General features: G+C 46.8%; 2 protein-coding genes across 5 annotated transcripts; both read left to right on the top strand.

The window, feature by feature from the left end:
• The first annotated feature begins 56,950 nt into the window (after positions 1–56,950).
• Positions 56,951–67,777, top strand: CHN1 (chimerin 1). Of its 4 annotated transcripts, none has more exons than XM_068122673.2 (7): positions 56,951–57,255; positions 58,686–58,770; positions 59,911–60,084; positions 64,456–64,533; positions 64,617–64,754; positions 65,684–65,789; positions 66,059–67,777. In XM_068122673.2, exons 1-7 carry the CDS (start codon positions 57,046–57,048, stop codon positions 66,228–66,230), a joined length of 963 nt encoding a protein of 320 aa, XP_067978774.2. In that variant the 5' UTR covers positions 56,951–57,045; the 3' UTR covers positions 66,231–67,777. The 4 variants fall into 4 exon arrangements, with proteins under 4 accessions (XP_067978774.2, XP_067978775.2, XP_067978773.2 ...); XM_068122672.2 differs by having other exon boundaries at positions 56,952–57,255; positions 58,701–58,770; positions 59,911–60,108; XM_068122671.2 differs by having other exon boundaries at positions 56,952–57,255; positions 59,911–60,108.
• A 6,952-nt stretch (positions 67,778–74,729) lies between these two features.
• Positions 74,730–128,528, top strand: LOC137431391 (outer dynein arm-docking complex subunit 4-like). The gene is made up of 12 exons (XM_078781199.1): positions 74,730–74,896; positions 86,169–86,300; positions 108,913–109,066; positions 112,296–112,357; positions 112,544–112,649; positions 113,061–113,319; positions 113,602–113,844; positions 115,958–116,044; positions 120,921–121,117; positions 121,385–121,485; positions 126,352–126,457; positions 127,927–128,528. The coding sequence occupies exons 1-12, from the start codon at positions 74,780–74,782 to the stop codon at positions 128,043–128,045; spliced, it is 1,683 nt and encodes a 560-aa protein (XP_078637325.1). The 5' UTR covers positions 74,730–74,779; the 3' UTR covers positions 128,046–128,528.
• Positions 128,529–144,179: the final 15,651 nt, after the last annotated feature.

The following is a 144,179-nucleotide window of genomic DNA, read 5'->3' as shown; positions in this document are numbered from 1 at the left end:
ACAGGCCTATACGCCATTTTGTCCTCAAAGAGGCCATCCACCTAGTGCATCTTGTTTTGTCATTGGGATTCCCATATCGACATCATCGTGTTTATCGCCGTTTGTTTACATATCGGCTCAATTCACATATCAAACTCTCACCTCGTAACTCCTCATCTACAGTCGCGCCAATACCTGCCTATTTATTTGCCGTTCTGCATGACCTCGATCTTCAACCAGCGTGGAGATCCGTGCATGGACTTTGGGGAATGTTACATCCCACTCACGTTTGGCGTATCGTGAGTTCATTGCTTTGATTGTATTGGGGAATGATGGTGCCATCATATGTATTGTTCATTTGATGCAAGGGACATTTTCATTATACTCTCTTTCATAATGTTATTATTGTGTATGTGAAAGTTCTTAATACAATTACTTGTTTTGTTCTACAATTGCATTGGTGTGGTTTTACCATGGTTTATTAGAACACTCAAAATAACAAATCTTTCTGCCGCATTCCCTCTCGAGACTCTGAGGTGCACCGTAACCGGGGTTCGGGGAGGGAACACGTAACTATATGTACATATATATCGATATCCAGCAAACCTCAATCGAAGCTTTACATTTGAAAATGGTAACTGTGAAATATAAACCTAAATAGATATCCAGCAGGAGGTTGGTGATGCTTGCCTGTAATCATAAAGGTTCTATTTATTATGTACCTACTTACAGACATGGTTCATTATTGCTTACGATGTCTAAGCATACTCCACTAGTATGTATGTACATGCAGACTTGGCATTTAATATGGCATTTTTTTTTTTTCTTCACTTGGGTTTACTTTCTTAACTCAGTATATCAATCTGGTGAGTTTCTTTTACACTTTGGTGATTTATTTGTTAAAAGAACCATGTCACTGATTGTCTGTCGCAGCAAGAGGTCAACAACAGGATTATATCACAGGTGGCATGGCAAAACGTACGGACAGGTGCATTTGATGATTCGCTTCACAGTCGGGTATACAAGGGTTGTTACGTTCTGTATTAGTGGAAAACAACTGCTGCACGTCTCCAAAAGTTATTGCCGCTTCCTCTGAAGATGGTCCTTCAACTCGACAATGCTGTTTGTCATGGAGTGGTGGCTTTACGAAATTACGGCATGAAACAGCGTGCTATTGCTCGGCAGTATGGCATCACTCAAGGTCAGGTGTCAAAGATCCTGAAACGAAATGCTCAGAGGGGTGTCCCTACTCCAATACCGAGGCCAGGACGTCCCCGCAGAACCACAAGGAGGGATGATCGCCAGCTGCACCGGTTAGTCCGCAATGGCCATACCAAGTCAGCTAATCGGCTTAGGGCTGAGGGGCAGCAACTGACAAATGTGCCTGTATCCAGAAGGCTAGTCAACCAACGATTGGTTCAAGCAGGCAATCGTGCCAGGCGTCCCCTGAGAAAGCCACGCCTGACCAGACAACACCGCCAGCACTGATTGCAGTGGGCCAGAGAGCACCGACAATGGCAGCCAGGACACTGGAATCATGTGATCTTCAGTGACGAGTCTAGATTTCTGGTCTATCGTCAAGATGGCCACGTCCGAGTGCGCAAACAAGTGCATGAAGCCTACAACAAAGATTGTATAGCACTATAGTTCCAAGAGTCCAAGCTGGAGGTGGTGGGGTGACCGTTTGGGCTGCTTTTCATGCAGGGGGCAAAACTGACCTGGTTGTTCTGAATGGAAACCTGAACCAGTTCAAGTACAGGGCCATTCTGGAAGAAACATTGCTTCCATTTGCTCGTGCAGCCTTTTGAGGAAACTTTGTCTTCCAAGATGACAATGCATGGCCTCATCGTGCTCGCATGATCCAACACTTTCTTGCTGACCATGGTGTAGAGCATATGGAGTGGCCTGCCATGTCCCCGGATATGAATCCGATAGAGAACTTGTGGGCAGAATTAACGCGTCAAATCGACCACTTGGACCAGCAGCCGACATCTGTGCATGAATTGCAGCAGGCTATTGTCACTGCATGGCAATCGATTCCTGTCCAAACCTTGGCAAATCTCATGAACAGCATGCCTCAACATGTACGTGCTTCCTGAATGCTCGTAGGGGTTACACGAAGTACTGAACTGTAATTTTACTGTCCGTAATCCCAGTCGTAATTTAACTTTTGTTTTTGTTAAAAAAATTTTTTGCTAATGTGCAAAATAAAGAGATACTTCTGGAAAACGTACAGAAGTTTAACACAGTACTGTCCATGAATTGAGTTCGATATCAGTTTATATCACTTTCAAGGATCAATTTATTTGTTTCAAAATGTCAAATGTGGTTTTTGTTTCTTTTAAAGGTCACATTAACAAAATCTAGAATAATTTCAACATAATTCCAATGAACTTTTGGTTCTAAGACATCTTGAAAAGTAAGTTCACCCCCACAAAAAAAATAATTCCATATTAAATGCCAAGTCTGTATATATATATATATATATATATATATATATATATATATATATATATATATATATATATATATATATGTATATATATATATATATATATATATATATATATATATATATATATAGATAGATATATATATATATATATAGATATATATATATATATATATATATATAGATATATATATATATATATATATATATATATATATATATATATATGTATATATATATATATATATGTATATATCCCGTGTCCAGGGATATATATATATATATATATATATATATTGTTGCGGTTTTGAGAACCCACACAGGTAACATCATTAAAGGTTGAAGGTTGCACCCCATAGTTAGGCCACATGCAACACGTAGGTCACCTTAGAACGTGAGTTATTTCATAGAATGTGTTTAGGATAAGGCCATTTCCAATAGTTGCATCTGCGTTGTGTAAAACAAACAAGAGTAGGTCCCGTTCCATTGTGCCTCCACCCTCCAAATTCCACCTCGTTGGGCAGAATCCATCCCGCGCCCCATTTGACAACACAGTTTGTTACGCTTGGGATGCTCACAGATTGGGATGCTCGCAGTTTGTTACGCTTTGGCTGCCAGCAACGTTTGCTGCTCTTGCTCGCTCAAACCAGCCCAAAGGCCACGAGGTAAGGCCCGAAAAGGGGGCGGAGCGCAAGGGTGGGGGTGTGGCCACATCAAGCAGCCATCAAGGGTGGGGCCGGTAAGACCCCATCAACCAACCAGGGCTCGCGTGAGCTCGCCTGACAGGGTGTGGCTAGAGATTCGAGAGGGGCGTGGCAATAAAACCCTCTCGCGCGAGGGCCCCCACCTCAGTTATGAGCCGGGGTCCTCTGCTGAATGAGTTTCAGGAGAGATGCGCTGTGGCAAGCATTTGGAAAGGACTGACTGAGCGAGCTCGCATGAGAGGACTGACTGAGCTCGCTCGCATGAGAAGGACTGGCGAAAGACTGACGCCGCGGCACGCATTGCAGAGGACTGCAGCGTTGAGAGGGGCTTGTGCAGAAGGACGTTGGTGGAGGGCGCTTTGGTAACATCATTGGGGGAGCGGCGCATTGTACATAGCGATACCGGAGCACGTATAAAGGCGCCGGTACAAACTATAACGTACGCAATATAATCGCCACTTACCAATCCCCCGATATATAATTGTCTGTCTCGCGTTTACGCCACACGGAGAGCTGCCTGCCGTCTTCCATCGCCTGCACGGTACGAGTCGGGGACCGGACGAGCTGTGGACGCTATCTTTGGACCCTCAACCCGACCATCTACAAACCCCGTGTGAGTCTGAGTCTGAGCCTGAGTCTGAGTGCGAACGGGCCTGTGTCCATGGATAAGTAAGACTGTATAAGGCTGCCCTGTGTATCTGCTTCTTCCTCTTCCCTGTGCATTCCTTTTTTCTTCCTCTTCTTTGTACAAAGTGTGTACTTCTCTTCCTTCCTGTATAATTGTAAATAAATTACCTGTTCTTCCTGTTTTTCCTCTCAATTCGACCGTCTTATTGATTTCTCAATTGAGTAAGCATGGCACGATTAAGAACCGCTTCAATCGGGTTTAGTTCCCGTTAACGGCCCGAATCGCGGCTCGCTTCGCTCGGCGTGTCCACTAATGCCGTGGTTCGGGTGGGGTTATTTCCTTGCTTCACGGCCGGTGTTAGTACTTAGGTAATAGGACTGATTCGACCAACAACCCTATTTAACACCGACCGGAAGGAATGTGATAGCCCCGGGATCACGTCGGCCAGTAAAAGGACAAGGGGATTAATCCCCCCTTGATAAGGGGAAGGCCGACGTTGGAGATCCGCAACAATTGGTAGTCAGGAGTGGGGATTTGGAACCTGGGACTAAATTTTTTAGACAAAATTTTGGACACCAATTTTGCATATTGGCCACAACAATTGGTGTCGGGGAGCGGGATTGGACCCGAAGTGCGCTTACAGCACTCCAAATTACGAGTGGCCGAAATTTATTTAATTAACATCTAAATTAAATCGTGCCATCGATAGCCAAGGCGGTCGGATGCTGGTGGGGGTCGATGAGGAGGAATTAGAATCGACCCAGGACCCCCGGGAAGAATTGGGACCATTGGGAGAAATGGAAGAGGAAATTGGAGAGGGTGCGGCAGGAGGGGTGGCAGGCGAACAAAATGGCGGCGCCTCGCACATGGCGATGAGGGCCGCGCCCGCTGCGCAAATGGAGGTGGTCGACATGCAAGCCTTCATGGCGCAATTCATGGCAGAAATAAGAAAAAAGAATGACAGTATGGACAAGATGGGGGAGTGGATGGCTAATCAAATGGAAGAAATGAAGGCTCAGGGTGAGCGAGTGGAAAACCAAATTAGGGGATTGAAAAATGATATGGGAAACCAAATTTGGGGATTGAGTAAGGAGATGGGAGAAATGAGGGCCGATAGTGAGGGAATGGAATGCAAATTGGGGGGATTAGAAAGCAAATTGGGGGGCCAATTGAAGGACGTGGGTGGCCACATGGGAGAAATGAACTAGGGTGTTAACGGGGTTGGAAAACAGGATGGCCACCCGAGAGAATCAAATGAAAGGAAGGAATGAAGGACGGGTTAACGGGGACGGGGTTTGGAACCAGAATAGGTGGCCAAATAAAAACAATGGGGAAGGACAAAGACCGCAGGTCGAGCGGGAAAGGCACACTGGTATGCGACGGGGTAACGTGATGTGAGAAGCACGGGTTAAGCGAGGGGGAGCAAAGCACAGCCGGGTGGACCGGGGTAGAAATCGCGACACGGGTTGTATAAAAGCCGACGGCCGCTGAATTGGAAAATCTTATTTTATGTGCACCAGTGGTTGTCGAGCTTAATGAAGAAAAGGACATAATTATAATGGAAATCGGGGTTAAGGAGACGGCAGACTTAGAAAAGCAATCGCGGGAGGAAAAGATGGAATGTACCCAAAGTCTGCATTCGCATCATGATGCCGTACTTGCTAACCAAAATGAAAGTTTGCAGCTGCGTGAGGAGAGGAGGATCCCGAAGGTAAGCAGGGCTGTATATGGCGCGAAAAGATTTGGCGCGAAAGTGTTTGGCGCGAAAAGATTTTTCGCGCGTTTGGGATCCCGACGTCACCCGGGCGCTTGTGGAAGGTCCGTGGTGAGGTGTATGAAGGTGAATGGCGCGCGTGTGAGAAAAAAGTGTGCACCGGAGCACGAGTGTGAAACGGAGTGTGGAACAGAGTGCACTACAGAGAGTGAGATGGATGAAGAGAGTGTGCGAGGATGCACACCAGAGCATGTTGGAGCGAGTGTGTGGGGTTGCACACCAGAGCGCGTGATTAGGTGTGCAGCGGGAGATTGTACACCAATGGGAGTTACAGAGGATGTAACAGAGTGTGCGAGTAGAATGAGTGTGCCACGATGTGCACGAGAGAAGTGTGTAATGGAGTGTGCAAGCAGCTAGTGGTGTGCACCTGAGTGTGGAACGGAAGAGAGTGCACGAGAGGAGTGCATGGAATAGAAGTGTGTAACAGAGTGTGCGAGAGAAGAGTGTGCATGAGAGCGTGCGGTGATAGGATGCATGGAATGTATGAGAGGTGCTGGAGCGCCGCGTTGTGTGCGTGTAGAACGGGTCGCGGGGTGTGAGAATGCGATTCGAGCATCGACGCAGACCGGGGCAGCGTTTAGGGCGACGGATAGCCGACGCGAGTCCTCGGTGCGCGGCGTGCTTTGTGTGCTGCGGGAGCTGGCGGGGATCGTTGCCGCGGCGCTCTTGCAAGGAGCACTGTGCACGATTCGGGCTGGGCCCCGCCCTGTATGGTCAGTGCCGCGTCGTAAAGGCGAACGGACGGTTTGAGGGGAGAAAGGCCGGCTCGGACCTTCGTCCCCTGGCGGGCGCGGTGCTCCGGCCAGGGGAGGTTGGGTCATCGGGCCAGAGACCGGAAGGCTCCGCGCCGAGATGGTGTCTGGAACCTCGGTCCGAGTATGCCTCCTCCCCAGAATCGAAAATGCCGGACGGACCCAACCTACAGTAGACCAACCAACCGCATGCATTGCTCGGCTTTTCGAAGCCAAGCTGTAAAAATGTATTTGCGCACCGAGAGGCTCGAGATTAGTGGACTGGAATAGCGATAGTGTTGGCGATGGTAGCCGGTGTAGAGGGATGGTAGCTCTACCATCCCTCATTGGGGCACATGAGCTTTAGGTTATGGGGTTTGGCAGTGTAAACTAGCCAGGGCGGGCTAGGATAATTGTTAGGGACTTAGAGATGACCATAGGAGACCAAGATTTAAGTAGAGACATTGTACAAGTAGAGGGGACATAGTGAGGTTCGATGGATGATGATGACGAGGGATGTGCTTAGTATAAGGGATGACGGGGAGCACGAGTATTAGAGGGAAGCATATAGCTAGATGATGCTGTGTGTATGAGTTTGAGGATGCGCTTTAGGCGCAAATGAGGAATTGTGAATGAGAGTCTTTGTGGTGAGAGTGAGAAAATGAGGCATTGCTCGAGAATGGTGTGTGTGTGTGTGTGTGTGTGTGTGTGTGTGTGTGTGTGTGTGTGTGTGTGTGTGTGTGTGTGTGTGTGTGTGTGTGTGTGTGTGTGTGTAGAGTATTGTGGACAAGTGTAAGTGTATTGAGTGATTGGCTTGCATGGGGTGCAAGTGAGAATACTGAGTGGTGTGGAATAAATGGTGTGGAGTAAATGGTGTGTGGAGTGCATGGTGCGAAGGAGTGGATGGGGGAAGATGGACCCCTTCACGAGTACCCGGGGAGGGTAGTTTAAAGTTAAGTAGAGGGAGTAGGGTAAATTTGTTGGATATTGACATCTGTGGTGCGAGTAGTAGCAAGTTGTTGCTTAGAGGGGTGCATGAGTAAGTGGAATGACTGGGCGTGTGAGCCTGTTGGTAAGTATGGTTATTGGGGCACTCCGCCACTGGTCGTCTGTCGGCCAGGTGAGGCCGCAGGTAGGCTCTGGGAGCCAGGTAGAGTTCAGTGGGACCCGAGGATCCTAAGAGAGGACCCGGGTAGCCCAATGCCAGGGAGGGCATTAGTGGGGTGAGAGAGCCAGGAAGGCCTTCCCCAGGTTAGGGTAGTCGCAGGAGCTAGGCAAGCTCGGGTGGCGACTTCAGTGGCGGAGGTGCGCAGGTAGGTAGACCTGCTGGTAGAGCCACACGATCCAGCCCCTTAATTGCGCGAAGGCACAGTGTTGAAAAAATGGGGGAGTGAGACCCCAAATTGGGAGGCACCACAGTATGGTGAATGGGAATTGGTTTTTAGAACCGCGTAGTGTAAAGTGGCCAATTGGATTGGCAGGACAAGACCCCGGGTAGAGTAAAGAGTTAATGTCAATTAGAAGGATAGTTAGGATGAAATCTCTTCGCACCATCCACATCCACTCACCGAGGTGACAGGAATCCACACCAGGTTTTTGCAAATATTTGGAATGAAAGACGCATCATGACGTGGGTGAGACATTGTGTGTGATTCCATCCCTTCCTTCTTGGGAGGGATTGGGAAACGAATTTGGTTTAGGGGGAGATATGGGAGACGAGACGGTAGCGACGAAATTGTAAATTGTGTAAATACGGGGAAGGGCAAGGGTAGAGTAGGCGACATGGGGGGTTACGTACGAGTAGGGACGAGCTTTCTCCGCTCGCTCATCCACGCCCCTCATATCGCATTACCTTGCATTGTGTGTACCCTTGGGCCCTTGCCCCTGCTAACCTCTGCTTTGTCTTCCTCCCCACCCATGGACCCATGGTTTTTTGTTGAGGGGAGTGTGCAGGTGTCCTGAGCCATGCGCCCGCACTGTGCGCTGCACCCTGCTGCCTGCCGCCTGCACCAGTACACCATATGGACCACACCTTCTGTGGCCTGGCACCTTTGCTGGAGCAGACCATTGCTGCCAGCAGCATCTTACTTGCGGACCACTGTTCTTAAGTGGCGCACATGCCATGCAGTTGGACCACCTAAGCTGGCCCTGCTGGCCAAAATAAAAAGCGAACACGGTTTGTGCACTTTTTATTAATTAATCTTTGGTGTGCCTGGACAAAAAGACATCAAGTTTTACGATGGCACACCGAAGAACATGAAGCAAGAAGACGTCGCAGCCCAGCAGCCAGCCAAGCACAAGGCATCAATGGTTTATTTTGAAATGTTTTTGTGCATTTTGATGACTGTGCATTTTTGGTGATGGTGCTTTTTGTGCATTTTTTTTTTTTTGGTGCATATGGGTGTATGGTGTATTGGTGCAGTGCATTGCAATCGGTGTTTCCTCTTCTCAAAATTTCTTTTCTCTCTTCCCACAAAAGACAGGTCCTGGGTTGTAGTTTTGTAAATAGTAGTAGTCTTGTAAATAACATGCTCCCCACCGGCTTTATGTGTAGTTTGCGAATAATTCTGTAATTCGGGTAATTGTGGGCGTGAGTCACTTAGATATAGTACACAATGCAGCAGGTGGGACATATCTAGTGTTTAAAACTGTCGCACACAGGGTGTTAGAGTAAATGTAGAGGGAAAACTACACATAAGTGTCACACTAATTGTTAAAAAGTAGTCTTGACCCAGGTATCGAAGCCGGCCATCCTCACTGGTATGCGGTTCGGCTCGGGGATGAGCCTGGCGAAAGGAGGGGTGCAGTGTTGCGGTTTTGAGAACCCACACAGGTGACATCATTAAAGGTTAAAGGCTGCACCCCATAGTTAGGCCACATGCAACACGTAGGTCACCTTAGAACGTGAGTTATTTCATAGTATGTGTTTAGGATAAGGCCATTTCCAATAGTTGCATCTGCGTTGTGTAAAACAAATAAGAGTAGGTCCCGTTCCATTGTGGCTCCATCCTCCAAATTCCACCTCGTTGGGCAGAATCCATCCCGCGCCCCATTTGACAACTCAGTTTGTTACGCTTGGGATGCTCGCAGTTTGGGATGCTCGCAGTTTGTTACGCTTTGGCTGCCAGCAGCGTTTGCTGCTCTTGCTCGCTCAAACCAGCCCAAAGGCCACGAGGTAAGGCCCGAAAAGGGGGCGGTGCACAAGGGTGGGGGTGTGGCCATGTCAAGCAGCCATCAAGGGCGGAGCCGGTAAGACCCCATCAACCAACCAGGGCTCGTGTGAGATCGCCTGACAGGGTGTGGCTAGAGATTCGAGAGGGTTCGCTGGGCGTGGCAATAAAACCCTTCGCGCGAGGTCCCCACCTCAGTTATGAGCCGGGGTCCTCTGCTGAATGAGTTTGAGGAGAGATGCGCTGTGGCAAGCATTTGGAAAGGACTGAATGAGCGAGCTCGCATGAGAGGACTCACTGAGCGAACTCGCATGAGAAGGACTGACGCCGTGGCACGCATTGCAGAGGACTGCAGCGTTGAGATGGGCTTGTGCAGAAGGACGTTGGTGGAAGGTGCTTTGGTAACATCATTGGGGGAGCGGCGCATTGTACATAGCGATACCGGGAGCGCGTATAAAGGCGCCAGTACAACTATAACGTACGCAATATAATCGCCACTTACCGATCCCCCGATATATAATTGTCCGCCTCGCGCCTACGCCACGCGGAGAGCTGCCTGCCGTCTTCCATTGCCTGCACGGTACGAGTCGGGGACCGGACGAGCTGTGGACGCCATCTTTGGACCCTCAACCCGACCATCTACAAACCCCGTGTGAGTCTGAGCCTGAGTCTGAGTGCGAACGGTCCCCTATCCAGGGATAAGTAAGACTGTATAAGGCTGCCCTGTGTATCTGCTTCTTCCTCTTCCCTGTACACTCCTTTTCTCTTCCTCTTCTTTGTACAAAGTGTGTACTTCTCTTCCTTCCTGTACAATTGTAAATAAATTACCTGTTCTTCCTGTTTTTCCTCTCAATTCGACCGTCTTAGTGATTTCTCAATTGGGTAAGCATGGCACGATTAAGAACCGCTCCAATCGGGTTTAGTTCCCGTTAACGGCCTGAATCGCGGCTCGCTTCGCTCGGCGTGTCCACTAACGCCGTGGTTTGGGTGGGGTTATTTCCTTGCTTCATGGCCGGTGTTTGTACTTAGGTAATAGGAGTAATTCGACCAACAACCCTATTTGACACCGACCGGAAGGAACGTGATAGCCCCGGGATCGCGTCGGCCAGTAAAAGGACAAGGGGATTAATCCCCCCTTGATAAGGGGAAGGCCGACGTTGGAGATCCACAACAATATATATATATATATATATATATATATATATATATATATATATATATATATATATATATATATATATATATATATACATATACTTTAGGAAGACTGAGAACAAGGCCTATTTGGCTGAAAGCTTGTCGAAAATAAAAAGATCGATCGTCTTCAATCTACATCCGTAACGTATTTAATTTCTTCCGATATTATTTATTTAATCTGAAAGAGGCACCCTGCTCGTATTGTGCAGCCTCTGCTATTTCTCACAGATATATATATATATATATATATATATATATATATATATATATATATATATATATATATGTATACATACATACACACACACACACACACACACACACACACACACACACACACACACACACGGTGTCCCATAAGTCTGGAACATCATGAAATTAAAAAAGCATGAAAGATCAACGAAAAAATCATGAATCACTTATTTTGCTCTATGGTTCCAGAGGGGGAGTGATGGGGATCAGCAGGTGGGATCAGGTACAGAGTGGACACATTGAACACATTCTGTGAATACAAGGCGTCCAGATTTATGGGACACCCCCCCAACCCCCTGTATATATAAATATATATATATATATATATATATAATATATATATATATATATATATATTACATTAATACTGTAAAACTATAACTCAAATGCCATATACTACCTCACCATTATATCCTAATTTGTTTGCCACTTCTGTGGTTTCTTCAGGCCTTGTGATGGAAAATCCCAAACTTATCTTACTTTTTTGTCTTTTTTTTCTTTTTGTCATATAAAGTGAACCACAAAGGATTTCTTAGGTGTGGAGGTAATGAGAGGAAGGGGCTCAAGGTGAGGGTGGAATTTCTGTGCCAAAGGCACAGTCGTTCTGTTGGGGGTACTGACAACCTTTGTGGACAAGCCAGCACAGGCAGTCTCATCTCTTTAAAGTGGTCTGGGACTAGGTTTTGATCCCACAGTCATTGTTAGTTGATTTATAACTCACCAAAAACGAGCAAACATAACCTGCGATAGATAAAGTTCATGCACACCTGTTTGAAGGGGTCCATAGATTGATGTGATTCCAGAAAAGGTGAATTTCTTCACTTCAGAGGCAAGGTGCCATTCAGTTCATAGAACGGTTTCCCACTCCTGTAGCCCTCTGTAAACGACATATTTATACTTTCTTTATCTGTGACATCATCCTGTTGGTGATTTTTCTGAAATGACACGATGCGGGCCTTGTTCCTGAAGTCTGAGAATGACGAGATCTGGCTAAAGAGGGACGTGCCTCAGCATTCCCATCGATCATTTGCCAATCTGTACCCTGGAGCGCACACACAGAGAGTGGAAGAAACGCTCCCGCGTGCCATAAAACCAGTTCCATGGAGCTGCCATTAGCGAGACCTTGAGATAAAGTCACTCGGACCTTTACTCTTTCAATCAGCGCATTGGTGCCAAAGAGCGCATGGAGCTGCCGAGGCAAATGATGGATTCTGCTTTTCATGATCTTCGGGGCTTCATAGCGACTGCCCTGGACAATCGCCAGGCCTATCTGACATAATAGGTTCTTAGGTACACATCAGTTTTGGTAACTTCTGGTGTCTATGCCATTACATCCTTTTACACGAGCTGCTGGAGAAGTGTGGAATGGAAGATGGCTGTTTGACTGCACTTCCACCCAGATCGAATCCGTTTGGTGCAATCAGGTGGCCGCGTCCTGAGCTTCAATTTCCCTGAAATGACCCAGAGGTCCTGAAAGCTTCAATGAAAAAAGCAGTTGTTAAACTTGAGAAAGACTATGTACAATGGACAACTTGTTCTCTCTCCAGCGAATACAATCACAGGCAATGTTGACGTCGGTGCTGATGTTATTGTGTTCGAGCACAGGGTTTGTGCAATGGTGGAGAATTCAGAACTTACAATCCTAAACTTTGGCACATTTGCCCTCACATGTAACAGCACCAAGGTTTTGCACGAGAGGCAGGTGTTGCTGGCACTATTGCACAAGCAGAAGGAGCTTATGGGTGGGGTAAAATTACCGGGCCTGCCAAAGGAGACACTTACTGCTAAATTGGCCCCACACTGCTAATAATCCGACAGTTGATTTGGGGCTCAGCGTGTGCCGTGTCACTGCATAAACAGCACTACAGAAAGTCGATTCTCTGCTGGACTGAATACTATTTATGGTGATAAAAATGGATGGAAATTTCAAACCAGGTCCACCATGGTGAAACTCACTGAGTCATTGTAGGTTTGGACGTCCAAGTAACTATTGGCGCAGGTTTTCAGCACACAGCGGCCTGAGCTTTAGCATGTTTGGCCTCTTTATGCCTCTGAAATGATGGAGAAACTGGAATACCAGATCCAAAGCAATGAATCACTCACAAGCTCATCACTTGGATTTGAACCCAGAGTGAGATGGATATACTGAGCAAGCTGATTGAACACGAAATGGTCATGATTTCTGCATCGCGACACCTCGCCAAAACAACAATGGTTCCTGAAAAACTCCCTGTATTTGCAGACGTTTGTGTTTCATTAGAAACGTTTCTGCTTTCATAAATCCTGTCTTATATACCTTCGTGGTTCTCAAACTAGGTACACATAACCCCCTGTTTGGAGTGACCACTATGAGGGATTAAAGCTTTTGATTCACCTTGATGCCTTTGCCCAGTCTTCTTACATCTGTGAAAGCTCCTTCCTGAATCTGTCCTCTCATCCTCACCCCCCTGGTTTTATGAGTCGGTAGCCCATCGTCTCCTACTTTCCTCTCAAAATCCTACACCCATGACTGTGTGCGCCCTTCAGAAACTTGGGGCGGGGAGGTGCGACAAAGCACAGAAAGAGCAGACGGTGCAAGACTAGAAAGAGCAAAGAGACAACCGATCAGTCTGCAATGGAAAAGTGATATTCTCGTAGACTCGTCTTAATCGTGAGAGATTACAATAAACTTGAAAGCCTTGGTTTCCATGGCGTCATGCTGAGCAAGATGTGAGGCAGGAGCCCTAACCCAGAAGGGAGAGCAGTACTCCACCAATATGTGAGGCAGGAGCACTAGCCCAGAAGGGAGAGCAGGACTCCACCAAGATGTGAGGCAGGAGCACTAACCCAGAAGGGAGAGCAGTACTCCACCACGATGTGAGGCAGGAGCACTAGCCCAGAAGGGAGAGCAGTACTCCACCACGATGAAGGCCTTCTAGGTGGATAGGAGTTCACTTTACTTACTTACCTACATCTACGTATACACAGTACACTCCAGCAATTCTCTCACTGCCTTGTGACCTCTCTAATCTGTGACCTTTCTACTCTGTGACCTCTCTACTCCGGCTAAACAGTACGTCCTTTACCAATCTCCAAGATCTGCTCAACCTCACTCTTGCATAGTTTATTGGCCTTCCACCTTATGTTGTAACAGTCTTCGATATGAGCCTATAGTTCATAAACCTTAAAGCACCAAAATAAATTTTAGTGTTCACACTGAGAATGAACCAACAATGTATTTTCGATTTAATTAGAGTATAAACCACCTTTAGAGGCCATTTTTCCCCACAAGCAGGGGTTGGCCTTTTTCGGGAACTGTGGTTGTTGTTGTTTTTCGGTCCCCTTTTTGAAGCAATGTTTTACGGCCGGATGCCCTTCCTGACGCCAACCCTTTTTGCCGCCTTTAACGACAAGCAGGGAATTACCAGTGAACTGGTACTCAATTTGCCGACCTCGGAAGGATGAACAGGCTGAGTCAACCCCCCTGGCGTTAATTCAGCGATTGACCGGGATTCGAACCCAGGATTCATAGGATCCTAAGCCGGCACCCTAACCGCTAGCCCAACACCAGTATACAGTTCCTAAACCGAAACCACTCAAATCCAGCCTTTGTTCAGTCTTCCACAAGACTAGTTAATACCCGAGTTGAACATCTTCATGAGACGGGAATAACAAATACTAAAGTGCAAAAGTTATTTGCTTGCAGAAGAGACGACCACCGGTTTTGAGGGTCCGGTTGAGCAGACCATCGGTTTTGAGGATCCCCTCCAAGTTTATAATTTTTTTTTAACTTTCACCTGTCTAGGCATGATCCGTAAGCTGTACAGGTCACGGAGTGTACTCGGAGTACACCTGAATGCATGGCCTGAAGTTCTTTTTGAGGCTCGTTAATGCATCCAAGGTGTCCATGGATGCATTTGGAATCACACAGGACGTATTCTTTCTATCAACGTACTTCGATATAATTCCTACAGGCCGTGGTTGAGTTCCAAAACCCAACTCAGTTGAAAACAGTTGTTCCACCTTCTTAATTCATAATTATCCCCTTGGAGTCACGTGGCTGGAGAACCTCTCCGGCACTCACAGACGACGCCGCAGTGTATTTATAAGTGCTGGGTTTCTATAAGGCAGGTATTTAGTGTGTTTCCATCTGTTTACAGAAGATGTCACTATGAAAACACAAGACCAGTAAAACACCCTGCTGGCCGAAGTGGTTGAAGTAGGTAAGCATGCACAGGTGTACTGTATTCCATAAACCAATTATATGGTATACATCCATGTCTGGCATTTGCAGGATGCAGAGTCTGCTTAGAAATCTTAGATCATGCAAGAACGGATGCTCATGAAAATTAAGGTACAGTGTGGGTATGTAAGTCTCAGGAAGTGGGGCTCATGTACTGGGACAATGAGGAATAATCACTGCATTTTGAGATGGATCAGGCACATTATGCTTCGGCAGGTTGAGGTTTGTGGAACGAATCCTTGGAATTACTTCAGCAGTTCCTCAAATCAAAGGACTCCAGCACAGAAAGGAAATACAGTGGAACTGGCTCCTTACTTTTCCTCTTTACTTTTCAACGTTATTTTTCATCGTTACTTTTCCTTGTTACTTTTCCTCGTTACTTTTCCTCATTACCTTTCCTCGTTACTTTTCCTCATTACTTTTCCTATTTGCTTTTCCTATTTGCTTTTCCTCTTTGCTTTTCCTCGTTGCTTTTCCTTGTTGCTTTTCTTCATTACTTTTTCTCTTTATTTTTCCTCGTTGCTTTTCCTTGTTACTTTTCCTCGTTACTTTTCCTCGTTACTTTTCCTCGTTACTTTTCCTCATTTATTTTCCTCATTTCTTTTCCTCTTTACTTTTCCTAATTACTTTTCCTCTTTACTTTTACTAATTACTTTTCCTCTTTACTTTCCTAATTAATTTTCCTGGTTACTTTTCCTATTTACTTTTCCTCTTTGCTTTTCCACTTTGCTTTTCCTCATTACTTTTTCTCATTACTTTTTCTCATTACTTTTCCTCGTTACTTTTCCTCGTTACTTTTCCTCATTAGTTTTCCTCGTTACTTTTCCTCTTACTTTTCCTTTTGCTTTTCCTCATTGCTTTTCTTCGTTACTTTCCTCATTGCTTTTCCTCTTTGCTCCTCTTCTATTATTTTCCTCTTTGCTTTTCCTCGTTGCTTTTCCTTGTTGCTTTTCTTCATTACTTTTTCTCTTTATTTTTCCTCGTTACTTTTCCTTGTTACTTTTCCTCGTTACTTTTCCTCATTACCTTTCCTCGTTACTTTTCCTCGTTACTTTTCTTATTTGCTTTTCCTAGCTTTTCCTCTTTGCTTTTCCTCGTTGCTTTTCCTTGTTGCTTTTCTTCATTACTTTTTCTCTTTATTTTTCCTCGTTGCTTTTCCTTGTTACTTTTCCTCGTTACTTTTCCTCGTTACTTTTCCTCGTTACTTTTCCTCATTTATTTTCCTCATTTCTTTTCCTCTTTACTTTTCCTAATTACTTTTCCTTTTTACTTTTCCTAATTACTTTTCCTCTTTACTTTCCTAATTAATTTTCCTGGTTACTTTTCCTATTTACTTTTCCTCTTTGCTTTTCCACTTTGCTTTTCCTCATTACTTTTTCTCATTACTTTTTCTCATTACTTTTCCTCGTTACTTTTCCTCGTTACTTTTCCTCATTAGTTTTCCTCGTTACTTTTCCTCTTACTTTTCCTTTTGCTTTTCCTCATTGCTTTTCTTCGTTACTTTCCTCATTGCTTTTCCTCTTTGCTCCTCTTCTATTATTTTCCTCATTGCTTTTCATCTTTGCATTTCCTCTGTTGCTTTTCCTCATTGCTTTTCCTCATTGCTTTTCCTCGTTGTTTTTCCTCGTTACTTTTTCTCATTCGTTTTCCTCTTTGCTGTTCTCTTCATTGTACCTCCTCAGTGTATGATTCCTCCTTTCTAATTTCCCGTCTGACTACTCACTCTTTAACCGACTCTTTATTGCAGACCAAGACGTTTGCATCTCGTGCTGCACAATATATTGTCCTTCCATAAAATCTCTCACCCCTCACCTAGACAACTCACTTTTGAAACTCACTCAAATGGCACTGAGCAATTCTCACTCTTGATCTTAAATTCTCACTCTTAATCTTAAATTCTCACTCTTAATCTTGAATTCTCACTCTTAATCTTGAATTCTCACTCCTGATCTTAAATTCTCACACTTAATCTTGAATTCTCACTCTTGGTCTTGAATTCTCAGTTTCAAGAGGACTCCTTACAATCATCATCATTTTATTTCATACCTCATCCTGACTCCTCTCTTCTCAGCCCACAGCACAGGTCGAGCTGACTTATGTCCCATGTTTTATCCTGATTCACTCGCCGACATCTTGATCAGCACTCAGACTAACTCCACAACCCTCTGAGGTACCTCTTTTAGCAATCCCCTCTCTGCATGTGAAAAGTCCCAGATGGTGCTTATTGCCGTTCGTCCTGCGTTTGCAACTTTGACAGCGAAATTACCCGCTCTGACACCAATGGCTGAGGGAGGGAGAAAACCGTGCTCTTAAGCTGAAAATGATTCGTGCCTGTTTCAAAACCCTCTTTCCATCTCTATGTCTTTGTTGTTCAGGACAGCTTACTTATATTTTAGGATTTATTATTCCACGTGACCAAATGGTGTGATGTTGACTTTCCTCTTTCGCATATTTTCGTTGATGAAAACTTAAAATCGAAGTCGTCGCTCTAACTCGGTTGTAAGTTGATGGATTCGTTATACGTCGTATACTTATTTGATTGTAGAATAGGGATGCCATGACCGGAGCGGTCTCACTGTGACGCATGACTGGACCATAAGTGCGTATCCCATATAAAGTGGACCCAGAACACGACCTGCCTCGAGTCTTTGCAAAAAACTCCTTCGGCTGGAAGTTTGGAGTAAAAAACACCCGAACAAACAGACAATCGATGTTTAAGAAAAACATAATTAACATCAATAATTGGTAATATTGTTTTAAAAGTGTTCAATGAGCGCTTGGTCGGGTTAACAGCGCCCTCTGCTGCTCACTGTTACGTCACTGATATCGTGCGACACTGCAGTCCACAGGGTGTCTTTTCACGACAACATTGAGTATCCCAGAAGAGCGAGGACACAGAGTCAAAACGCAATGAAATGGAAATGAGGCAGTGGGGTGATCCTATTTAAATTTGTGTGTGTGTGTGTGTGTGTGTGTGTGTGTGTGTGATATATTTGGTATGAGCAAATACCACCCATCACTATTGGGAATACTATGAGAGGTGGCGACAAAGAGGGGAGAGAGAGAGTGGGGGGGGGGGGGGGAGGGGAGGAAGAGAGAGAGAGGAGGGGTGGTTGAGTTGAGTGAGGGGGTGAAGGGGGGGAGAGAGAGGTGACAGAGATAGGAGGGAGGGGCAGTGTGGAGGGGGGACGAGGAGGTGGAGAGAGCGAGGAAGGAGGTACTAGCGACATATAACCACACGTTGCTATACACTCTCGGAGGCACAGGGTGTAATGAGGAGGAGGGAGCAAGAGAAAGTGAGGAAGGAAAGAGAGGAGGAGGGGAGAGTGAGGAAGGGGGAAGAGCAAGGCCTCACCACACGTCACTATACACTCTGGGTGGGAGAGTGTGCAAGGAGGGAGGGAATTCAAGGATGGGGTGGGAGCGAGGGGTTGGAGGGGAGAGTAAGGAGAGTGAGATTGGGTGAAAGAGGGGGACAGAGTGAGTCGTGTTTTAGAGCAAGGAAGGGTGGATAGAGCGAGGAAGTGGGGGAGAGCAAGGAAGGAGGGTGGGGAGAGCGATATCTCTTTCAATTTTTATGTATTTTTTTTCAAATAGTAAATTAATTTAAATATGATGAAAATGTTTTACAATTTCCTCTTGAACTCGTAGTTCACTTGTTCCACTGTTACACTCAATTTAGTCCTCCCGTTATGTTAATCGTTCTTTTAATTCGATCATTAATTTAATTTATTTTGCCTTTCTAACTCCAGAGTTTTCCCCATGGAGAACCCAGGAGTGGCTGGGGGAGCCGTCGCGGTGATCCTGATGGTTAATTATTTTTGTTGTACTCAATAAAGTTATACTTTCAGCACATTCCTTAATCTTTTCCTTACTCAATATAATTTTCGAACAGTAGAAAAAGTTAAGTTTAAGGCTTTGGCAATTTCACATTTCTCATTAAATATGGAGAAGGAGAGAGCACAACCTTGTTTAAATTAATATGTTTAGTTATAACAATCGCTAATTTCGTTAAATTTTCAAATTTCACTCCAGATTTCGGCACTTATTTTATCCACGAGTTCCGATCCTCAATCCGAAGCCAGATTTTGATTAAATACTTGAATTACTCTGCGAAGTCATTGTGGTTCCCAGGCGAGGCATTTTTGAGCAGGCCAAAACAAAATGACGGCCTAACGTGAAAGCAGACTGTCCAAGGATAAGCCTTTTTTTGTTGTTTTGTTTTTTCATGACGAGCATCCCATAAATTAACTTCAATAGGGGTGTTTAAGTTTACCCAAATACCCATTTTTCATTCTTGCATTCCCTTGGAGTTCCTTTAATAGGCCTGGAGATTTTTGGCCTGCTGGGTTTTATGGTTTTGGAGTTATGGAGGAGACACACACACATACACGTTGCTCATTTATTATTACTAGTGGGCCCATTGATCCGTTGTACCAAATTTTCATTGGTCTTCACGGCCTTGTAGCATATCTGCCTCACGGACTCGGGAGTCTTTTGGGTCCTCGGAGACTCTTGGGTCATCTGGGTCTTTTTGGTCCTCAGGGACTTTTGGGTCATCTGGGTCTTTTGGATCTTTGGGGACTTTTGGGTCTTTGGGGACTTTTGGATGTCCAGGGACTTTTGGGTCATCAGGGTCATATGGGTATTTTTGGTCTTAGGGGACTTTTGGGTCATCTGGGTCTTTTTGGTCCTCGGGGACTTTTGGGTCATCAAGGACTTTTTGGGTCCTTGGGGACTTTTGAGTCCTCGGGGACTTTTAGGTGATTTGAGTCCTCGGGGACTTTTGGGTCATCTTGGTCTTTTGGGTCATCAAGGACTTTTGGATCATCTGGGTGTTTTGGGGGGGACTTTTGGGTCATCTGGGACTTTTGGGTCCTTGGGATCTTTTGGGTCATTGGGGTCTTTTCAGTCTCAAGTGTTAAAGGGTCTTCCGAGGTCTAAGGGGTCTCAGCAGTCGAAAGGGTTAAAAGGTACATTTGAATAGTACGTAATTAATTAATAGACGTCAAAAAGTATACCCCACACACACACACACACACACACACACACACACACACACACACACACACACACACACACACACACACCATATCCATATATAGTAGAAGATTATAAGATATTTAAATTATCTACATGAAATATACATGGATCGAGTCAATGATAGTTTGGATTTATAGTTATAATATGGTGAGCAAGTGCTTTCAGAGGAGATCGCAGAACTATGGATGGTTAACAATAATGAAAATATGGACTTCGTAATGCAAGGGGCAGTCTTTGGACCATGTGACACAAAATAAGGATCTGGGCGTGTTAATACATATTGGTAAGCAGACAACACAAAAGTACATGGACAGATGATTGGTCGGTCGGACGGACGGGGCTCATTTTAATCTCCCCATCTCCTACCTTGACGGAGGGCCGTGGTACAAAAAGAGAGATAGTGTCATAGCAAAGGGGTTTTTTTTTTGTTTTGTTTTGTTTTTTTAAATACTGAATCGAGGCTCTCGTGAAAGAGCTGACAACCGCGAGGGAAAGACAGTACAGGGGGACCGCGAGGGAAAGACAGCACAGGGGGACAGTGAGGGAAAGACAGCACAGGGGGACCACGAGGGAAAGACAGCACAGGGGGACCACGAGGGAAAGACAGTACAGGGGGACCGCGAGGGAAAGACAGCACAGGGGGACCGCGAGGGAAAGACAGCACAGGGGGACCACGAGGGAAAGACAGCACAGGGGGACCACGAGGGAAAGACAGCACAGGGGGACTGCGAGGGAAAGACAGCACAGAGGGACCACGAGGGAAAGACAGCACAGAGGGACCGCGAGGGAAAGACAGCACAGAGGGACCGCGAGGGAAAGACAGCACAGAGGGACCGCGAGGGAAAGACAGTACAGGGGGACCGTGAGGGAAAGACAGCACAGTGGGACCGCGAGGGAAAGACAGCACAGAGGGACCATGAGGGAAAGACAGCACAGAGGGACCACGAGGGAAAGACAGCACAGGGGGACAACAAGGGAAAGACAGCACAGGGGGACCGCGAGGGAAAGACAGCACAGAGGGACCACGAGGGAAAGACAGTACAGAGGGACCGCGAGGGAAAGACAGCACAGAGGGACCGCGAGGGAAAAACAGCACAGAGGGACCGCGAGGGAAAGACAGCACAGAGGGACCGTGAGGGAAAGACAGCACAGAGGGACCGCGAGGGAAAGACAGCACAGGGGGACCGCGAGGGAAAGACAGCATAGTGGGACCACGAGGGAAAGACAGCACAGAGGGACCGTGAGGGAAAGACAGCACAGGGGGACCGCGAGGGAGACAGCAGACAGGGGGACAGACAGGGGGACCGCGAGGGAAAGACAGCACAGAGGGACCGCGAGGGAAAGACAGCACAGAGGGACCGCGAGGGAAAGACAGCACAGGGGGACCACGAGGGAAAGACAGCACAGGGGGGCCACGAGGGAAAGACAGCACAGAGGGACCACGAGGGAAAGACAGCACAGAGGGACCACGAGGGAAAGACAGTACAGTGGGACCGCGAGGGAAAGACAGCACAGTGGGACCGTGAGGGAAAGACAGCACAGAGGGACCACGAGGGAAAGACAGCACAGAGGGACCGTGAGGGAAAGACAGCACAGGGGCACCACGAGGGAAAGACAGCACAGAGGGACCGCGAGGGAAAGACAGTACAGTGGGACCGTGAGGGAAAGACAGCACAGTGGGACCGCGAGGGAAAGACAGCACAGTGGGACCGCGAGGGAAAGACAGCACAGAGGGACCACGAGGAAAAGACAGTACAGTGGGACCGCGAGGGAAAGACAGCACAGTGGGACCGCGAGGGAAAGACAGCACAGAGGGACCGCGAGGAAAAGACAGTACAGTGGGACCGCGAGGGAAAGACAGCACAGGGGGACCACGAGGGAAAGACAGCACAGAGGGACCGCGAGGAAAAGACAGCACAGAGGGACCACGAGGGAAAGACAGCACAGAGGGACCGCGAGGGAAAGACAGCACAGAGGGACCGCGAGGGAAAGACAGTACAGTTGGGACCGCGAGGGAAAGACAGTACAGAGGGACCGCGAGGGAAAGACAGCACAGAGGGACCACGAGGGAAAGACAGCACAGAGGGACCGTGAGGGAAAGAGAGTACAGAGGGACCGCGAGGGAAAGAGAGTACAGTTGGGACCGCAAGGGAAAGACAGTACAGTTGAATACCTATTGACTCAAGACATTTCAGCTTTACATTTTTAATTCTTTTCTCAAGATTAAAAAAAAAAAGCATTCCACTTTGATATTATGAGGTATTTATTATGTGTAGATCAGTGAGAAAAAATCTCGATTGAATCAATTTTAAATTCAGGCTGTAACACAACAAAATGTGAAAAAGTCAAGGAGTGTGAATACTTTCTGAAGGTATTTAGTCCAGTCAATCTAAATAAAATTTGACAAAACCCACCACAAATTGCAACAGAAATGAAACCTCTTCTATTTGTCTAAGTAAGGTCTACTTGATAACGTATCAAAAGTATAATGACATATTTGCGGTGGAAAATGGTGAATTTTGATAATTAAAAAATTATCTGTTTTTAACCCATTTTCATTATAAAACGCCGAAATAGCAGAATTTTCAGATAGGCATAACTTTGTCAATTTTCAAGATAAAACAACAAGAACAACACCATAACGCATAATTTAATGGTCTATTAATAATATGGACGTGTTTAAAGTATTATATTGGGTAACTAGGGGAGTGGGGATAGTTGAGCCGGAGGTAAGTTGAGCCACCCCCTCTAATTCGCGCTGCAATATATTTTGGGCAAATTTGGCAGTCACGGTCACTTTCTTATCGATTCTGTGCTTCATACACTTTTGCTGTGTGATATTTTCCAAACAAAGCTGTCCATATCACCCCAAGACATCAATTCTGAGGAACTTGAAGCAATAGGAAACCTCTACGATGATCTCGTTTCTGGTAAAACCACAGTGGAGGAAGTGAAATCATCTTCAGAGCTGAATTCTCTGCAAAGGAAACTTGAAGCAAGCACAAAAAGTCTACTGGAGGCAAAATACATCACTGCCAAACTGTGGCTGCAGTATATGGAAATGGTTAATATCATGATGACATTTATCAGATCTGAACGAACAGGCGATTGGTCTCTCCACCTAGGGACATTGCAAGCCATGTTACCATACCTTGCAGCATCTGGTCATAACCTCTACACAAAGTCCTTACACTTGTACCTGCAGAAGATGACGCAGTTGGCAACCACACATCCCGATGTTCACAGGCAGTTCACCCAGGGACTACACGTTGTCAGGAGGAGTGATCGTTTTTGGGGAGGGTTGTCCCCGGACCTTGTTATTGAGCAGGTACTAATGAGAAGCCTTAAGACGTGTGGTGGTCTTACGAGAGGGAGGGGCATGACAGAAATCCAACGACTCGTTTGGTGTCTGTCAAGGCCTGCTTGCGCAGAAGTGAACATTGCCATGCAGCAGCTGACGTCAGTCACATATGAGACAAGTGAACAACACAAGGACCAATCAAGATCTAGGCAAACAAGGGACACTGCGGATTCAGAAAATCTCATGTCATTCATTGAATGGAGGTCCCCATTTGAGGCAAAGCTCTCACTTCGGAACGTAGTTAGTGGCATCACAGCTGGACCAAAGGTTAATGTTGATTGTGCAAAACAGATCGGAGAGGCCATTCTAAATGAAATGGATGGAAAAACTGTGCTTCAGTATTCTTTCAAGAGAAAGAACCAAGCTGTAACGTTTGATTCTAAGGCAGCAGTCAAGATAGGTAATGACATGGTCCAAATAGACCCTCTACTCCTATTCCAAAGGCTAATCATCACCGGATCTCAAGCTAATGATCTTGCGAATGCCCTGACCTATGAACTCTGTAACTACCCCCCTGCATTGTTTGAAGGGAAGGACAGACTCTTAGAAGCCGTGAAAGCGCAACTTGCTAAAGTCATCTGGACTGTTGTAGTGTTGTACCATCACAACCACCACCAAGTCAGAATTTCAAGTATTTTCTTGATGGAGGGGCTCTCCTGCATCGTATTGCTTGGCAAGTGGGTGACACATATGGCAAGATATTGGAGGATTATAGCAAATATGTGACAAAACACTATGGTCAGGCAGTGGTCATATTTGACGGGTATAAGGCAGGGCCTTCAAAAAAGGACAGCACACATCAGCGCCGAGGGGGGTTTGAAGGGCAGAAAGTGATGTTCAATCCATCCATGAAGTTGCAGTTAAAAAAGAATGAGTTCCTCTCAAATCAAGAAAACAAGGTACGGTTCCTTGACCTTTTGGGGGAAAGTCTAGTCAGGTGTGGCTGTGAAATAGCATTTGCTGCAGGGGACGCTGACTTACTTATTGTCCAAACAGCAGTGGACATCTCAGAAACATGCGAAGCAGTACTAGTGGGTGATGACACTGACCTGCTTGTTCTGCTAAATCATCTTGCTGGCAGAAACAAGCACAATATCTACTTTCGACCCGAACCAAAGAAAGGAGCAGGTGTCAAATGTATGGGGGTCAATGTCATCAGGGACACACTAGGGCAGAACACCTGTGAGAATATTCTTTTTGTGCATGCTTTCCTGGGGTGTGACACGACATCGAGGATATTCGGGGTTGGAAAAGCAGTTGCTTTGAAACTGGTCAGTGACAACACAGAATTCTGTGAACAGGCTGAACTATTCGGAAATAGACAGTCATCAAAGGATCAGGTCATCAAAGCTGGAGAGAAGGCCATGGTCACTTTATACAAAGGGAAGGAGAATGACCACCTTAATGCCATGAGATATCTACGGTTTCAGGAGCTGGTCACTACACGCAAAAAAGCCATCCACCCCAACATGTTGCCGCCAACAGCTGCGGCAACAAAGTATCACAGCCTCCGAGTGTTCCATCAGATCCAACAATGGAAGGGTAACACATTGGATGCTGAAGAGTGGGGATGGAAGGTTTTGGATGGGCGCTTGACACCCGTGACCTCAGACTTGGATCCTGCCCCTCAGTCATTGCTGAGATTGGTCAGTTGCACCTGCACGTCAGGCTGTGGTACACTACGCTGTGGGTGCTGCCGACAGGGACTGGAATGTTCATCGGCTTGTTCGGGATGCAGAGGCATTTGCCAAAACATGTCAAATGATAACGTAGATGATAATGAGGACAGTGACAGTTAAATGTAACTTGCCAAACATGTTGACCATACATGATGTTCCTCATATAATGTTCGACTATATGCTATGTTGACTCGGCGGTTGTTTGCATGTATTCCGTATATAAGAATGAAGCTTGAAACCATATATGGGTACTTAGGGCCACGTTACGGCCTAAATGGAGTTTTCATTTGAAAGATTGACCCTGAAAACATGGGTAAAGACACCAGATTTGTCCATTTCTGATGAATGGTTGAGGAGTTATGTAATTTTGTGAATTTTTTATATAGCGGTCAAGGCTACTGGATGGGTCATATGTTGAACCCTAAAAAAAAAAAAGTTCCACTCCAAATAGTTTCTTATACTTTTAGTATGTCATTAAGATACCTTCAAGCAACAAAATACACCAGGTTTCATTTCTGTTGCAATTTGTGGTGGGTGTTTCTGCAGTTTGACTGGACTAATTACCTTCTCAAGGTTTTTGGTTTGGGGTATATATGATAAGTATAAAATTGAGAACAGGAAGGGAAGGTGTGGGGATAGGAAAAAGGGGGATAATAGGTAGGATGAGGATGAGGGGAGAAAAAGGTGAAGGAGATTAGGGGTGGAGGAGGTGGAAAGGGGCTGCTTTTTTAATGGCAATTCTGGCATTTTGCATACCTAATATGTAAATCACCCCTTTGAGGCTTCATCGTTTAAGTATAGACCATGTGTTTTGTATTAACTATCCGCTGCTTAGTATGATAGCCTTAATTTGTTTAGGGTACATCTTTATAATTCAATAAGTGTTGATTGTATTGAGGTTAGATAGAGTTTCGATTCTAAGTATTTACTTCCCCTTTTGGTGTTTCCTGTTTCCAGTGCCCCTGTTACCAGTAAGTTGGTACTCATTTTGCCAACCTGGGAAGGATGACAGGCTGAGTCGACCCATCAGTGTTATGTCAACAGCACGACAGGAGCTCAAACTCAAGACCCTAAGATCTTAAGCCAGCCACCTTAACTGTTAAACCAACACCAAGCTTTTTACTTCCAGTAAGCAACTGCCAAAGTCATTCCGCTATTTGGTGAATAAGGACAAATATTTCTCTGCAACAAAGTAGGTGCAACTGAGCCACAGTCTTGGGCCATTGCTATTGATGTATGAAGTGGACCATTGCATGATATTATGTACAGCTTGGAGGGCAAACTTTGTGTTTGTATTTGTATGACATCTCGAAATGTTTCTTTAACATGAGCCAAGTTATCAGCAACTCCAAGAGCAATCCCCACGACAGGATTCCCGTGGGAAAATGTCACCGGGCAAGCACACAGAGGACCACAGATTCCAAAACCAGGACATTGTTTATCAAAGAGATCAGCGACAGGGTCTGTGACTGCTTTGTGAAATACCCACAAGTTTATTGGTCATTTCTGAACATAGTCTTCTCCTAAATTGGATCTCTGTGCACGGTGAACAGTGCAGCCATTCTCCCGACATCAATATAGACTCCCTTGCGGGTGGAAGATTGAGGGTCTAAGTCTCGAAGATAATCCTTTGTTGTGATCTTGGACATGGGTTGGGATAATGCTTGCCACTTGGTGTACGGAAGGTAATCCAAAGTAAAGGACTTGTTTAATCGGACAGCGTATTTATCTTATATAATTATAGTATTTGCTGCTACTTCCGACATCTGCACCTGTACCGTGGAACCGAGCACCCACTCATGGAATATTGCTTATGCCCTACCTACACTTTCGCATCATCAATTCCTGGATGCTTTGGATTGGCAGGTGAGTTTATATGCTCCTCTTATTGAATGTAAACTTTCATGCACAGAATATACGAAAGACAATAACTAGTTTTTATGTCTGGTGACTGGCATTCAGAGCTTGTCTTGCCTTGTCTGCCCTTTGACTACAGTCCGTCGAGGCATCACAATGATATTTAGCCATGAGTATATGTATGGAAGTGACGATGACGTGCATATTGTACACCGCTCCTTTTCCTATTCCATCCTCAATGGAATACTGTTCTCCCCTCTGGGCCGGTGCTCCTCCTCACACCTAGCTCGGATTCACGCTATTGAAACCAAAGCTTTCAGAATCATTGGAATCTCCCACGATGAAGCTAACTCCGAGGGCCTTTCACTCACTCACCGCAGGCAGGTAGGTGGTCTTTTTGTCTTCTACCGACTCCTATCTGGCCTAGCTCCCCTAGCTCTGTCTGTGCTCTGTCCCTCAAATATTCCTACAGGTCGCACAAGATCTGCCTGCAACCCTCTGATGGTTAAACTACCAAATTCAAGGCTCTCTGCTCACCTTCACTCCTTCATTCCTCTTTTCTCCCGCCTCTGGAACAAACTCCCTCACTCTCTTCAATCCCACTCCTCCCTCCAGGCCTTTAAAACAGCTGTTCACCACCATCTCTTATCTTCCCCCATCCAAAACCTTGATCTTTTCTACCCCCGGTAATTTCACCGCAAATCCACTTCTTTGAAATACCAACTTCTTTCCTGGAAGTCCTTGGTGTCCTTGTGTTTATACTTCTCCCACCCCCCCCCCCCCCCCCGTCCCATGCCTGCTCCCCCCAAGCCCTCTCCCTCCCACACATCTCCCGATGTCCCTGCTCTCAAATGTTTTGTTTGAGTGCTTCCCCTTCTCTCCCCATCTTGTCTACCGCTCCCTTTTTATATACTTTGTTTGTCTGTTTGATTTGTTTGTGTGATAAATGTTAGCTCTTTCACGAGCCTCGATTCTGTACACAAAAAATATATATATATATTAATTAATTAACTAATGATTAATCGATTAATTAAGTCCTTATTTATTTTCTTTCTCATCTGGCCAATATCTCAGGCACCTTTTTAGTTAGGAAGCTGATATTTGACATGACAATGACCAAGTGATTTGGCTGTAAGGGATATTTTTATTTATTGATTAATCAATTAATCGATTCACTATTTCATTATTCGATTAATGATTTGATGAATCAATTTTTTAAAGTTACAGATTCGGATGAAACGGTGGTGGTTTAGGTATTCTATTAGCTAGTTGATTATTAATTTAATTATTTTACCATTATTATTTATTTATTTTAATTACGCAATGAATCAATCAATTATTGTACACCTCTCCCTCCCAACCAACGTCCCTTTTCTCTGCTGTTGTTGTGCTTCTGTGCTTCCCTATCTCTCCTCCTCTTGTCTCCCACTCCCTTCATTGTATGTTTTATGTATCTGTGCATGTTTTCATGTTCAATGTGTTAGCTGTTACACGAGCCTCAATTCTGTATCCAAAAAAAAAAAAAAAAAATACCCGAGGCTTCCTGGTGATGTGACGAGCTGGAGGATATGCTATTTATTTATTTGGCATGGGGCCGGTGTACTTTGAATGTATCTGTACTTGTTCTCTCTTTGTTTGGACAAAGACAATAACTGCCCTTAAGTGCTGGGGGGAGAGGGTGGAAGGGAGGAAACTGAAACTAACAAGTAAAATGGTTGCCAGGAAAGTGTAATGGCTGATGGTGAGGCCTAGAAGTTCAAGAGACTGAACCTTTTCCAGTGAAGCACCAAGGACCCTTGCATCAACCCTTTCCAGTGGATCATCTACTCACGTTAACCACCAAACCCACTCAACCCCACTCCAATACCTCCTCCTTCCAAATGTCCAGTTTCCCCTCCTGAGAGTTTCTTTCCATATCCATCTTGTCGACTATGTATACAAAAAACAAGACCAAAAGTCTAACAGCGGCGGAGCCGGGCTTGTATAATATTGCTGCGGTTTTGAGATTGGCACATTGAAGTCATTAAAGGTTAAAGGTTTGCCCCCCCATAGTTAGTCACACGAGCAATATATAGGCCCATTTGTAGTATAGTTATGTCTTAGTATGTGTAAGAATATGCCATTTCCCCTCTTAGTACCTGCGTTGTGTAAAGACAGGAGAATTTTGCGTCCAACCTCCATTCTACCTCTATGGGCGCAATCCATCCCGCGCCCCATTTGGCTGTCCCCTAGTCGAGTTAACACGAGGCAGGGCCTCGAAAGGTGAAAGAGGGGAGCAGGGTCGGGGTGAGCGGCGTGGGGGGATGGTAAGAGCCACCAGCCAATCAGAGCTCGAGCGGAATGGCGTGAGAGGGCGTGGTGAAGTGCGTCTGGTGAGTTCCAGAAGGTTCGCGGGGCGGGTCTATATAAGCCCATACGAAAAGCCCTCGAAAGGACTTGCAGAGGATAAGCGCGTTGTAAAGGAGGACTTACAAGTAGGACTTACAAGCAGGACTTGGACTTGACTTGCACCAGTGGTGCGAGAGGACTGTGCCAGAGAATTTGCATCACTCGCCGTTGTTTAACTTTGACCCTCGCCATAGTACATGCGCGCCAGGGGATAGAGGAAGAGGCATTGGCCGTACATGTACGCGGGTGCAGCCAGATGCACCGGTAACGAATCTAGCGCATTTCGGCCACGCGAGTGAACGCGGCCATAACCGTGAGTGAATAACCGCCAGTCGCGCCAAAGTCCGCCCTCTACCGTGTGCCCCGAGATAACCCGATTGTTCAGGCGACACACTACAAGCTCCTGCTTTCACCTACCTCCATCTCCACGGGACGTGCCGGGGACCGGAGAGAGCTGCACGAGAGCCATTCCTGGACGCGCTGGAGAACATCATCCTGCCGATCAGCAATCCCCGTGTGAGTGTGTGTGTGAGACGGGCCCGTTTGTCCAGGGGTATTAAGTGTAAGACTGTATAAGGCTGCTCTGTGTCCCTTTCCTTCTACCAATCCTTGTATAGTGTAAATAAATTCTGTTCTTCCTTCTGATTCGATCGTTCCCGTGATTTCTCCATTGGCTAAGCGTGGTACGAATAGAACTGCTTGAATCGGGTTCCATCATCTATAACAGCGCGGATCACGTGTACGCAACCGCTTGGCGTATCACCAACACACGTGTTTCGTGCGAGGCTTATTTCCTTGCTTCAGGGCAGCGCTAGTACTTAGGTAACAGCGAATTTGGTCCTGAAACCCTATTTAGCGCTGTCCGGAAGGGACGTAATAGGTCTCGGGTTGCATCAGGTCAGTCAAGACAAGGGGACTAATCCCCCCTTGATAAGGGGAGAAGGCCGGCGGCAGATCTGCAACAATATTATAAACCACAAACACACATAATTACCTTTTTAAACAGTCGCTAAAGCTGTTTATGGCATTAAACAAAGAAATTTGGAGGAATCCCGACATCCGTGACGTAAGTTTTACTTACAGAACTGAGGGAAGATCTACTGTAATCTAGATTATACCCCACGAGGGTTGGGTGTGTTGAAAGAAACGTAAAGCCGATACTTTTGATATTTCATGGTCTTTTTAACAATCTGTTTGTTTGTGTTTCACACTGAATGAAAAACGTAAAGGTAGAGCATGGTGATTGTGATATATGACAGGTTCGTCGATATGTTCGGCATGAACGGCATATAAATCAAAATGGCGGAGTGTGGAGAGTCACCCGCCCGTCCTACCGCCGTAATGACGTCAGACGTAATCACATCACCCTGTCATGTGACCAGATCCTCAGCTCTGATTGGTATACGTTTGAGGGGACATACATACATACATACATACAGACGGACAAACACTGTTATAGACGGCTTTGCCCTATGGGCTATGCCGTAAAAAGAAAATCGACAGGTGGGTTCAATTGACGATACTTCCAGAGCAATAAAGTGAAACTTTTTTTCCCCCAAGATCCAGGATTGAAGGACATGTTCGATTTATCAGACCACAGTCTAATCATTTTCAGATCTGGAGAGAGAGAGAGACAGCTTCGGTCTGCCTAGCAGAGAGATGGGGGTGCTGTATGACAAAATGTGAAGTCCTCTTCAAAAAGAAAGCGAGGGTTTTCCAGAGCATCAGAGAGGCCATACAGATGAGAAACACTACAGCACAAATTACTACCTTGTGGCACTCCATCCTCCATTGTGAGAAGTATGAGAGGGTTACATTTATGGCAACACATTGATTGCGTGAGTGGTGGAAGTCAGAAATCCAGGAATGAAGGCGGCCACCAGTAGAGCTTGGCAAGCAAAGCAGGATACCAGACTGTATCGACGAGATATGTCCAGGGAGTTGGTCCTAACCCCTTGTTTGAGGTTAAGGGTCTCCGACCATTGCTGAGAGAGAAGCAGGTGCATGCCCATAGTTGAGTGACTAGGACGGTCAGAGATCAGACGCAATGATGGATTCCTAGACTTGCCTTGTAAGCTCACTGGCCTATAGTTGGTGAAGTCTGTTTTAGAACCCTTTTGTGGACGGGAGTGTTGGTTGCTGATGTCCATGAGTGAGTGTTGGTGGCTGATATGAACAGACTGAATAGGGCAGATAGAGGGGAGCAAGAATGGCAGAGCAGGATTTGAGAACATGGGTATTGATGCCACGTGGGTCTGTCACTGAAGTAGGATCAAGGCCGGACAGAACATAATCCGCCTTCTAGGGTGAGAAGGACACTGGGTCCAGTAGACAGTGGGTATGATGGAATAATATGGGGACAGAACAGGATGGGTTGGGTGTATGAGTTTAGACGTGCTGCCTTATCTCAGGCAGAGTCTTCAACGCTGCCTTTTGAGATGAGGGAGGGAATGGAGAGGAGCAGTGAGAATGGAGAGAGACCAGTGGTGAACTTGACAAGGCACCACCATTACTTGTAAAAAGGAGACTGGTTGGAGAGTTTGGCTTTGGGATATGCAAGATGTTTTCTGGCTTGCCTCAGTATGAACAGACACAACTTCAGAAAACTGGAAATTTTGAAGGAGAGCAGGCCATTGTGTGTTTCTAAAATAGAGAAGGTCTTCATAAAGAGTAGGCCATTGTGTGCTAGCTGAATTCTTAGCCTGCTTGAGGGCTTTCTCACCAATGGAATGGTTTATGCCACATGATAAGAGCGATATAACAGCAGTTCTAAATTGGCAAAAAATATCCACAACCAGCTGAGTGTCTCTTCAGAGCTCCTTAAACTGGTAGATTAATTAAACACACCACTTTCAGTCATACTGTCAGCGTTGCACTTGGAGTCTGTACATGTGGTATAGCTCAATTAATCCGACGGAAAACATGAACAATTTGTCCCTTCATTGTATGAAATGAATTTGTCATTGAAGTGGAAATTGTATGAAGTGGAAAGAACATGGAAACAGTTCAGGCAGCTGGTGGAAGGGTGTAACATTCAACTGCAGTACTTCAGAACACATATCATCTCCAGTTGGTGTCCCGAACAAACTTTGTGATAGTAAACAGTTACTCGCTTTCATGCAGATTTTTATCCTGGTAATCTGACGCAATGGGATTGAGAAACCTTGGGAGTTTTTAGCTTACCTGGAACGAAATTCAAGGGAGCTCGTGCGATGGCGCGTTGTCCGTCCGTCTGTCAGTCAGTCCGTAAACACTTGCAGCTTCTTCTCCAAAACCGCTGAAGCGATTGTGACCAAAGTTGGCACAAATTGTATTTGTTGTGTTGTGACAAAAGTTTGTTCACGGCATTAAAAAAAAACTCGGGGTCTAAGGGAGTTTACCAGGGGTCAAAGTGGATCCAGGTTAAACCCCCCAAAATAGGTATTTGATTTTTTTTCCTCTGAAACCACACACACTATATTGATGAAACTTGACCACAACCTTCATCACCCGTGATGTACCAAAGTTTGTTCAGGGCAATAAAAAAAATCTGCCCCTTTGGAGGTCTACGGGGGCGTTGCCCTCCAAAATAGGTATTTGCTTAAAATAGGTGCTGTACCAAAGTTTGGTCACAGCAATAAAAAAAAATCTGCCCCTTTCGCAGTCTACGGGGGGGGGGGGGGGGGGCTTGCCTCCAAACATAGGTATTTCCTTTCTTCTCAGAAACTACACACACAATTTCGATGAAACTTCACCACAACCTTCATCACCTGTGATGTACCAATGTCTGTTCAAGGCATTAAAAAAATTGGGCTCTGAGGAGGTATACGGGGTTGGGGGAGCGAGGGGTTGCCCCTTCTCCATTAGGTATTTTATTGTTTGTTTAAAGTCATATGAATCTGTCAGTGTGATTCTACATGCTGCTCTGTCTTCTAGCAACCATTGACATTGGTTTCAAATACCTTTAGTCAGTGCAGTATACTGTTTATTCTACCAGGTGAGCGCCAGGGCTATTGCCCCTATGTGTAAGTGTCAAATGTCTGTGTAACCGACTCTCAGTGTCTGTTGTCTTGTCCTTCCTTCCAGTTATTCAGGAATGCTGCCCGCATCACCTCTTGCTTTCTCCCATACCCATCCCTGCTCTCTTCGACTCGCGCTACCCACTCAACACTCACGGACGAATGACCCTAGCTATCAATATACGTAATTTGGTCATATGTTGCGTTGTCATTAACTGGTCGTGCTATCGTGTCATTCAGGTCAGAGAGGGTCCAACTCCAAATCCCTGCGACGGAAGATTTTGTAACTTTTTTTTGCCCGGTCACCTGTATCGGTTTTGCCCGGTCACCTGACGGAATATTTTGTAACTTTTGTTTGCCCAGTCCACCTGTATCGTATAGAATCTATAGATCTCATGTCATTTAACGCAATGCTTTGCCGACCGGTTTAACTCTCATTGAAAAATCGACTCAAATGGAAATATTTATCCCATATTACTGTTTCAGTGACACATGATTTCTTGCAATCATCAAATATTTAGGCACAAAAAGGCTGCGAGTGTCCCGTGCACATCGATCCTCATGTTTTATTTAGTGTAGATGTTTGAAAGTGCCCCCAGGACACAGAGAGCCAGTGCCATTAGCTAAATGGACCATTCCCATTGGCCGCAGCTGTACCCACTGATGGATTTTATAGAGAATTGATTTATCTCCACTCAATGGTAAATTATTTTATTCTGGCAATCCACGTCTGCCATGGATGTAACTGCTGATCTTCATTTGAAGCTTTAAAATTATTCCCTCCGCTGGGTACAGATAGATCTGTCATTCTTGACAAACAGGTTGAAATATGTCTGTTGTTTTTGTCATAAAATGTTTGTATGTTTTCATGTTGTTTTTGTCATAAAATGTTTGTATGTTTTCATACTGTTTTTGTCATAAAATGTTTATGTTTTCATGTTGTTTTTGTCATAAAATGTTTGTATGTTTTCATGTTGTTTTTGTCATAAAATGTTTGTATGTTTTCCTGTTGTTTTTGTCATTAAATGTTTGTATGTTTTCATGTTGTTTTTGTCATAAAATGTTTGTATGTTTTCATACTGTTTTTGTCATAAAATGTTTATGTTTTCATGTTGTTTTTGTCATAAAATGTTTGTATGTTTTCATGTTGTTTTTGTCATAAAATGTTTGTATGTTTTCCTGTTGTTTTTGTCATTAAATGTTTGTATGTTTTCATGTTGTTTTTGTCATAAAATGTTTGTATGTTTTCATGTTGTTTTTGTCATAAAATATTTGGATGTTTTCCTGTTGTCTTTGTCATTAAATGTTTGTATGTTTTCCTGTTGTTTTTGTCATAAAATGTTTGTATAACAGATTTGACATTGCTATTGATAATTTTGTTAATGTTCATCCAAGACCAAGACATCATCATCATACTAAAATACGCCATTTGTGGTCGATCTGATGATTTTTTGACCGCGATACATTCCATCGTTACTTATCCAATCTCAACCAAACTTGACAGGATGACAAAGAACACAATGAAGGTTGTAGCGCATTCAATTCCCCCCCCCCCCTCCCCAAGGTGGGTTTCTCCCCCGAGCGGGTTTTCCCAGCCATTTCCATCAATGGGGTTGCATGTTGAGGTGTATATCCACATTAAGTTAGCTTTATCGTGACGTTTTTCCAAGGCCGCTTCTCATAACAAAACGAATTATAATAGCATCTATCTATAATTCCAGTAATCTCTGTGTGCATGTGTGTGTGTATGTCTGTGTGTCTGTGTGTTTGTCTGTGACCGCTATTTCTCGACAACCACGGGTCCGATATACTTGAAACTTGCCAGGTATATTGCTGGGGACCCGAGGATGTGCCTTTTCAAGGTTTCATATTAATCGGAGAAGTAGTTACCGAGCTATGGCGATTTCTTTACCAAACTCCGCAAGCCGTTCGCTTTGGACCAAACCATTTCATGTAAATAGAGGGGGGGGATTGTCACCGTACTCGCAAGCCGTTCGCTTTGGACCAAACCATTTCATGTAAATAGAGGGGGGGGATTGTCACCGTACTCGCAAGCCGTTCGCTTTGGCTTTGCGAATGGACCAAACCATTTCATGTAAATAGAGGGGGGGGATATAATTTTAGATATATATATAGTACGGGCATGCCCTAGTAATATTAATGTTATTACAAAACAATATTAATACCAATAATATCCCACCTCCCCAAGGTATTTCTCCTTCTTGAACAAACAACGAGTTAACGTTTATAAATAGCTTATCAAGGCGTTTTCGTGGAAGCAACGGCCCAACGGCCTCGACCAGCTGTAAAAATATTATAAACCACAAACACATATGATTAGCGTTTTAAACAGTCGCTAATGCTGTTTATAACACTAAATGAAGAAATTTGGAGAAATCCCGACATTTGTGAGGTAAAATTTACTTACAGAACTGAGTGAAGATCTACTGTACCATACTCTATATACCCCCACAACACAACAACAACACAACATGCATTTTAAGGCCATTTTCCCTGCTAGAGCGGGGGTTAGCCTTGCGGTCCCCATGACAATCTTCTCCATTTTGCCCTATTTTCTGCATCTCTCCTTGTTAACCCCCTTGCCCGCATTTCTTCTTCCACCATCTTTAGCCAAGTCTTTCTCGGTCTTCCCCGTCCTCTACTTCCTTCTACATTAATTTCCATCACTCTTCTCAACCAGTCACTTTCATCCTTCCTCAACACATGACCAAACCATCTCAACCTGTTCCTCTTCACAGCATCAATCACAGGCAATATTCCCATCATCTTTCGCAATTCATCATTTGTCTTCCTCTCTCTCAACGATACTCCGCACATCCATCGAACCATTCGCATTTCCACCCTTTCCAGCCTTCGTTGCTGCTCTACGTTCATTACCCATGTCTCGCTCCCATAAATCATAACACTTCTCACACATGCAGCATACACCTTTCCCTTCAGCTTCAGCGACACTCCCCTCCTCATCAGCATGCCACTCAGTTCCCGAAACTTCTTCCATGCACATCTCACTCGAGCAACCATTACCGAGTCTGATCCACCTTCTCCATTCAGCATGTCTCCGAGGTAGCAAAATGTTTTCACACCTTCCAGTTTCATGCCGTCTCCAGATCCAACTCAACATTTCCGCCATCTGCAGCTCCCTCTGTGCACACCTTACATTTGAATGTAGCTGCCACACTGGTTAATGACCCTCTCAGACCACTACATTTTTGATGAACCCACTCAGCGCACATTGTACATTGAATGGAGTTCACTCCGACACCCTTCCTGCACACAGCACACGGCCACTTCCCAGTTCTTTCCACCTCACCACATGCTTTACCACTTGCCATCACCTTCGTCTTTCTGATATTCACCTTCAGACCTTTTGTCTCCATACATTCCTTCCACTTGTTCATCTTTTCCTTCAGTCCATCCATACTTTCTGCAATCAACAACAGATCATCTGCATACAACAACTCCCACGGTAAACCCTCCTTTACGTTCTGAGCCAGCACCTCCATCACAGCTACAAATAGTAGTGGACTTAGTACGGACCCCTGATGCACTCCCACCTTCACCTCAAACTCACCACTGTTCCCGTCCTTCGCCCTTACAGCTGTGCGCGCTCTTTTGTACATTGCCATCACTACTCTGATCAACCATTCCTCCACTCCTAACTTCCTCAATGCCCATGTCAATACTTTGCGTGGAACCCTATCGAATGCTTTCTCCAGATCAACAAACCCAAGAAACAACTTCTTCCTCTTCTCCATGTACTTCTCCTGCAACTGCCTCACAATGAAAAGCGCATCTGTCGTTCCTCTTCCTGGCATAAATCCAAACTGCATTTCGTCGATCTTCACTTTCTTCCTTATCCTTCTCTCCAACACCTTTTCCAATACCTTCATTCCATGCTCCAATAACTTTATCGCTCGTTACGAGCCACACTCCAGAGGGTCACCTTTCCCCTTGTATAGAGGGACGAGGGTACTCAGTTCCCAATCCACTGGAATGCGGCCTTCTTTCACCACCAGATTACAGATCTCTGTCATTCTCTTCACACCCCAACTTCCTGCTGCCTTCAACATATCTGCCACAACTCCCGTTGGCCCTCCGGCTTTTCCACTCTTCATTGCTTTTATCGCTTCCTCAACTTCCTTCTCAGTTATGTTCTCTGCCGGTCCTAAAACTGGGTTACTCTCTATGTTGCCATCCCATTCATTCTCTGTATTTAACAGCATTTCCATATGTCTTTTCCATCTTCCTTTAATTCCATCTGGGTCGACAACAATTTGTCCCACTTCATCCTTCAAGCAGCTCACCCCCATCACATCACACCTCTCTTTCGCTATCTGCTTTGCAATCCTGAATACTGCTTTCTGACCCTCTTCCGAATCCAAGCGTTCTCCGAACATTTTCCTACATGCCTCCTGCGCCTTTGCTACCTCTTTCTTTGCAGCCTTCCTGGCTGCCTTATAACTTTCATGCTCTGCTGTTTCTGCTCCCGTACCCTTTGCCTTCTGCCACTCCTTCAACTTCTTCCTCTTCTCATCAAGCCTCTTTCCAACTTCATCATCCCACCACCATGTTTCCGAGTGCCTCGGTGGTCCTTTTGTCCATCCACATACCTCACCAACGGCTCCCAACAGACTAGCTTTCATTGACATCCAACCACTTTCAAGCTCAACCACATCATCCTCTACCCTACTCAGCCTCTCTTTTAATGCCTCCCTTACTGTCACCTCTTTCAACCTCCACACCTTCATTCTCGGTTGGTACTTCACCCGCCGAGCTTTCCTCGCAGCTTTCACCCTTATGTCGCAGACAACCAAGTGGTGCTGTGAAACAGCCTCCTCCCCCGGGATCACCTTTGTGTCCCGGAGGTGCCCCCTATCTCGCCTACGCACCATCAGGTAGTCAATGGTTGTCGTCGACCCACCTGACGTGTATGTAACAAGCTTATTATCCTCTTTCTGGAACTGAGTATTACAAGAGTTGGGTTAATAACATGACACTTCCTGCCGCGACCGTGGTGTTTTTCGTAGCGAACTTTTGAAACTCTCTCCTGCTGTTTAACATGAAACTGAAAGGGAGGAAGCCCGGGTTGTGCTCATTTACCAAGCAGATAACTAGCGCTTGCCAAGCCAGCCGTTCCTTAATGGTTTTGAATGGAGTGCTTGCTCGAATGCTTAAACCACTTGGCGATCTCTCCACAAGAAACTTGGTAAATGAACACACACCAAATGTTATTGAGACCGGACCATAGATCGACTGTAATCTATATACCCCAAAGAGGAATAACCCTTCTTGCCACTCCCAGAGTGTGCGGGTGTACTCGTCATACAAAAATACGCAATTTGGGGTCTGTCTGTCTGTCTGACTATTTTTGACCACGATACATTCAGTTATTACTTGTCCAATCTCAAACAAACCACAGGAGGACTAAGTGTCATACAATGAAGGGTGTAGCACATTGATTTGCTCCCCTCCACAAAGGGGATTTTCCCCTCCAATGGGGTTGCATGTTAAGTTAGCTTTATCGTAGCGTTTTTCCAAGGCCGTTTCTAATGACAAAACGAATGATAATAGCATATTAATGTTATTACAAAACGATATTAATACTAATAATGGCTCACCTCCCCAAGGTGATTTTCCTCCTTGAACAAACGCAATATTAATGTTTTTAAATAGCTTATCGTGCCGTTTTCTTGGGAGAAACGGCCTCTACCAGAAGTAAAAATATTATAAACCACAAACATGTATGATTACCTTTTAAACAGTTGCTAATGCTGTTTAACACTAAACTGAAAGAAATTTGGAGGAATCATGACATCAGTCTATGCTTATTATGTTAATGAACATAACTGATCATACATCTACTGTACTCTATATACCCCACAAGGGTTAATAACACGACCCTTCCTGCCACTTCCGTGGAGTTCTTCCAATGCATTTTTTGTGGAATTTTTCCAAAGCCGCTTCTCATTACAAAAGTAACTCAATGGTATTCTTAGAATACTTACGCAGTCAACTTGGTGTGAACCAACTCTTTTGTTTTTGAACGGTTTATTTTCTTTGATCCAATATGGCTGCCAGACCACGTGAGCGATTACATCATAAATTTTATTCTCTAATTTAATTGTTGCATAGATCACACTCAATAAATTTCAAACTGATCAGACTAAGCATTGTCCCTGTCAAATGATGACATCATAATTACAACACTAATGACACCATCATTAACTACACCTACTCCCCATGTGGAGTTCTTTTAAATGAGCCACATTTCAATTTTTCCCATGGAGCAGTTTTGGAGATATACAGGTGTAACGTTTTTCAGTTTTTCCAAGATGGCGCCTGTGCCACGTGATTTATGATATAATAATTATCATTAAAATTTTCTACAGGAGGAGACGCTGCTATGGTGAAAATTTCGTGTTCATCAGACTAACAGTTGCAGAGAAAAATAATTCATACTGATCTGATGAAGTGTCATACTTGTCGAATTATGACATCATAATGAAGGCACCGATAACATCATCATTAACACATCTTATCCCCATGAGGAGTACTTGACAATGAGCCATGTTTCAATTTTTTTTTCCATTGAGTGGTTTCAGAGATATAGAGGTGCGAATTTTCTCCAAGATGGCGCCTGTACCATGTGACCTATGACGTCATAATTATCGTGAAACATTCTACAGGAGGAGGCAAAAAAAATTATACTATGGTGAAAATTTCATGTCAATCAGACCAAGAATTGCAGAGAAAAATAATTCATATTGATCGAATCAGGCGTTGTACTTGTCGAATTATGACGTCATAGATAAGGTACCGGTAGCATCATCATTAACATATGATATTCCGCAATGGGAGTACTTGATAATGAGCCATGTTTCAATTTTTTCCATCGTGCGGTTTCAGAGATAGAGATGCAACTTTTTTGGATTTTTCCAAGATGGTGCCTGTACCACGTGGCCTATGACGTCATAATTATTATTAAAATTTCTACAGTAGGAGCCGCTCACATTCTGAAAATTTCGTGTCCATCGGACTAACAGTTGCAGAGGAAATTTTTTTCATACTGATCAGATCGGCCAGATCGGTCAGAAAAAGCGTGGCCAGCGTGGAGGACTTGTTGATTTGCTCAAGCGCTGTCAAGTTGGATGGGGAATGTTGGTGAACAGCAATCTTCAAGTCTTTCCACAGATTCTGAGCTTTGGCTGGGCCACTAAAGGACTTTCACGTTTTTCTTCTGAAGCCATTCCAGTGTTGCTTTGGCTGTATGCTTGGGGTCATTGTCCTGTTGGAACGTAAATCTTCGCCACGATCTAAGGTCTTTTGCACTCCGAAGCAGATTCTCCTCAAGGATTCACCTGCATTTGGCTCCATTCATTGTTCCCTCTGTCCTCACAAGTCTCCTGGTCCCTCCCATTAAAAAGCATCCCCATAGAATGATGCTGCCACCACCATGCTTCACGGAAGGGATGGTGGTAGATGAGTGATGAGCTGTGCTCAGTGATGAGCTTTCTGCCATACACAGTACTTTACTTTGCATTCAGGCCAAAGAGTTCAATTTTCATCTTATCAGACCACAGAATATTTTGCTTCATGCTCTCATAATGAAAGCCGCATTCCAGTGGATTGGGAACTTCTCTGCTGTTGTACTTGTGTGCCTCCCTCTCTCTCCCCATCTTGTCTCCCGGTCCCTTTATAGTATGTGTTGTGTGTCCATTTGCTTTTTTGTGATTGATGTTAGCTCTTACACGAGCCTCGATCTTGTATACAAAAAAAAAAAGAAAAAGATCAAGCGTTGTACTTGTCGAATTATGACGTCATAATGACATCCTCATCAACATATCTTATTCCTCATGGGGAGTATTGACAATGAGGCATGTTTAAATTTTTTCCATTGAGTGGTTTGGGAGATATGGAGGTGTAACGTTTTTCCAAGATGGCGTCCTTACCATGTGACCTATGACGTCATAATTATGAATAAAAAAATTCTACAGGCGGAGGCACTCCTATGGTAAAATTTCGTGTCAATCGAACCAACGGTTGCCAAGAAAATGAATTTTTAAAATGCGGACACGTACGCCACACGTACGCACATACTCACCCGAATGCTTAACCCCGATTTTCGCTTCGCAAGCGCAGGGTAGTAACAACACTTATGATGATAGCATGATATTAATGATATTATGAAATAATATCCCCACTCCCCAAGGGGTCTTGTGACTTGGGATGTTGCCCTCCTCCCACCCTCCTGTTGCCCTCCTGTTGCTCTCCTCTCACCCTCCGGAATATCCTTACGGAAGTAAATGGTATTATCAGGAATTTATTATGGTGAGGCATGGTCTGATCTTTTCAATGATCTGATCTATTATAGGTAATTATAATAACAATTGGCAATAATAATAAGGATAATATTATGACCCCCTGCCACTACCGTAGTGAGTGGGTGTACCAGTGTCCATAAAGTTGAATTTATTCATCACTGCTCTTGAGCAAAATACTTTATATCATTCCCTTTTTATCAACTTCCTTCGTCTGTAGGACACTCAACCCACCTATGTTCTAGAGATTTCTATCTTTGGTCCAAACTTTTTTTAACAAAACCTTTAAAATCATTGGTTGATGCCAGAGGTGAACGATCCCTCATCATAACTTACCCATCCGTGTTTATTTTATGCCTGACTCACTGACTGTAATTATAAGCTTTCTTCTTTTTGAATATACTTGTGCAATTTTAACTTTTTAACCTTGTATCTAATGTGTAATTAGAACGGCACTCAGTAGAGAGCATATCTCCACCTGGTTGGCCATATCACTCAATGGTGACGATTCACTTAAAAAATTATACAAGCTGGATCCGGAACTTCACCAAAATCGAATCGAAACGTCCTTGTCACACACCCAACCTGTCCAACAAGTTTCGTTCAAATCCATGCACAACTCTTTGAGATATCCTGCTATGTATCGTTTTTGGCCCTATCTCCCAATGGTGAAGATTCACTTAAAAACTTCTATTAGCAGGATTCGGATCCGGATCTTCACCAAAATATAATCATTTCGTCCCTGTCACATACACTACATCTCTGCCAAATTTCGTCCAAATCCGTCCACAACTTTTCGAGATATTGTGTTTACAAACGGACAGACAAACAGACAGACAGGGGTAAAAACATAACCTCCATCCACCTTTGGTGGTGGAGGTAATTAGTGTAATTTTTTGTTGTTGTTGTTTGTTTCGCGCCAGGAGAGATACTGGACAGTGATTGGGTTCACTTTTTAGCAATCGTGCAAGGGCACGCTGTATGTTCTGATGCACTTGCAAAATAATAAATGAAGTGAGAAATGAAACAAAACTTGGTAAATGGAGCAGGCAAGTCTGCTGGATGTGCAGCATCTGACTACGAATTGTCTAATTATTGTGGGCGCAACTACTCTGTGCAATTCTAGCAACTATTCTGCTTTGGCAACCACCGATCGATCAGGGTCGGAACTAATAAATGGGCTTCTCTTTTCGAAAGGTGCTGGAGGATCGTTTGCGTCAAACTGCAGATGCTAACAGATGACACAGCCGACTTCATCAATGTCTAAAAAGTGGATCAACACATCATACATGAAGGCCGATTGGTAAACCTCACCAGATACAAAATTCAGGTTTTTCTACGTGCACGGAGTTTCAGAACGTGCACTTTGGTTGAGTGCAGATCTCTGCTCACTGTGAAAGGGTCGTCTTTGGTCGTTCAGTAGCCACCCAAGTATATATACTGACAACCTTATTCACTGCTGACTTATTCTACAGTTATTTCTCCTTATTGTTCTTGGCCCACTAGTCCACCAGCTGGTTATGACTCGGTCATTGTTACTAGTCGACCAGCTGGTTATGACTCGGTCATTGTTATTAATCAACCAGCTGGTTGTGGCTCGGTCATTGTTACCAGTCCACCAGCTGGTTATGGCTTTGTCATTGTTACAAGTCCACCAGCTGGTTGTGGCTCGGTCATTGTTACTAGTCCACCAGCTGCTTATGGCTTTGTCATTGTTACCAGTCCACCAGCTGGTTATGGCATTGTCATCTATATAATAATACCGTAAGGACTCGACTTTGTTATCCCTTTTACGCCGCACCCAGTGATCCGATGCCCATGGCACTAATGCATTTTCCATCTACGAACCGCGCTCTTTGTTTATCACGTACAGCCATACTCGAAAAATCTGAATTAGCCGACTTTGGGACCCAAAAGCATCCGATTATCGGCCGATACGACGCCATCTTACGACACCATCGTATTGGCGTCTGCTGGGCGAAGGCGATGCGAGCCGTCCGCTGATTGGACAGTCGAGTGGTGTGATGGGTGGTGTGAACCAAATGGTCTTTTTATTCCCTTGAACATTTGAAATTAGGATATATAAGGAAACGTCTTTATCGTCATTTTAATAAAGTTAAATGGAGTGACGTTGCGATACTCGGGGTGTGTTGCATAAATCCTCGTAACTCAGAGAGGTGTAGCAGGTGGCGAGACGTAAGGAAGCTTAAAGATAACGAGCTGAAAACAGACGAACGATATCCCTTCCGTGGATGTTCCACGGGTTTCACGTCTTTATCGTCATTTTAATAAAGTTAAATGGAGTGACGTTGCGATCAGTGAGTTGTACTTGTATACGAAGAGATAAAAGGATGGCATTGACTTCGAGACGGTACGTGATAGTTGGCTGCGGCTGGCTGATGCCACGTTTTTTTTTCTAAGTGCCATGGATGCTGATGGACATAATAAAGGTATCGGCTGATCTCTCATCGTAATATTACCCGATGGAAATGAACTGTTTCTTTGTTTGTCATTTCCTGTGCAATAATGTCAAATTGATAAGTCAGACATCCTTTTCTATTGACAGCTGCTCTCCTTTTCGATGGCATCGTCTATTGATATGCATGTTCTTCTTTCATATAATTTTACACATTCACAATCAGTATTTAAATTCTTGCAGACATTGGAAAGGAAGTTGACTCACAGGCCAACTCTCTGGCTCAATCACAGGCCGACGCACAGGCGATGTAATTGTGAGTAGCATTTTTGCACAAGTGAAAATTGATCTTTCTTCCTAACTCTTACTCGGAAAAGCAAATCCCCTATGCCATCCATAATGGTACACTCTATCCATACACCACATCCTCCCTTCCGTGGATCGTTGGATGTTCCACGGGTTTCGGCTAGAAACAAACAAAAGCGAGCCGTCCGCTCATTGGACAGTCAAGTGGTGTGAACCAAATGGTCTTTTTATTCCCTTGAAACATTTTAAATTAGGATATATAAGGAAACGTCTTTATCGTCATTTTAATAAAGTTAAATGGAGTGACGCTGCGATACTCGGGGTGCGTTGCATAAATCCTCGTAACTCAGAGAGGTGTAGCAGGTGGCGAGACGTAAGGAAGCTTATAGATAATGAGCTGAAACAGACGAACGATATGTCAATCCCTATTCCCTTTCGACACCGAACGGCAATAAAAGTATGAGAGCGGAAAGGCATGGCCTGAGCACGTCGAGCAGAGAGGACTGATTGGACTTAACTTAAAGAGAAAAAATTGGACTTAACGGAAGAAGAAGATCCCATGAGCGCTCCCCTATGCCATCCATGATGGTACACTCTATCCATACACCACATCCTCCCTTCCGTGGATGTTCCACGGGTTTCGGCTAGTTGTTACCAGTCCACCAGCTGGTTATGGCTTTGTCATTGTTACCAGTCCACCAGCTGGTTATGGCTTTGTCATTGTTACCAGTCCACCAGCTGGTTATGGCTTTGTCATTGTTACCAGTCCACCAGCTGGTTATGGCTTTGTCATTGTTACCAGTCCACCAGCTGGTTATGGCTTTGTCATTGTTACCAGTCCACCAGCTGGTTGTGGCTCGGTCATTGTTACCAGTCCACCAGCTGGTTATGGCTTTGTCATTGTTACCAGTCCACCAGCTGGTTGTGGCTCGGTCATTGTTACCAGTCCACCAGCTGGTTATGGCTTTGTCATTGTTACCAGTCCACCAGCTGGTTATGGCTTTGTCATTGTTACCAGTCCACCAGCTGGTTGTGGCTCGGTCATTGTTACTAGTCCACCAGCTGGTTGTGGCTCGGTCATTGTTACCAGTCCACCAGCTGGTTATGGCTTTGTCATTGTTACCAGTCCACCAGCTGGTTGTGGCTCGGTCATTGTGACTAGTCCACCAGCTGGTTGTGGCTCGGTCATTGTTACCAGTCCACCAGCTGGTTATGGCTTTGTCATTGTTACCAGTCCACCAGCTGGTTATGGCTTTGTCATTGTTACTAGTCCACCAGCTGGTTGTGGCTCAGTCATTGTTACTAGTCCACCAGCTGGTTATGGCTTTGTCATTTTTACCAGTCCACCAGCTGGTTATGGCTTTGTCATTGTTACTAGTCCACCAGCTGGTTATGGCTTTGTCATTGTTACCAGTCCACCAGCTGGTTATGGCTTTGTCATTGTTGCCAGTCCACCAGCTGGTTATGGCTTTGTCATTGTTACCAGTCCACCAGCTGGTTGTGGCTCGGTCATTGTTACTAGTCCACCAGCTGGTTGTGGCTCGGTCATTGTTACTAGTCCACCAGCTAGTTATGACTCGATCATTGTTATTATTCCACCAGCTGTTTGTGGCTCGGTCATTGTTATTAGTTCACCAGCTGGTTATGATTCGGTCATTGTTACTAGTCCACCAGCTGGTTATAACTCGGTCATTGTTACTAGTCCACCAGCTGGTTGTGGCTCGGTCATTGTTACCAGTCCACCAGCTGGTTGTGGCTCGGTCATTGTTACAAGTCCAAAAGATGGTTGTGGCTCGGTCATTGTTAGTAGTCCATCTGCTAGTTATGACTCGAGATCATTGTTATTAATCCACCAGCTGGTTGTGGCTCGGTCATTGTTACTAGTCCACCAGCTGGTTGTGGCTCGGTCATTGTTACTAGTCCACCAGCTGGTTATGGCTTTGTCATTGTTGCCAGTCCACCAGCTGGTTATGGCTTTGTCATTGTTACCAGTCCACCAGCTGGTTGTGGCTCGGTCATTGTTACCAGTCCACCAGCTGGTTATGGCTTTGTCATTGTTACCAGTCCACCAGCTGGTTGTGGCTCGGTCATTGTGACTAGTCCACCAGCTGGTTGTGGCTCGGTCATTGTTACCAGTCCACCAGCTGGTTATGGCTTTGTCATTGTTACCAGTCCACCAGCTGGTTGTGGCTCGGTCATTGTTACTAGTCCACCAACTGGTTGTGGCTCGGTCATTGTTACCAGTCCACCAGCTGGTTATGGCTTTGTCATTGTTACAGGTCCACCAGCTGGTTGTGGCTCGGTCATTGTTATTAGTCCACCAGCTGGTTGTGGCTCGGTTATTGTTACTAGTCCACCAGCTGGTTGTGACTCGATCATTGTTATTAATCCACCAGCTGGTTGTGGCTCGGTCATTGTTACTAGTCCACCAGCTGGTTATGATTCGGTCATTGTTACTAGTCCACCAGCTGGTTGTGGCTCGGTCATTAGAACTAGTCCATCTGCTGGTTGTGGCTCTGTCATTGTTACTTGTCCACCAGGTGGTTGTGGTTCGGTCATTGTTACTAGTCCACCAGCTGGTTGTGTCTCGTCATTGTTACTTGTCCACCAGCTGGTTGTGGCTCGCTCATTCTTACTAGTCCACCAGCTGGTTATGGCTTTGTCATTGTTACAAGTCCACCAGCTGGTTATGGCTTTGTCATTGTTACCAGTCCACCAGCTGGTTGTGGCTCGGTCATTGTTACTAGTCCACCAGCTGGTTGTGGCTCGGTCATTGTTACCAGTCCACCAGCTGGTTATGGCTTTGTCATTGTTACCAGTCCACCAGCTGGTTATGGCTTTGTCATTGTTACTAGTCCACCAGCTGGTTGTGGCTCGGTCATTGTTACTAGTCCACCAGCTGGTTATGGCTTTGTCATTTTTACCAGTCCACCAGCTGGTTATGGCTTTGTCATTGTTACTAGTCCACCAGCTGGTTATGGCTTTGTCATTGTTACCAGTCCACCAGCTGGTTATGGCTTTGTCATTGTTGCCAGTCCACCAGCTGGTTATGGCTTTGTCATTGTTACCAGTCCACCAGCTGGTTGTGGCTCGGTCATTGTTACTAGTCCACCAGCTGGTTGTGGCTCGGTCATTGTTACCAGTCCACCAGCTGGTTATGGCTTTGTCATTGTTACAAGTCCACCAGCTGGTTGTGGCTCGGTCATTGTTATTAGTCCACCAGCTGGTTGTGGCTCGGTTATTGTTACTAGTCCACCAGCTGGTTGTGACTCGATCATTGTTATTAATCCACCAGCTGGTTGTGGCTCGGTCATTGTTACTAGTCCACCAGCTGGTTATGATTAGGTCATTGTTACTAGTCCACCAGCTGGTTGTGGCTCGGTCATTAGAACTAGTCCATCTGCTGGTTGTGGCTCTGTCATTGTTACTTGTCCACCAGGTGGTTGTGGTTCGGTCATTGTTACTAGTCCACCAGCTGGTTGTGTCTCGTCATTGTTACTTGTCCACCAGCTGGTTGTGGCTCGCTCATTCTTACTAGTCCACCAGCTGGTTGTGGCTCGCTCATTGTTACCAGTCCACCAGCTGGTTGTGGCTCGGACATTGTTACTAGTCCACAAGCTGGTTGTGGATCGGTCATTATCCCCAGTCCACCAGCTGGTTGTGGCTCGGACATTGTTACTACTCCACCAGCTGGTTGTGCCGCGGTCATTGTTACTAGTTCACCAGCTGGTTGTGGCTCGCTCATTGTTACTAGTCCACCAGCTGGTTATGACTAGGTCATTGTTATTAATGTTACTCGTCCAACAAATGGTTGTGTCTCGTCATTGTTACTTGTCCACCAGCTGGTTGTGGCTCGGTCATTGTTACCAGTCCACCAGCTAGTTATGACTCGATCATTGTTATTAATCCTCCAGCTGTTTGTGGCTCGGTCATTGTTATTAGTTCACCAGCTGGTTATGATTCGGTCATTGTTACCAGTCCACCAGCTGGTTGTGGTTCGGTCATTGTTACTGATCCACCAGCTGGTTGTGTCTCGGTCATTGATACTTGTCCACCAGCTGGTTGTGGTTCACTCATTGTTAGGAGACCACCAGCTGGTTGTGGCTCGGTCAATGTTACTAGTCCATCTGCTGGTTGTGGCTCTGTCATTGTTACTCGTCCACCAGCTGGTTATGACTCGGTCATTATTACCAGTCCGCCAGCTGGTTGTGGCTCGGTCATTGTTACCAGTCCACCAGCTGGTTGTGGCTCGGTCATTGTTATTAGTCCACCAGCTGGTTATGATTCGGTCATTGTTACAAGTCCAAAAGCTGGTTGTGGCTCGGTCATTGTTGCTCGTCCACCAGCTGGTTGTGTCTCGTCCTTGTTACTTGTCCACCAGCTGGTTGTGGCTCGGTCATTGTTACCAGTCCACCAGCTGGTTGTGGCTCGGTCATTGTTACTAGTCCACCAGCTAGTTATGACTCGATCATTGTTATTATTCCACCAGCTGTTTGTGGCTCGGTCATTGTTATTAGTTCACCAGCTGGTTATGATTCGGTCATTGTTACTAGTCCACCAGCTGGTTGTGTCTGTAGCTCGGTCATTGTTACTAGTCCACCAGCTGGTTATAACTCGGTCATTGTTACTAGTCCACCAGCTGGTTGTGGCTCGGTCATTGTTACCAGTCCACCAGCTGGTTGTGGCTCGGTCATTGTTACAAGTCCAAAAGATGGTTGTGGCTCGGTCATTGTTAGTAGTCCATCTGCTAGTTATGACTCGAGATCATTGTTATTAATCCACCAGCTGGTTGTGGCTCGGTCATTGTTACTAGTCCACCAGCTGGTTGTGGCTCGGTCATTGTTACTAGTCCACCAGCTGGTTATGGCTTTGTCATTGTTACCAGTCCACCAGCTGGTTATGGCTTTGTCATTGTTACTAGTCCACCAGCTGGTTATGGCTTTGTCATTGTTACCAGTCCACCAGCTGGTTATGGCTTTGTCATTGTTGCCAGTCCACCAGCTGGTTATGGCTTTGTCATTGTTACCAGTCCACCAGCTGGTTGTGGCTCGGTCATTGTTACTAGTCCACCAGCTGGTTGTGGCTCGGTCATTGTTACCAGTCCACCAGCTGGTTATGGCTTTGTCATTGTTACAGGTCCACCAGCTGGTTGTGGCTCGGTCATTGTTATTAGTCCACCAGCTGGTTGTGGCTCGGTTATTGTTACTAGTCCACCAGCTGGTTGTGACTCGATCATTGTTATTAATCCACCAGCTGGTTGTGGCTCGGTCATTGTTACTAGTCCACCAGCTGGTTATGATTCGGTCATTGTTACTAGTCCACCAGCTGGTTGTGGCTCGGTCATTAGAACTAGTCCATCTGCTGGTTGTGGCTCTGTCATTGTTACTTGTCCACCAGGTGGTTGTGGTTCGGTCATTGTTACTAGTCCACCAGCTGGTTGTGTCTCGTCATTGTTACTTGTCCACCAGCTGGTTGTGGCTCGCTCATTCTTACTACTCCACCAGCTGGTTGTGGCTCGCTCATTGTTACCAGTCCACCAGCTGGTTGTGGCTCGGACATTGTTACTAGTCCACAAGCTGGTTGTGGATCGGTCATTATTCCCAGTCCACCAGCTGGTTGTGGCTCGGACATTGTTACTACTCCACCAGCTGGTTGTGCCGCGGTCATTGTTACTAGTTCACCAGCTGGTTGTGGCTCGCTCATTGTTACTAGTCCACCAGCTGGTTATGACTAGGTCATTGTTATTAATGTTACTCGTCCAACAAATGGTTGTGTCTCGTCATTGTTACTTGTCCACCAGCTGGTTGTGGCTCGGTCATTGTTACCAGTCCACCAGCTAGTTATGACTCGATCATTGTTATTAATCCTCCAGCTGTTTGTGGCTCGGTCATTGTTATTAGTTCACCAGCTGGTTATGATTCGGTCATTGTTAGCAGTCCACCAGCTGGTTGTGGTTCGGTCATTGTTACTGATCCACCAGCTGGTTGTGTCTCGGTCATTGATACTTGTCCACCAGCTGGTTGTGGTTCACTCATTGTTAGGAGACCACCAGCTGGTTGTGGCTCGGTCAATGTTACTAGTCCACCAGCTAGTTATGACTCGATCATTGTTACCAGTCCACCAGCTGGTTGTGGCTCGATCATTGTTATTAGTCCACCAGCTGGTTATGATTCGGTCATTGTTACAAGTCCAAAAGCTGGTTGTGGCTCGGTCATTGTTACTCGTCCACCAGCTGATTGTGTCTCGTCCTTGTTACTTGTCCACCAGCTGGTTGTGGCTCGGTCATTGTTACCAGTCCACCAGCTGGTTGTGGCTCGGTCATTGTTACTCGTCCACCAGCTAGTTATGACTCGATCATTGTTATTATTCCACCAGCTGTTTGTGGCTCGGTCATTGTTATTAGTTCACCAGCTGGTTATGATTCGGTCATTGTTACTAGTCCACCAGCTGGTTGTGTCTGTAGCTCGGTCATTGTTACTAGTCCACCAGCTGGTTATAACTCGGTCATTGTTACTAGTCCACCAGCTGGTTGTGGCTCGGTCATTGTTACCAGTCCACCAGCTGGTTGTGGCTCGGTCATTGTTACAAGTCCAAAAGATGGTTGTGGCTCGGTCATTGTTAGTAGTCCATCTGCTAGTTATGACTCGAGATCATTGTTATTAATCCACCAGCTGGTTGTGGCTCGGTCATTGTTACTAGTCCACCAGCTAGTTATGACTCGATCATTGTTATTAATTCACCAGCTGGTTGTGGCTCGGTCATTGTTACTAGTCCACCAGCTAGTTCATGGAGGCAAAGAACACCTTATCATTTGTTGCAGTGGATGTGATGATGATGAAATTATCAAACCTCCTGCTGATGAAACTGGTGTCAAAATTATTACTCACATTAAACGTCATCATGTGACAATGGGAATTTTGTTGACTGGACAGTTCCAGTGCTTGTTTCTTTCTTTACAGGAGGAGCAAGGTTCACCAGTTAATGGAAGAGCAAGGTAGAGTTGACAGTTGGACAAATATCAAGAGAATGAATGAACAGGAAAAGAGGAGAGGAGCGAGGGGAAGAATGACTGAAACTAGCAAATAAGGTTAATGGGGATATTAGAGATCATGGGTCAGAATTGGGGATGACAAGAGATGGCGGTGCAATGCTTGCTTGAAGCCCAAGAGGGAATGGTGAGACAGAATCGTTTCTGTAAGGACTTTCCATAGGCCAGCTGGTTGTGAGTAATAAGAAGTGAGTTCCTCCTTCTTCCAATAATAAATAAGGAGAAGTGAGTAATAAGAATTGAGCTATGCAGTCATCCTGAATTTTGGAAATTTAACAAGGATGGGTTTCTGGAAAAGGCGTGCATCCTGGAGTACCTGGGGGGGGGGGGGGGGGAGGGAGGGCTGAACGAGCAATGTTGGAAAATACATGGTAGGAAACAGCCACCAGAGTGATGTGACAGAAACAGACATTGTGCTTCGGCTGTATCATTGAAGATTCCATGAATTTTGAAAGCTTTACATTTAACAGAATCCCGGAGAGACAGATGTGATGCTGGGTAGCGAGCCCATAGGGGAGAGCAGTACTCCATTGTGCTACGGACAAAGGCCTTGTCAACTGTGAGTAGTTCTGCTTTTCCAAGGAAAGACTTGGATTGGCAGAGGATTTCCCAGTCTGCGGCTGGTTTTGCCGGCCAGCTTTGCGATGTCGTCACTCAAGGAAAAGTCATGACCGATGGTGAGGCCTAGAGGTTCAAGAGACTGAACGCCTTCCAGTGGATGACCAGTTCGGTTACACGATCCGAACAGTGAATGTAGATTAGTCAAAAACCTGCTGTGTACAAAACAAAATGTTCTTGGTATTTTGAAGCACGACTGTTCGAAGTCTCCTGTCCGTTATCAATGTCAATGATCTTAGGAGTGCGAGGTTTTGCTTCACCCACCCTAATGACCAGATTTTAAGACCATATGTGTACTCCACCTGTTCTTGATCGCACTAAAGAATCGACCTCAAACACCAACTTCTGGCTGTGGTTGAGTTGGTGGAATCAAGGTCACGTGATGATACATGATGATACATTAGCAGTCGGATCTGCTTTCCAATATGGACATGGGCCAACAGGTGTGTCGGTATACTGTTGGGTCACCATTGAAACCAGTAATGAGTAAGCATCTCTCCAGGAGGGCACTGGACCACCATGCCACTTTGGAGTTAAAGTGATGCTGCTGTTACTGCCACAGAACTGCTCTCTCGGTGGCCGCTCCTCGTATCCTGATGGGACCGAGAGACCATGACGACATGGCAGAATGGCAAATCAACTGGACATGGAATGCACCAGGTAGTTTGCAATTGCCATCCCAACAACTGGGCTTACAAGCACTGGATAAGACCTCTGTCTATTAACCTAGAGCCTTCACAAACCTGAACGTGTGTACAAAAAAAAACTAGAGATGCTGTACTGGAGAAACTCGTTATATGAACCTGAAGATCTTCATCGATTTAGGCCTCAAGCTGAGGCCTGAAATAGTGCCAAAAAAATGAGTTTCGTTCCGAACTTGTGGGACGACGATTTCTATGCATTTTTGTTATTGTACACAACATGCCTGACCTTGTGTTAGAAGTTTAACTCTGAAATCCTGCCAGTTTCCGTGAACGACCACGTCAAACTAGGTCATGTAGAGTCAAAAGGAGGATTTTTAGCTCCGGTGCCGACTTTGCGGCCTGGTATCTCCGTCAGTACATATAATTCAGCCTAGGAATTTATGCTCGGCACAGACCTTCCCATGGTTCTGTGGCCCTGTCAGTTTTGAAGGCTCTTACTTACGCACGCATCATGCAGCGGAAATGTAAAAAATGTACTTTTGTCGTACGTACCTACTGTAAAATTCAATGAATTTCTCCGAAATTAACCCAAAATATTTTCGAAACCATCAGAGATATCCCCTCGAAAATGGGTAAGCTTGGCATATGGAAGGGATACTGCTTATTGACGACGTTTCGTGGTTGTCTGGAAAACAACGGATGAAGAGGGCGACCCTAAAAATGCCTCCAGGTGTATATGGGGACCGCATGATGACCAGGGATAGCATCGTGAATGTAGAGTAGGGAAGCTTGGTATTATGGTCGGCGGTATGAATCCGATGAATACATGATAATCCATTGATACAATAAGTATCAATCCATAGATAATAATAAGGCACACACCTGAATTAAATCGCATGACAGTTTATTCACCGTCGTGTCAATACGCCAAGATGCAGGCTTCGATGTATGCGAAAATTCTGAATGTCCACGGCCTCAAGTAGCACAAATCTTCTTAAAATTTCAAGGCAATCGGATGAAAATTGAGGATTTTAGAAATTCGACAAAGTTGGTGAACTTTGGCCTATGTCGACCTATTGACCTTTTGATCCCCAAAACAATAAGCTTCTTGCGTATGAACAACTCTACAATTTGGTGAAATTTCGTGAAGATCGATTGAAAATTGTGACCTGGAGGCACCAGACAGACAGACAGACAGACAGACAAACAGACAGACAAGCAAACAGACAGAAAAAAACAGACAGACAGACAAACAGACAGAATAACGCACAAGATCAAGCAATATGCTTGAAAAATCTCAGGTAGAATTAATCAGCAATTATTTAGCTCAGGTAGAACAGCAAGGTGATCGTGAGTATTTTATTATTAAAATTAGTATCCAGTGCACGTTTTTATGCCTCCGCAGGACGGTTGTCCGTCCGGTTGTCGGTCCGTACCAGAATTTCGTTTCCAGAATAACCGCTTATGGGATTGGCTGATTGGTATGAACTGTAATAATTGGTATGACAACAAAATTGGTATGAACTGTAATGCAAAGATGAACTGGTTCGATTTTGGGTTGAAAAGGTCAAAGGGACCATGGTCATGTGACCTTTAATTTAAAATCTTGGTTACCACAATTTGTGGACGAGAGAAGGGATTTCAATCAAACTTGACAGTAAATATCGCGGATGCTTCTTCATGGTGGTCGAACCCATCCCCCTTCTCCCCCCAATGCAATTCGGGGGCAAAATCTTCCCCATTCTGTCCTGCTGCCCGGATTCGTCAGGTCAGCGCTTTATTAGGGTCAGAGTGCCGATTGGTCCCCATGGACCGTCCCTCTCCCTCTTGTCCCTGTTTCTCTCTTTGTCCAACTCTGACGTGGCCCTGACTTCGTGAAGGTGGGTCACACCATCCTCGATGTGGGGGATCTCTGGGTCGTTTCTGGGAGATCGATCCGCTGTCTTTGTGTCAAGGGCTTGTTCGAGAGAACTGTCCGAAGTGATACAACAACAACCAAATTTGACACCACAATGGCCTGCTGTGCAAAGATGGACAGATTAATTTTTTGGGTGTAACAGGACTTGTGCCCTTTGAAAATATTTTTGCAGATCATAACTCGAGTTTGAAACATCTGAGGTTTTACCTCTGTCATGTGACCTTTAATCGAGATCAAACGTAAACAGTGAGTTGACATCGAACGCAGGCGGACGCATATCCAATATCACCCACCGATGCAGACATTGCACAACAGAGCTCGTTTCGTCCCACCCTGCACAATAACTTGGGGTATAATTAGCAGTGTAGGTAGATCCTAGACTTGTGGAGGTAGATCCTAGACTCGTGGAGGTAGGTCCTAGACTCGTAGAGGTAGATCCTAGACTCGTGGAAGTAGATCCTAGACTCGTAGAGGTAGATCCTAGACTCGTAGAGGTAGGTCCTAGACTCGTAGAGGTAGATCCTAGACTCGTGGAGGTAGATCCTAGACTCGTAGAGGTAGATCCTAGACTCGTGGAGGTAGATCCTAGACTCGTGGAGGTAGATCCTAGACTCGTGGAGGTAGATCTTAGACTCGTAGAGGTAGATCCTAGACTCGTGGAAGTAGATCCTAGACTCGTAGAGGTAGATCCTAGACTCGTAGAGGTAGGTCCTAGACTCGTAGAGGTAGATCCTAGACTCGTGGAGGTAGATCCTAGACTCGTAGAGGTAGATCCTAGACTCGTGGAGGTAGATCCTAGACTCGTGGAGGTAGATCCTAGACTCGTGGAGGTAGATCTTAGACTCGTAGAGGTAGATCCTAGACTCGTGGAGGTAGATCCTAGACTCGTGGAGGTAGATCCTAGGCTCGTGGAGGTAGATCCTAGACTCGTGGAAGTAGATCATAGACCCGTGGAGGTAGATCCTAGACTCGTGGAGGTAGATCCTAGACTCGTGGAGGTAGATCCTAGACCCGTGGAGGTAGGATCCTAGACTCATGGAGGTAGATCCTAGACTCGTGGAAGTAGATCCTAGACCCGTGGAGGTAGATCCTTTACTCGGGGAGGTAGATCCTAGACTCGTAGAGGTAGATCGTAGACTCGTGGAGGTGTATCGGAGACTCGTGGAGGTGTATCGTAGACTCGTGGAGGTAGATCCTAGACTCGTGGAGGTGTATCATAGACTTGTGGAGGTGTTGGAGAACTCGACGTTGACCAGATACTGGTGTCTGTTGGCAAGATTGTGACACTCATCGTCCTATTGCAGCCACGTCTGCAGGCATTTACGATATTTACTCCATCTAAGAGGCGTAAACGGCGAAGTTATGTCATTCACGACGTGTTCAAAGTGCATGAAGCAATTTGAACGCGATTTTCCCGAGGCCATGACTAAACATTCAGCGCGACATGGGCGCCGCCATTTTGTATGTCATGTGACCCAAGCAAGTGTTCTGATAGGCCTAGATTCAACATCAGTGCCTTCGATGCAAGACAAAGTAGTGCGACATAAATACGTGGAAAACTTTCAAACTGGCAGGATCTGTTAGTTAAACTTTTTGTATGTGCTACAACTCGGCACGTACTCAGATTACCAGTGATTATTTTTTAGTCTCTCTGACCTCGGAACGGGATTCAACGATACACGGTGTCAGCTTGAGGCCTAATTATGGTTGAAGGAAGTTTTCCTTTTAAAACGTTGACTTGAATGACACCAGTGAGCAATATCCTCCTCACTGCTGCCCTCGCCCTGCCTCACCTCTGCCCCTGCCCCCTCCAACCACCTCACCTCTGCCCCTGCCACTCCTCCCTCCAACCGCCTTACCTCCGCCCCTGCCCTCCTCCTCCCTCCAACCGCCTCACCTCCACCCCTGCTCCCTCCAAACACCTCACCTCCGGTCCTGCCCCCCTCCTCCCTCCAACCGCCTCACCTCCGCCCCTATCCCCTCCTCCCTCCAACCGCCTCACCAACGCCCCTGCCTCCCTTCTCCCTCCAAACGCCTTACCTCCGCCCCTGTCCCTCTCCTCCCTCCAACCGCCTCACTTCCGCCACTGCCCCTCCTCCCTCCAACCGCCTCACCTCCGCCACTTCTCCTCCTCCCTCCAACCGCCTCACCTCCGCCCCTGCTCCCCTTCTCCCTCCAACCGCCTCACCTCCGCCCCTGCCCTCCTCCTCCCTCCATCCCGCATGTTCAGCCCATTCATTCATCGGGATCCAAGGATTTCGCAGCACGTGAAGCTCTCGCGCTCCATTCATAGAAAACTCGCTGAGCTTTATCTTGCGAACATGAACTTCCACGATTCCTGCCACGGAAAACCTTCCGAGAAAACCCTGGCAGCGTCTCTCGGCGTCACAACAGGGCGAAACCCCCGTGGAAACCTTTGGAAGAACTTTAGGGTTCGAGTTTGTACACGTCTGAGTCCAGGGATTCCCCGTGCTGAGGTGCACGGTGTGGAGTGCGTGAGGTCACCTTGTAGCGGGGTTCGTCGTTTCAAGGTTGGTTCGTCCACGTCATTTGCACCGGGTTGTTGTGAATGTGAGAAAAACGGGACGTTTTGTGTGAAACGATGTTATATTCCCGTCGTTTAGACTTCGCCTACAGTCGTTACTCATACTGGGTTCGAATCCCGCTCGAACTCACCCATCATGTTGACGAGGGTCTGGGGTTGTGCTTTCTGGAGCATGACCCCTTTAGGAGACCTTTAGCTGGCTATCCTAGCTACTTGCATATGCTTGTCAATGGTAGTCGTGGAGCAAACCGTTTCACTCAAGGTAATTGTGATGTAGAGCGATTTGGTATTGGTTTAAATTATACATTTGTGTCCTGATTAATTATGTATCTCATTGTCTAAAGGTAATATAAGCACCTATTCGCGGGTCCCAGTGTACCTGTCGAGCGGTTTGTTTGATATAAAATGGTATTCTGTATTCATTCACAAAAGTTTATTTGTTTCACTCATCGAAGACGTTTGTGAATGAGATGTACACCATGAAGCCTTGTGTCATAGAATCTCACCTCATTCCTACATTTCCCCCAATATGATTCAAACACATACATTTTCCCTTCCCTTATTCATTCCAAACTTCATTCCCTCCACTCCCCCCAATTTGATTCATATACATTCCTCTTCCGTTCCCTCCATCCTTCCAAACCTCATTCCCTTCCCTCCCCTATCCCCTCCCTATTTCCTTCAACAAATGCATGCCCTCATACCTTCCTTTACTCCTTACTCCTTCCAAACTTCATTCCATTTTCTCCCCCCCCCCCCCACCCCCCCCAATTTGATTCATATACGTTTGTCTTCTCTTCCTCCACCTTACCCCTTCAAAACAGCCTTCCATTTCATCTCCCCCCCCCCCCCCCTCCTCCTTACACCCCCCACATTACCCTTGCTTTATCATTTGGTCAATTTACACAAGTCACAAATAGATGCCCTCAATGGAATTTTTGTAAGGGAAGGAAAGATTTGGTGATTCATTTGGAAGGAAGGATCATTCAAGTGTTCATGATGGTAACATTTTAATGCTGGACATTTAAAGATAAAAGTGAAGTGCATTGTCAAAATGTTTAGGACATGAGATTTTCACCACGACAGTTGCTTTGCCAATTGCCCATTTGGAAGCAATGTGCGGTAACAGAGAGTACCAGTCAATGGTAACAGAGAGTACCAGTCAATGGTAACAGAGAGTACCAAGCAATGGTAACAGAGAGTACCAGTCCAGTGATGAAGTTTAATGAACATTTACACAATATTTCACCAACCAAGGTAAACACCTGCTGTAAATGTCCAATTTCTACCCATTGGCAGGTCGCTATGTTATGTGGTTATTTCTACTAGTGGATAATCACCTGCTTGTGGTTATTGGTTAATTACTGAACTAGTAATGAAAAAGCTTGGCTAATTGTCTCATCCCCATGACTACAGAACCTATCTTCACAGGTCTCCAAAACCTGTTCCCATTGCCATTATACCATATGGGGCTTCGTCTCACCAGCATACAAGTGTTTGGGTAAGGACCTGACCCCAGCTTGTAGATTTTCTCCTACAACCAAATACCAAACAGAAATGAGGTTGTTCATTGTAGTTATAATTGGTTTTCCTTTTGCCATATTAACTCATTTTAAACTGGTAATGGGAATCTAAACAGGGTTTTTTTAGGTTAAAATATTTTTTTTTTTTTTTAAGGTTAAAAAGTTCATGGTCATCAAAAAGGTTTAAAGGTTTTTTTAAAGGTTAAAGTTTTTAAAAGGTTTTTTTTTTTCAACTAGGTTAAAAAACAGGGTTTTTGGTTTTTTTGTATACAAGATCGAGGCTCGTGTAAGAGCTAACATTAATAACAAAAAAATAAATAAATAAAACCGACACAAGACGAAATAAAGGGAGTGGGAGACAAGATGGGGAGAGAGGGGGGAAGCACAAAAGTACAAAATTTGAGAGCAGGGACATCGGGAGATCTGCGTGAGGTAGAGGGCTTGGGGGGGAGGAGGCGTGGGAAGGAGGGTGGGGGGTGGGAGAGGTAACAATGCTAGGCCTGCCAGTAAAGAAGTCGGTATTTCAGAAAAATGGATCTGGGGTGAATTAACAGGGGTAGAAAAGATCATGGTTGTGTGGGATGTGTGTGGGTGGATGTGTGGCAGACCCACTGTTGGTCAGGACCCCTGCAGAAAGTGCTGGTGTGGCACACAGGGGTTCATGGTCATCATTGCAGTTAAGAGGTGCTCGAGGTATATATAATTGGTTTTTTTTTGTTTAACCTCTGAGCATACTTTACAAACGATCACCATTAATTAGTTATTGTAAATGACAAACAAAGCCTGGTGTTGGCTTCGCAGTTAGGGTGCGGCTTGGGATCCTAGGATCCTGGGTTTGAATCCCGGTCAATCGCTGAATTAACGCCAGGGGGGTTGACTCAGCCTGTCATCCTTCCGAGGTCGGCAAATTGAGGACCAGTTCACTGGTAATTCCCTGTGTGTTGCAAGAGGCGACCAACAGGGTTGGTGGCAGGAAGGGCATCCGGCCATAAAACATCGCTTCAAAAAGGGGACCAAGGTGCCTGAAAAAGGCCAACCCCCGCTCTGCGGGGAAAAATGGCCTCTAAAGGTGGTTCTAAATGACAAACAGCAATGATTTTAAACCCTATGTCTGGCAGACTGTGGATTACACATTCATAAACAGTGTGTTGGATCGCTGGAGGGAAACTGCACAACCCACATCGCCGTTCAACAAATCACTCCCTTCTTGAGCCCAACCATCAGGCCACTGATAGAGCTGGCACAGCGTCCACCGATACTGGATCTTTGCATTGTGGAAATCGAATCACGAGGTCACATCAACACATGTCATGGAGGTTCTCATTCATTAAAATTATCCTGTTCCTCTTATTTGGCAAAATGCAGCATTGTTCTTCATTGCCTGAAGTAATCCTAGGTTTATTAGTTATTGTCCAATAATTACAATTTCTGGGAACGTTTTTGTTGAACCAGCACTTCCCGAACCCCATTATTGGCAAATCTCTTTGGATTTGGTCTTCTATTGTGTGTCTGAGGCCCTTTTAAATACCTAGGTAATTAAGGATCTGCTGTCCGTCGCTTGGTCTGTTCTGTGGGCACGTATACCAGTCATGGTTTCATTGGGAGTAGTTTTTATGAAATGGATCCATTTGATATTATTGATTGTTTGCTTTCTGTACATATGTGCCATGGTATTTTGAAAATACATATATACACCTGATTTGGTCTCCGGATCATCCTGCATGCACGCAACGGTTTCATTTGGCAGCTTTAATCTAGTCTTGTTAAGGGCAGCTTGACTGATTAGATAAGATTGCATCACGTGATTTGGTAAGCTTCGCAGCGGGACTTCAAACCACACGGTAATGCGACTTTGGGTACTGGAGGCAGGTGTCTGCGGCTGGGGACTAACGTGGTTGCTAAGCAACTCACCAGATTCAGTTCTAATCAGTTCATCCTTGTCACACACCCAACCAGTCCACCAATTTTCGTCCGATTTCGTCCATAACCTTTTGAGATACCCTGATCATCGACAAGGGTGAAAACATAACCTCCATCCACCTTTGGTGGCAGAGGTAATAAACAATCCCCATAACCACTACTGACATATGTGCACAATGCACATCATACTAAAATATGCAATTTGGTGTTGTCTGTCTGACTTTTTGGACCGTGATATATTTGGTCGTTAGATATCCAATCACAACCAAACCTGACAGTGGGCCTAAGGGTCACATGATGTAGTTTATAGCGATTTAACTTACCCCCTCCACAAGGGGGATTTGTGCCTTGGCCAAACTCCACGTTGAGGTGCATATCCGTATTAAGATAGCTTATCAAGATAGCTTATCGTGGTGTTTTTCCAAGGCCACTTCTAATACCAAAAAGAATACCAACACTAATGATAATAGCATAATATTAATGTTATTACAAAACAATACCAACACTATCCTAAAAATATCCCCTCTCCCCAAGGGGTTTCCTCCTTGAACAAACCGTGTGTTAATGTGTATAAATAGCTTATCGCGGGCGTGGAAAACCCTTACCGGAACTAAAAAATATTATAAACCACAAACATGTATGATTACCATTTGAAACAGTCGCTACAGCTGTTTAACACTAAACTGAAAGGGAGGAAACCCGAAGTGTGTTCAGTTACTAAGCCTACGCTCAGAACCTCATTTGGCGCTTCCCAAGCCAGCCACTCCTTATCAACGGTTTTAAATGGAATGCTTGCTCGATTGTTTAAACCACTTGGTGAGCTCTCTATAAGAAATTTGGTAAATGAACACACCCCTGATGTTCTTGAGGCCCAACCCTAGATCTACTGTAATCTATATATCCCAGAGAAAAATGACCCTTCCTGCCACTCCCATAGGGAATGGGTGGACTGATGGTACCAAACGAACAAATGGTGTTCCTTAAATATCCGATGCTTTAGGGCCTGATCAAGCACACCACGATAGACACAGATAAGAGGCAGACAAGACAGGGAATACCTGAGCTCTGCTGGCATGGCACAGCTGATACAGTTATAGTGCAGGGAGGCAGATTGGTCACGACACCTCTCAGACCACGTCAACACGCCGTCCAGGCACGTGAGAGCACACAGACAGGAGGTGGGGGAGAGGCATGGCTGATTGGGTGGGCGCATGGCAATGCAAGACAGCCCAATAAGCATGCAGATCTTCCCATGGAATCTGGTTTGGGAAACTATGCATGGGCTTTAATTGACTCTGGCCCCCAATTGTCGCATTGATGTGCTTTGCCCCTCCTATCTTGCTTGGTATTGTGCCGGAGCCCAGTCTCGTGGTGGAGCGACCCCTCGCGAGCTTTCACCCCGCAACTCTGTGGTAATGGGACATTTTTAAGGCATCTGTCCCATTCTCCCAACCAAAACACGCCGCAAGGCATAACAAGCACTTTAAAACCCATAAATAACAGATTCTCATTCCAAAATCATGGGCATTAATATGGATCATCATCCCAAAGGTGTTCAATGGGGTTGAGGTCAGTGCTCTGTGCAGGCCAATCAATTTCTTCCACACTGATCTCGACAAACCATTTCTGTATGGACTTCACTTTGTGCACGTGGTCATTGTCATGCTGAAACAGGAAAGGGCCTTCCCCAAACTGTTGCCACAAAGTTGGAAGCACACAATCGTCTAGAATGTCATTGTATGCTGCAGCGTTAAGATTTCCCTTCACTGGAACTAAGGGGCCTAGCCCGAACCATGAAAAACAGCCCCAGACAATTATTCCTCCTCCCCCAAACTTTACAGCTGGCAATGTGCATTCGTGCAGGTAGCGTTCTCCTGGCATCTGCCAAACCCAGATTTGTCCGTCGGACTGCCGGATGGTGAAGCGTGATTCATCACTCCAGAAAATGCGTTTCCACTGTACCAGAGTCCAATGGCGGCGAGCTTTATAGCACTCCAGCCGATGTTTAGCATTGCGCATGGTGATCTTAGGCTTGTGTGTGGCTGCTCAGCCACGAACAGTTGTTGTGCTGACGTTGCTTCCAGAGGCAGTTTCAAACACAGTAGTGAGTGTTGCAACCATGGACAGACGATTTTTACGCACGACGCGCTTTAGCGCTCGGCGGTCCCGTTCTGTGAGCTTGTGTGGCCGACCACTTCGCGGCTGGGCTGTTGTTGCACCTAGACGTTTCCACTTCACAATAACAGCACTTACAGTTGACCGCAGCTCTAGCAGGGCAGAAATTTGATGAACTGACTTGTTGGAAAGGTGGCATCCTATGACGGTGCCACGTTGAAAGTCACTGAGCTCTTCAGTACGGCCCATTCTACTGCCAATGTTTGTCTATGGAGATTGCATGGCTGTGTGCTTGATTATATATATATATATATATATATATATATATATATATATATATATATATATATATATATATATATATCTATATCTATACCAGTCAGCAATGGGTGTGGCTGAAATAGCCGAATCCACTAATTAGAAGGGGTGTCCACATACTTTTGGCCATGTAATGTATATATATATATATATATATATATATATATATATATATATATACATTTATATTCAGCATGAAGCTGAGGGGTCCCAAAGGCTGAGACGCTTGTCCTTTTTTTGTTTTTGTGATTATTACCCTCGCTTGAGGAGAGGGTATTGCATTTGATTCCGTTTGTTTGTTTGTTTATTTGTCTATTTGTCTGTTTGTTTGTCTGTTTGTCCGCACTGAATAAATATGATTTTCTCTGCAACCGTTGGTCCGATTGACATGAAATTTTCACCATAGGTGCACCTCCACCTGTATACATTTTTAATCATAATTTTGACATCATATGTCACGTGGTATGGGCGCCATCTTGGAAAAACCGAAAACATTTACACCTCTATATCTCCAAAAGCGCTGCATAGAAAAAATTGACACATGGCTCACTGTAAAGAACTCTCCATGGGAAATAAATATGTTAATGATAATGTCATAGGTGCCTCCAGTATGACGTCATAATTTGACAAGTACCAAACTTCATCCCATCAAGATGAAATTTCTCGAGCGTCATCTAGAGATAAATTGGGGGGGAGAGGGGAGGGGACAATAATTATGACGTCATAGGTCACGTGGTTCGGCCGCCATCTTGGAAAGCCGAAAAAAATTGCACCTCTCTATCTCCGAAAGCGCTGCATTGAAAAAATTGAGACATGGCTCATTGTAAAGAACTTTCCATGGGGAATAAAATATGTTGATGATGATGCCATAGGTGCCTCCAGTATGACGTCATAATTCGATAAGTACAAAACTTCATCCGATTAAGATGAAATTTATTGAGTGCCATTTAGGGATAAATTTGTGAAGAAGAAAAAATAAGGATGATGTTATTGGTCACGTGGTTCGGCCGCTATATTTGTTTAAGACAAAAGCCTTAAAATCACTGAAAACACATCCTGGTGAGGGTCTGCAATCTCTGATTGCTCTTTCTTGTTGTAAATGCAATGTGCTCTACCTATAGGTGGCATCAGTGAGGCACATCCTTTTCGTTTGTTGGTTAGAGTAACAGGAGTGTCAGTGGCCCTTTTTAGGTAAGATTATTGTCTCCCTATTTTAAGATAGAACTTGGCTGGTTTCTTTTCTGCAAAGACACTCTTTGTGAGATAATATGAACATTTTATTGAGTTTGTTTAATTGTTGCTGGGTGCAGGAATTAAATCAGAAGGCTTGTACAGACTTTGTGGAGCCAGCAGTCTTGTGGAAGAGGTGTATGGGAACCTAAATAAAGGTGAGATATTTCGTGTGGGTCCATTTTTCTTTGACACATTGACTTGAGAATAGAAAACTCAATGGCCTATTTGATGTTTGCAGATGGAGCAAAAGCAGATGTGTCAGCAGAAACCTACAACGATGTCAATATCATCGCTGGAGCTCTCAAGTTGTATCTGCGAGACCTTCCTTCACCTGTAGTCACATATGAGGCTTACCCACAGCTCATTGCAGCGGCGAGTAAGTCCAATGCCTTTTATAACTGGAACAATACCCAAGGAATAGTGATGTTGATAACGTTCACCTTCAAGGATATGTTCATTTTGAAATTCAGACGTCATTGCTCATGGAAGAGCTGAACAACAGAAAGTGATGGGTCAGGTTGATACACAGTATGGCAATGGGAAAACAGGTTGACACAAATACACAGATGCACCCCAGAACGAGGAAATGGGTGACAGAAAAAAGGGGAGTGGGGATTCAGCAGCTATACAAGAGCTCAGAGGTTTAGAGATAATGACGTGTCAATGTGCTGTGGTCTTTAAGAACCGGATAAAGAGCAAGAAACACCAGACTCAGGAAGACTGCTTCACCTGTGGAGGAAGATGGGGGTGGGTGATGCAAACTAATGTAGGATGGGATATGTAAAGCTTAAACTTGAGGAGATTAACAAAATAAGGGTTACTTGTCTAATGCAACAAAATGGTGGATGGTGGGGGTTGGAGGGGGGCAGCAATAGTGGTTGGGCAGAGAGATGAGAAGGTGGTAAGGACAAGACCATAATATAGACCATAAGATATCGCCTAACCTCTCATCTGCCTTTGGTGACAAGCAGACTCTGAAACTCAGCTACCTGTCAAGAGATGCCAAGGACATGGAAGGCCATAAATCCCATGACCTCAAGGAGAGAAAGATGGGAAGCAACGGATTCCGATCTATAGGAAGGGGGCGTATATATTCTATGGCACTTTGGATGAAAAACTTCTACACCAGCTGTTGTATTGATCCACTGTTTCTAAGAGTATCAGGAAATTTCTCGTATCAAACCGAGTATCAGGGTTTGTGGGATATAAAAAAGTACTTTGTGAATAGAGCCATTCCATTTGGAAGAAACTTTGTGCTATGAGGCATCAGAGTAAATCCTCCTCTTCTGTTGTTGTTGTCGACAGGGCTTGCAGATGAACAATCTCAACTCAAGGCAGTGTGCCACTTTTTGAAAGAGTTGCCATTCGCACATCTGGATACACTCCACTGTCTTATGGCACACCTAGGAAGGTGAGGGCAATACCCCAACTCCTTCACTTCCCTTTCCCCATTACTTGCATGCAGCTCAACCACTAACATGTGAACACAACCATGCGGCGGTGACAATGTGCAGCAGACTTGAGGTCCTGGAAGGAAGAGTACAAGCCAACAGATTGTGGAAGATGGTTTGATTACTGTCAGCTCACGGATTGATTATTTATTTATTCATTGTACCTATTATGAATGTATGTATATAGGATACCCATGTATGTAAATTTCCCATTCCCATGTACACACAGGGTGGCTCAGCACGAAGCAGATAACCGGATGGGTCCAGAGAACTTGGCAAGAGTGTTTGGGCCGACCTTGTTGCGTCCGCCCAATGACGATCCCATTCTCGCCATCCAGGATATACACCTGCAGAAGAAACTAACAGAATTGTTTATCCGGCACCACCATCTCCTCTTCTGACCTCTGTAAAACATTTCCTCAAGACCTTTCTCTTATTACCACTTGTCAGCAAGAAGTCCTCGTGAAACGACGGCTCTTCAACATGGCAAACAGATTTACATGCAGGACAAACAGAAATAAAAACAACTAATCGAAAAAATTTCCTGCTTCGATACATGCTCACCTCTTCTTGAACCAACTTCCACATCTTCTTCAATCTCATTCTTCCTTCCAGGTTTTCAAGACAGCTGTTCACCACCATCTCAGATCATCCCCCATCCAAAACCATTACATTTTCTACACCCTCGCATTCCCTCCCAAAAATTCCAGTTTTCCCTTCATGAGAGTTTGCTTCTGCATCCACCTTGTCCATCCCCTGCATTCTCCCCTACATTCTCCCTTCCCCCTCATCCTTAGCCGCATCCCTTGTTTGTCCGTCTCCATTTATTCTGTCCCTCGGCCCTGCTATTCGCGTTTCCCACCCCCTCTCTTTCTGCTGTTCCTTTTGTGCTGTTGTGTCCTGATCCCTTCTGTGTACTAGCACTTCTGTGTACTAGCACTTTGGAAAAGATGTATCTCTGTCATATGGCTGCTGGTTGTACTTGAACTTCAATCTGATCTGATCTCCGGTTGGGGATTTAGCATTATACTGTCACCACTAGATAGGTCATTCTCACCGTATAATAAATTGGGGATTTGGCCAAAGCTCTGACCTAAAGGCGTACTCTTCTTTTAAATACCATGGGATCTTAAATATCAACAAGGCGAAGATGGCCACTTAAAAGAAGGGTGTGCAGCCGCTTGCAGTACCAGGGCGGTAGATACAGAAGAATCCCATTCTCTAAACCTTGTGCCAAGATTGCTGCCATTCCCGACACTCACACCTGTCATTCTTACATCAAACTAAATCTAATCTTGCATCATCATTCTCACACATCCAACCTGCACACCTGATGAAAATCACCAATGAATCACCCACATTCACACCCTTGCACATAGCTGGAAATGTCCTAATGCTTGTGAAACTATCAGAGATTGCCACAGAAACTGAAATGAGATCACAGAGCAGGCATCGCACGTTGCTTAGGGGGTGATCGACTTATTACATACACCACCCTCCCACTCCCATCCTTTCCCCACAATTATCTTCCTTTTGTCAATTTAGCATCCTTCTCCTACTCTCTTCTGCCACTACCTTGTGTATCTCATATGTAGATGACCTTTAATAATGCTCCAATAAAGGTAGCAGATGTCACCTGAACCTGCACACAGGTGTAGCCCTGCACACCTGGTTGTGATACAGAACCCCAGTTATCAACGTCATAGTGTCATTGTTACATTGCTATCTTGAAGGAAAGAAAATAAATGTTGATTACTTATTTATTTATTTATTTTTGTACAAAGTCGAAGCTCGTGGAAGAGCTACAACACTCAACAGATCAGGATGCAACAAAATACAAGGAATAGCAGAGAGAATGGGGAAACAAGAATAGCAGGGTTGATGGACAAAATATAGGGAGACTTGGACAAATAAATGGGAGTGGGGAGGAAAAACTCAGGAAGGAAAAACTGCAACTTGGGAAGAGGTGGGTTTGGGGAGGGTTGAAAGGATAGGGGAGGGTTTGGGGAGGGATAGTAAAGATCATGGCTGTGGGTGGTGGACGACCTGAGATGGTGGTGATCAGATGTATTTAAGACCTGGAGGGCAGGGTGAGATTGAAGAGGATGTGAAATTGTTTTTAAAGCACAGAAAGAGCAAATTTTCCATAAAATTAGCATGTCTTGGGAAAAGACAAGAATAGTACTATGGTTGTGAATTTCATCAACAGGTATAAATTACATTTTACATGTTTATATAAATTTAATTTACACCTTTTAAATGGGTTTGAAAAGTTTATAAAAGTCCCTCTTTTTCAGATAACTCATATTATATATATATATATATATATATATATATATATATATATAGATATATATATAGATATATATAGATATATATATTTGGATTTTAAAAAGGGGCTGCCTCGACAGCCCCTTTTTTAGCTCTTACACGAGCCTCGATTTGGTATACAACAGCAAGCCCGATCTTTGCACCAGCATGAGGAGGTATACTGTATATATATATATATATATATATATGTAATGTATATATATATATATATACATTACAGTTTGTCCACAAGTGTTCTGAAGACATAAGTGTTCGTATATTTCAGTAATTTAGACTTCCATGGCCTGAAATCCTTTCCTTAATTAAATCAGATCCACATTCTAGCTGATGACCCCCAATGATTTCTTCCTCTTCTTTTGTATGCAGCACAAGTTTGCAGGGTAGCATCATTGGCTGAGGGCGTGGCTGTGCCACTGATGCAATTCCCCCTGTAGGTTTAGAACAGGAATTTGGAATTTGTTCAGGATGCCATTGATAGCTCCCCTACTCTTCGCGAATGATACCTTCGCGAATGCGGTCTACCAACTACTGCTGTCAGACTGGATCCGAGGGACGGCACACCCATTGATGAATCACCCTTTCTGCGAAACACCAAGATGACACTTTATAGCTGGGTGGGGATTCGAACCCAGGCTAGATTAGCTTCGAGGGCTAGACACTTCCAAGGGTTGAAACAGTGCTTGGTTTCTATCATGCCAGGTATTTCTTTAATAATGCATCACTCCAAAATCTGTCACATTACATCAATAAAAGAATCACCTTACGATTCCACCAACTTTATGATTTTATCAATGATTTCCCCGACATTTAAAGTGCGACCCTTTTCCACTGTATTGGAGTTTGAAATTTATAAACTTTGTTAAATAAGGAACTGGCTCTTTTGTTATTTTTACCTTCTCCACTATCTGTTGTGGGTTTGACCCCCAAGGCTGCTCACTCTCACCATCTCACGTTTGAAAAGTATGGTGAATATCCTTCAGTGGATTGAACTAAGCTGGTTTGTGTTGTTGGTTTTTTTTCCTTAAAAAAAAATAAAGAAGTTTTTCAACGGAAAACAGAAAAGGGAAAAGGGTAAAAATCCAAATGGAACTCTTTGCCCACCCAGGCTGTCTCCACTGAACACGTTTTACCACATCTGAGAACAACAACACGTGACAATAAAAACTAGAACCACACGGAGTACGAGGAGTGGAAGGAGAGACCCCTGAACCATCCAATCACACTTCATAAATCAGTTGTCATTGTCTTTTTGTTGATTGAAAGGGGAGGGAGAATTGGAAGAAGGTAGGTATACAATTAATACACACAAATGATCAATAAGTAGGTACACACACAATCAATAAGTAGGTACACACAAACAATCAATAAGTAAGTACACACGCAAACAATCATGAAGTAGGTACATACACAAACAATCAATAAGTAAGTACACACATAAACATTCAATAAGCAGGTATACATACGCAAACAATCAATAAGTAATTACACACAAACAATCGATAAGTAGGTACATGCACAAACTGTCAACAAGTAGGTGCACACACAAACAATCAATACGTAGGTACATACACAAACAATCAATAAGTAGGTACACACACAAACAATCAATAAGTAGGGACATACACAAACAATCAATAAGTAGGTACACACACAAACAATCAATAAATAGGTACACGTACACACGCAAACAATCAATAAATAGGTACATACACAAACTCAGAGTAGACCAGAAAATCACAATACAGAATCATATTTAGTCAAAATCAATCACAAGAATCACCACAGGTCCAGTCTTTCATACCCTGATCTACCCCTCGTTTTTGGCCATATCACTCAATGGTGAAGAATCACTTTAAAATTCTACTACCTGGATCCGGATCCGGATCTTCACCAAAATTGAATCGATTCTTCCTTGTCACACACACAACCTGTCCACCAAGTTTCGTCCAAATCCATCCATAACTCTTTGAGATATCCTGCTATGTATAGTTTTTGTCCCTGTCTTCCAATGGTGAAGAATCACTTTTAAAATTCTAGTAGCCGGATCCGGATCTTCACCAAAATCTAATCATTTCGCCCGTGTCACATACACTACCTCTCTGCCAAATCTCGTCCGAATCCGTCCACAACTTTTTGAGATATCTTGTTCACAAACGTACAGACAGATGAAAATTCCCTCATGGAGTAACACTTGGCAAAAGAGAACAAAGTAGAATGGCACTCAGTACAGTATCCTTTTTACCTCTCAAATAATTGGTGGTTGAATTCTGTGACCGGATATGCAAATCGTCTTCAAATTTTAAGTTAATCGGATGAAAATTGACAATTTTATAAATTTGGCCTATGTTGACCTTTTGGCCAATGTTGACCTTTTGGCCTATGTTGACCTTTTGGCTTATGTTGACCTCAAGAATAGTTGGTGGTTGGTTTCGGTAAGCTGATATGCAAATCCTATTCAAATGTCAAGTAAATCGGATGAAAATTGACGATTTTAGAAATTAGAAAAAATGTTTGTTGACCTTTGGCCAATGTGGACGTTGTGACCTATGTTGACCTCAAAAATAGTTGTTGGTTGTAGGTAAAAAATAGTAGGTAAAAAAAACAATCAATAAGTTCGTACACACAAACAATCAATAAGCAGGTACAAAAAGACAATCAATAAGTTCGTGCACACCATCAATGAGCAGGTACAAAAACACAATCAATAAGTCCGTACACACAAAACATCAATAAGCAGGTACAAAAACAAAATCAATAAGTTCGTATGCACAACAATCAAGAAGCAGGTACAAAAACACAATCAATAAGTTCGTACACACAAACAATCAATAAGCAAGTAAAAAAAACACAACCAATAACTGCATACACACAAACAATAAATAAGCAGGTACAAAAACAGAATCAATAAGTTCGTACACACAAACAATCAATAAGCAGGTTCAAAAACACAATCAATAAGTTCGTACACACAAACAATCAAAAAGCAGGTACAAAAACACAATCAATAAGTTCGTACACAAACAATCAATAAGCAGGTACAAAAACACAATCAATAAGTTCGTACACACAAACAATCAATAAGCAGGTACAAAAACACAATCAATAAGTTCGTACACACAAACAATCAATAAGCAGGTTCAAAAACACAATCAATAAGTTCGTGCACACAAACAATCAATAAGCAGGTACAAAAACACAATCAATAAGTTCGTACACACAAACAATCAATAAGCAGGTTCAAAAACACAATCAATAAGTTCGTGCACACAAACAATCAATAAGCAGGTACAAAAACACAATCAATAAGTTCGTACACACAAACAATCAATAAGCAGGTTCAAAAACACAATCAATAAGTTCGTACACACAAACAATCAATAAGCAGGTACACACACCAGTTCTGCATCCATGACATTTTGTACAAGGAGCGATCGTGTTGTCAAGCCGATCAGTCAAGCCGATCGTGTTGGATGAGTCAAGCCGATCGTGTTGGATGAATCAAGCCAATCGTGTTGGATGATTCAAGCCGATCATGTTGGATGAATCAAGCCGATCGTGTTGGATGAATCAAGCCGATCGTGTTGGATGAGTCAAGCCGATCGTGTTGGATGAATCAAGCCGATCGTGTTGGATGAATCAAGCCGATCATGTTGGATGAATCAAGCCGATCATGTTGGATGAATCAAGCCGATCATGTTGGATGAATCAAGCCGATCATGTTGGATGAATCAAGCCGATCATGTTGGATGAGTCAAGCCGATCATGGTGGATGAATCAAGCCGATCGTGTTGGATGAATCAAGCCAATCGTGTTGGATGAATCAAGCCGATCGTGTTGGATGAATCAAGCCGATCGTGTTGGATGAGTCAAGCCGATCGTGTTGGATGAATCAAGCCGATCGTGTTGGATGAATCAAGCCAATCGTGTTGGATGAGTCAAGCCGATCGTGTTGGATGAATCAAGCCGATCGTGTTGGATGAATCAAGCCGATCGTGTTGGATGAATCAAGCCGATCGTGTTGGATGAATCAAGCCGATCGTGTTGGATGAATCAAGCCAATCGTGTTGGATGAATCAAGCCGATCGTGGTGGATGAATCAAGCCGATCGTGTTGGATGAATCAAGCCGATCGTGTTGGATGAATCAAGCCGATCGTGTTGGATGAATCAAGCCAATCGTGTTGGATGAATCAAGCCGATCGTGTTGGATGAATCAAGCCGATCGTGTTGGATGAATCAAGCCGATCATGTTGGATGAATCAAGCCGATCGTGTTGGATGAATCAAGCCGATCGTGTTGGATGAATCAAGCCGATCATGTTGGATGAATCAAGCCGATCATGTTGGATGAGTCAAGCCGATCATGTTGGATGAATCAAGCCGATCATGTTGGATGAATCAAGCCGATCATGGTGGATGAATCAAGCCGATCATGTTGGATGAATCAAGCCGATCATGGTAGATGAATCAAGCCGATCATGTTGGATGAGTCAAGCCGATCATGGTGGATGAATCAAGCCGATCATGTTGGATGAGTCAAGCCGATCATGTTGGATGAGTCAAGCCGATCATGTTGGATGAATCAAGCCGATCATGTTGGATGAATCAAGCCGATCATGTTGGATGAATCAAGCCGATCATGTTGGATGAGTCAAGCCGATCATGTTGGATGAATCAAGCCGATCATGTTGGATGAGTCAAGCCGATCATGTTGGATGAATCAAGCCGATCATGTTGGATGAATCAAGCCGATCATGTTGGATGAGTCAAGCCGATCATGTTGGATGAATCAAGCCGATCATGTTGGACGAATCAAGCCGATCATGTTGGACGAATCAAGCCGATCATGTTGGATGAATCAAGCCGATCATGTTGGATGAATCAAGCCGATCATGTTGGATGAGTCAAGCCGATCATGTTGGATGAATCAAGCCGATCATGTTGGATGAATCAAGCCGATCATGTTGGATGAATCAAGCCGATCATGTTGGATGAGTCGAGCCGATCATGTTGGGTGAATCGAGCCGATCATGTTGGGTGAATCGAGCCGATCATGTTGGATGAATCAAGCCGATCATGTTGGATGAATCAAGCCGATCATGTTGGATGAATCAAGCCGATCATGTTGGATGAATCAAGCCGATCATGTTGGATGAGTCAAGCCGATCATGTTGGATGAATCAAGCCGATCATGTTGGATGAATCAAGCCGATCATGTTGGATGAGTCAAGCCGATCATGTTGGATGAATCAAGCCGATCATGTTGGATGAGTCGAGCCGATCATGTTGGGTGAATCGAGCCGATCATGTTGGGTGAATCGAGCCGATCATGTTGGATGAATCAAGCCGATCATGTTGGATGAATCAAGCCGATCATGTTGGGTGAATCAAGCCGATCATGTTGGATGAGTCAAGCCGATCATGTTGGATGAATCAAGCCGATCATGTTGGATGAATCAAGCCGATCATGTTGGATGAATCAAGCCGATCATGTTGTATGAATCAAGCCGATCATGTTGGATGAATCAAGCCGATCATGTTGGATGAATCAAGCCGATCATGTTGGATGAGTCAAGCCGATCATGTTGGATGAATCAAGCCGATCATGTTGGATGAATCAGGCCGATCATGTTGGATGAATCAAGCCGATCATGTTGGATGAATCAAGCCGATCATGTTGGATGAGTCAAGCCGATCATGTTGGATGAATCAAGCCGATCATGTTGGATGAGTCAAGCCGATCATGTTGGATGAATCAAGCCGATCATGTTGGATGAGTCAAGCCGATCATGTTGGATGAATCAAGCCGATCATGTTGGATGAGTCAAGCCGATCATGTTGGATGAATCAAGCCGATCATGTTGGATGAATCAAGCCGATCATGTTGGATGAATCAAGCCGATCATGTTGGATGAGTCAAGCCGATCATGTTGGATGAATCAAGCCGATCATGTTGGATGAATCAAGCCGATCATGTTGGATGAATCAAGCCGATCATGTTGGATGAATCAAGCCGATCATGTTGGATGAGTCAAGCCGATCATGTTGGATGAATCAAGCCGATCATGTTGGATGAATCAAGCCGATCATGTTGGATGAATCAAGCCGATCATGTTGGATGAGTCAAGCCGATCATGTTGGATGAATCAAGCCGATCATGTTGGATGAATCAAGCCGATCATGTTGGATGAATCAAGCCGATCATGTTGGATGAATCAAGCCGATCATGTTGGCTGAATCAAGCCGATCATGTTGGATGAGTCAAGCCGATCATGTTGGGTGAATCAAGCCGATCATGTTGGATGAGTCAAGCCGATCCTGTTGGATGAGTCAAGCCGATCATGTTGGATGAGTCAAGCCGATCATGTTGGATGAGTCAAGCCGATCATGTTGGGTGAATCAAGCCGATCATGTTGGATGAGTCAAGCCGATCATGTTGGATGAATCAAGCCGATCATGTTGGATGAGTCAAGCCGATCATGTTGGATGAATTGTTCGGTCCTGGAGAAACAGCGACATGGTTGCTAGGGTGATGACGTGGCGTTGCTAGGCCGCGTAACGGGTCACTTCCTCTAGTCGGTGGCGAATTGTTCGCTGCGTCGTGTTCACATCTCGTCCCACAATGTCCGAGGAGGAACTGAAGAAAGAGTCAGCAGTTCCGTTCACCGTGTACCTTGCCCAGGGGAATCAGCTCGCTCTGAAGGGAGACAACGACCGCGCCATCGAGAGATACACCATGGTGAATACCTGAAAACCGTCGGGTGCTTCAGTCGCTACTCTTCTTCTTCTTCTTCTTCTTACAACAATGTTTCATAAGTTATCTTATTAATCTCAACATGTTACTTTCTACGAACTGACAGGTTGTCTGAACGGGCTTATAAGAAAAGGTCCGAATCCGGATCTGGATCCGATAATTTTTTAAGTGATTCTTCACCATTGAGTGGTCTCGGCCTAAAACCGATGTGCAGCATGACATTACAAATAAGTTATGGACAGATTCGGTCGGAACTTGGTGGACAGGTTAAGTGTGACAAGGACGAATTTATTTGATTTTGGTGATGGCCCCAATCGGGATATCATAATCAGCCCGTCCTTTGCGCAATATTGTAATCAGGTGTGTGTGTGTGTGTGTGTGTGTGTGTGTGTGTGTGTGTGTGTGTGTGTGTGTGTGTGTGTGTGTGTGTGTGTGTGTGTGTGTGTCACTTGGCCTATCAGAACTGTGCCATATCCCCACTCCATTGACTGTATCAACTTACTTGTCTTATATGTCTACACCCCATTTTAGCTCACCTGGAACGTATGAATGTAATAAATAAGTTTTCGATGGTATTGTAGCGGCTACCGCTGGGTTTTCACAATCGCCTTGCACCTATCAAGGACGCGGAGCGATCACCATGCCGGGCTCGTCCAGGACGCCCGGGCAGGCTCGCCCTCAACTTGCCAGGCCGCAGCCAGGACGCTGGGCCACGCCCCCTCTCGCCCTTCCTGGGCAAACGCTCCGGGATAATATGTATATATATTGCTGCCCGATAAACGAGCTTTTGAGAGTGCCTGAGTGTTTGGTTTGATTAAAGCAACTCGGATGAATTCCAGCTTTTTGTCGCGTCCATTCTTCCGATCGACGTGGGAGCCCCAGCTCCTTCATTGGTGACCTACCGGCATGGACACGGCAGTCACCCTTAAACTGCCTACCTTCTGGGAGGCTCACGCGGCGGTTTGGTTCGCACAGGCGGATTCCCTGTTCGCCCTGCGAGGCATCACGGCCGACGACACCCGCTTCCACCATGTGGTAGCAGCGCTCGGTTCGGCCACCGCGGCCCGTGCCCTGAGCCTCCTCGAGAGCCTGCCAGCCGCTGACAAATACGGCGCGATTAAGAAGCTTCTCCTCGACGCTTTCGCCCTCCCATCGGCGGAGCGCGCACGGCGCCTGCTCGACCTGCCCGAGCTCGGCGACACGCGCCCTTCCGAGCGAATGGACTACATGCTTTCACTGCTCGGCGAGCACTCTCCGGCATTCCTGTTCCGGGAGCTGTTCCTCCGTCAGCTGCCTAACCCGGTACGCCTCGCCCTGGCAAGCACGACGATCACAGATCCCCGGGCCCTTGCCAGAGAAGCCGACAAGATCTCCGCCGCAGGACAGCGCATCGCAGCGGCGACATGGGACCCACCGCCGTCCGACGCAACACCCATGGCGCCCGAGCACCCGGCACGGTCGACGACCGAACTGCCGACGCAATTGGCGGCCGCTACACCGAGCCGACCACCTCCAGCACGACGACCGGGGCCTCCACCTGACCAAGCGTGGTGTTACTATCATGCCAGGTTCGGACAGAAGGCCCGGACATGCCGACCCCCGTGCACCTTCGGCAGGCCGGGAAACGGCCGGGCCGGCGTTCATTACCAGCCATGAGCGCCGGCCACACAGGCAACTTACTGTTCATCACGGATAAAGCGTCCGGACGGCGCTTCCTGTGCGACACCGGCGCCCAACTGAGCGTCATACCCGCCTCTGACCAGGACAGGCAATCCGCGGTTTGCGGCCCCTCCTTGGTTGCGGCCAACGGATCGACCATCCGCACCTTCGGCCTGCGCAACGTCACCCTCTGCTTCGGCGGCCAACGCTTTGCTTGGACATTTGTAACCGCAAACGTGCCCATGGCTCTGCTAGGCGCCGACTTCCTCTGCGCACACGGACTGCTGGTGGACGTCCAACGGCGTCGTTTAATCAACGCCGAAACCTTCAGCTCCCTGGTATGCACATTGAGCAGCTCCGCGCCGACCGAGCTGGCATGCGCCGTCCCGGCGGCGAACGAGTTTGCTCGCCTGCTCACGGAGTTCCCGGCCCTCACGCGGCCGACGTTTTCGGCCGTCGCAGTACGGCATGGGATCGAGCACCACATACCAACCACGGGCCCGCCGGTCTACGCCAGGGCCCGCCGCCTCGACCCAGCCAAGCTCGCCGTGGCGAAGGCCGAATTCGATGCGTTGGAGCACCTCGGCATCGTGCGGCGCTCCGATAGCGCGTGGGCCTCGCCACTGCACATCGTGCCAAAGCCGGGGGGTGGATGGCGCCCGTGTGGCGACTACCGCCGTCTCAATGACGCTACCACCCCCGACAGGTACCCGATCCCGCATATCCAAGACTTCTCCGCCCGTCTGGCGGGACGGGTCATTTTTTCGAAAATTGATCTCATACGGGGATATCACCAGGTACCTGTCAGGGCGGCCGACGTCCCTAAAACGGCAGTCATCACGCCGTTCGGCTTATTCGAATTCTTGCGGATGCCGTTTGGTCTCAAGAACGCGGCTCAGGCGTTCCAGCGCTTGATGGACGGCGTGCTGCGTGACCTGCCATTCCTTTTCGTTTACCTGGACGACATCCTCGTCGCCAGCACGTCCCGGGCCGAGCACCTCCTCCACCTCCGAACACTGTTCGGGCGCCTCAGCGAGCACGGCCTCATCGTCAACCCGGCCAAATGCCACTTCGGCACGACAGCCGTTGATTTTTTGGGCCACCACATCACCAAGAACGGGGCCGTGCCGCTGCCAACCAAGGTCGAGGCCATCACCACGTTCCCGCGTCCCCGCACCATAAAGGCCCTGCAGGAATTCCTGGGAATGGTGAATTTTTATCACCGCTTCGTGCCCCGCGCTGCTCAACTCATGCGGCCCCTCTACGAAGCCCTCCGGGGCAAGCCGGCCAAGCACGACATCGCCTGGTCCGCAGCAATGGATGCGGCCTTCCAAAGCTCAAAGCGGGCCCTCGCCGACGCAACACTGCTCGCTCACCCGGTGCTCAACGCTCCCATCGCCCTCACCACGGATGCCTCCGACTACGCGGTGGGCGCCGTACATGAGCAATGGGTGAACGGGGTTTGGCAGCCACTCGCTTTTTTCAGCCGGCAGCTCCGGCCGAACGAGCTCAAATACAGCACGTTTGACCGGGAGCTCCTCGGTCTACACCTGCCCGTCCGCCATTTCCGCCACCTCCTGGAGGGCCGACCTTTCACGGCGTTCGTCGACCACAAGCCGTTGGTTTACGCCATGGCCAAGGTCACGGAGCCGTGGTCGGCCCGCCAACAGCGCCACCTCTCCGCCGTGTCGGAGTTTACCACGGACATCCGGCACGTCGCCGGCAAAAACAATGCCGTGGCCGACTGTCTTTCCCGGGCCAGCGCGAATGCGGTCCACCTGGGCGTGGCCTTTGCGCTTATGGCGGCGGACCAAACCACCGACACCACGGTGGAAGCCTTCTGGGCGGCGGACACGGGCCTCCGCCTGGCCGACATCCCCTTCGCGGACACTGTCCTGCTCTGCGACGTCTCCCAAGGCCAGCCTCGCCCCATCGTGCCCGTCACCTGGCAACGCCGCATCTTCGCCTCCCTCCACGGCCTTTCCCACCCGGGCCGGAAAGCTTCCCAGAAGCTGGTGTCGGCGCGATTCGTCTGGCACGGCCTTCGTCGGGACGTCCGCGATTGGACCAGCACCTGCACGGCCTGCCAACGGGCCAAGGTCCACCGACACACCCAGGCCCCGCTGGCACCTTTCACCGTGCCCGAACGACGTTTCGACCACGTCAACGTGGATCTGGTGGGCCCCCTCCCCCCGTCACGGGGGTTCACACACCTGCTCACCATGGTGGACAGGACCACCAGGTGGCCGGAGGCCGTTCCCCTCGTCTCCACCACCACCGCCGACGTGGCGCAGGCTTTCATCGCCACCTGGGTCGCCCGCTTCGGCGCACCGGCGGACATCTCGTCAGACCGCGGACCACAGTTCACCTCCGAGCTGTGGGGCGCGGTCGCCCGCAACCTGGGGGTCAAGCTCCACCGTACTACGGCCTACCACCCCCAAGCAAACGGGTTGTGCGAGCGATTCCACCGCTCCATGAAGGCCGCGCTCATGGCCGGCCTTCAAGACGGCGGTTGGGCCGACCGGCTGCCGTGGGTCCTTTTGGGCCTCCGCACGGCCCCCAAGGAGGACCTCCAGGCATCCACCGTCGAGCTTGTCTATGGCCAGGCGCTACGCGTCCCGGGCGAATTCGTGCCCGACGCTACCAGTCCCTGGTCCGCAGCTCACCAGCGCTCGGACCTCCAGGAGGCCGCCCGACGGTTTGCCCCCGTGCCAACATCCCACCACGGTGACCCCCAGTCCTACGTCCCCCCAGCACTTCGCACAGCGGAGTATGTTTTTGTGCGTCACGACGCACATCGGGGGCCACTCCGGCTGCCGTACGACGGGCCCTTCCGGGTGCTGCGACGGGACGACAAGTCGTTCGTCATCGACATCGGCGGCAGGTCGGACCGGATTGCGGTGGACCGCCTCAAGCCGGCGCACGTGGACGTCGACCACCCACCACGGGTGGCCCTTCCGCCGTGGCGAGGCCGCCCCCCGTCCACGGTGCCCCCCACTCGACCGCCCACCACCACACCGGACCCCCTCCCACGACCCGCCAGGGGTCGCTTCGGCCGGGTCATCAGGACCCCCCTCAAATTGACCCTGCCGGTGCAAGTCGATTCTGGGGGGACGTGTGTAGCGGCTACCGCTGGGTTTTCACAATCGCCTTGCACCTATCAAGGACGCGGAGCGATCACCATGCCGGGCTCGTCCAGGACACCCGGGCAGGCCCGCGCTCAACTTGCCAGGCCTTGGTCGGGACGCTGGGCCACGCCCCCTCTCGCCCTTCCTGGGCAAACGCTCCGGGATAATATGTATATATATTGCTGCCCGATAAACGGGCTTTTGAGAGTGCCTGAGTGTTTGGTTTGATTAAAGCAACTCGGATGAATTCCAGCTTTTTGTCGCGTCCATTCTTCCGATGGACGTGGGAGCCCCAGCTCCTTCAGTATCAATATAGTGAACACGTGGCCATTTGCGGAAGAAAGGTGGTGAGTGAGGGGTGGGTGGCGGATATTGGCCTGATGAAGCACTTGGATGACGTGTAATGAGGAATCGCCATTTAATTAATCCCCATTAAAGTCCAAAACCTCCTGCATGATCGATGTGACCATTTGTTCTGTGTACCAAGCCTCCAGAATCTGTCGTTTGTTCCGATTCGCAGCCGAACCAAAAATGCTAACCCCATCCCACAATGGTGTGTGCACTGCCTTCAGACCATGTTTGGGAATGGCAGACCTGTTGGGATAATTGCACTCGAAGGCCTTGTAGTGTTCAGCAATATGCTCACCTAAGGTCATCGCAGATATGTGGTGAGGCTTTGCTCTCCCCTCCTCCTTTATACCTCCCCTCTCTCTCTCCCCTTTCTCCCCCCTTTCTCGTCCCCCCCCCTCAAGATGTCTCAAAAAGTTGTGGACGGATTTGGACGAAGTTTGGCAGAGCGGTAGCGTATGTGACAAGGACGAAATGATTAGATTTTGGTGAAGATCCGGATTCGGATCCGGCTACTAGAATTTTTTACAGTGATTCTTCACCATTGGGAGATCGGGCCAAAAATGATAGGTAGCAGGATATCTCAAAACGTTATTGACGGATTTGGACGAAACTTGGTGTACATGTTGTATGCAGTATGTGTGACAAGGAAGAATCGATTCAATTTTGGTGAAGATTCGGATCCAGATCCGGCTTGTATAATGTTTTAAGTGATTCTTTACCATTGAGTGATATGGCGAACCAGGTGGAGGTATGCTCTCTACTGAGTGCCGTTCTAGTTGACTAAGTTTTTATGCTCTTCCCAATTGGTGCAACTCTCATCACCCACTAACTTCCATCCAATTAGCGACCCAAAGTTTGGTTCATGGAAAAAAAACTTGAGGTCAAACTTCAAAGAGACAAAACTTTGACCCCCTCTCTCTCCCTGTCTTTTCAATATTTTATATATAGTCACGTGAAAAAGTAAGGACGAATGTAAAGCAAAGTGTACTTACTTTCCCCATGTAAAGTTTTGACTTTTTCAACATATTTCAACATACAGCTATTTGATCTTCATTTCAACAATATTGACAGATAAAGGTGATATAATATAACAAATATCATGAAACATTTACATTTTGTAGTCCATTGTATAATTTAAATAAACATAAATGCAAATTTCGCATGTGGAAAAAGTAAGTACACCCTTGGCTCTAACAGGTGGTATTGCCCCCTTTGGCAGAAACAACCTGAAGTAGGCGTTTCTTATAACTGTCTACTAGTCTCTGACATCGACTGGGAGAAATTTTTGCCCACTCCTCCATGCAGAATTCTTTCAGCTGTGCGATGTTTGAGGGGTTTCTTGCATGCACAGCTCGTTTCAAATCCCCCCACAACATCTCGATGGGATTTCGATCCGGGCTTTGACTTGGCCATTCCAGCACCCTCCATTTCTTTCTTTTCAGCCATTTCTTGGTGGATTTACTGGTATGTTGAGGGTCATTGTCATGTTGCAAGGTCCACCTTCGGTTGAGCTTCTACTTACCGACAGATGGCCTCACATTATCCTCAAGCACCCTCTGGTACAATGAAGAATTCATAGTGGATATTATGATGGTGAGCTGCCCAGGCCCTGATGCAGCAAAGCTGCCCCAAACCATAATATTTCCACCACCATGCTTTACAGTTGGTATCAGGTTCTTGTGGTCAAATGCTGCCTTTGGTTTTCGCTAAACATGTATTCTGTTACTTTGGCCAAATAGCTCTACCTTTGACTCATCTGTCCAGAGCACATTGCTCCAGAAGTGCTGGTCTTTGCCTAGGTGTTCATTGGCAAACTTTGGTCTTGCCCTGATGTTCTTTCTGGACAGCAATGGTTTCCTCCTGGCACACCTCCCATGTAGATCAAATTTGTGCAGTCTCTTTCTGATGGTAGACTCATGCACTTTGACATCAACAGTGACAAGAGCTACCTGTAGGTCCCGTGATGACATTCTGGGGTTCTTAGAGACTTCTTTCAGCATCTTGCGGTCTGCTCTCTGGCTGAACTTGCTGGGGCGGCCTGGCTTGAACAAGTTGGCAGTTATTTGGAATCTTCTCCACTTGTAGATGATCTTCCGGACACTCGAATGATTGATTTCAAATTGTTTGGAGATCTTTTTAAATCCCTTCCCAGACTCGTGGGCATCTATAACCTTCTTTCTGAAGGCCTCAGAAAGCTCTTTTGATCTAGGCATGGTGATGCCACACACTTCAACAACAAAGAGCAAACAAAACTAAATGTCTGAGGTTTAAATAAGACAGGTTCCTCCAAGATCCTCTCTAACGATGTTCTAATCATTTGCACCTGAGCTGGTGCACCTGATTCTAATTTTCGGTATTTGAAGTAGTGATAAATGTAGGGGTGTACTTACTTTTTCCACATGCGAAATTTGCATTTATGTGTATTTAAATTATACAATGGACTACGAAATGTAAATGTTTCATGATATTTGTTTTATTATATCACCTTTATCTATCAATATTGTTGAAATGAAGATCAAATAGCTGTATGTTGAAATATGTTGAAAAAAATCAAAACTTTACATAGGGTGTACTTACTTTTTCACGTAACTGTATATATATATACACTAGTGTTGTATGCTTACACATTGTAAGCACGAACAGACTGTACTTCGTACATAGGTACATAATGAATATGAGCTTTGTTACGTTTGTGGGGCGTAGGCAATGAAAAAACTTGGGTCAGGTAGGATTGTGTAGATGACCATGCTCCGGTTGTCATGTAGCCACCTCCTGTAACTAAGTAGGGCCGTGTGTTTCGGATTAAGTGTGACGTGTGGTCATACAGAGGGCAGCTCTTGTGCTATGTCACTTAGGGGTTAAGGGTAAATCCCCTGTATGTAAATGACCTCTGTGATTTTTTTCCTTGTTCCTTATGACACTACGCTACTCACACTACCAGCCAAGTGAACGGCGCATAATTATAAACATTAAATAAACTGACCGGATTCAGACATTTGAACAATGCCACTGACGCCGCCAGCCGAGTCATCACAAGGGCACAGGAGGGGTGTTTGGCCCCACCCCGAGGGGTGATGATTGGTCGGTACCATGGAGCGATGAGATGTACTCTTTGATTGGAGCACGCGCGGATGTCATCGGATGACGTTCGAGACCGGGGAACATAAAGGCTGAGGATGGCCATTTTCTCCCTCTTGCGCTGGGAACTCGTGTGCGGTAGCATTTCGGGCTCGCTCTTGGCGGTGGCATTCGCGCGCTCACTCTGTTCCTGGTTGTGTGGAAGAGTGGACACGTCCTTTCCCTGATTCGTTGGTGCTGACTTTGTGTGCCTGAGAGACATCGGTGCTTTGTGGAGTGTGGGACGAGGACGGAACAAAAGCCTGCTTGCTTCACGTTCGGCGGAAGCGGTGGGAACGGACTGCGCGCCAAGGCCTGTTTTCCCGCGCTCGGATTCGGGGACCCGTTCGAGGACTGACTCGAACTTCAAGGACCGCTCAATGCTGAGTACACACAAACACATTTATTTTTCAGTTATTTATCCCCTTATGCTGTTTTAGGAGTCCATGTGGGGGTGCTCCAAATAGGAATTTTAGTACTGCACATTTCTTGTTTCCTGGCATTATTTTTATTAAATCCCTTATTTGTTGAACTTTCATTCCTTGTCCTGTCCCGTTTATTTGTTAGTGGTTCAGGAATCCCGTGCCGCGTCCGGCTGTCCAGGTAAGTTCGTCACTCTCCGTTCCCTCCCATGTAAAGAATATCCGCCATAGGTTGACTGAACGCCTCGGAGGTAAGCTGATCGGCTATTCGTCCCCAGGGGATCTTAATCCCGGGAACGCGGCAATATATATATATACATCTTACTATAATTCACCAAATGGCTGAACTGATCGCAACGAAATTTTGGGTGGGTAATCCTGGGACCCCCTGGAGTAAAATAGGCTGTATTTTTTTTCCCCAATTTCCAATTTTTCCAATTTTCCAATTTTCTAGTTTTTCTAAACACTATGGAATAATATTTACCCATATGAACAGTGATGTGGCTTTCATTGGAATTCTACAAATACTGTTTAGATTTTGATGATTTGCGTGTGATATGATTTAACGGATGTTTATATGAATCGTTTAAAATAAAAAAAGCCTTCAACTTCTGATATTTTGCCTTTTCATTTGGGCCTCCCAATTGAAGCCCCGCCCATAGGGCTGGTACCGTTGCTAGTATATATTGTAACGGTTTTGAGAAGTGTAACGAATTTGAGAAGTGTAATGGTTTTTGAGAAGTGTAACAATTTTGGAGGAAGTGTAACGAATGTGAAAAGTATGGTTTTGTTGTGTGTAACACCCTCGTAATGTAAATAATGGTCGCAGCCGTCCTCCTAGTTAATTCCATGAAACTTACACACAGGCCACGATATATCTTTCTAAATAGTTTATTTCCTTATTCCATGTAGGCTAAATATGTGTTTCCCACTAGATTGACTTTGCATTGTATCAAACGAAATAAGCGTAGGCCCTTTCAATTTCCCCAAACATCTCCGCTCTCCAAAGTTCCTTTCAAAAGGGGTGCGAGTGGTGTTCAATCCCGCAAGCCGCCATTGCCCATGTGCTCATCTCGGAGAAGAAAGGCGTGTCTCCACCTCGTCATAGAGGGGAGGAGTGAGCCAACCCCACTTGGCCAACCAGCACCGCGGTTAGCGACCCGGTAGGCGTGCCCTCGCAGCCGGCGGCTTGATTCCGCCCGGAGTAATAAAAGGGACTGGAAGGGACTGCTTCGGGAGATGACCTGGGAGATGAGAAGAGATGGGAGATGAGCGAAGAGGTGACATACGAAAGGAGCGGTGAGATGCGAGACGCTCCAAGCCAAAGAGGAGAGGTACTCGGAGAGGAAACCAGCTAAGGAGAGACGCGCTGAAAGGAGGGAGACGGCTCCACCAGAAGGAGAGGAGCAGGTGTGACCGAGCCAGCGTGTGACGTCTAGAGCATCGGCAGCGGGTACGCGACGGAGGGTTTTCCCGCCAAAAAACGCGAGGAATTGAGAGCTGCTGCCTCCGACCCTGCTTCCCTCTCCAGCAATCCACCTCAAGCCATACCTGCCTGCAATATCCCCCGTGTAAGTGTGAACGTCGTCTGTCCTAATCGTTGTCCTGGGGTTAAGTAAATTGAATAGTTTAAGCTAACGATGCACTGTGTGACTGCTTCTTCCATCCATTGCTGTAAATAATTTTGGTCGCTCTTTCTTTTTGCTTGTGTGTGTATAATAAATCTGTTCCTCCTCCGTACTCTGTCTTCTTCTCTTTTCCTTCTCTTTCGGTCGCTTTAGAGGTTTCCCGATTGAATATCTGCGGTGCGATCTGGTCAACGTCGGGTGGAATCGGGTTCTAATCGGGGAGTAACTGTTCGGACGCGGTAATACCAACCGCTCGGTAAAATAACATCTTTAACCGCGTCCGCAACAATATCAATTGAGGTTTATATTTCCCAGTTTACAGTTATAGAAATTGCAATTTTCAAATGCTAAATGTTGATTGAGGTTCGTTTTTTTGTTTTTTTACGGTTTTTTCCGTAAATTTTCATTTACGGATGCTATATGTAATATATGGCCCTAAACTGCTTGGCCTGTCCAAATGCAAGGACTTGTAAGAAGGATCACACTCTGACCATAGTTACACCTCACTGTCTCTGTACAGCGGTCATTCTCAACACTCAAACCCCCTCTGGTCAGCCTGCCAATGTTATGTTCTTTATTATTTATTTACAGAGATCAAGGCTTATTTAAGGGCTGGCTGACAGAGGGGTGATGTTGAGACAGCGATGGAGCAGAGGGAGTTGGAATACAAGGGAGTGACGGAAAAAATTGAGAAGGAACTAACACACAGGCAGCATAAGTAGTGACGTACAGACAGGACAAGGGAACCTGTCCAGTGTCACTTTAATTTGTATCCTTTTTCACACTGCCTAGTTCTCTGGAAGATACCCCTCTATACTCTACCATTGCTCTTCCATGGGTCTGGACTTTCTATGAAAGATGTAGCAGATAGTCGATGGAATGTTCATCTACAGTTTTGTCACGAGGTATTGTTTTAAACCACAGTGTTTGCTTACAAACAATGCTTTTACAGGGCTTACAGATCAAGCAAAACGACCTTAGTACTTTGCTTGCTCGGTCCAAATGCTACCTGAAGATGGGAAACACAGTGGCTGCTCTGAAAGATGCCGAGGCAACACTGCAAATAAACAAAACGTTTCTCAAGGTAAATCCCGTTCCTTTTGCACAGTCATGAACCTGGTATTCGTGTCACAAGCTCTGTCTTTATGATCAGGGTTGTAGCAACTCTATTGCAAAAATGACCGAGCGGCAAATTTTGTGGAACTGCCTCGATTTTGTGGAGCGACAAAATTTTGTACCCCCTAGCCAATGGAACTGCCTCGACAGCCCCTTTTATTTAGCTCTTACACGAGCCTCGACTTAGTATGCAACAGCAAGCCCTATCTATGCACCAGCATGAAGAGGTATACTGTGTATATATATATATATATATATATATATATATATATATATAAAACACAGTTTGTGTGTGTGTGTGTAATGTTACCGATAGACTCCTAAACGGAGAGGCTTACGTGCTTGATATTTGGCAGAGACATGGCCATTGAGCCTGGGATGAACATGGCCGAACTCAAAATATTTGACGATCCATAGTTTTTTATTCATATTTACCTCAGCGCATTTCAGCGCACGGAATCAACGGAATCAGAGCAGGTGGGCGCTGATTCGCTCAGAGCGATCACGTGATGACGCTATGACGCTATGAACGCTATGACGCTATGAACGCTATGACCGATATGACGCTATGAACGCTATGACGCTATGACAAAAAAAAATCGCTATGACGCTATGAAACGATATGACGCTATGACGCTATGCCGCTATGACGCTATGAAACGCTATGAACGCTATGAACGATATGACGCTATGACGCTATTGTCGTGAAAATCAAGCACAGACACGACGTGACCTTTGGGTAGGTTTAATATCATTTAGATCTGAAGTAACATCCTGTAAAAATACATTCATGCAACAGACATTAGAATCAGAGTATTACATGGGCAATGTCCGATATCAATAGGTTGAAGGAACTGCGCTCCAACGCGAGTCGAAAGAATTGACGCGACCAAAGACGGAATTCGTCCGAGTTGCTTTATTGAAACAAAACAGCTCAGGTATTCTGACAAGCCCGTTTATAGGGCAGCAATATATATACACATTTATGTAGGGAAGTTTGCCCGGCAAAAGCTATACCGGGCATGCCCGGGTGTCAAGGGCGAGCCTTGGAAAGGCGAGTCTGGACCTGCCCGGGCGTGTTTGGCTGCGGCCTGGCAAGTCGAGGCTGGGCGTGCCCGGGCGCTCTGGGTGAGCCCTGGAAAGGCGATAGCGGGCATGCCCGGACGCTCTGGGCGAGCCCTGGAAAGGCGATAGCGGGCATGCCCGGACGCTCTGGGCGAGCCCTGGAAAGGCGATAGCGGGCATACCCGGACGCTCTGGGCGAGCCCTGGAAAGGCGATAGCGGGCATGCCCGGACGCTCTGGGCGAGCCCTGGAAAGGCGAGAGCGGGCATGCCCGGGAAAGACGAGACCGGGCGTGCCCGGGAGGTTCGGGCGTGCCCGGGAACAGTGAGTCCGGGCATGCCCGGGAGAGGCGCGTCTGGCCGTGTTCTGGCCGGTGCAAGGCGATTGTGTGCATCCAGCGGTAACCGCTACACACGCCCCTCCAGAATCGACCTGCACCGGCAGGGTCAATTTAAGGGGGGTCCGGATGACCCGGCCGAAGCGACCCCTGGAGGGTCGTGGGGAGGGGTCCGACGTGGTGGTGGGTGGTCGAGCGGGGGGAACTGTGGATGGGGGGCGGCCTCGCCGCGGAGGAAGGGCCAACCGTGGTGGTCGGTCGACGTCCATGTGCGCCGGTTTGAGGCGGTCCACAGAAATCCGGTCCGGCCGGCCGCCGAAGTCGACGATGAAAGACTTGTCGCCCCGTCGCAGGACCCGGAAGGGCCCGTCGTACGGCGGCCGGAGTGGCCCCCGGTGCGCGTCATGACGCACAAAGACGTACTCCGCTGTGCGAAGCGCCGGGGGGACGTAGGACTGGGGGCCACCGTGGCGGGACGTCGGCACGGGGGCAAATCGTCGGGCGGCCTCCTGGAGGTCCGAGCGCTGGCGAGCGGCGGACCAGGGACTGGTAGCATCGGGCACGAATTCGCCCGGGACGCGGAGCGGCTGGCCGTAGACGAGCTCGGCGGCGGACGCCTGGAGGTCTTCCTTGGGGGCCGTGCGAAGGCCCAAAAGGACCCACGGCAGCCGGTCGGCCCAACCGTCATCCTGAAGGCCGGCCATGAGTGCCGCCTTCATGGAGCGGTGAAACCGCTCGCACAACCCGTTGGCTTGGGGGTGGTAGGCCGTGGTGCGGTGCAGCGTGACCCCCAACGAAAGGGCGACCGCGCCCCAAAGCTCAGATGTGAACTGTGGGCCGCGGTCGGACGAGATATCCGCTGGTGCACCGAAGCGCGCGACCCAGGTGGCGATGAACGCCTGCGCCACGTCGGCGGTGGTGGTGGAGGCAAGGGGCACAGCCTCCGGCCACCTGGTGGTCCTGTCCACCATGGTGAGCAGGTGGGTGAACCCCCGCGAGGGGGGCAGGGGACCCACCAGGTCCACGTGGACGTGGTCAAAACGCCGTTCAGGCACAGCGAAAGGTGCCAACGGGGCCTGGGTGTGGCGGTGGACCTTGACCCGCTGGCAGGCTGTGCAGGCGTTGGCCCAGTCGCGGATGTTTCGTCGAAGGCCGTGCCAGACGAAACGCGCCGACACCAGCTTCTGAGAAGCTTTCCGGCCCGGGTGAGAAAGGCCGTGGATGGAGGCGAAGATGCGGCGCTGCCAGGAAACGGGCACGATGGGGCGAGGCTGGCCCTGGGAGACGTCGCAGAGCAGGACGGTGCCCGCGAAGGGAATGTCGGCCAGGCGGAGGCCCGTGTCCGCCGCACGAAGTGCCTGCACCGAGGCATCGGTGGTCTGGTCGGCCGCCATGAGCGCGAAGTCCACGCCGAGGTGGACCGCGTTCGCGCTGGCCCGAGAAAGACAGTCGGCCACGGCGTTGTCTTTGCCGGCGACGTGCCGGATGTCCGTGGTGAACTCCGACACGGCGGAGAGGTGGCGCTGCTGGCGGGCCGACCACGGCTCCGTGACCTTAGCCATTGCGTAGACCAACGGCTTGTGGTCGACGAAAGCCGTGAACGGGCGGCCCTCCAGGAGGTGTCGGAAATGGCGAACGGCCAGGAATAGCCCGAGCAGCTCGCGGTCGAACGTGCTGTAGTTTAACTCGTTCGGCCGGAGTTGCCGGCTGAAAAAAGCGAGTGGCTGCCAAACCCCGTCCACCCATTGCTCATGGACGGCGCCCACCGCGTAGTTGGAGGCGTCCGTAGTGAGGGCAATGGGCGCGTTGAGCACCGGGTGAGCCAGCAGCGTTGCGTCGGCGAGGGCCCGTTTGGCGCTGGCGAAGGCCGCATCCATGGCCGCAGACCAAACAATGTCATGCTTGGCCGGCTTGCCCCGGAGGGCCTCGTAAAGGGGCCGCATGAGCTGAGCAGCGCGGGGCATGAATCGGTGATAAAAATTCACCATGCCGAGGAACTCTTGGAGGGCCTTGATGGAACGGGGACGCGGGAACGTGGTGATGGCCTCGACCTTGGTCGGCAGCGGCACGGCCCCGGTCTTGGTGATGCGGTGGCCCAAAAAGTCAACGGTCGTCGCGCCGAAGTGGCATTTGACCGGGTTGACAATTAAGCCGTGCTCGCTGAGGCGACCGAACAGTGTTCGGAGGTGGAGGAGGTGCTCGGCGCGGGACGTGCTGGCGACGAGGATATCGTCCAGATAGACGAAAAGAAACGGCAGGTCGCGCAGCACGCCGTCCATCAAGCGCTGGAACGCCTGGGCCGCGTTCTTGAGGCCAAACGGCATCCGCAAAAATTCGAACAGGCCGAACGGCGTGATGACGGCCGTCTTCGGGACGTCGGCCGCCCGGACAGGTACCTGGTGGTAGCCCCGTATCAGGTCAATTTTCGAAAAGATGACCCGTCCCGCAAAACGGGCGGAAAAGTCCTGAATATGCGGGATCGGGTACCTGTCGGGGGTGGTAGCGTCGTTGAGACGGCGGTAGTCACCACACGGGCGCCATCCACCCCCCGGCTTTGGTACGATGTGCAGTGGCGAGGCCCACGCGCTATCGGAGCGCCGCACGATGCCGAGGTGCTCCAACGCGTCGAACTCGGCCTTCGCCACGGCGAGCTTGGCCGGGTCGAGGCGGCGGGCCCTGGCGTAGACCGGCGGGCCCGTAGTGGGTATGTGGTGCTCGATCCCGTGCCGCACCGCGACGGCCGAAAACGTCGGCCGCGTGAGGGCCGGGAATTCCACGAGCAGGCGAGCGAACTCGTTCGCTGCCGGGAGGGCGCACGCCAGTTCGGTCGGCGCGGAGCTGCTCATCGTGCACGCCAGGGAGCTGAAGGTCTCGGCGTTGACAAGGCGACGACGTTTGACGTCGACCAGCAGCCCGTGCGCGCAGAGGAAGTCGGCGCCCAGCAAAGCCATGGGGACACAGGCGGTCACAAAAGTCCATTGAAAACGCTGGCTGCCGAAGCAGAGGGTGACGACGCGTGGGCCGAAAGTGCGTATGGCCGAGCCATTAGCAGCGACCAAAGAGGGGCCGCAAACGGCGTCCTGCCTGTCCTGCTCGGAGGCGGGTATGACGCTCAGTTGGGCGCCGGTTTCACACAGGAAACGCCGCCCAGACGCTTTGTCCCGAATAAACAGCAAGTTGCCCAAGTGGCCGGCGCTCATGGCTGGGAATGAACGCTGGCCCGGCCGTTTCCCGACCTGCCGAAAGTGCACGGGGGCCGGCACGTCCGAGCCTTGTGTCCGAACCTTGCGTGGTAATAACACCACGCACGGTCAGGTGGAGGCCCCGGCCGTTGTGTCGGAAGCGGGCGGTGCGGCGTGGCGGCCGCCAGTTGCACCGGCAGTTCGGCCTCCAACCGCGCAGGGCGCTCGGGCGTCGTGGGCGTCGCCTCAAACGGCGGCGGGCTCCAGGTAACCGCGCCGATGTGCTGGCCCGCCGAGGAGATCTTATCGGCTTCCCTGGCGAGGGCGCGGGAATCCGTGATCAACGTGCCAGCCAGGGCGAGGCGTACCTGGTGAGGCAGCTGGCGAAGGAACAGCTCGCGGAACAGAAAATCCGGAGAGTGCTCACCGAGCAACGAGAGCATATAGTCCATGCGCTCTGACGGGCGCGTGTCGCCGAGCTCGGGCAGAGCGAGCAGGCGCCGTGCGCGTGCTGCCGGTGAGAGGGCGAAGGCGTCGAGGAGGAGTGTCTTCAGCGCGTCGTATTTCTCAGCAGCCGGCGGGTGCTCGAGGAGGCTCAAGGCGCGGGCCGCGGTGGCGGAACCGAGCGCCGCCACAACATGGTGGAAGCGGGTGTCGTCCGCGGTGATGCCTCGCAGGGCGAACTGAGAGTCCGCCTGAGCGAACCAAACAGCGGCGTGAGCCTCCCAGAAGGTAGGCAGTTTAAGCGTCACTGCCGTATCCATGTCGGTAGGTCACCAATGAAGGAACTGCGCTCCAACGCGAGTCGAAAGAATTGACGCGACCAAAGACGGAATTCGTCCGAGTTGCTTTATTGAAACAAAACAGCTCAGGTATTCTGACAAGCCTGTTTATAGGGCAGCAATATATATACACATTTATGTCGGGAAGTTTGCCCGGCAAAAGCTATACCGGGCATGCCCGGGTGTCAAGGGCGAGCCTTGGAAAGGCGAGTCTGGACCTGCCCGGGCGTGTTTGGCTGCGGCCTGGCAAGTCGAGGCTGGGCGTGCCCGGGCGCTCTGGGCGAGCCCTGGAAAGGCGATAGCGGGCATGCCCGGACGCTCTGGGCGAGCCCTGGAAAGGCGATAGCGGGCATGCCCGGACGCTCTGGGCGAGCCCTGGAAAGGCGATAGCGGGCATGCCCGGACGCTCTGGGCGAGCCCTGGAAAGGCGAGAGCGGGCATGCCCGGGAAAGACGAGACCGGGCGTGCCCGGGAGGTTCGGGCGTGCCCGGGAACAGTGAGTCCGGGCATGCCCGGGAGAGGCGCGTCTGGCCGTGTTCTGGCCGGTGCAAGGCGATTGTGTGCATCCAGCGGTAACCGCTACAAGGTAATACAAAACAAGCGCAGCATATAGGGGCGTACATACCATTCAAACTACAGGACTATGTCACAGTAAGTGCCGCTGGAGTGTCCATGCGCCCCAGTTGTCCCGGGTCTTATAGACGCCCCTTTTAGTGGGATAAGCGAGCACTCCCTGGGTTCACCTTCAGTATAATTTCACTACATTCTCCCTGCCGTTAGAACTATACTGCCGCTCGAACTATACTGCCGCTCGGCAGGTGGCAAGCAAGCGTCAGCAATAATCGGATGGGTCACGTCAATCCACGTCAGTCGGTCCACCCGTAGCGGTCGGGGCGGCGAACTACCCTGCCAGTTCGTGTTCGGAAACTACCGGGTACGGCGTCTCCAAGCCCGGAGTCCCCCGCGTCGGAATAGCTGCCAGAGGTGGGTGTCGGAGGGGGCGCCCCAGCGCCTTCTGGCAAGGGAGTGGGTGACGACGGAAGTGACGGTAGTAGTTCCATAGAGGAAGCTTCGGTAGGGTCCATAGACTCGTAGATGGGTTCGTCGATATCCCTGTCGTCGTCCCCACATGGGGCGAGATGGCGTATGGAGACAGTAGACTCACGGCCGTCCGCCGTTAACACGCGAGCATGCTCGGGATTAGCCTGGAGGACCCGCACCTTATCAACAAGGGGGTCGTACTTGCTAGCGCGAACCGCTCGTTTGAGATAGGCGGGCCCCGGCTCAGCGAGCCAGCTGGGTAAAGATTGGATACTACCCGAGCTTCTAGGGTGGTCGAACAGTCTTTCGTGAGGAGTCTGGTTGGTGGCGGTACATAGGAGAGCCCGGATCGAGTTTAGAGCTGCAGGTAGCGACCACGCCCATTTATCGAGGCCTCGGCCGAGGGTCCGGAGGCTTAGCATGACGGCCCTCCATATAATCCCATTAAAGCGTTCGATCTGCCCATTCACCTGGGGCCGATACGGGGTGGTGTAGCTCGAAGCGACATTATTCTGGAGCAAGTAGCCCCTTACCTCCTGAGACAGGAACACTGCACCCCGATCGGTATGCACGTAGGCCGGATACCCAAACATAGAAAACAAATTCTGCAGGCACCGGATAACCGTGGCAGCCGACATATCCCTGCACGTATAAGCAAAGGGGAATCGTGAATACTCATCAACGATAGTGAGCAGCTAACAAGAGTTACTCGACACCGGCAGCGGCCCTTTGAAGTCCATCGCCAAGCGCTCCCACGGTCTAGTAGCCCTAACCAGCGTCCCAATAGGAGGGTTGTAAAAGCGCGGTTTGAGCTCTGCACAGATAGTGCAATCACGGCAGATCCGGCGGATGTCCTCAATCGAGTACGGCAGATTACCACTGCGCACAAAATGCGCGAAACGCGCCACCCCGGGATGACACATAGTGCCGTGCAAAACGCGCAGTCCCTCCAAAGTTACAACCCCCGCGCAAGTGGCCGGCCTCGATAAGGTGTCAGCGACCAGGTTATCCTTCCCCGGGCGGTATTTGATGGTGTAGCAGAAGTCGGCGAGTTCGATACGCCAACGGGTGATTTTCTCATTCTTAATGCGCTGAGCATGTAAGGTGTCGTACATAAATGCAATGCTTTGATGGTCCGTGACGATTTGGAAACTCCGCCCAAGCAGGTACGGCCGCCATCGCCGAATTGATTCGATGATCGCATACGCTTCCTTTTCGACAGACGAATGCCTCCGCTCGGCAGAGGTGAGAGTCCGTGAAAAGAAAGCCACAGGGCGTCCCCCTTGGGAGAGAGTCGCCGCTATCGCATGATCCGAGGCATCACTTTCCAAGACGAAAGAGGCACTCTCGTCAATCGTCGCTACAGCGGCGCCAGCGATGTCGGCTTTAAGGCCCTCGAAGGCCGCCATGGCGGCCGGGCCCATGGGGAACGTGTCGCAGGCCACGAGGGGGCGGAGCTTCACGGAGAAATTTTGCACCCACTTTGAGTAGTGGGCGAACAGCCCAAGAGCGCGTTTCAGCGAAGCCCGATCGCTAGGCGGAGCCATATCGAGCAAAGGTCGCAGACGCTCCTTATCCGGAGAGACAGAGCCATGGGTCACGGTGTACCCCAAAAGATCTACCGTGCATAGAGAGTAACGACACTTAGCTGCATTCATGGTTAGGCGATATTTCCGCGCGACCTTGAGGAAGCGCTTCAGATTAGCGTCGTGATGCTCCTGGTCATACCCACAAACTGTAAGATTGTCCAGATAGACAAAGACATCGGTCAAGTTCTCCTTCGCAACGAGGTCATCCATAGCCCTCTGAAAACAAGAGACCCCGTTAGTTACCCCAAAAGGGAGTCGAGTGAACTGGTACAACCGCTGACCCGATTCAAAGGCTGTAAAGACGCGATCAGCCCTAGAGATGGGGACCTGATGATACGCACTATGCAGATCGAGAGTGCTATAAACGGAATACAGGGCCACCTGGCGTACCAGGGCATTCAACCCCGGTAAGGGGTAGGCATCCAGCTGGGTAAAACGATTAATCGTCTGTGAGTAGTCGATTACCATGCGCCGGCGGTGGGCCTCACTTCGCACCACTAAGACTTGGGCCCGCCACGGCGACCTACTGGGTTCTATAATACCGTCCTTTAAGAGCTGGACTGTTTCTTCCGCAATGAATTGCGCGTCTGCGCGAGAGTAGCGCCGCGATTTTACGGCTACAGGGGTACAATCAGTGGTCAGGTTGGGGAACAGCGAGAGAGGCTCCACGTCCATCTGAGCGAGGGCGCACACAGCAAGCGTGTCCGGCCCACCGAAGTCTATTTCCAAACGTCCATGTCGCTTAAGGAAATCAAGTCCTAACAGAACGTCGTCGCATAAAGCAGGTAATACCATGAGATACACATCGGGGAACGTGCGTCCCTTTATCACAAGTTTCAATCGACATGCCCCTTTTGTGCTCAACCGAAGTCCTTGGGAGGCCATGAAGATCCGTCGTGTTGTCCCGAGAACCGGCCACCCATGTTGATGCACTAGTCGTTGATCGATAAAACTATCCGTAGACCCCGTGTTAATCAAAGCTTGCGCAAAAACGCCCGCGACCTTGAGCGGAATGATGGCCTGCGCAAGGCCGGCAGACCCGGCAGGTATTGTACCGGCCGGGTGAGAAGATCGCGCCTCGCGAGTGGATCCCACTCCGGCTGCAATCTTCCGGGCATCGTCGACAGGTTGGGCCTCAGCAGGAGCATATAAATCGTAATACCCACTGTCAGAGGACGTTCCCACGCCGGCTGCAGTTTGCCGGTCGTTCGGGCAGCCCGTGGAGGATCCTCGTGACAAGCGCATAGTTGGCTCATCTGCAGTTTCATATGCTGGAGTGAGTGCGTGTAAGTCGTAAGAGCCGCCGCCAGATGGCGCTCGAGTCACGCGAGAAGGATCACTGCCATCTGCAGTTTCATATGCCAGAGTGAGTGCATGTAATTCGTAAGAGCCGCCGTCAGATGGCGCTCGAGTCACATGCTGCGTTTGCCGCACATCAAGAGGAGTTTCCAGGAGCATGTCGCTTGTTTGAAGAAGGCGTTCGAACGCCAGTCAAGGTCGGTCGCTCTGCGGCCGGTCGCGTTCGTGCCATTTGTTTCGGCGGCCCGGTGTATCTCACCAAGGTCGTGTGTGCAGCCAGAGGCCCGCGAAAAGGAGGTCTGCTCATCAAAGCCGAGTGAGGCGCCCCGTCCGGTGCTCGATCTGTTGGCTCAGCGATAAGCCCATTCAAGGTCGCGCGGGGGCACGTGCCCCGTGCGGCCTTCCTTCAGACCTTTGCAAAATGGCCCTTGGTGGAGCACAGATGGCATATGGCCTCCCGAGCCGGGCATTCAGATCGAGGGTGCTGCCGATTCCCACAAAAATAACACTTCGTGTACCGGTCAGGCCGTGGCCGGGCAGCGGCAGCAGCAGTTAGGCCGGAAGCGGAGTCCGCTTCAGGAGCACCCAGAGTCTCGGCCGTGGTGGTCGGGTCCTCCCCCATATCCTCGGCGGTAACCCTCTCCGGTCGCGCGAGTTGAGAAGTCCCCGCCACGACTCGTGGGTGGTCATAAGCGGTGGATTGTTCACGGGCATCTGTAAAGACGCGTGCCAGCCGTAGTGCCTCCGTAAATGTCAGCTCCGCGGTCTCCAAGAGTCGGAGCCTCAAGACTCAAGAATTAATTCCGGAGACGAAAGAATCTCGGAGAAGGTCATCCTGGACTTGCTCATGGGTCCGAACCTCTTGGACGCAGTCCGCCAATAGGTAACGCAGCTCCTGCGCGTAGCGATCGATCGATTCCGATGGTTGTTGTCACCGCTGGGAGAGTTGATGCCGGCCGTGCACGGCGCTCCGTGTCTTTACGTATAGTCGCTTTAGCTCAGCCAGAGCCGTAGCGTACGTCTCAAATTGAGCAATGCTCCGGTAAACGCTGTGATGGACCTTCGACTGTAACATGTACAGCTTCACCGCGGCGGTGGGCTCTGTTTCGTGAGCGGCGAAGTAATTCTCCAGCGTTTTGAGCTAGTGGGCGAACTCCGATCCCGACCCCTCGGCTTGAGCGTCGGCACCGAGAATCGGTACCATGATCATCTTGTGTTCAGTCATTTCGTCGATCTAAATGATATTAAATGTCGTGAAAATCAAGCACAGACACGACTTGACCTTTGGGTAGGTTTAATATCATTTAGATCTGAAGTAACATCCTGTAAAAATACATTCATGCAACAGACATTAGAATCAGAGTATTACATGGGCAATGTCTGATATCAATAGGTAATACAAAACAAGCGCAGCATATAGGGGCGTACATACCATTCAAACTACAGGACTATGTCACAGTAAGTGCCGCTGGAGTGTCCGTGCGCCCCGGTTGTCCCGGGTCTTATAGACGCCCCTTTTAGTGGGATAAGCGAGCACTCCCTGGGTTCACCTTCGGTATAATTTCACTACAGCTATGACGCTATGAAAAAAACAATCGCTATGATGCTATGAAACGCAATGAACGCTATGACGCTATGAACGTTATAACGCTATGAACGATATGAACGCTATGACGCTATGAACGCTATGACGCTATGACGCTATGAAAAAAAAAATCGCTCGCTTTACCAAGGGGCTCGCTCTCCCCCCGTTCCCCTCCCCTCCCCTTCCCCCTCCCCCTCCCCTCCCCCGCCCGGCAATGCCTGGTACTTCTGCTAGTATATATATATATATATATATATATATATATATATATATATATATATATATATATATATATATATATATATATATATATATAGGGGGCTCTGGGCACAGGGTTATATTGCCCCGCCCTAGCCCGACTCGAATGTTCCAAACCCCGCCTCTTGCCGCAGTGGTAAGTCACTCCCCTCGAGCCCTGATTGGCGACTCGCGCTTACCGACGGCTCCTCCTCCGCCTTCCTTCGGCCTCGGTCGACTTGTTCAGGCTTGCCTCGTGGTATTTCGGCGCCAATGACACCCAAAGCGCCATAAGGACACCTAATTGTCATTATCCTACTCAACGCAAAACTAACACATTCATCGGTATATATATATATATATATATATATATATATATATATATATATATATATATATATATATATATATATATATATATATATATGTTGGAACCCATCTGTGGATCGGTCCCATCGGCCGATGGGTCTGACCCGTTTGCGGATCTGCAGATGGGCGACCCATCTGTGGATCCGCAAACGGGTCAGACCAATCGCTGAGGGCCTCATAGAATCACATAGGCCTCATAGAATCACACTGAGGGCCTCATAGAATCACATAATGCGTTATTGTGTTTATATAATTGACAATGCCCCAATTACGAAGCCACACCTTCATCTTTAGCTTTGGGGTGATTAAGGCATGTCAGGAATTGCTATATAAACAATGGAGAGCTGAGTCTGCCAGTGCCACCAGCGAAGTAGACCAGCGTTTTTAAATGGAGCGACATTATCTTATTTTTATCTTATCGACAAACGGTTATTGACAAACCACATGTCACGGCCTGCTTTATAAACATTTATGACATCAATTGCTTATTTTTAGGTTCAAATAAACATACTCATCCACCATTGATGCATACACATTCCTTCAAGGTGAACAACACATCCGCAGATGGCGCAGACCCATCGGCCGATGGGTCTGCATTGTCATTTCTCGTGCATCCACAGATGGGTCGCCCATCTGCGGATCCGCAAACGGGTCAGACCCATCGATCCACAGATGGGTTCCAACATATATATATATATATATATATATATATATATATATATATATATATATATATATATATATATATATATATATATATATTGTTACAGACGCGGTTTTAGATGTTAGTTTACCGAGCGGTTTGGTATTACCGCGTCCGAACAGTTACTCCCCGATTAGAACCCGATCCCGCCCGACGTTGACCAAATCGCGCTATGCTAAATCAATGAAGGAAAGGACACAACAGCTGGGATTAATGAAACGACACAAGGGGGTACAGTTCTCAAGACCTCCGGAGGAGGATATAATTGGTGATGCAGAAACGGGTAGATTACACGGTAAGAGGTAAAGCACAGAAAAGATGGGCACTTAGACACAGTCTTATCTATCCCCGACAGACCACAGACAAACGGGACAAGACTGACTTACACAGGGATTGATGGCAAGGAAGGACAGGCAGTCGATAGCACAAGGTGCACCTTGGCTCAGGGGCAGAATCAACACGGTCCGGTCCAGAGATGCGGGGAGGTATTTCAGCGCTCGGAGGTGGCGTCTTCTCTCTCCAAGCTGAGGGAACATCTGACGTCACCTCCCTCTTCCTGCGCATGCATAGCGGGGAGTGACACGCCCTCGGCTCGTTAGCTCCGCCCCAGATGGAATCGGTCCGCCGCTTCTATTGGGTGCGGGGGGATACCGGGCTCCGCCCTTGACGAGGAGCTGACAGCGAGCCCCTGCGTGGTAACCCCGTCGGAGCACATGTTCAATGGCGGCTAACCAAGCCGGAGTGAGGACGCACACTCCCCGCGCCGCCGCCGCTGTTGTTGTTGTTGTTGTTGTTGTACCATGAGGGAGAACTGCGGGGAGGTATTGGGAGGTCCTAAACTTTCTAACGGTGCCATACAATCACATTCTGGTGCAACGAAGAGTCAGAATTAATGGAAACGAGTCCTTAACTGACATAGACTAAGAATAACTAGCAAGATGTCCTATAGTTGTCTACGTGAGATGCGGTGGACCTGGATGCGACATTTAATTGGGGGAAATAGGGGAAGGTCGGGTCTACAGAGTGTTGTTTACAGAAAATGGGACTAGGGAATGGGGGATTGGGGATAGTTGGGAAGTATTGGGGAAATAGGGGAATATTTACAAGCGGATATGGATGGAGGCCAATCTCATATCCGCAACATTGCACCCTTCTCTACCTCGGGGCGTCCCGACCCGATAAATTTTTACTTACTTTAGTGTGGCACTCAGATGTAGTTCCCTCTACTATTAACTCAACCCTGAGTGCGACAGTTTTACAGATGTTCACAAATGAGTAAATATGTCCCCCTGCGACATTGCACCCTTCTCCTCACAGAAACACACCCACAGGATAACCGAATCGCGGAAAGAATCCTCAAACTAAACATACAGCCGGTAGGGAGCATTATTTACACAAGACTGATATTTACACTACGATCCAGGACCTGTTCTTTGAGGAACACATGCAGATGTTATGCATAGAGAGAGCACGCATGCCAGCATCGATACACCAACCCACGAGTGCCCTGTGGCCCTACGGCCTTTAATAATGTGCAGAGCACCCCTTCCAAGCACCAAAAGCACCACCCCATACATACAGTCAGCACCATCCGGTGCACCAATAAAGTGTTCAATAATCACCGGTGGTGTCGCAGCCGGCCGATGTTCTGCCGCTGGTCTTGCCTTCTTGGAGCACTTGGCCTTCTGGCTTCCCTAGAAATAAAGAAAGGCGCCAACCGCATCCATTTCTAAATTGTGGCCGTCAGGGGGCCAACTATAGTGGTTCACCTCTATGGCATAGGTGCCACGTTGACCCAGAGGTCCATCCACGGGTGGTGCTTGCCCGCAAAAGAACTGCGGTCCATGGGGGGCGGCCACAAAAATTGCGGTCCATATGGTGTATCGATCCAGGCAGCAAGCAGCGAAAGTACAGGCCCACAACTGCAGAGCCAGCACCTCTCTCTCCTCTCTCTCTGCCCCAAAGCCAGATCCTCGGAGGTGGGAGACAAAAGAAGTAGACAAGTGAGTAAGGTGGTAAGGGCGCAAAAGTGCACGCAATACAAGGTGATGCACCCTGGGGGCACATGGGAACCAGGTGAGACAGGTACGTTCCTACCGTACGCCCCCCCCCCCCCCACCAGGTAACCTACATTGCCCCTCCCTTACCCCTTACTGTATCCACAAAACACAACACTACCCATAAACATCTACTTTACACATCAACAAACGTCCCTACTGTCTTCCCCGTTCCTCCCATAAACCAAATTCGTCTTTTCTCCCTCCTAACCAATCAAATTTGCCATTTCCAACTCTCATCAAAATTTGCCATTTCCAACTCAACATCAAAATTTGCCATCTCCAACTCAACATCAAAATTTGCCATCACCAATTCATCATCAGTCCCTCCTAAGGAGGGAGAGATGGAATCACCCCAATGTCTCATCCACGTCGTGATGCGTCTCACAAATCCAAACAGCAATTCTCCCTTCCTGCAACACAAAACAAAGGAACACAGGTGTGGAGTCATCATCATCACCTCAGGTAAGTGGCTGCGTATGGTGCGACAGGTTCATCAATCCTAACTATTTCCTAAATGACTTTAACAACTTCACATTACCCGGGGTCTTTCCCTGCCAATCCATTGGCCAACTTACACTATGGGTTCTAAAAACCAATTCCCATTGACCAAACTGTGGTGCTTCTCAATTTGGGGTCTCACTCCCCCGATTCAACACTCGGTGCTCTCGCACAATTTCTGGGCTGTGACGTGTAGCTCTCCCAGCAGGTCTACCCACCTGCACACCTCAACCACTGTAGTTGCCACCCGAGCTTACCTGCTCCTCACCCTAACCTAACTAACTGGGGAAGGCCCTCTCGCACTCTCACCCCCTCAGTGCCCTCTCTGGCACGGGCTGCCCGATCCACACCCGGGATCCTCAGGCACCCACTGACACTATGGCTCCCAGAGCCCACCTGCGGCCTCACCTGGCCGACATCCTCACAGTGGTGGAGTGCCCAAACCAACTACACACACTAACAGGCTACACGCCCAGCCATTTCCACAACACTAATGCACCCATCCACATACCATTCTGCATCCGCACCACAAATGCCAATATCCAACCACAATTTACCTATACCCTCTACCTAACACTTACACTACCCGCCCCGGGTACTCGTGAAAGGGGTCCACTCTTCCCCCATCCACACCTTCGCACCATGCACACCACTCCGTACCACTTACTCCATGTATTCCACACACCTGTACTTGCACACCTGTGCTCTCATACTTGGTGCCGCCTGCACCCTTCTCTCCCCCAAGCGCATTCGCGCTGATCCACAACACTCACTACTCATACACTGCTCCACACACCTGTTCAGTTGCACACCTGTGCAATCACACCTGTTCAATTCTCAACCACACGGCATCATCTCATCTAACTACTCCCCTCTGAAACTTGCGCTTCCCAGTCGCCCCTTTAAAATATTGCGCTCCCTCGTCATTATAATCCACACTAATCTACCTGCGTCCCCACTACAGGTATCCTTGTCACTAACTAATCTTAACGTTACCTAATGTCATCTTCGCTAGATCCCTATCAATATCCTAACCCACCCGGGCTAGTTTTCACTGCCATACACCCCATAAACCTAGTGCTCCTTTGCCCCCCCTCTTGTGAGGGATGACAGAGTTGCCATCCCACCACATCGGGCATCTCCCACTACCAATTTTGCACATCAAATTTCAACAAATCAAAAATTTGCCAATCACTACCCATCATCTGCCAATCATTACTGCCAATCCTTTCCCAATCATCAAATTTTGTTTTTTCTCTAATTTTGGGTCCAAAACACTAACCTCATCATTACAGTCTACTTACTAATGCCTCTCGGTGCGCCAATTCACTTCTACTGCTCGGCTTCGTACAGCCAAGCCAGGAATGCGGGTTGTTTGGTGCCAGCGGCTGGATACGTCCCGCATTTGTGGCAGGGACGGGGGCTTACCCGGGCCGAGATCCCACACACCACCTCGGCGTGGAGCCATCCAATGTCCCGATCTCGACCTGCCGGCACGTCTCAATAGAAAGTGGTCGCCATGACGACCCTTCCTATCGGGCTGCCCGCTCCGCCTAGTGGAGCACGGACGCGGCCGTTCAAAGCGAGGCCCAGCGTGGATCGCGTACGGCGGTCCTTTCGAACCCGCCGTGGCTCGGATCCCCGCTGGTTCTCGCGGCACGCGAAGCCCGGCACGCACCGAGGGCCCGATTCGGCTAAAAGTCGCTCTAACCGCTAACCCGGTTACCGTCGATGCCTCACCTGGATGCTTACAAGCATATGCTACCCCTTTCTTGCTCATACCTCCAGCTGTTCCCATGCTCCTCGTACCTTTCCTTACACACCTCGGTACACTCATTCCACTCACAGCCTTGGTCACACACCTGACCACCGAACACTTTGGCACACATTCGTTGGTCGCACACCTCAACAACACACCTCTTCGCGCCCCCTCCTCGGTCACCTCCTCTGTGACAATCACAGGTGTGCCCTCACTCGCACACCCAACCACGTGCCTCACTACCAATTCCAGCGTGCATTCCCACACACGCTCTACCATTCCAGGTGTGCTTCCTTTCTCACCTGTCACAACCAACTCACGCTCCGTGTCACTCTTACTACTCTCACCTCCACTCTTGACAGCACACTCACCCTTACTCTCGACAGCGCACTCTTTCCTCATGCACCCGTCCGTTACACACCTTTCTCGCGCACACTCTCCCGTTACACCCTCTGTAACACTCACCACAGGTGTACACTCTTCCTTACTTTTGACAGCGCACTCTTTCCCCATGCACCTGTCCGTCACACATCTTTCTCGCACACCCTCTCCCGTTACATCCTCTGTAACACTCACCACAGGCGTGCATTCTCCCTTTACACCCTCCGTAACACTCCTCACCACGCGCTTCCATGTGCTCCCTCGCACACGCGCTACGACCGACTCACTCTCAACTGCACCCTCACTCCTTGGCACGCACTTTTTCCTCACACACCCCAGAGTCGGACTTTCTCGCACACCTCCTTTTTCGCACACCAGACCTGTCGCACACTTCACCAACGGCCTCTCACGAACACCCGGGTCCATCTCGACCCCCAAGCTCATTAAATCACCTGGCGCATCATACGCACGACCATATTGGTCACCACTTACACCGGGTCCTCTTCCTCTTCACTTCTCCTCCATCACCTGCGAATCCCTCATCCGGTTAATGAGCACATCATCACGATCCGAACACAGACTTTGGACCAATTCTTTTACTTCCTCCTTTATCTCTTTCTTATCCTCTCTCCGTCGCTTCTTAATTTCGCTCACCCCTTCTTCCACTTCTTCTAATTTCTGCTTCACCTCCTTCATCTCCTCGTGTGCCCCCTTAAGTTCTTCCTCTAACTCCACCTTATTTTTTTCTATGTGCTCCCGCACCTCCCGCGCTTTACCCTCCATCACCTCTACCACTTTGTTCATTTTCCTCGTCAGGTCCTCATGTACCGTCTGACACTCTCTTTTAATTACCCCTACGTCCTTTTTCATCTCCTTGTGTGTCGATTTTAAACCCTCTATTACCGCTGTGTTCTTCTTTACCTGGTCCCCCAACTCCTTTTGTCCCACTGTCAGTTGTTCTACTCCCAGCGTCAACTCCTCTATACCACCTTGCAATTTTACAGTCCCCTTTCTCACCTCCTTCTCCATGCGCTCCTTACAGTGCCTCACCTCCTCGCGCACTCCTCCGACCTCCTCACTCACCCCTCTTCTGATCTCTTCTCCCATCACTTGCATCTCCTGCCCAGATGCCACCCTCATCTGCTCCATTTCCTCCCTGTGAGCATCCAATTTAGTTTCTACCCCCATTCTGACCCCCTCTATCTGCTGCCCCATTTGTTTAACTTCCCTTTCCGCTTGGTCCCTCATGTCCCTCAATTTGCCTTCCATACTGTTTTCTAACCCCTCTAACCCCTTTTGCATCCCTTCCATTTGATTCTCTTGAGCGGCCATTCTGTTTTCTACCCCCATTAACCCATCCTGTATTTCCCCTAATCTATTGTCTAATCCCTCTATTCTACTCCCTAACCCTCCGATCTGGGCCCCCATGTCCTCCCTCAATTTCTCGCTATTGGACCCCATCCTTTGTTCTAACCGTTGGCTATTGGCCCCCATGTCCTCCCTCAATTTCTCGCTATTGGACCCCATGTCCTCCCTCAATTTCTCGCTATTGGACCCCATTACCCCCAATTGCTCACTCTGCAGTTTGAGGGACGCCTGCATTTGCGCCATAAATTGCTCCATGAGGGCCTGCATTTGGGCCATCCCTCCCACTTGTGCAGCGGGTGCGGCCGCCGCAGCCATGTGCGAGGCGCCATTTTGCAAACCTGCCGCCCTCACTGCTTCGCTCTCCTCTTGTCCCTCAATTTGGTCCTGGATCGACCCTGCCTCACTCTCCTCTACCGGAACCCAGCCGTCTTGATCCGCCATAGCGCGACTTTCAAAATTCGGGTTTTTATTTTTGTAAAACAAAATCAAATTTCGCCGTTAATAATTTCGAGCGCGTGAAGCGCGCTTCGGGTCCAATCCCACTTCCCGACACCAATTGTTACAGACGCGGTTTTATATGTTAGTTTACCGAGCGGTTTGGTATTACCGCGTCCGAACAGTTACTCCCCGATTAGAACCCGATCCCGCCTGACGTTGACCAAATCGCGCTATGCTAAATCAATGAAGGAAAGGACACAACGGCTGGGATTAATGAAACGACACAAGGGGGTACAGTTCTCAAGACCTCCGGAGGAGGATATAATTGGTGATGCAGAAACGGGTAGATTACACGGTAAGAGGTAAAGCACAGAAAAGATGGGCACTTAGACACAGTCTTATCTATCCCCGACAGACCACAGACAAACGGGACAAGACTGACTTACACAGGGATTGATGGCAAGGAAGGACAGGCAGTCGATAGCACAAGGTGCACCTTGGCTCAGGGGCAGAATCAACACGGTCCGGTCCAGAGATGCGGGGAGGTATTTCAGCGCTCGGAGGTGGCATCTTCTCTCTCCAAGCTGAGGGCGCATCTGACGTCACCTCCCTCTTCCTGCGCATGCATAGCGGGGAGTGACACGCCCTCGGCTCGTTAGCTCCGCCCCAGATGGAATCGGTCCGCCGCTTCTATTGGGTGCGGGGGGTTACCGGGCTCCGCCCTTGACGAGGAGCTGACAGCGAGCCCCTGCGTGGTAACCCCGTCGGAGCACATGTTCAATGGCGGCTAACCAAGCCGGAGTGAGGACGCACACTCCCCGCGCCGCCGCCGCTGTTGTTGTTGTTGTTGTTGTACCATGAGGGAGAGCTGCGGGGAGGTATTGGGAGGTCCTAAACTTTCTAACGGTGCCATACAATCACATTCTGGTGCAACGAAGAGTCAGAATTAATGGAAACGAGTCCTTAACTGACATAGACTAAGAATAACTAGCAAGATGTCCTATAGTTGTCTACGTGAGATGCGGTGGACCTGGATGCGACATTTAATTGGGGGAAATAGGGGAAGGTCGGGTCTACAGAGTGTTGTTTACAGAAAATGGGACTAGGGAATGGGGGATTGGGGATAGTTGGGAAGTATTGGGGAAATAGGGGAATATTTACAAGCGGATATGGATGGAGGCCAATCTCATATCCGCAACAATATATATATATATATATATATATCTATATATATATATATATATATATATATATATATATATATATATATATAGTGTATAATATAATAATATATAGATAGAGCGAAAACTCTCAAATCCGAAATTTAAAAATGCAAAATATCCCAAAATCTGAAAAATTCGAACTTCAAAAAAAATATTTAAAAATATATATAGATATATTAATGCGTCATCTGCTTAATACCAATTCATCTGCTGGTGTGATGGCAACTATTAAGAAGGAGTTCACCATTTCACCATCAAGAGGTGGATTTGGGCAGTCGCATGGGATTCAATATTCAAAAACACAACCACCATTCAAAATTGCATGGCATAACTTATGGCCACTTACCATGTTCGATGACACTGAGCAACCTGAAGACTTTGAAGGTTTTACTCTTTCAAGTGAGAATGTTGATGCAGCAGAATTGATACTTTATACAAAGTGTATGAACTACTGAAGTGGCAAAGGACTTACATGAAGATGGCATCATCAGTAAGGCATGCCTTCCTAATCATCTATTTAAAATGTGCAAAATTACTATCATATTGTACCATATGACATGTATCGTCAGGTCGAGAGTGGAAACCCAGATAAAACAAAGAAGCAATATCTCTCGAGCAGACTATTACACAATTGTTACTAATATAAATCAAATCAACGTATAAAAAGGAAAGGTGCGAACTTAACACGATGGTTACTTTAATTATCTTTGTTATAAATGACGCAAGGTGAGAACAGCTGCAAGAGTTTGCCATGGTGAAAGAAAAAGAAAGCCATAGAGAACGAGAATGCTCACCTGCACTCAAGAGAACGAAATGTCCATACAGCAAACCCTCCCATCTACTTTCTTAACATTCCTCTCAAAGAATTTCATTCACAAAACCTCTTTGGTCTCACTCTCAGTGTTGATCATTCTTGGGCAAATCACATTTTAAAGTTGGCCTCCAAAGCCAGTCACCAACTGGGTATCCACCGTACAAAATCTATCCTTGGCACACCTGAACTCCTATCCACCTAAAACGCTTTCATCCACAGCTTGATGGAGTACTGCTCTTCCCTCTGGGCTGGCTCCCACTGCCTCACACCTTGCTCATCTTGACGCTGTCGAAATCAAGGCCTTAAAAATCATTGGAATCACCTGTGCTGAAGCTGAGTCTATGGGTCTATCACTTCCCATCACAGACAGGTCAATGGTCTCTCTGTCTTCCACCACCTCCTTTCTGGTCTTGCACCCTCTACTCTTTTCTTGCTTTGTCTCCCTTCTGCAGGGCACTTGCGGTCCACCATCAAGCCCCTTCTGGTGAAACTCCCAAAATCCAGAATCACTGTTCACCTCCACTCATTCGTTCCTCTTTTTCCCCACCTGTGGAAACTACATCCAATTTCTCTTGAATCTCATTCTGCCCTCCAGGTCTTCAAGACAGATGTTCCCCACCATCTCAGATCGTCCCCAATCTAAAACCATGATCTTTTCTACCCTCATTACCCCTCCCTAGGTCCACCTCTTTCTGGGTTTCCCCTCCTCCTGTTCAATTTTTTTGTTCCATTTCTGCTTCTTCCCCAGTTTTTCCTTCCACTTCTGTGACAAAGTGTTTGCACCTGTATCCGGCTTGTTCACCCCCTTCTTCCTCCTCCCCTTGCTCTCACTCTTATCCATGTCCTTTATACCTCCAGGTCTCCCTCTATTTTGTCCTCTACCTTGCTGTTGGTGTGTCCCCTCCTTCCCTTCTACTGTTCTTTCTAGTCTATTATTTCCTGGTCGATTCTTTGTTCTAGCTCCTCCATGAGCCTCGACTCTGCATACAAAAAACTTGAAAGGTGACCATCAGCCACTTTGCTACACCACGACTGGCAGCAAGGGAACACCTGCCAACATTTTAAAGCATCGATCTAAGGTTCATAGAAAAGCTTGTATCTAAATCACGTGCAGGACAAAGACATCAATTAGGACACATCGTTGTATTTTCTTTTCTTTTTTTGTATACAAGATCGAGGCTCGTGTAAGAGTTAACATTAATGACAAAAAAACAAACGAACACATAAGACTAAATAAAGGGAGCGGGAGACAAGATGGGGAGAGAGAGAGGGAAGCACACAAGTACAACATTTGAGAACAGGGACATCGGGAGATCTGTGGGAGATAGAGGGCTTGGGGGGAGGAGGCATGGGAAGGGGGGTGAGGGGTGGGAGAGGTAAAAAAAAAAAAAAACACATGGACACAGCTAGGACTTCCAGGAAAGAAGTCGGTATTCCAGAAAAGTGGATCTGGGGTGAATTAACAGGGGTAGAAAAGATGGAGAAAAGAGGAATGAAAGAATGAAGGTGAGCAGAGAGTATTTTTACCTGAATTACAAGGACATGAGGAGACAATGGACAAATTAACAGAGTATATGGAATTTTATCCTGGGTTCTGAGCATCATGAATCAGGCATTCTCGAGGAGAACTCCAAACATACAAACAAACGATCTGAACTTCTGTTTTGGGCCAATCACACAGCTAGAGAGGCAAATGGGGAATAACAAACATGTCTGCACTCTGTCAAGTAATGTTGATGACGATTATTTTTATGATGATGATGATGATGATGATGATGATGATGATGACGATTATTTTTATGATGATGATGATGATGATGATGATGGTGATGATGATGATGCTTCGTGCAGGGGGAGCTACAGAAAGCTGAGGTCCTGTACGCCATGGGCGAGTTTGAAATGGCCCTGGTGTGTTTCCATTCTGGGCAAAAGTTACACCCAAAAAAACCTGCCTTCCGCCTGGGCATCCAAAAGGTTCAAGAAACCATCGACAATGCAGTGGGGAGTAAGTCTTTTCATCAGTAATGTCATCATTTATCATGTCCCCATCTACATTACGATTCACACAAGTTCCTTCATCGGTTGCTTTATTGGCGACTAGATGTCTTCGTAATTTACTTCGTAAAGTTCGGTTTTCTTTTCAAGGACCAAAACGTGAGTTTTGAAGCTTCATCTTCGGAGCATTTTCAGGTGTTCCATATCATAGCATCTTTACTCCATGGTCCCTTGTCAGGATTATGATGAAACCCAGGCAGCATCCATCACCATCTCGTGGTGACACTTTTCTGCCCGCAGTCAGTGGGGCACTTTTAGGGAGAAATCTCTCCTACTGCCCTCATATACCCGCTCCCCTTCCAATGAGATGCCAACCTCTGGGGTTTGTCTCTATTGGGTTTGTCCATGCCCCATGTAATTACTCAGGTATGCCCCCAGGGAATCAAACTAGGACCTGTTGCGTTCCTGGCAATGATTAGCGACGTAGCGAGTTGTGACAGCACCGGAAGTGAAGTGAATAGTAAGGTGTGTCGCAATAAATACGTTGATAATCTCACTCTGAGTCTCGCGCAAAGTTAATCCCGATTCACAACTTCCTGTAATCACTGAGTTAAACGAATAGGCCTAGGGTAACAATATGCATCCGAATCACAAGAAATGTTTGTCAATTAATGTTTTCCTCTCGTGAATTCGACCAGCAACTATCGGGGATGCCACTTCAGGGTGGTTGTACCCCCCCAACGCAAGTTAGTGGCAAATCTTCTCCATTCTTCCCATCTACCCGGATTTGTCAGGGCAGCACAGTCATGGTCAGATCTTGTCAGCGCAAGTCTTCTTCTCTGTGTCTCATCTCTCTCGAACTTCCTCAAACTCTGTCGTGGTCCAGACTTCGTGAAGGCGGGGTATACCATCCTTGATGTGGGGGATCTCTGGGTCCCTCCTGGGAAATTGATCAGTTATCTCCATGCCTTGGGAGAGTTTATCCAGGGCTATACAACAACAACAACAACAACAACAACAACAATATGGTATTCATAGAATACTTACCCAATGCAGCCGGTTTGGTGCGAGCCAATTCTTCTGGTTTTTATGGTTTTCTTTCCTTGATCCAATATGGCTCCCAGACCACATGACCAATGACGTCGTAAATTTACATTCTCCAATATAATTGTTGCATCGATCACGCTCAATAAATTTCAAACTGATCGGACTAAGTGTTGTATTTGTCGAATTAGGACGTCACAATGAAGGCACCAATGACGTCATTGTTAACAACACTTATTCCACATGCGGAGTTCTTTACAATGAGTTATGTTTCAGGTTTTTCCATGGTGCAGTTTCGGAGATATAGAGGTCAATTTGGTTTTCCAAAATGGCGCCTGTACCACATGACATCCATCCTATTTGTACCTCATAGTAGACACCCTTATGTTGAGGATTGTTTGATGCTTTTCACGCGATGTCCTATTTGTACCTCAAGATAGATAACCTTACATTAAGGATTGTTTGATGCTTTTGCTGAAACTCTCGGACTACGTGTCACTGAATTTAATTATGAATTAGAGTAAATATCCAGCTATGGCGTCATTCCATTTTAAATTAATCTCTATCTTCTTTTATCTTATGGTTATGATTGTACAATTTCAGTTAATCACTATGATTGAAATTATTTAATGAATGGTATATATGCCTTTTCACTTCGAATGTGACTATTTTTCTTTGTATATATTTTTAATTTGTGTCAATATTGTCAAATTTTTCTTTTTTTGTATGCGTTGTCGGGGCTCGTATAAGAGCTAAGACACAAAACATACAACAAAGGGAACTGGACACAAGAGGGGGTGAGAGAGGGAAGCACAACTACAGTCGGGAATGGGGACATCCAGAGATATGTCAGAGAGAGAGAGAGGGCCCAGGTGGGGTACACGGGATAAACATGATGGACACTGCAGGGACTTCAGGAAAGAAAACGGGATTTAAAGGAGGAGGGTTTTGGGGTAGATTAACGGGGGTATAAAAGATCATCGTTTTGTATGGGGAAAGATATAATGGTGGTGAACAGCTGTTTTGAAGACCAGGAGGTAGGAGTGAGATTGAAGAGAGTGAGGGAGTTTGTTCCAAAGGCGGGGGAAAAAGAGGACTGAAAGAGTGAAGATGAGCAGAGAGTCTTGATTTTGGCAGTTTCACCAGAAGCGGGTTGCTGGCAGATTTTGAGCATCCTGCAGAAATACCGGGGGGACATAGCACAGACAGTGCAAGGCCGGAGCGGAATCGGTAGAAGACAGAAAGACCATCGACCTGCCTGTGGTGAGAGAGTGAAAGACACTCAGAATCTGCTTTGGCACGGACAATACCATATTTTACCATTATCTATATATAGCGAATTTTTCGTGTTATGCATTCTTTTTAGTATGTTAAATCATAATTGTATATTTATTTCCTCTTTTGTGTAGCATTGTATCCTAGAACGGCACTCAATAGAGCACATACCTCCGCTGGCCTGAACACATGATTTGTATCTAATGAAAGGCCTGATCTGCATCCGGACTTTAACTGAAATCAAATCAGCTTGTTATTGTCACCTACCAAGTCATCCACCAAGTTTAGTCCAAATCTGTCAATAACTTTTTGAGATATCCTGCTCACGGACAAAAACAAACAAACAAGAAGACGTCATGCAGAGCATGATACTTGCAAAATCCACCCCTCCCGAACCCCGGACCCCCCCCCCCCCCCCAAAAAGGTTTGATCATTTCATTAAGATTAAAATTGACGATCTTAATCAAAGCTTGGGTCAATCGGATTAAAAGTGACGATTTTCAGATGAAAATTGAGGATTTTAGAAGTTTGACCGTGAGTTGATCCTTGACCTTTTGACCTCAAAAATAGTTGGTTTCCCTATTTCGTGACTCAATATGCAAATGCTGTTCAATTTTCAAGTCAATCAGATGAAAAATGCCAATTTTTGAAATTTGACCTCAAGATGACCTTTGACCTCAAAAACAATAGGCTTCTTCCCTATGACCAACTCTACAATCTGGTGAAGTTTCGTGGAGATTTTATTAAAATTGTGACCTGTAGGCGATTGACAAACAGACAGACAAAATAACAAACTCAACCAACCAATATATTTTTAAAATCTTCGATTTTCACAAGTAACAAACAGATAGACGGGGGTGAAAACTTAACCTCTTTCCACCTTTGGTGGCAGAAGTAATAATAACTTCTTTTCATTTTAGGTCTGCCTTACTTCTGCCGAAAAAACGAAGGAAATGCGCAAATACATGAGATGCAGGCTAAGGTGAGTGGTAACACCACTGTTGTACATATGTCACAGAATACATGCACGGAATACATGGACATCACGATGCATGTACAGCACAGAACACATCATGATATACAAGCATTGTAAAAGCTTTGCAATATCCAGGTGAAGGGGGGAGGCGGTGCCTTTGGTTGATGGGAGTAAGACTCAGAGTTTCCGTAGGGTGGAAATGCAGACAAAAAAGAAAACAGCGAGCGTGTCCAGAGGGAGCTGCTTGAAGAGTTTTACGTTGATCGAGAGTTTCTGAACAATCTTCTCAAGAACAAAGGTACACATGGCAGTATACCACCATAAAACACCAGAAATCTGGTTAACTACACGACAGCAACTAATACACCAGTTAACTAGATACTTATAATACCTGTTCAACTCAACATAGTTATTTGAAGCAACTCAACGTCACAGAAAGTTAATAAAACAGTATTCTGAGGTGGATTTGGCAGGATATTATTATTTATATATTATTATTTATATATTAGATATTATTTATTATTATTTATTATTCATATAATTATTACAAAATAAATTATTTAATTTTGAGTCGTTGACAAATCATGCGATAAATTCAGTTCCACGTTAAGCTGTGAATATAATCTGTATAAGAATGCAGATATCCTACCAGGAATTGCAGTGAAATATGTTTTCTCAATGTGAAACATCTCCACTTCTTGTGGCATAGATCTTGCCGGGTCCAGAACTCAGAGTGATAAAAAGTTCGAGGACCTCATCAGGAGCGGGCACGAATACCTGGACCTGTGCTCGGAATTTTGGCGCCAGCAGAAGCCCATGTACGCCCGAGTGGAGAACAGACGAGTGTACCAGCAGAAGAAATCCAGGGGACGGAGTCTGGACCAGGACCCGACTGTCTACGTGTTACGGAGTTTGAAGGATATCGACTACCGTATGTTCTACCCGACGTACAACATCACTTCATTATAGTCAGCATTTCATCACCGTCCGGCTCTATTGGCATCTTAAGGCTCTTTGTAAGCAACAAATCATGTGATTTAAAGGTTTATTCTATCAGTTGTCATTTCGGAGGTCACAGCGAATAGTTCACACGAGGCTGATGAAGTGAAAATGCTCCTGTGGATGAAAGAGATGCGACAGGAGGTGTATTTTACCTGTATAGCTTTCACAATGCAATGACAGCTAGGCCCTCTAACATTGACAATTAGGCAACGGTAAGATTAAGTGCGGTAAAAGTGGCATTCAGGAAGCAATCCATCTCGCCCTGTGTCCCTGTATGTGCAAGTGCTGCGTCAAGGTAAACCCAAGCAGAGCCTGAAGGTGGCACAACACGTGATGTGTTTTGTGAAGCGAACGTCCGAAGCCGAGTTCCCCACCAGGAACAAGATGCTGGCTAACCTGCACAACTGCATCGGTAACGCTCTGCTGGAGCTCGGCAACATCGATGAGGCCATGGAAAACCACGAGGCTGAGCTGGCTTTAGCGATGGAACAGTATGTTGCTTTGTAGCTCACCCATGCCAATCCAGACTAAACTGCCTCATGGAAAAGTGGAAATTGTCACCATCCCATTTCTGGAAGCACCTCCTTGGAGAGCAGGAAGCAATGGGATGTCCCATGTGGTCAGTAATGTCTCTTTAGCCACTTTGCAGTGTAAATAGCTGGGAAATGCATGCAGCTAAAAATGGGAGCAGGATATCAGCACATATAGGGCAAGATGACCCCACAAGAGGAGATTGACGAATGTTGTCAACAGAGGGTGTAATTCTACACCATCTCATTTCAACTAAAGCATAAAAATCAAATAATTATCTGAAAACAGACTCTCAGCACATCCTAAGAGATGCAAGCAACTGGTGTAGAGTGTGTCTGTTAGTAGAGGTAGTGACTGAATAGGAACCCATAATAACCAGAAACCGACCACGTTAACATTGGGTGATCACATCACGTTAATATGCCTACTGACCGCTTTATCACTCTCCCAGGTGCACGATCCTTCATGAAGATCATCAACTTGAAGCAGACTGTTTATTTAAGGGAAGTCCTGAGTGCTCCTTACACCAGGTAACCATAACATGTACTTGTGATGGGGCAAGTACCCAGCTCAACAGACCCAGTTTCTTCGAAAAATGAATGAGCGAAGGAAAGGATTTGATGAATCTACACCAGATGGTCTCCTTAAAGGAATGCAGAGGTCCCACCTCAGTCACCCATATCCTCCAAGAATGCTTATCCATTGCTTCAAGAATCATTAAATGTGCTCCGTCATCCATAAGACTCTGGTCTAACAGTCACATAATCAACATCCGTATTTATGACGAACACTGGTGAGACATCAACTCTTTGGTGTTCACCCTCAATAAGCTCTATCCTGTCTGGATTAATATTTGAGAGCTGTTGAAACTGCTCCGCATGATAAGTGAGACAACAACATGCTTGTTATCAATCCAAGTAATGGTGTAGCACGTTCCTGCTCACATGTTCAACTGAGCACTAACTGATTATGTTTTTGTCCCATGGGACCTCAGCAACTGTTTTCATAATGGTTGTCAACTCCTCAACTGGTCACAAATGCTTCATGTGTCATCAAACCTCCTGACCAGATTCCGTGCACCGAATAGGCTTCGGTGAAGACTTTTCTTTGGGCGGTAACACCATAAGGCTTTCTCTGTGTTCTTTTCAATTTGGTACACATGCTTCACTTGTTGCTGTTGTTTTGTATGCAGCCTGTTGCTGCTGGTTGCATCATTTTTCTGGAAGCGGGTTTGTGCCGCTGATGCAGTACCCCAATTACCGGTGAGCTGGTACTCAATTTACGGACCTTGGAAGGATGACAGGCTGAGTCAACCCCACAGCGTTAATTCAACAATAGACCGGGATTTAAACTCAGGATCCGAGGATCCCAGGCCTGCGCCCTAACCGCTAAGCCAACACCAGGCGAAAGCTTCACTGATGCTGACTTTTCTCGTGGAGCCTATATAGCAGGATATCTCAAAAAGTATGGACGGATTTGGACGAAATTTGGTGGAGAGGTTGTGTGTGTGACAAGGACTAACCGATTCGAATTTGGTAAAGATCTGAATATGGATTCGGATACGAGAATTATTTAATTTTCTCGTGAAATTTGACCTTTTTTGCGAAAGCTTCACTGATGCTGACCTTTCTCGTCGAGCTATACTGCTTCTTCTAATAGCTTCAGCATCGATTTTTATTTGAATAATCATACAGATTAAGGGATACATTTATGCTCGTTGTTGGGAAACATCAATGTCCTTTTATGAGCTCATCCTTCTTCCCATGTGCTGATAAGGATGTTTCCAATTTTTGTATTCATACATTGTAACCTTTCCCACCTTTGACACCGCAAAGTGGCCAAGGAACTCTAGGTCAATCAGTCTATGTTGTCAGTGATAATAACATGAATCATCATCACACGTATGTAGATGTACCCAGTGCATTAAACACACACCATGGGTAACGATGAAGATGGTAGTGTAGGTGCGTGCCCCAGCAGGAATCTGCTCCTTCCTCTTGCAGCACAGTATTCATCACATACTTCCAGTACAAACACAATGCCACCAGCCTAGCATGTTCTTTGCCGTCACAGCAACATGGAGGAATTCCGCTCGAGGGCCTTGGACAATATCGGCCGCATTTTTGCCAAGACCGGAAGATTTGCACAGGCTGCAGAAGTGTACGTTATGTTCCCTCAATGCCAGTGTCTGAGTACTTCGCCTTCTTTGCGAAGCAGATTAATGTTAAATTGATAAAACATGTTATTCCTCACAAATGATTTGGAAACAAAAAAATTGAGGCCTGGTGTGTTTCTGCGGGTTTGTTCAAACGTGTTCATATTTCGGTTGGAGAGACAAAGCACATTGCTCTCTCCACTCCATAAACAAACATGATGTCAGTGGAAGCCATATTCAATTTCTTATGTGAAAACCTGCTTGGTTGAAATTGATATACAAATTGGCAACTGGGCCAGTCTACAAATGGTCACACAAGCTTACTTTGGCGGAAATGGCTTTACTTACAAACGTGTGTTACCACCATCGCTGCAATACAAGCTTGGGTATGTCTTGTCATCAACCAGGTCTTATAATCGACCTCCTTCCTGCCTTTTACCTTTCTGTCACTCTTCGACTCATGTGTGATTTCATTTTCTCCCTGTCCCCCTGTTGTCCCCTGTCAGGCTGTGGACCTGCTCCCCTCTTTTGTTTAGCTCATTCTTGAGACCACATTTTAATCATACTAAAATACGCAATTTGGTGTCCGTCCGACCTTGATACATTTGGTCGTTACTTATCGAATCTCACCCATAGTTGACAGGACTAAGGGTCACACGATGGAGGTTGTAGCGACTTCATTTGTCCACCTGTCCAACGGTGTTTCTGCCTTGGGCAAAATCCGTGTTAAGGTGTACAGATAGCTTATCATGGCATTTTTCCCAAGAATGCTTCTAATAAGAAAAGTAACTTTAAAAAGCACCTGAAAATGCAGAGCCCATCCTCCTCTGCTATGTATTCGGACGCTTTATGTCACATGCTGAACGTGACGAAACAGCTAAAAACAGGAAAGAGCAATCGGAGATTGCAGACCCTCGCCAGGCCGTGTTTGTGTGATGTATTTTGTATGGTGTTTATTAGCTGCCGTGTTTATGTTTTTTGTGTGTTTGTTTGTTTTGTATACAAGATCGATGCTCGTGAAAGAGCTAACATTAATCACACAAAAAGTCAAACCGACACAAACCGACACATAAAACACAAAATAAGGGGAGCGGTTGACAAGATGGGGAGAGAGGGGGAAGGACACAAACACAACATTTGAGAGCAGGGACATTGAGAGAACTGTGGGAGGGAGAGGGCTTGGGCGAGCAACGAGAGGAATAAAACATATGGATACTGCAAGGACTTCCAGGAAAGAAGATGGAATTTCAAAAAAAAAGAAAAAAAAAGTGTATCTGGGGTGAATTAGCGGGGGTAGAAAAGATCAAGGTTTTGGATGGGGGAAGATAAGAGATTGTGGTGAACAGCTGTTTTAACGACCTGGAGGGAGGAGTGGGATTGAAGGGAGTGGGGGAGTTCCAAAGGCAGGAGAAAAGGGGAATGAAGGAGTGAAGGTGAGCAGAGAGTCTTGATTTTGGCAGTTTAACCATAAGAGGGTTGCAGGCAGATCTTGTGCGGCCTGTAGGAATATTTCGGGGACAGAGCCCAGAGAGAGCTGGGGGGGCAAGGCCGGAGAGGAGTCGGTAGAAGACGGAAAGACCACCGACCTGCCTGCGGTGAGTGAGTGAGAGGCCCTTGGAGTTAGCTTCTTCGCGGGAGATCGCATCGCAGGTGTTTTATTGATGATGTCGATTTATGTTCAATCCAACATGACTGCCAAACCACGTGACCGATCACGTTATCAATTTAACTCTCCAATACCATTTTTGTATAGATCTCGCTCAAGAAATTTCAAACTGATCTGATCAAGTGTTCTAATTGTCTAATGATGCCATCATATTGAAGGCACCGATTACATCACCATGAATATATGTTGTTCCCCAAGGGAGTACTTGACAATGAAATATATTTCAATTTTTTCCATGCAGTGGTTTCGGATATAAAGAGGTGCAACGTTTTTCGGTTTTTCCAAGATGGCGCCTGCAGCACGTGACCTAAGACATCATAATTATCATTTAAAAATTCTACAGGATGCGGCGCACCTATGATGAATATTTCTTGTCAATAGGACCAAGGGTGGCAGAGCAGATCATCCTCATTATGTTTGCGGACAGACAAAGAAAAAACAGACAAACAAACAAACGGACCCAAATGCAATACCCTCTCCTCCAATAAGAACGGCTCTCAGTAGAGCACATACTTCCACCACACTACGCCTGATCCAATAGAATATATCGAGCACAATACATTTAAGAAATATCGTGCTATGCTGTGTATCGTTTTTGGCTCCAACTCCGTGAAGAATCACTTTAAACATTTGAAAAATTCTCGTATGTGGATCCGGATTGGGATCTTCACCAAAATTAAATCAATTTATCCTTGTCACACACCTGTGTCCACCAACTTTCTTCTGAATCCATCCACAACTTTTGGAGATATCCTGCACACAAACAAACAGCAGTGAAAGCATAACCTCCATCCACCTTTGGTGACAGAGGTAACTAGAACGGCACGCAGTAGAGATCATATACCTCCACCTGGTTGGCCATACCACTCAATGGTGAAGAATCACTTAAAAAATTATACTAGCTGGATCTGGATCCGGATCTTTACCAAAATTGATTCGATTCTTCCTCGTCACACACACAACCTGGCCAACAAGTTTCGTCCAAATCCATCCTTAACTTTTTGAGATATCCTGCTATGTATCGTTTTTGGCCCGATCTCCCAATGGTGACGAATCACTTTGAAATATTAAATAATTCTCATATCCGAATCCATATTCAGATCACCAAAATCGAATCGAATCGTCCTTGTCAGACACCCAATCTCTCCACGAAATTTCTTCCAAATTCGTCCACAACTTTTTGAGATATCCTGCTATGTATCGTTTTTGGCTCAATCTCCCAATGGTGAAGAATCACTTTGCAATATTAAATAATTCTCATATCCGAATCCATATTCAGATCTTTACCAAAATCGAATCAAATCGTCCTTGTCAGACACCCAATCTCTCCACGAAATTTCTTCCAAATCCGTCCACAACTTTTTGAGATATTTTGTTCACAAACAGACAGACAAACAGACAGACGGGTGAAAACATAACTCCCATCCACCTTTGGTGGCGAAGGTAAAAATACAAAAAGATTGACGATTTTAGGTGAACTTGACCTTTTGGCCTCAAAAGCAATAGGCTTCAGTGGTCCAATATGGAAACGCTGCTCAAATGTCAAGTCAATCGGATGGAAATTGACGATTTTAGGTGACCTTAACCTTTGACCTCAAAACAATCCGCTTCTCGAATTTTAATGGTGAACCAATTCAGTGACCCAATGTGCAAATTCTTAACATTTCAGGTAAATCGGATGAAAATTGACGAACTTATGCAACCTTGATCTTTGACCTGATGATCTGAAAAAAAGAAGAAAAAAAATCAGCTTCTGGCTTTTGATTGGTGAACCAATTCTGTGAGCCAATATGCAAATTCTTAACATTTCAGGTAAATCGGATGAAAATTGACGAACTTATGCAACCTTGATCTTTGACCTGATGATCTGAAAAAAAAAAAAAAATCAGCTTCTGGCTTTTGATTGGTGAACCAATTCTGTGAGCCAATATGCAAATTCTTAACATTTCAGAAACCGATGCTGGAAGCCGACTAACGGACCCGAACCTACATCTACTGTAATCTATACAGATTACACTATATCCCGAGAGGATAATAACATGACCTCCCCCACTATCCCCCCCACTCTCCCCTACAAGCTACTCCCAAAAGGTTTTTCTAGTAATTAAAATCCACCAGCCATTCAAGGAGAGAAACCCATAAAGTTTAACAATCGGGGATGGATGCCTGGTGATAATTTGCAGAACAACTTGTGGTTTTCCGGCTTGTGGAACATTATGTGGTTTGTGGAGCAATACCGAGTCTATGGTTTGTGGCACGTTTTGTGGTTTATGGTTTGTGCGACATTTTGTGGTTCACCCACATGTGAAGGAAGATGATACATGACTCAGGCAATTACACCAAGGGGCCGCCAGGATGTGCCCAAACCTGGAGCTGTTACGTCTGCAAATGTCTCTTGATTGGCATTATTTATGGGTTTCATTTCAGAATCCCCGTTAATTCACCCCAGAGCCACTTTTTTGAAATACAGACCTCTTTCCTGGAAGTCCTAGCAATGTCCATGTGTGTTTTTTTTTTTTTAACCTCTTCCACCCTCTTCCCATGCCTCCTCCCCCCAAGCCCTCTCCCTCCCACAGATCTCCCGATGTCCCTGCTCTCGAATGTTGTACTTGTGTGCTTCCCTCTCTCTCCCCACCTTGTCTCCCACTCCCTTTTTTGTATGTTTTGTGTGTCCGTTTTTTTTTGTTTTTTTTTTTGTAATCAATGTTAGCTCTTACACGAGCCTCCATCTTGTATACAAAAAAAAGACCAGCACAATTATTTTTGTGGCACTTGAGACTTACAGTTCACATCCAGATTCACAACATACGTGTACATGAATATCCAGCCGCCGAGTCACAAATTAATCTTCGCCCCGATATAAACTGTCATCCTAGTGTTGCACATGCATGACGATTCATCAACGTGTGTGCCCTTCCTCAAACGGACGTTAAATTGGACGTCCTGTCTTAGTTGGTGGACGTTAAAGATTCCACGGTTTCCTTTGTGAACGTTAGTTGAACTATCACCGGCACCCTCAACAAATTCAAAATTCGTGCCCTGACTTCCTGACTCCTATGTCGGAGTGGTGACCCATCTAGGATTGTAACTCCAGCCAAAAACTGCTTTGAGATTTACAGTTCACATCTGATGTTCTGCATAGTACACGAATGAATGAATGAATGAGTCACAAATCATGCTTCACATCCTAAAAGCCTGGTTTGGTCTCCTTTCAGGATGGAGGAGAGGCTGTCTCTCGTGTGCTCAGACCTGGAGAGCATCTGGTCGCACTATGAGCTCGGTAGATTCTACCTGGAGCTTAAGAACTTCTCGGAGGCCCAAAATCATGCACAGTTATCACTGAATGAGGCCCAGAAAGCCCACGAATCACAATGGCTGCTCAACGCCATCGTGCTAGCGGCAAACATCGACAGTGAGCTATTCGTTTGGTTTGCCTCTGGGTGATGTGATGGTATTTGGTCAGTTTAACATGGGGTTGTTTTGGGTGTGGGGCAGATTCAGTGTGGGAAAGTTGCGGTGTGAGGAGGTGAGGAGGTGTGTGAGGTTATTGTGGGGGAGGGGGTATTGGTTGTGGGCTGGATTGAAGTGCTGGATTATTTGAGGGGCAGTAGGAGGCCATTTAATCATAGTTACTGTTGCTGTCCTCACCTTGTGCTCTTTACCCCCCATGTGCTTGCAGTGAAGCTGGAAGACTATCATTCGGCTATTCTGAACTTTGAACTGTCTCTAAACGAAGCTCGGGCTCTACGAGACACCGAGGCTGAGGAAGGCATTTTGAAAGTACTGTTACTGTCGCGGTTAAGATGTTATTTTTGACCGAGCGGTTGGTATGACCGCGACCTAACAGTTCCCCCGATTCTTCCCCAACTCACCCGATTCACCCCAAACTTTGGCCGTATCGCACCGCAGCTGCCCAATCTGGAAAACTCTAAAACGACCGAATGCAAAGAGGAAAAGGAATAAGACGAGAAGACGTACAGAAGAGTAATTTGATTTATTATACACACAAGCAAAAATAAAGCAGTCACGTTTATTTACAGACGAGATTAGATACACAGTGCAACGCTAGCTTACCTACAGTCTTAATTAACCCAGGGACAGAACAAACAAAAGACAGACTCATGCGGGGAATGCTGACAGGAATCGCAGGAGGTGGATCGCTGGAGGTGAACGCTTGGTGGAGCCAACGCGGAGCTTGGTGGAGCGTTGGTGGAGCTGAACGCTTGGTGGAGCCTTAGTGGAGGTGAACGCTTGGTGGAGCCAACGCGGAGCTTGGTGGAGGTGAACGCTTGGTGGAGCCAACGCGGAGCTTGGTGGAGCCTTGGTGGAGGTGAACGCTTGGTGGAGCCAACGCGGCTGGTGGGGGGTTGGTGTGACGGGTTCTCTCTCCTTCCCTCACAAGCTTCAGGACTCTTTCTCTCTCTTTCTTAGTCCCACCCAGTCCAACAACTTCCTCTCTTGCTTAGTCCAACTCAAGGCCTTCCTTTCTTCTGATCTCCTCCCTCCTCGACTCTACTCAAAGCGCATCTCCTGCCAAAGCTTGTCTCAGCTTCTCTTTTGGGAGCGTCGCGCTGCGGATTTTAGCTGCGGTCACGCCTGCTCATTCCCTCCTCTCAGCGCCTCTCTTTAAAAGCGCAGCCTCTTCTCATCTCAATGCTCAGTACTCCTCTCTTTCTTCTTCAAAGCTCGACTGCCTTGGACCTCCTCTCGTCTCAACGGCTTGGGCTCCCTTTCGTCTGCCGGTAAAAGCTCCTCTCCTTTGGACACGCCCTGCCTTGGGTTATATAGGCCCCGCCCCTCAACCTTTGCGAACCTCCCCGATCGCTCTTCCTCCGCCCTCTCTAGCCAAACCCCTGTCTCATGGTTGGTCGAGTGGGGCTGGCTCACTCCTCCCCTCTATGACGAGGTGGAGACACGCCTTTCTTCTCCGACCCTGCCTCGTGGTCAATGGCGGTAATTGGAGCGGAGGTAGTTTCTAATCGACGAAAAGGGGGAATGGAGGTTTTGGGAATGGGAATGAAGGGAATCTATCTCTTTCACTGGTGCAATGGAGTACTTCTATTAATGGGAGACACAGCCTTACCCTAAAACACAGAATAAGATATAACTATTGAACAGGGGTATTCTATGATTGGCTGTGGTGTGGATGCTTTATGGACTAATTATGGGATGCCCTTTGATCTTTACACAGCTCCGGAGGCAGGAGGTGCAGAATAACCAATAATAATAATTCACACAATCCAAAAAATATACAGTCCTCATATCCGCAACAGTACATTACAAAATACCGCTGGACAGATGTGTAAGATGATCAGAATGCCTGTGGCCTGATAGAAAAGGCAGTGATTGACTGTGTTGTAAACTCCTCACAAAAATATTTCAGCAATTTTGAAGCTGGGAAAGTAAAATTCAGAAATTTCTCCATCACGTGTTTGCAAACCAAGCCCACTGAGGTAGGAAATACAATCAGGAAATTACACAAACACCGTGTAATGTTACAATTATCCTCACCTGAACGGAGTGATCCTGGAAAGTCACCTGCAGATCACGTTTCCCACATAATCTGGATACATCGTTACACATGGACCGGGTCAATCCAATACCTTGTCAAACCGGATGTGCTCTAAGCAAGTTTAGAAATGGCCAAGCTGAACAGTTTGAACGTTTTGTAACCCACTGAGAGGCTCAATCTGCATCCAGACCTGAACCAAAATCCAATCACTTTGTTTGTGTCACTTACCCAACTTAAAATCGAAGTTTTGACATAATTCTTCCACAACTTTTTGAAATATTGTGCCATATATAGTGTTTTTGCTCTATTGCTCAATGGTGAAGAATCACTGAAAAATTCTAGCATCCGGATCCAGACCTTCACCAAAATTGATTCGTTTCGTCCTTCTCACACGCCAAACCTGTTCACCAAATTTCGTCCGAATCCGTCCATAGCTTTTTGACATATCCTGCTCGTAGACAGACAGTTTTCTGGGCCCACTCCTATTCCTAATCTGCATCAATGATATATCTGACTCTCTGGAATATCCCATTTATGTATTTGCTGATGACTCCACCCTCTGCCGTGACATCCCTCATCCTTCGGACAGGTAGACAGCAGTCTCTTCCCCCATCTTCAGGCCTTGACAAAATCATAAATGGTCAAACACTTGGAACATGTCTTATAATCCTGAGGAATCTCACACTGTCTCTTTCACTTTCTCTCCCTCTCTCCCTCTCTCCCTCTCTCCCTCTCTCCCTCTCTCCCTCTCTCTCCCTCTCTCTCCCTCTCTCCCTCTCTCCCTCTCTCCCCCCCTCCCTCTCTCCCTCTCTCCCTCTCTCCCTCTCTCCTGCTCTCTCTGCAAAAGAACTGTCTGAAAAACACTCTCACCTACTTCCAATACAATCTTCTTGAGGGAGTTAACTTATTCAAACTTCTGGATCTCACTATCAGCCATGCTCTTTCTTGGGCAAGCCACATTTAAAAGTTGCCTTAATCCTAAACCTAACCCTAACCCTAACCCTAACCCTAACCCTAACCCTAACCCTAACGACTCCAGAGCCAGTCTCCAACTCCCCATCCACCGCCATACAAAGTCCTTCCTTGGCACACCTGCACTCCTATCCACCTAAATGTCTTCATCCGCACCTTAATGGAGTACTGATCTCCCCTCTGGGCTGGATCTCCTGGCTTACATCTTGCAAAGCTTGGTGCCATGGAAACCAAGGCCTTTCAGATAATGGGGATCCCTGGCATTAAAGCTGAGTTCATGCGCCTATCACGTTCCAATCACAGACAGATCAGTGGTCTCTTTGTCTTCTACCACCTCCTTTCTGGTCTTGCATACTCTGTTCTACCCATGATTTGTCCCTAGCCCCTCCCCCAGGTTTCTGCAGGTGCGCATGCAATCCACGATCAATCCCCTTCTGGAAAAATTCCCAAATACAGGATCACTGTTCACCTCCACCCATTTTCTCACCTCCACCCATTTGCTCACCTCCACCCATATATCTCAATACAGGATCACTGCTCACCTCCACCCATTTGCTCACCTCCACCCATATATCTCAATACAGGATCACTGCTCACCTCCACCCATTTGCTCACCTCCACCGATATATCTCAATACAGGATCACTGCTCACCTCCACCCATTTGCTCACCTCCATCCATATATCTCAATACAGGATCACTGCTCACCTCCACCCATTTGCTCACCTCCACCCATATATCTCAATACAGGATCACTGCTCACCTCCACCCATTTGCTCACCTCCACCCATATATCTCAATACAGGATCACTGCTCACCTCCACCCATTTGCTCACCTCTACCCATATATCTCAATACAGGATCACTGCTCACCTCCACCCATTTGCTCACCTCCAGCCATATATCTCAATACAGGATCACTGCTCACCTCCACACATTTGCTCACCTCCACCCATATATCTCAATACAGGATCACTGCTCACCTCCACCCATTTGCTCACCTCCACCCATATATCTCAATACAGGATCACTGCTCACCTCCACACATTTGCTCACCTCCACCCATATATCTCAATACAGGATCACTGCTCACCTCCACCCATTTGCTCACCTCCACCCATATATCTCAATACAGGATCACTGCTCACCTCCACCCATTTGCTCACCTCCATCCATATATCTCAATACAGGATCACTGCTGACCTCCACCCATTTGCTCACCTCCACCCATATATCTCAATACAGGATCACTGCTCACCTCCACCCATTTGCTCACCTCCACCCATATATCTCAATACAGGATCACTGCTCACCTCCACCCATTTATTATTCTTTTTTCCCACCTGTATAATCATCTTCCACATTCACTTAAATCTCATTCACCCCTCCAGGTCTTCAGGACAGCTGTTCACCACCATCTCAGATCATACCCCATCCAAAACCATGATCTTTTTTTACCCCCGTTGAACCACTATCCCCCAACCCTTCCCCTTCCAAATTTCCAGTTTTTTTTTTCTTCCTGAGAAATTTATTTTGTATCCATCTTGTCCAATCCGTGCATCCTCCCTTACCCCCTCTTTCCTCTGCACTTCTCTTATTTGTCCAAGTCTCCCTCTATTTCATCCTTCAACCCTGGTCTTGGTGTTTCCCTCTGCTCTCTCTCTCTACTGTTCCTTTTGTTCTGTTGCATCATAATCTGTTCAGTGTTGTCACTCTTCCATGAGCCTTGACTTTGTATACAAGAAAAAGAAGAAGACATTTCTGCCAATGCAACTTGTTTTTGATGATTATTGACTGGTGGCATTGCTAATTTAGCCATGATGACATCCATGTTGTTTGTTTGTTGACATCCATAAGACAGGCATGTTGTTTTTACCTATACACTGAAATTTGGTTTCTACTGACATCCTATATGAAATATAGAATATCATCCTATATCATAATGATCATGTAGGGGACAGACAAATTTACTATACCTTTTTGTGAGCTTTATTTATTATTTTACTTCATTGTCTTTTTACAACAACCATTATGTCTCTATTAAGCCACAGTCTTACTGATCACCATTTCTGGTTAGCCAAGTCAAGCACCGAGTCTCCTTCTTGATTCAACACTCCGGTGACTCCTCCGTGTGGGATGTCTTTCTGTTTTTTGTCTTCACAGGGCCTGAAAGAAGCCAGAGATGCACATGCTCTCAAATCTAAAAATCCTTTTGTGAGTGACCAGCAGGGAAACGAGGCTCATGGAATGGACATCTCACTGGGAAAAGGTCTTGACATTATTCTTCCTTTCGTAGGGTAGGCCTATACCCTATATTAAGGTACCATCAGGGGCTTTGCTTTCCGTTAGCTATCATCCCATCACCTGTAAGTTTAAATCCACAGTGAATGCATGGGTTCTCAGGTTTAAAATACCGTGGATACCATGAAGTCGGATCAGATCTTTATTGTAAAGTGTCCTTCTTGATCATTCAGTGCTGTATATTCTGAATCTGAAGAGCAGACTTTAAGGAATATTTTGACACCAAGCATGTCTGTAGTGGAGATCGGAGCTTGACAGCCTGTGCAGATTGCTGCAAAATGAATAAAACTTCGTGATGGCGATCAAGCACAGGTCTTGTCGGCCTAGATGGTGATTGAAGGACTAAGGGAAACACAACGAACTTAATTTGACACAGGATGAGGTCGTCCGCCATTCCATACTCATCAAGACTGCACTACATCAACATCACATTAACTACCAACTTAAATTCAATAAAGGGGTGGTGGTGTCGGCCGAGGTCATCGTCATAGTTTTACGGCCGTTTCCATGCTTGCATGTGTAAGCCGTGATTCACCTAATGGCCGCCTCTCCAAAAGGCATGTTTTTTTGTGGCCGGATGCCCTTCCTGACGCCACCACAGCAGCTGTGGACCTAGCCTTTGTCTAAAGAGACGTACCCTGCAAGGCAGCAGGGGGATTTGCAATCAGTTTCCTTCTAGGTAGCCTGCATACCAAGGATAAAGAGCTCCACCTACCTTGGTTAGATTGGTGAGTGTCACAGCAAGTCCTCACAATAGAGGACCAGGCACATTACCCCTCTAGGGTATCAACGTACACCGAGATCCTCCAGACATTTAGCCAGTGCCCTCAAGAGCACCGTTACCATGGTGCACCACTAGGAGGTAGTCTGAAAGTCTTGGCAAGGGTAGATGCTATGTACCGGAAGGAAGGGCTTACACACTCGGCCTTCTTTACGCTCGCAGAACTATCCGGCGGTCGTAGCTAAAAGCAAAGAGTGGTAAACTACATCACACCCGACTGCAGCACAAGACACATACACCTGCCCTGTGAAAAAAAGAACACAAGCACCACAAGCACTAGGTGGGTGGAGGAATGGGGATGACAACAGTGGGGCAAGCATAGGCGCACCAGGATGTTTTATATACATATATAGTAATGCAGTGTGGTATTTTTGTATGATACTTTTTTATCACTAATGTAGAACTTTTTCTAAAATGACAATAAAATGTACTTGTTGAATATTGAGGGATCGAGGTACACTCCACCGAACACAGGTGTGTGGCGGATAGAGAGGTATAAATACAGGTGAACACAGCTAATAGCTGGCTGCCGCATTCCAACCAATCCTGGGAAAATGATCCTCATCGACAAGATTTAGCCTCGTCACCGTTGTACAGTGTACTGTGAACGCACGAAGTGTCCGCGTACACTGTGTGTCGGTGTGCCTGTTTTACAGGAATCGCAGAGAAAGATGAAGAGAGCGATGATGTTAATACCGTTTTAAAGCAACAAGTTGATGAGGATGCGAAACCAGTATTTAATGGTTCATCGAGTGAAATTGAAGATAAAGTTTGATGGTTTTCTGAGAACGTGTACAAGGTTGGCCTGGGATGTCTGAGCAGTGAGAGTTTGTTTTTAAAACGAGGTTGTTTTTGGTTAAGCCTGGAAAGTATTTGCTATAAATACATCGATTGCTTGTTAATGTTAAAGTTTACATTTTGATGAAACTTGTGCAGTCTTCTTTCACAAATGATTCCTGTTTTTCACAATGTTTTTGCTCCACTTTACAGAATATAACATCATATATACCATTTCTCTGTGTGATAATGATGAGGGTCTGAAACCTTTCTTGGTTAATATCTGGACAAGGGTTTGAGGTATACCTGCACAAGTATTGATACATCAGGGTAATAAGTACGCAAGTTGTTATTTAGGGGTTGTAATTTTTGTAATAGCTTGGTTGTGATAGTAATTTGTTCAGGGTGCCAGTGATACCTCACCTACTCTTAGTCAAAGATACCGTAGGTAGTGGGGCAGCTTAGGTAGTGGATGGGGACATGCCGGATAAAAGCACCAAAATTTTATCAGGCAATCTTCAGGGTCCCAGCTATGATTCTATAACCGGCGCCAAGCGATACGACCACTCTTATTTGAAATTGTTTATTATTTGTGAAAAAAAAATTGGGAAATTTTGGGGAAAAAAAACTTTTTTGGTTTTTGGAAAAGAAATGGTTTTATTGCAGAAATGAGAATCTTTTCCAAACATTTTGGTGTAATTGTTTTTAAAATCGAACATCTAGAAATATTTTAAAACAATATTTGAAAATTAGGTGTCTCGGGTGCATTTCCTCAATTTGGAAAATTTCTTGGAAAATTCTTGGAATTTTTTTTTTTGGGGGGTTTTTGGAAAAGAAATGTTTTTATTGCAGAAATGAGAATCTTCTCAATGAGAAATGAGAAGGGGGACACATCATCTTTCAACAGGGAAACATCCTCTGACTGCTTCCTCTTCCCCTTGGATGGTGACCTGAAGAGAGGCAATGGGTTCCTCTTCACAGGCTCATGGATGGACTGCCTTCGTTCAGTGATGATAGCCTTGTTGAAGCTGTCGTACTGAGCCTTTCCCACTTCTTCTATGGTATGCACAGTGTTGGCCACAGATTCTTCAATCACATGCCGCGTGTCGAGTGCAATCAGCTCGCTTCCTTCATCTAGGAACGGGTTGCTCATCTCGTTGATAACTTGAATAAGGCCCAGTGTTTGCTCGTGAAATGTCTTCTGCGCAGACAGACCTTCTTCGTGGTGCTGGCGTTCATCTTCTGAGATGGCAGTGTACTCCCGCTCAAACTCTGAGAATGCGTGCCTGCTCAGGTCCGGCGATCATCCACTTCTTGAAGGCTGGTGGGTTTTCAGTCAGGCCGACTGCTCCTCCAGCACCCTTCACAAGCTCATTATTTTGTTCATGGGCTTGGTCGATCGGAATGCTGGAGAACCTTCTGGCTGTCTTCTGAACAACCCAGTTGCCTCTGACAATAAACTCCTCTTCGATTGTTGGAGGGAGGCTCTCCATGTCGCGGATGTGGATCGGGACCCATCTGGCATAATTATGGTGGTCAAGTGCGAAGAACCATGGTGCCAGAGCGCTGACTTGGTGGGCATGCCTGGTTCTCGTCAGGTGTAATGCCTTCAGGAAGGATTCAGCTGTGCCAGCAGAGGCTATGCCTGCCTGGTTTATTGCTGTCGCCCATCCAGATCCGTCTAGGTAGTCTCCAAGTGTCTTCCACACCGCCATCTCCAGGTGGAGTCCGCCGAACATGACAACATACTGGTCTTCACCGTGTGTGGTAGGCCAGTGCCACTGAATGAACTTGGCAAGCGCATACAGCGGAGCATCCATTGCTATTATTGGAATCTGTCCAGGGTTCAGGAACTGTGTAGATTGACGGATGACATCCATTCCATGCTTGATCATTGCAGGTGTGGCTGCCTTCTCATTGAAGAGAGGCAGAAGTTGAGTGATGGCAGCTACTACTTCTTGAGCAGGACTGTTTTGAAACGAGGCATGGTAGGCGGACCAGGCTATACAATCTCCCTTGACCACCTCTTCTTTTGCCATGCAACATATAGCAACATATAGCAGATATAATTTCAACATATAGCAGATTTAATATAATATGCATGTAATTAAATAAAAATATATAAATGTCTATTGTGCATGCATCTTGCTGTTCGGATCGTTTGGCGCCGGTTCTAGAATTGAAGCTTAGATGCTGAGGAAATGCACCCGAGACACCTAATTTTCAAATATTGTTTTAAAATACTTCTAGATGTTCGATTTTAAAAACAATTACACCAAAATGTTCGGAAAAGATTCTCATTTCTGCAATAAAAACATTTCTTTTCCAAAAACCAAAAAAGAAAATTCCACCAAAATTTTCCAAAAAAAATTCACAAATAATAAAATATTTCAAATAAGAGTGGTTGTATCGCTTGGCGCCGGTTATATAATCATAGCTGGGACCCTGAAGATTGCCTGATAAAATGTTGGTGCTTTTATCCGGCATGTCCCCATCCCTTTGAAATTCGGTGCTAAGCTGCCCTACTTAAGGGTCTTTGATGTCCTTGAACTAATGCTCACAGTCAGGACACCCAGGTTAGCATCCTCAATTTATCAACTTCCAATGCACAATACACTTTGTGAACCCCTTAAACGATTCAGATATAAATCACTGAGCAGGAGATTCGAAGGGGAAAGAAAAGTGTCACAAGTGACTCAGAGTCTTCCACCTACCATGTCATATAGTGGGGTCTCCATTCCATACACCATGTCATATAGCGGGGTCTCCATTCCATACACCATGTCATATAGCGGGGTCTTCATTCCATACACCATGTCATATAGCGGGGTCTCCATTCCATACACCATGTCATATAGTGGGGTCTCTGTTCCATACACCATGCCATATAGTAAGATCTCCAATCCATACACCACGCCATATAGCAAGATCTCCATTCCATACACCATGCCATATCGCAGGGTCTCTGTTCCAAACACCATGCCATATAGTGGGGTCTCTGTTCCATACACCATGTCATATAATGGGGTCTCTGTTCCATACAATTACCATGCCACATCGCAGGGTCTCTGATCCATACACCATGCCATATAGTGGGGTCTCCATTCCATACACCTTGTCATATAGTAGGGTCTCCATTCCATACACCACGTCATATAGCGGGGTCTCCATTCCATACACCATGTCAAATAGTGGGGTCTCCATTCCATACACCATGTCATATAGAGGGGTCTCCATTCCATACACCATGTCATATAGTGGGATCTCCATTCCATACACCATGTCATCTAGCGGGGTCTCTGATCCATACACCATGCCATATAGTGGGGTCTCCATTCCATACACCTTGTCACATTGTGGGGTCTCCATTCCATACACCACGTCATATAGCGGGGTCTCCATTCCATACACCACGTCATATAGCGGGGTCTCCATTCCATACACCATGTCAAATAGCGGGGTCTCCATTCCATACACCATGTCATATAGCGGGGTCTCCATTCCATACACCATGTCATATAGTGGGATCTCCATTCCATACACCATGTCATCTAGCGGGGTCTCTGATCCATACACCATGCCATATACTGGGGTCTCCATTCCATACACCTTGTCACATAGTGGGGTCTCCATTCCATACACCACGTCATATAGCGGGGTCTCCATTCCATACACCATGTCATATAGTGGGATCTCCATTCCATACACCATGTCATCTAGCAGTGTCTCTGTTCCATACACCAGGTCATATAGTAGGGTCTCCTTTCCATACAACATGTCATATAGTGGGGTCTCCGTTCCATACACCCACCATGCCACATCACGGGGTCTCTGATCTATACACCATGCCATATAGTGGGGTCTCCATTCCATACACCCACCATGCCACATCGCGGGGTCTCTGATCTATACACCATGCCACATAGTGGGGTCTCTGTTCCATACATCATGTCATATAGTGGGATATCCTTTCCATACACTATGTCATATAGCGGGGTCTCCATTCCCTACACCATGTCATATAGTTTGGGTCTATGTTCCATACACCATGTCATATAGGGGGTCTCCGTTCCATACACCATGTCATATAGCGAGATCTTCATTCCATACACCACGCCATATCGTGGGGTCTCCGTTCCAAACAACATGCCATATAGTGGGGTCTCCACGTTGGGGGAAAAATCCAAGACGCCAGTACTTAATGATGCATGGAGCATTCGAGGAAGAAATGGATCTTGGAATCACGTTTTGCTCGTAATTGAATTCCACAAAGTGTTACATATTTATGTGAATGTATGTGGATTACCATTCAGGTCTTTGCTTATCCGTGTGTAGTATATTAAGGGTTGTTGTGATTGGAGGGTCAGGAGCCCTTCTGAACAAGTGGCCGGAAACGGAAGTGACCGGAAACGGAAGAAGAAAAGACACGAGGAAGAAAAGGGACGAGTAGTATTCTTCCTCGCCCCGCTCCGACCAAAGGTGGGATCGACCTTGCGCTGCGTGGAAAAGCGGCGTTCCGAAGCCTGTCTGGCGAGAGGAATCACCGGGACGTGTACCTGCCCGGTGGAGACGTCAAGTTGACGTGGGGCCGTGCATCGACCCCGCGTCTGGCATCGTTCGCGGCACCGTCTAAACAGACGCGTGCGGGTCGCACGTTGGGGCCTAACGCGCCTTGCAAGCGGCGTGGGGTTTGGCTTGCTCTACCGTACCCGCTTCGCGTGGCCACGAGGGGCTGCAGCCTCGGTGCCTGGTACGATACCTGCCCGGTGGAGAAACGTCCACCCGGGGTTCGTTCAACCGCCCGAGTGCGGAGACGCCGACCAGTATCTTGGTCAGGAGGGGCCCAGAGACATTGTGAGGAGCAGAGACTGAAAGGGGGTTGTGAGTACTCACCGGGACACACATATATAAGATGGCCATCTTACTCATAGGGAAGTGTTTGTGAATTGGGAATTGTTGATGGTTGTGTATTGTTGATTGCTCGGGGAAAATCTCCGTGGTGGTGTCATTGAAATTGTATGGTATCATTACCATTGGAAATATATCCTTGAACATCAGTTGTCTCCTGGGTGAAATTCATATGGATTGCGTGGCGAAAGCGCCTATATAATACAGCTTGCTGGCGGAGTTCCTCTCACGGTCCGGGGGTCACCGAGACCAGGTATTCACCGAGGGGACCACGTAACAGAATTGGGGGCTCGTCCAAATTACGATTTGCGGTTTCGCAATTGGGTCTACGTCCGGGATTTAAAATTGTATAAAATAATAAAATAATAATTTTTTTATTAATTAAAATTTATTAATTAATTATTAATTGGTAAAAAAAAATTTGAGAAATTGGGGTAAAGTCTTGGGTGAAGGTTAACAGGTGTTAACGATAGGCACCATGGCGTTTGTGGCACAGAACTTTGGGGTAACCCCGAGTGAGGCACAGTTCCGAGCGTTGCTAAAGTCGGACCTCTTGAAATTGGCCAAACATTTTAACTTGGAGGTCCGAACTAATTTGAGGAAGGCAGAGTTGCAGGCCACGGTGATACAATCTATGGTGGGATTAGGAACATGGGACGAGTTAGCCTGGGAGTGGCTACCCGAAGAACCAGAAGACGTTGAGCTCCGGAAACTGGAGTTGCAATTACGGAGCCAGCAACGGATCAAAGAAGAAGAAAGGAAAGCAGAAAAGGAAAGAGCAGAAGAAGAAAGGAAAGCAGAAAAGGAAAGAGCAGAAGAAGAAAGGAAAGCAGAAAAGGAAAGAGCAGAAGAAGAAAGGAAAGCAGAAAAGGAAAGAGCAGAAGAGGAAAGGAAAGCAGAAGAGAGGAGAGAAGAGAAGCAAGCAGAGGAAAGGAGAGTGGAACGAGAACTCCAGGAAAGGTTAGAAGGGAGAAAAGCGGAGGAGAGGAGAGCTGCAAGGGACCTCGAAGCAGAGGAGAGAAAAGCGGAAAGGGAATTAAAGGAACGTGACATGGAGCTTCAGCAAGAAATCAAATTCAAGGAGCTGGAGTTAATGAGAGAACGGGGAGAGGCACCACCCTTGCTGACGGGGTCGACACCTAACCAGAAAACCTGGGATGTGGGCAGACATGTGAGGCTGGTTCCACCGTTCAGTGAAAAAGAAGTCGCGAAATTTTTTCCACACTTTGAGAAAGTGGCTCGACAATTAAACTGGCCGGAGGAGGCCTGGACCATACTCGTGCAAAGTGTGCTGGTGGGGAAAGCTCAGGAAATTTATTCGGCGCTACCAATGGACCAATGTGCAGATTATGAGGTACTGAAGAAGCACATCCTCAAGGCCTATGAGTTGGTTCCGGAAGCTTACAGGCAAAAATTCAGGAATGCCAGGAAGAGGGAGAGTGAGACCCATGTGGAGTTTGCCAGAGTGAAAGAAAACATGTTTGATCGGTGGTGTGAGTCAAAAGGAGTCGGGAAAGACTTCGAAACATTGCGGGACTTGATCCTGGTGGAGGAATTCCAGCAGTGTGTCCACGAGGACATCAAAGTGTACCTGCAGGAAAATAAAGTACCAAAGTTGTGGGACGCAGCCACCATGGCAGATGATTATGCCTTAACCCACCGAATAGGGGTCCACGAACCTAACTCCTCGCCTAGATCTCCGCAGGGGAGGTGGGGAACAGCAGGTGCGGAGAACGACCATACATGGCGGCGGCCTCGAGATGATTATGGGGACAACTATGATACCCCACCTGTTCGAAATCAGAGGGATGCGGGCCCAAGACAAACTTATCGTTCGGGGGGCCCGAGGCAGACCACGAGTTTTTCCTCCGGGCCTACTTGCGCTTTTTGCAAGAAACCTTGACACTTGATGTCCAGTTGTTACCGCATGAAAAGCGAAGACCCAGAGCGGAGTCCGACTACTACGACTCCAAACGCAATGGCCATTGTGAGAAATCGCCATCAAAAGGGTTACCAACCATTTATTTCAGAGGGGTTTGTGTCACGGGATGGAGCCTCGACTAACCGGAAACCGGTTAGGATATTGAGGGACACAGGGGCACATCAATCTTTAATGCTTGAAGGCATTTTGCCATGGTCCGAGGAGACGGCAACGGGGGATAGTGTTCGTTTACAGGGGATCGGGGGCGGTGTTAGTGCTCCCCTTCATGTCATCCATTTGGAGTCCGATTTGGTGTCAGGACCGGTCACCGTCGGTTTACAAGCCACGCTTCCTGTAGAGGGTGTATCTGTGGTTATCGGGAATGATTTGGCCGGGGGGCAAGTTTATGGTAACCTGAGGGTTGGTAAAGAGCCCAGCAGGGAAAATAACGCCACACCAGCTCGGGATGGCGACAAAAGTGCCAAGTTATTTGTAGGGGGACTGAACTTCAAAACAGAGGAAGAAGTTCTGACCTCTGTCTTCAACAGATATGGGCCGCTGGTGGAAGTGCGGTTGGTAAGAGACTGGGAAACGCAACAGTCAAGAGGGTTCGGCTTTGTCACGTTTGCCAGCACAAAAGACGCCAGAGAGGCAGAGAAGAATTGGAATGGCAAGGATTTGGAGGGTCGGACCATAACAGTAGGGAAGGCATTTCGTAGACGTCGAGAGGTCTACAGGAGAGGACAACTGGGTGGTAGTTTTGGTGGTGGCCGCAATCAATATTATTATGGAGGCTCCCTGAGTTACGGCCGCTCCCGAAGGAAGGATTGGCAAAGTAGTGGCCGAGAAGGAGACCGCTATTCCTGGGACTACAGGGACAAGTGGTCCCACCCTAAGTATTAGGGAAGTTCTGAGAAGTTGAAGCACTGAATGCGGCGGAGCCGCCGAGCCAAGATTCCTACACGGATTAACCGTGAACGCCGTTCCTAAAGGCGTCCATGTAGTGAACTTCATGCACGGACTAACCGTGAACTCCACGTTCCTCAAGGCGCCCATGTAGAGAACTTTCCTGCACGGACTAACCGTGAACTCCACGTTCCTAAAGGCATCCATGTAGTGAATACTCGGCTTGGCCTCCCGGAAAAAGTGCTATCGAGTGGCTTAACTTTGGATCTTTGATCAACCCCTTAACCTTCATTCACAAGAAACTGACGGTCCAAGTCAGAGGGTCATGAGATGGAGTTTGATTTGGCAGGGACAAGGTCGTTGCTGGTGCTTAGTCCAGAGTGAGTAATCTGGAGGGGTTGTGGTGAAATTTTGGTTGCTTGATTTTTAAGTGATAACTGTGCCCGGGGGGAACTGATAATGTGGGGGGGTTGAGTTATCTGGTTTGTTTCTCCAAATTGGCCGGCAAAGGAAGTTTTCGCTGGGTTCAAACTTTCTTTCTTGAAGGGGGGGAGTGTTACATATTTATGTGAATGTATGTGGATTACCATTCAGGTCTTTGCTTATCCGTGTGTAGTATATTAAGGGTTGTTGTGATTGGAGGGTCAGGAGCCCTTCTGAACAAGTGGCCGGAAACGGAAGTGACCGGAAACGGAAGAAGAAAAGACACGAGGAAGAAAAGGGACGAGTAGTATTCTTCCTCGCCCCGCTCCGACCAAAGGTGGGATCGACCTTGCGCTGCGTGGAAAAGCGGCGTTCCGAAGCCTGTCTGGCGAGAGGAATCACCGGGACGTGTACCTGCCCGGTGGAGACGTCAAGTTGACGTGGGGCCGTGCATCGACCCCGCGTCTGGCATCGTTCGCGGCACCGTCTAAACAGACGCGTGCGGGTCGCACGTTGGGGCCTAACGCGCCTTGCAAGCGGCGTGGGGTTTGGCTTGCTCTACCGTACCCGCTTCGCGTGGCCACGAGGGGCTGCAGCCTCGGTGCCTGGTACGATACCTGCCCGGTGGAGAAACGTCCACCCGGGGTTCGTTCAACCGCCCGAGTGCGGAGACGCCGACCAGTATCTTGGTCAGGAGGGGCCCAGAGACATTGTGAGGAGCAGAGACCGAAAGGGGGTTGTGAGTACTCACCGGGACACACATATATAAGATGGCCATCTTACTCATAGGGAAGTGTTTGTGAATTGGGAATTGTTGATGGTTGTGTATTGTTGATTGCTCGGGGAAAATCTCCGTGGTGGTGTCATTGAAATTGTATGGTATCATTACCATTGGAAATATATCCTTGAACATCAGTTGTCTCCTGGGTGAAATTCATATGGATTGCGTGGCGAAAGCGCCTATATAATACAGCTTGCTGGCGGAGTTCCTCTCACGGTCCGGGGGTCACCGAGACCAGGTATTCACCGAGGGGACCACGTAACAAAAGCAAGTACACATCATCACGACAAAAATCAATCTGGGCTTGGTGAAATAAAACATTTAGCAATATGACAAAGGAAATATTCTGTCTTCTGTACAAAAGCTTTTAATCAGGCCAAGCTTGATGTATGGATCTTTTGTGTGGAACAAACTGACAAGCGATACAAAGAAAATAGAATCAGCCCAACCAAAAATAGTACAAGGATGCTGGAAACATGACATACGGTGAGAGGCTGAAGTACAAGAAGAGCACCCCCTTGGAGGAAAGAAGTAAGAGAAATTGCTGGCTTATTCCAAGTCTACAAAATCTTAAACAATATCATTGACTACGAAACAAACAAGTTATGCAGAACCCCACAAGAGGACACAACCTCAAAATCCATAAGATGCGACATAAGTTTTGTAAGTGGCTGCCGTGCTTCAGCCCAAGAATAATCAACACAGTCTTCCAGCAGACAGTGTCTGTACTGGCTCAGTAAGCACATTCAAAACTAAACACTTCAAACTGATCAGACTCAGCGTTGTCCCTGTCGAATTATTATGTCATAATTACGGCACCAATGAGGTCATCGTTAACAACACCTATTCCCCATATTAGTCCTTGAGCCAACCGGCCATATTTTGAAGTGAATGCTCTGGCGGGGGGAGTAATTCTCATTATGATTTTCCATTAGACCAATGTCTCAAGTGTCAGAAAAGGTGTGATGGACATCTGAGAACGGTAGCTTAGTGCCCGGATGGACGCCATCTTTGAAACCACCCAGCTCGAAAATGCCCATTTGGTGGGGTACATTGTTGCACGTGTATCTGGACTTCTATACTAGCTATCGATGTGCGGTTGACGACTAAATATACGTCCGATGTGTACCGTCTAAATAAAAAATAATATGAAGCATTTTGTTTTAGATTAATTATTATAAAAATCAATTATCGAAAAAAAATCATATATTTTTCAATATTTTATTATTAGACTTGTACTTTTTTTAGTGAAACAACACTGGTATGATTTTCCAAATTATGCATTGTGCTACACCGTTTATCTGTCTATAAAAATAACTCAAAAACTAAAACATATCATCCACCACGAGTTTACACAAAAAATATATGAAAAGGCATGCACTTTCCACAAACCGAAACTATGTCAGTTGGAATTTCCCGCCGATAATCAACCCACAGAACCCAGTGCCGAAAGTGACGTCAGTCTATTCTATATCTATATTCTATATTCTATATCTCAGTCTGAGATTTGTTGCGGTGACCTGATTAATTTCTGAGGGGGGGGGGGGGGGGTGGGTGGCTTAAGAACTAAAAGTGAACATGTTAGATGGCGCCACATACAACTCTATTATAGAGTTGTATTGTGGCGCCATCTAACATGTTCACTGACTTGGATGAGTATGTCTATGTAAGCTGGCGAGCTTTTCGGATATCGGAGTAATCTAACGTCAGTCTTTTTGTTCTTTCAGCTGAGATGGCCGGTGTCGAGGCGAAACGGGCGAAGATTGAACCTGAGTCCGGAACGTGCATCCTGTGCAGCAAGAAGTCGCCACTCTCTGAACTAAGCAAGGCAGCGGGCAACAGTTCTTGGAAGACGTTGTGTGACGCAGCCGCAGTTAGACACTTTTATCCAATTCTAAAGCTAGTCCAAGAAGGCGCAGTTGAACTTCCTAATATTCCAATATTATACCATAGGGCTTGTAGATCAGACTTCACTCACAAAAACCACCTAGCTACTTTGACCAATGCAGCTAGAAGTTCTTCAGTTGATACTGGCGATGCGGTGCGACGGCGATCATCACGGGAAGAGACAGGATCAACTTCAACGGTCTACGATGATAAATGCATTTTTTGCCAGCGTGCTTCAAAATTCATAAAAGGCAGTCGTACCCGTGAAACAGTTGTCTTGGCTGTTGAACTTCGAGCAGATAAGACAATAAGAGATGCTGCGACAGCTCGCAATGATGAGAGAGTTTTGGCATTGACTACACGAGATATGGTTGCAGCTGAGGCTCACTACCACTTCTCCTGCTATAGAAACTACACACGGCCCCAAAAACCTCAAGTAGAAACTGACATTGAAGATAATATCGAGAAAAAAGAAATGATACGATGTATATTCAATTTCATTCGCACTGACTTGTTCTTGAACCCGAGGATTGTTCCAATAGTTGATGCTGCAACAGATATCCTGTCTTCAGATACATTTTCAGTTGATGTTCGTGACTCCATCAAGAAGAATCTGCAGCGCACATTACAAAGAGAGTTTGGAGAATCGCTCATCTTCTTCAATGTGAAACACCGTGTATACTTGATGCCCGATAATCTGACAAAGCGAGAGATTGCTGCAGAGTGCGTAAACCTGAAAGCAGAAGTGAAAGCATTTGAACGAACGGACGGTGAAAGTAACATTGTGCGTGCAGCTACTTCTGTTGATCAGACAACAGAAGAAACAGTAAACAAAGATACGCAAACAGCTGGAGGAACACGAGGTTTTAGTCTTCGACAAGGGGCTGTGTCACGATACTATCTAACTGCAGAAAATCGGGCTACTGCACTGAGGCAACTACGAGAAACTATCCTTGTGAATGGCAGCGACACATCTCACGCCAAGCACCCTGACTTGTCTACTTCTCGCATCAAACGTGATGAGTCTGGCGTCACAGCTATCTGTGATCTACTGGAAAATGACTGGACCAATCCATTCGCCGATGATCCGTCATGTCTTCTCAGTATATCTACCGGAGCGGCTGCGAGGGAGGACGTTTCTAATGACCTACTCAACACCCTGCAAAAGGGGGAAGCGGCGTATCAAAGCTTCCAGAAACGTCTTGAAGAGGGAACAGGCTTTCATGACACATTGAACAAGCTAAACTTGAAGACCTTTGGTAAGATCAAGCAGAAAGTTGTGAAGGGCACAAACAAGGAGATCATCCTGAGAGCTGACAGACAACTGTTTGCCACCATGATACTCATCGCCAAGACAAGGAACCTCGACATGCAACTTGTCCTTTGTCACCCACTAGGGCCGTTACCATGGTCTTTGGCAAACGTTGATGGGTCAATGAAAAAAACGAACAAAGCTGCACTTGCGAAACACATGGAAGGTCTTGTGGAACCAGCCGAGAACGTTGACAAGCGAAGTGCAACAATAATTGATGCGATGGCTCTCATACAAAAGATGCATGGCGAGAACGACACGTTCGAAGAACTATCTGACCGCATCCTTGCTGCAGCGCTTCACGCTGGTCAAGGCAGTGAGCGCATCGATGTTGTCTTTGACACATACACAGAAGAATCCATCAAAGCAGCTGAGCGTGTGAACCGCGGTTCAAATGAAGGCATCAGTTTCAGCGAGATCAGACCCGCACACAAAATCATGAACTGGCGGCGTCTCCTTGCTTGCAGCCAGACAAAGGAGAAACTGGTTGTGTTTCTGGCGGAGTCGTGGAAACATGAAACAAATCGCGAAAAGCTAGGCAACAGAACACTGTATGTCACCTGTGGTGAAAAATGTCTGGTACTGACCCGCGATAGGTGGAAGTTGGTGCAAGCACTCGAATGTAGCCACGAGGAAGCAGACACGCGTATGTTTCTCCACGCAAAGCACGCCGCTACCCACTACAAGACGATCATCTTAGTGGCAGATGACACCGACGTTCTGATCATCAGTCTTCATCTCAGCAGAACCATCGATAGTCAGCTCTTCATCAGACGAGGAACAAAGGTTCGAGTCAGAATGATCGACGTTGGAAAGTTGGCTGCGGTATTGGGGTCTGGAGTTTGCAGTGCATTGCCAGGGCTTCATGCATGGAGCGGGTGTGACACTGTGAGTGCTCTGGCTAGCCAAGGAAAGATAAAGGCTTTGAAGCTTGTGCAAGCGAATGAGCTGTATCTTCAAGCATTCACAGATCTGGGATCTTCGTGGAATGTACCAACAGACGTCTTCAATAGCATTCAGGCCTTCACGTGTCAGCTGTACGCCAAGAACACGAAGATCGTCGGTGTTAATTCGCTCCGTTATCACATGTTCTGTGCAAAGAAGGGCCAGATCGAATCTGGACAATTGCCGCCTTGTGAAGACTCCTTGATGCAGCATACGCTTAGGGCCAACTATCAGGCGGCTATCTGGCGACGCAGCCTTGAAAACCTACCAGACGTCCCAACACCATCAGCAGGACATGGTTGGGAACTCGATGATGGCGGTTCGCTCACAATCCGATGGATGGCGGGTCTACCAGCTCCAGATGTCGTCTTGAATCTCATCTCATGCACATGCAGAAGGACGTGTCGACCGTCAGATTGCTCCTGCATACTGAATGGGTTGAAGTGCACTGTTGTGTGTAAGCTGCAGGGATGCTCCAACATGGTGCAGGATGATGCTATCGTGGCTCAGGATGCCAATGACTCTGATGGCGACTCTGATGATTAACTTTGTGTGCACTGTATATTGTATAGCATATGTTGTTCTCTATTATAATGCAGGCCAAATTGCCTGAAAATCTTTATAGACAGATAAACGGTTTAGCAAAATGTATAATTTGGAAGATCATACCGGTGTTATTTGACTAAAACATGACATGTTCAATGATACCTCCGCTTGCTTATTAGGAATATACATCGTATGGTGTTAAAATCAGCTCCATACGTCTTTCCAAACTCTAGTAATGAATAATTAATATAATTGGCGGCCATTTTGAAATCAAAGATGGCCACCAAAGTGCAGATTTCCTATGTAACAATTTCCGCCTGCTTATTAGATATCGTATGGTGTTAAAATCCTCTCCGTACGACATTCCTAACTTGCGTTATCGTCAGAATAGATAATGCCAGCGGCGGCCTAAGTCATTTTATGCCTCTTTACATTTATTTGTTGTAAACTCGTGGTGGATGATATGTTTTAGTTTTTGAGTTATTTTTATAGACAGATAAATGGTGTAGCACAATGCATAATTTGGAAAATCATACCAGTGTTGTTTCACTAAAATAAGTACAAGTCTAATAATAAAATATTGAAAAATATATGATTTTTTTTCGATAATTGATTTTTATAATAATTAATCTAAAACAAAATGCTTCATATTATTTTTTATTTAGACGGTACACATCGGACGTATATTTAGTCGTCAACCGCACATCGATAGCTAGTATAGAAGTCCAGATACACGTGCAACAATGTACCCCACCAAATGGGCATTTTCGAGCTGGGTGGTTTCAAAGATGGCGTCCATCCGGGCACTAAGCTACCGTTCTCAGATGTCCATCACACCTTTTCTGACACTTGAGACATTGGTCTAATGGAAAATCATAATGAGAATTACTCCCCCCGCCGGAGCATTACTTTTGGTCTGGCTCAAGGACTATATGTAGTTCTTTGCAATGAGCCACGTTTAAATTTTTTCAATGGAGCGGTTTTGGAGATTATAGAGATGCAACGTTTTTCGTTTTTTCATGATGGCGCCTGTACCACATGACCTATGACATCATCATTGACATTAAAATATTCTACATGAGGAGGTGCTCCTAAGGTGAAAATTTCGTGTCCATCAGACCAAGAATTGCAGAGAAAAAACAATTCATACTGATCGAATCAAGCATTGTACTTGTCGAATTATGACATCAAAATTAAGGTAACGATGACATCATCATTAACATATCTTATTCCCCAAGCGGAGTACTTGACAATGAGCCATGTTTCATTTTTTTCCATGGAGCGGTTTCATAGATATAGAGGTGCAACCTTTTCCGATTTTTCCAATATGGTGCCTATACCACGTGACCTATGACGTCATAATTATCATTTAAAAATTCTACAGCAGGAGCCACTCATATTCTGAAAATTTCGTGTCCATCGGACTAACAGTTGCAGAGGATTTTTTTTTTCATACTGATCAGATCAAGCGTTGTACTTGTCGATTTATGATGTCAAAATGAAGGCACCGATGACATCATCATCAATATATCTTATGCGCCGTGAGGAGTACTTGGCAATGAGCCATGTTTTAATTTTTTCCATTGAGTGATTTGGGAGATATAGAGGTGTAACTTTTTTCCAAGATGGCGTCCGTACCACGTGACCAATGACGTCATAATTATGAATAAAAAAATATATACAAGCGAAGGGACTACTATGGTAAAATTTCCTGTCAATCGGACCAATGGTTGCCGAGAAAATGAATTTTTAAAATGCAGACACGAACACCACACGTGCGCACATACGCACGTACGTGGGCACCCGAATGCCTAACCCTGCTTTTCGCTCCGTGAGCGCAGGGTAATAAAGTGAGAGTCACCCATTCGCGGAAGTCCTTTGCTGAATGAAGTGCCGTGTCTGGTGAGAACGGTACCAACACCCAGCCAATTTTCATGGTGACAATTATTGAAATCACCACATATGAGGGAGAGAGAGTTGGGTTGAGTGGTTAAAAGTTGATCCATGTTGGCTGAGAGAGAGATGAAGATGGAGTCGTCACTGTCTGCAGCATGGTACAACACACAGTCGGGGTCTGCTGCTCGTGGACGTTGCATCGGCAGGTGTTCCTTCTAATTAATCAAAGCTACATTTTCCGGCCCATATGTCTTTATGTTATATTTTCGTCCCTGTGTTGCTATTTGTGTATTTTCATTTCACTCCATCATTTACACAAGAACAATCAGGGGAATTGCCATTAGCTCAGAGTATCAATCAAGGATGTGAAGAAGGGCTTTTACAGAAGATCCAAGTCAGAGTGGAGGAGGTAAATGAACAGGTAGGAAAGCTGAGAGTAGATAAAGGTCCGGGCCAGATAATATATTGTTACGGACACGACTTAAGATGTTGCTTGACCGAGCGGAATGGCCGCCGTGTTCGTACAGTTTACCCGATTCTCCCCCAACTCACCCGATTCCACTCGAACGTTGGCCCAAATCGCGCTATGCTAAATCAATGATGGAAA

This window comes from Myxine glutinosa, chromosome 7 (genome assembly GCF_964187855.1).
Source record: "Myxine glutinosa chromosome 7, kmMyxGlut1.1, whole genome shotgun sequence".
Classification (NCBI taxonomy): domain Eukaryota; kingdom Metazoa; phylum Chordata; class Myxini; order Myxiniformes; family Myxinidae; genus Myxine; species Myxine glutinosa.
The sequence above is the reverse complement of the archived record's forward strand: the minus strand, read 5'-3'. Positions and strand labels throughout refer to the sequence as shown.

Excerpts from the sequence above, each read along its gene's own strand:
- LOC137431391 (XM_078781199.1), top strand. The coding sequence starts at position 74,780 with ATGTCCGAGGAGGAACTGAAGAAAGAGTCAGCAGTTCCGTTCACCGTG. Across the intron at positions 116,045-120,920 it reads TTTGCACAGGCTGCAGAAGT|GATGGAGGAGAGGCTGTCTC; the intron begins GTACGTTATGTT and ends GTCTCCTTTCAG. Across the intron at positions 121,486-126,351 it reads CTGAGGAAGGCATTTTGAAA|GGCCTGAAAGAAGCCAGAGA; the intron begins GTACTGTTACTG and ends TTGTCTTCACAG.
- CHN1 (XM_068122671.2), top strand. The coding sequence starts at position 57,046 with ATGAACTTCCACGATTCCTGCCACGGAAAACCTTCCGAGAAAACCCTG. Across the intron at positions 64,534-64,616 it reads GTATGGGAACCTAAATAAAG|ATGGAGCAAAAGCAGATGTG; the intron begins GTGAGATATTTC and ends TGATGTTTGCAG. Across the intron at positions 65,790-66,058 it reads CTTATGGCACACCTAGGAAG|GGTGGCTCAGCACGAAGCAG; the intron begins GTGAGGGCAATA and ends ATGTACACACAG.